The sequence below is a fragment of the Ambystoma mexicanum genome, chromosome 6q (assembly GCF_040938575.1).
Source record: "Ambystoma mexicanum isolate Mex_15411 chromosome 6q, UKY_AmexF1_1, whole genome shotgun sequence".
Taxonomy (NCBI): Eukaryota; Metazoa; Chordata; class Amphibia; order Caudata; family Ambystomatidae; genus Ambystoma; species Ambystoma mexicanum.
The window spans coordinates 1,371,151,636-1,371,295,814 of record NC_090937.1 but is presented as its reverse complement, the minus strand read 5'-3'; the positions used below and the strand labels follow the sequence as shown (position 1 = coordinate 1,371,295,814).

The 144,179-nt window shown below is 47.0% G+C and overlaps 1 protein-coding gene and 1 long non-coding RNA gene across 2 annotated transcripts; both read left to right on the top strand.

Moving 5' to 3' along the window:
* Positions 1 to 24,629: 24,629 nt before the first annotated feature.
* On the top strand, positions 24,630 to 142,721 carry GRPEL1 (GrpE like 1, mitochondrial). The gene is made up of 4 exons (XM_069632005.1): positions 24,630 to 24,777; positions 69,998 to 70,166; positions 101,509 to 101,590; positions 141,895 to 142,721. Exons 1-4 carry the CDS (start codon positions 24,704 to 24,706, stop codon positions 142,239 to 142,241), a joined length of 672 nt encoding a protein of 223 aa, XP_069488106.1. The 5' UTR covers positions 24,630 to 24,703; the 3' UTR covers positions 142,242 to 142,721.
* Positions 130,473 to 131,020, top strand: LOC138516699 (uncharacterized). Its single transcript, XR_011282303.1, has 2 exons — positions 130,473 to 130,583; positions 130,667 to 131,020. It is a non-coding gene; the product is annotated as an uncharacterized lncRNA (long non-coding RNA).
* Positions 142,722 to 144,179: the final 1,458 nt, after the last annotated feature.

The following is a 144,179-nucleotide window of genomic DNA, read 5'->3' as shown; positions in this document are numbered from 1 at the left end:
TGCCAGTGGTGCCAGATGGTGTTGTGTCCGACATGGCAACCCCCGAGGCAGGTGTGGGTGGGCAAATGGGTCCTGGGGCTGGTCTGTGGAGCAAGATGGTACTCCAGTCGGGAATCTACTGTTCCAGCAGGGGTGGTCACAGCAACTGGACCCCTGCAGATGGCTGACGTACAGGCACCAAAGAGCAGGGCACGTGGCCAGCAGGCAGGCAGGCAGCAGCAGATGGCAGGTGGGAGCTTGCTCGGGGCTCTGGGGGGCAATAATTTGGCCTTCTGGGCAGAAGCGTGGTCTTCCGTGTGTTGTTGCGTGGCCAGCTTGATACGGAGTGATTTGGCATGTGAAAAAACTGCACGTTAGCGTGTAATTCGAGGAAAGGCCCTTAGCGCGTAAGCGCATCTGTGATGTTACATGCATGGGCGTTTCCCACAACACGGGTGCATACTGAATCAGCACGTGAGAAAACTGCACGTCAGCGTGCTATTGGAGGAAAGGCCCTTAGCGCGTACGCGCATAAGTGACATTGCACGTGTGGGCTGGCTCAAGAGGCATGTGCATGATGCCATTTTCTCATACGTGCTATTTGTGGAGAGCGAGCGGGTGATTCTTGGACTTCTTGTCGGTTCACACGCGATTACTTCACAACGGTTCCAGTTCGTACTTTTTTCAGACTGTATTCATTTCTTCTTTTGGCGGGGGTGTTGCCAACGCGCCCACGCGTGTCTTTTTCACGTTCTTTTTCCAGGCAGACAAGTCATGCATGTATTTTCCAACTGTGGTTGCCCCCGTGTGTCGCGTACCTCTTCAGAGGTCATTGTAGGCTGCGTGTATCACGCGTACGCTTATTTTTGTGTTTCTGGGTGCCACAGCGTAGTGCAAGTTCATTTTTCCAAGCACGTGGTCTACCAGGGGTTGCGTGCACGTTTGATATTGTTTTCGGGGTGCTTGTGCGTTGCGTGACCCGTCATCTTCCCCCAGGGGTCACAGACAGCCTTGCTAGAGCACTAGGGTACGAATACCATCTAGTACACTACCCCTTTCACCCCAATTGCCCAGGACAATTGTTTACTGCAACTCCCATATGCACAACAACATCAGTGCCATGGTTGGGAGGCGACCAAGCAGTAAGGGAGGCAAAGGTGGCCGACCTCCAAAAGGTGGGCGCGGTAGGGGATGTGGCCAAGATGTGCAGGGTGGCCCAAGTGGGCAGTGTGTGGAGGACCAATCAGGGCCACCTATGCCCCCCTCCCCTCTAAATGGTTGTGGGAAATGTAGCTGACACCATCCCAGCTCAGCCCTTGTTAAACCGGCCCATATTGTCAATTGAACCGGCACAGGATGACTCCCAGGCTTACTTCCAGGTCACCAAGTCTAAGCCACGTGTGGCGGTGAAAGTTGCTGTCACCAGGCCACGTGGATCTGGGGCAGCAATGTCATCTGTTGCCCCAAGTAGCCAGGGTGAGGAGGCTGCAGGGGCAGCTGCAGCTCAATCCACCCCAGCTCCGAGTCTCCCAGCCGGGACAGTGTCGGTCCAAGTCCATCACACCAACATTGGCCCTGCCAACATCACCCTGCAGCCAATGCCTGCACAGAGACCTTTGGTCATTGTGCCTTCTCAAACTTACAGTACCCAGTCCACCTGCGCTTCTGCCCCTATCAACCAGAGCAGCGTAAGCCACTCAGGATCCGCACCACCTCTCAAGAGGAAGAAGGGTGCTCTTGCGGTACAGGCTGGGACCCCAGACACGGCTATACACTCCGGCACGTCAAGGAAGCCTAGCTTCAATGACGCTGAACTAGATTTACTTGTGGCCTATGTGTTGGCACATAGCCGCAAAATGGTGGTGACTGCAGGGTGCAAGACTATGCCTGCTCAATGTAGGGCCCACTGGCAGACCATTGCAGACCACATTAGTGCCCTTGGATTTGTGAGGCGCACAGCTGATGATTGCTACAAGCGGTGGAATGACCTGAAACGCAGAGCAAAGAACAAGCTGGCTTCCAATCATGCCTCTACTCTGGTGACTGGCGGTGGGTCTCCACCAGAGGACGACCAACTCACTGAACATGAGTCTGTCGCTGGAACCTTTGTCACAGAGGAACAGATCTGAGACGTGGGAGACCTACCAGATCTTAAAGCATTGTCCGGTGAGTGCCCATGCATGTGTGTGTAATCCATGTGTATGTTGCTTGGGTGATGTGTTCTGATTGAGTGCCAGGTGAGGGTGTGTAGTTATGACTCGTATGGGTCACCCATGTGGTTCCTCAGTGGAATCACAGCCACAACCGGGCACCACTGGAGGACGTGGGGTGGTGGTGGGTGAAAACCCATTTGTCCTACACACCATGCTGTCCAGGGGTGTCTCTGGGTACACCTCCGCAGACCTCTATGAATCAGGTGCTGAATCGGACAGTGAGACATATGTGCCGTTGCAGGTGAGTGTTTCTGGCAGGGATGCTGTTCTGTCCAACCCACCTGCACTGGGGGTAGACCCCTCTATGGGGATTTCAGTGTTGGTAAGTCCGCCTTTGGTGGTTACAGATGCAGGGTCACACTCTACAATATTTGCTCCTGTTCCTGGGCCAGCAGATCAAAGGAGGAATGCAGTCCTGCAGCCTCAGGCAGTGCCAGCACAGCAAGGTGCAGATCGCCTTGCCCCAAACAGGTGTGTTGCCCGTCAACGCGGTGGCCGTGCGCCACCAGGCAATACAGTATGAGAACTCCATGTACAGTATTGCAGCACAACAGGGAGCATCGTGTGAAATGATGGCTCTGGCAATAGATAGTGTGGCCACTTCCATTCTCCCCCCTGAAAAGCAGATGGAGCTCCAGCAGCAGGCAATAGACTCCATTTGCCACTCACACAGAGAGGACATGTTGGCGTCCAACAGGGACCGACGGGTTGAACTGGAGGCTCTGCGCGAAGCCATATCTGTAGAGTCACAGGCCCACAGAGAAGCCCTGAGGTTAGGACACAGATTCCTCAGAGATACTCTGGGTGAACTTGGGGCTTCCCGGAATTTTAGGTTGGAACAGCAGCTGGAGCAGCTCACACGTTCGCTCTCGGCTGAGCTCCAGGCACCCGTGCGGAGATCCAGGCATCACGCGAGGCCATGCAGGCAGAAATGCGGGCAAACCGTGAGGTGCTGCATGGGGATCTCCGTACCATCATCCTGCAGAACCAAACCTTCCAGACCTGCATGCTTGCTGCCATGGAGGACCATACCAGGGCTTTGCGTGGGCTGCCTCCCATATCACAGCCACCTCCTGATGTAGCAGCAGAGGGTGAAGAGAGCGACGGCAGTTCTCCCACAGTAGCGTAGCCGTGCAGGCCATGAGCCCATGGAGGTACTTTTTTTTTCTCAACATCCACGCATGTGGGTGTTGGGGTGCACCCTGTACCTCGAACCTACTGGGTGGCCTTCTCCCCCTCCCCTGGTCCACACATGGCCATTTTTTATTTTTTTATATATTTTTGTTTACAGTGTGTTGCTTTGTGTGGCTTCCGTGGGCATCCACTGTGTATTCCAGCTTGGCACATGCAGGCTTGTCCTGTCTTTGGGTTAGATGCTTGGTTTCCTGACACACACACCTCTCCTGCTTCCCCTTTCCATGGGCTTGCAAAGGGTGTGACCAAGTGACAGTAACTTACACAGTGGCATTGGGCTCCCATGAGTTGTGTGGGCAGTCTGTAGTCAAAACTGTATGTACATCCCTAGTGGGGATTGTTGTTGGATTCTACACTGCACGGTGTATTGATATGTGCTTGTGCATCCATGTCTTGCTCCTTATTTTTTACATGTAGGTTCTTCATGTCTTCACAAGGCCGTCTCCTTTGCAAATGCAGTTCATGTTGTATGCAGTACACTGAGACATTTGCCTGATAGCAACACTCTGCAGTTGGAAGGGGTCGATATGCTGCCTTAGTCAGGTTGTGAGACTTGCACTGCTTCAATTTTTTACTGTCATATATTGACACGGTTTCATCCTGAACTGATGTTTTGTGTTGCTGGTAAGTATTTGTTCATGTGTGCTGTTTCTTATTGATTGCTGAGCGCATATTGTCTGTGTCCTGTTTACATTATGGACAGTGCACTTTGTGACACTTGTGTCATGTGTTGGGCATTCACTTGGTTGCTTTCACATTGCATGCCATGGCATGGTATGTTGGGTCGCTGAGATGGGGAGGGGTTGGGTGACATGGTACTATTTTGATGTGGTATTTTGCAAGGGGGTAGTCATTCCTGCTGCATGAATGTGTGTCTTTTTGTGACACAGCATTGGGTGTTTCTAAGTAGGTAGGGATGCACAGAATGTAACACTTCCAAGTGAACAATCTCAGGCTAGTATGGTTGTGACAGTTGACTGTCCCTTTTGTCATCATCATTGATTGTCAGCTGGTATGTGCCAGGCCTGTGTGCACTCCGCAGGGGTGGGATTTTAGGTGAAGTAATTTGTGTCTTACCTCGGGTGGTGTGGTGGGGTTCCAAATTGGCGTCATCATGTAGGTGCTCAGAAGGTAGGCACTGTCCCCTGGGGAGGTGATAATGGTTGTCATTAGTGGGGTTTTCCCATTTCTCAGTTTCTAACATGCATGCATGTGCAGAGGCATTTATACTCACCAATTAGCCATGTGTCGCCATGCCGGCCAGCTTCCAGGTCCCGGTTTAGGGGTGACATTCTGAATATGAAACTATCATGGCTGGACGCTGGATAGTTGGCATATACCTAGGTGATGATTCCCTTGGCATCACATACAACCTGCACGTTGATGGAATGCCAGTGCTTGCGGTTCCGATAGATGTGCTCAGTGGCCCTGGGTGGACGTAGAGCCACATGGGTGCAATCAATGGCACCTAGGATTTTGGGGAAGTGTGCCACCCCGTAAAATTGCTGGACAACAGCCTGCCTTTCTGCAGGTGTTCTGGGCATGTATATGTGCCTGCGGACTGAGGGGCACGCAGTGATGATTGCCAACACCTGGTGTAGGCAGCGTCACTGCGTGGCCTGTGAGACCCCCCCACTATGGCACTTGTCAGCTGAAATGAACCAGTAGCCAAGAAGTGCAGTACATTGAGTAGCTTTTCCAAGGGGCTCAGTGCTTGCGAGCACAGGGTGGGTGATGTGAGGTCCTCCTCCGACTCCCTCACCAGGTCTAGGATTATGAGTGGTGGAAACCTGTACCTCCCATACGCCTGGTCATCAGGCATCCCAAAAAGGCTGGTCCTGGGTAATAAAATGCGGGGCCTGGCTATCCTCCTCCTCCTGCGGTGTCCCACAACCACTGCTGCGAGGAACGGTATATTCATCGTAGCGTCTGAGCTTGTTTGTTGTTTGCGCACACTTTTATGCTGCGCAGGGCCGCTTACGCCTGCTTCCTGCTGGCGTACGTGTTTCCGGATTAGCACGTCTTTTTTGGCGCATGCCTTTCCCTTGTTCGATTCCAAGAATACGTGTTGTTGGCGCGCGTGTGGGCGTTGCAAGCATTTACCTCTTGTACTTCCCCCGTAACGCCCACATGTTCACGCGTTGTTCCCCATTCCGCGTGTTACGCCCCGTGTTCCGCCCACGTTTGTTGTGTGCGCTGTGCTATGTGTGCTTTCCCTGTGCGCGTAGCGCACGCCGTTTAATGAAATGTGCACCCGCGTGCGCTACCCACGAATTTAGCGCACATCCTAGGATTTACATGCGAACTGAATTCCATGAATCGATGTGCGCGGCTTTGGCACGCATGCGCAGCGATTTTCACGCTTGCGCTGCGATTTTCACGCTTGCGCTCCCCTTTTCGGCGCACATTTATTCCATGAATCGGCCCGTATGTGTTTACCAGACCTCTAATCAAGGTTTTCGGTAATCTGCTGTCGATGTAAAAAGGTTACACTGCAATGATTATATATATATATTTGAATTGCTATGAGCCTTGCTGGCTCTGCACCTTACACAGCGTATTCCACGTACAGCCCCTCCTTCATAATTTCTGCCTTTCTCCGGCACACCACCAAAATCCTGGGAATGCGCCTTCCGCGCACTGCCACTCGTTTACCTCTCTACCAATCCCAAGTCCACAACACTAGCTCCTCACCGTCAAAACTCTCCGTCCTATGCACCAACCTAAGGTTGACGTCACCAAGCTAAACCTCGAACCAAATGGATAAACAATTTACACATACACAGAATAATGACCCGTTGTTCCCAGTCCCGCACATTTCCCAACAACCCTGCAAACCCCACAGCTGTCTTCCCACCTCTCCAGGGCAGAGTATACTTGTAGTTTCTTGTGACTAACTGCACCTGTTGTGTCACCAAACGTGTGAAACGCCTCTCTCCAGAAGACTTAACCAGCTAGTTCACCTTCCACAATCTAGGATAGCTCCAGCTATACCTCATGGGAATACCGTCATCTGTGCCCGAGCTACAACGCCCAGTTCACAGGTATTCTTTATTTACATACTTCTGTATTCCAAGCCGTTCAAGTCGTTAGTCCTGGTTGTTCACCAGAACCTTTTACCTCGAAGACTGAATGCTCCCTAGACATAGAAAAGGGACTTCTACTTCCGCTCAGGTCCCTACTCACTAACACTACTAATACCACTAAAACACACTATTAACACTACCAACAATACTTCCCACCTCCCAACAATTACGCAACACCCTCCCTTACGCCAACATTGCTAATTGTCTGGACCAATACTTACGTTCCGTGCTCGTTGACGCTGCTCAGATACTGGCTCCCCGTCAACTGCTCGCCTCGCTCTTCTGGTCTGCCTTGGATCCTACACCGATTGCATATGGGATGGTTTCCAAACGGCTCCCGACAACCTTTCTCTGGTTTGCACTTCCAGGTTGTCGCGCAACACCTGCTAGTGTCCCAAAGCCTTTCAGGTCCGGCGGCGGAGGAGGCAGCTTCCTGCCTGGCTGACATCACAAACCATCACCTCTTCTACCAACTTGTTAGGGGAGAACTCCCAGGGAAGGAGGGTGGTTTCTAGGTGTTTTCATGGACTCCGAGCTCATGGAAGGCCTAACTCCTTGCCTTTCGCAAAAGGAACGCAAGCCCAGACAGGCAGCAAGTGCAACTGTGGTTTATGCAGCCAACAAACCATCAAGGATTAGTACATGGAGAGAAATCCAGGCACAGCTCAGCGATCACTGGCTGGCAGGCCAGTTTTGTATTGCAGTTACATCACGACGGCGTCATAGTGTGGGTGTTGAGTGATTTTTCCCTTATAGCGGTCCCTATAGAGGTTAGTTCACTGGTCCTCCCATGTCAGGTGTCAGGCCTGGACCATCCCTGAAAAATGCTACTTCTAAATGTTACAGTATGCAGACCTGATGATTGGCTCGAGGCCCAGGCTACCCACCCCATGGGCCATATATTGTGATTGGTTGAGCTGCTAGCCCCCAGGCCTGGGACTCAAATTGGTTCTCAGCTTGGAGTGTACCTGTTCAAGGTGATATGTACAAATATGAATCTGCAGTATAACAACATGTGAAACACCATCATTATGAGAGTGCTCCTTTCCCATCGTGTAACTTTGGCTCCGGTTGTAACAACCTTGTTGCCAGCTACTGTCTTGCTTGTGAGACCTCTGCTCTTCCCAGCCATCAGTTCTTGGCTCATCGTCAGCTCAGCTGGACCGCATGTTGCTTGTGAGCTTCTGGAGCTCTGAATTAGTCTGATTCTAAGGAGAATTATTCATGTCTGCCGTGTTGGTGTTACTTTATTTCAGGGGAAAGAATGTCACTTGCAACAATGCGACCTTGGCAGTGGTGCAGTTGCACCCACAACAGCTCCCTGGTTCATGCTGTATTCAGCTTAGCTTCAGCTTTCTGAGAACGTTGTGGTCTACCATGATTTTCTAAGCCATAGGCTGGTTTCTATTGTATGTGTTTTTCCATAGTAGACATAGGTTAGGGAGTTCCGGTTCTGCCGAGTCCTTCAGTGTTCCTGTATTTCTGTAGGGTGCATGTGAGCAGCTGCAAGCATTTACACAAGATCTTCTTGTTCCTTGCGGTTTCAGTGTTGCCGTGATAAGCTAATGACAAAATAATGAACGTGTAGACAGTATGTACATGTTACTGTCTTCTAACTTACAGAACTGTACATATGTGTTCTTCGTCTGTTTGGTGTGTGATTGTGACCCAATGTGCGGATGGCACATGTGCTTCATGTGTAATGCTGCTATGTCGTGTTGTCTGTAAGGACTGGATGCATGGCTTCTTGGCACTTTCAGTCGAGACTGTCTATGGAGTTGTCTTTGGTTCCATCCTGTGGGTCTTCGCCACCTTGGGTAATGTTCGTACTGCTCTTGGGTTGCAAGATTGCATGAGAGGCTATTTTTCATTGTACTTGTCCATCGTAGACGTAGTGGGGATTGGTGCGAGCTCGTACAATCGGCGGCCATATTGTCTTTGGTTCTTCTTTCGGTTCGAGCATTTTGCGGGTGGGAGAACAGGGTCGGATTTCGACCTTCCCTCTTCAGTATTTGTGTGGACATGAGAGCCCCAAACATGGCAATAGAAAGAGAGCGACATCTGGCGCCCCGGAGGACCGACATGATGCATTTGTTGCACAGGGCCAAAATCTTTTCCAAGTTCGACTTAAATAAAGGTTATCATCAGCACGAACTACATCCAGACTCTTGGTATATAACCACTTCCTCCACACACTTAGGGCTCTTCAGATATAAACAACTTCGCTTTGGGATATCTTCCGCTGCAGAGATTTTTCAAAACAAGATACACCCAGTCATCGAGCATATTCCTCACTGGTTAAACTACAGCAATGATATTTTAATTTTCAGGGCCACACAAGAAGCACATGATGACATGCTCACGAGGGTATGCATGGCACTCGAGGAGGCAAACCTAACTCTAAACGCTGACAAGTGTGAGCTCAGCAAATCAACGCTCAAATTCTTTGGGCACATCTTCTTGCACAAAGGTCTACAACCGGACCCAGACAAAGTGCAAGCACTCGTAGAAGCTCCCACACCAACCTCGACGTTTGCTGTCAGATTACTCTTAGTAATGGCAAGTTATTGCACCAGTTACATTCAGGACTTTGTCACTGTTAGAACGCCCCTCTGCTTAGTCACTGGAAAAGGGCAGGAATTGTCCTGGTCAACTGACTGTGAAGAGGTATTTGAGGAGATAAAGAAATGTATTGCCTATGCCTCATGCATGGCATATTACGACCCAGAACTAGACACCAAACTGCCAGTCGATGATAGCCCCATCAATCTGGGGGCAATCCTAGAATAAATAAAACTAGGCACCTCACAAATATCAGCAAGACGCATAGTGGCTTATGCGAGTCGCAGTCTATCCCCCACCGAGTGCGCATATTCGCAGCCTGAGAAAGAGAGCCTTGCTGTTGTATGGGCATGCAAACACTACCATCTGTTCCTATATGGGCTACCATTCACCATTGTTACGGACCATCAAGGCCTCACAGCCTTATATGGCAAGCCAACGGCCAAGATGCCACCTCGCATCACAAGATGGGGACTCCAGTTACAGGAATATTAATTTACTATCATACATCTTCCGGGATAAGACAGCAATCCTGCTGATTTCCTTTCCAGATATCCTTTACCTGCCAAGGATGAGAGACAGTCCAGCAAAGCCAACCAATACTTAAACTACCTAGTGAGCAATGCACTGCCAAAATCAATCACAGTGTTGCAATTACTAGAGGGCACGAAGAGAGACCACAACAATACGACAATATGTAACCTCCGGCCAATGGCATCACAAGAGCAAGCATGAACAGCCCCTGACGGCAGCAGAGGAGAAGCAATTCGGGACATTCCGCCTCATAAGGCACACTCTGTCTGTCTCCCCGGAAAGGCTACTATTAAAAGAGAACAGGATTGTAATCCCTCCAAGCTTACAAGAACAGATACTTGTTTTGGCGCAGACAGGACGTTGTGGCATTGTGTCCACGAAGAGACAACTCAGAACCAAAGTGTGGTTCCTGCAGATGGACGATAAAGTTGAACAGACACTAGGGAAGTGCATACTGTGTAAGGCAGTCGTTCCGCGCACATTTCCTGAACCCCTCAAAATTACAACAATGCCATTGCAAGTGTGGGACGAGGTCGCCGTCAACATGTTTGGTCCGTTGGCCGTTGTCACCAGGAATTCTTCATTTTTTCGGTCTTTTGAAGGCAAGCTAACTCGTGAGAGAGATGAGTCAACAAACTGGGATGACTCGTCGGATATGGACCCAGAGTTCATGGAACGCGACATGGACACTGATGACGATGAGAGTGATCGCCATGGCAGAGGCACTCCTCCCATGCAAAGCCCCTCTAGAAGGGTGGTTCGCAAGCCATCCAGGTGGATTGAACAAATGGGTTAAGTGCCCCAAGTTCTTCATTGAGCAAAGGGGAGATGTAATGTCCTGTCTCTATGCTCATCCCCCGTGGGACTTGGAGGGCAGGCACATTCCTCTCAACTCACACGCTTTTGGCGAGTGTCACCCGCCACTTAGGCAGCGCTCTCACTGGCCAAGCTTCCCACATGCCCATACGATTCACAGACATGCCAACATTCTGAAGCCCCTGAGAGGGAGATTTCAGCACTGAAATGGGCTTTTTCCCCATAGGAATGCATTGGAGATATTGTTATTTTAGGCAGGAGACAGTAACAAATAGTACTGTTTTTAATGAAAAAATTGGGAGGGTTGGCATGTATGGATTCAATGGGCGTTTCACCCGCCAAATACAAAATCGGTTGTGTTAACCCATCCAGGGCCAATGAAAGGTTGAGAGCTATGCAGGCACCCGCCACCTGTCCCCTTTCTGTGGTTGTTGTGGGTTGCAACCCAGTGGGTAAATGGAAGGATGGGTTACTACCTGGTGCACCATTATTCTCTTCATGATTAAAGAAGTTATACACACACTTCAGTCTTCGTGCTTCATTAGAACGCCATCACTGTTTCCTGTTTTATATTGTATCGGCATTTGCGGAATTAACAGAGGTGAGCTGTTGATTATTCAATGCATGCAGTTGTTGGGCAGCGCGCATTCGCATGTAGCCGTGGCTGGTAATAAATGCAATCAATAAATCAGGACCGGAGGCAGATGCGTGTTAACTGGTCTTTAATCAAACATGAACTGCCTAACTGGCAGTAACCCCACCTCCTCAATCACGTGGGACACAGCCTACTAGCAACTGCAATAAACAGAGGACTGTTCCTCTGAACAAATAATAATAATAAAAGTAGGACGTTACATCTCCCCCTCCTTGAACAAATACTTCAACAATGTTCAATTGAATTCTTCAATCCATCTCGTGGGTCTGCGGATGACCCTCTTGGATGGGCTGCGCACCTGTGGGGCCAGTTTTACTGGAGTGCCATCACTTTCACTGCCACTGACATCAGCGTCTCTTTCCTCTTCATGATACTCAGAGTCCTTATCTGACGAGTCATCTGTCACTGTTATTGAGGTGCTGACATGGGTGTCCGTGCTGTTGAAGGCCTTGAAAAAGGATGAATTCCTGGTGATTGTGCCATGTGGGCTAGCAGCCGTTACCATCGACCCTTGGATGTGAGTCACTGTCATGGGGTCTGGCTTGAGGCAGGCATGTCCTTCGTGACTTGGTTTTTCTGTACTAATACCTGGTCACCAATGCAAATGGTGCTAGGTCTGGCCCGTCTTCTGGCATCTGCGTATTCCTTCATTTTGTCCTTGCTTTCTTGGTCTTTGCTTCTGGCATTCTTTATGTGCGTGGAATCGTCCTTGGCTCATGCATAGTGGGGAAGCCTTGTTCTGATGACACGTCCGAACATTAGCATTGATGGGCATTCACTGGTTGAGCTATGCAGTGTATTCCGGTATTCTCGTAGTAAAGTACAGATGGCTTGCATGAATGACCCATTTGTGATGGAACAGATCTGGAGCATGCGTTTGAGGTTTCCCATGAAGCGTTCCACCATTCCATTGGCCTGTGGCCACAGTGGTGTGACCTTGTGGTGTTGGAAACCTAGGTGTTCTGCGAACATGGCAAAGTCATGGCTCGTGAAGGGGGGCCCGTTATCAGATTTGACTCTTGAGGGGATGCCGTAGTCAGCAAAAGTTTTGTCCAGCGCAGGTATGACGGCTTGAGCACTGGTCGAGTGAATCAAATGTACTTCTGGGAATCGCAACATTTCGTCAATGATCACTAGCACGTATTTGCCGTTTTCCAGCGGCCCAAACATATCCACTGCTACCTCATCCCACACCTGCAGAGGCATCTCAGATGTTTTAAGTGGCTCAGGGAATGTGCGCTGTGCCACCACCTGACAGGGTAAGCATTTCCTTAGTAGTTGTTCCACCCGTTCGTCTATGGATGGGAACCATACCTTTGTTCTCAGTTGTCTCTTGGTTGACACTACTCCTCTGTGTCCTGCATGGGCGATATCTAGTACCTGGTCTTGCAGGGTTGCCGGAATTACTATTCTGTTTTCTTTCAATAGCAGGCCTTCGGATGATGTGGACAGGGTATGTTGGACAAGTTTGAATGTGCGAAAGTGTTGTTCCTCCTCCGTGGACAGGGAAGGTGCCCCTTTTGGTCTGTTCTGCCATTGTTTCGACTTTGGGCAGGATTGTACTGTCTGGAGTAGTACGTCCTTTTGAGTCGCTTCCAGCAGCTGTGCTGTGGTGATGGATTTGGGTAGCGCACTACTGACCAGGTACCGTAGATATTGGTTAGCTTTGTGTGATTGGCGCTCATCTTGAGCTGGAAGTGGATAGCGTGATAGAAAATCTGCGAGTTTGTTGTCCTTGCCCGGTCGATGGATTATCTTGAATGAGTACTCGTGTAACCTCAAACCCCATCTGGCAATTCATGGTGGCATTTTGGCTGTCGGTTTTCCATAAATGGTGGTGAGAGCCTGGTGGTCAGTAACTATGGTAAACGGTCGTCCATACAGAAATAGATGATAATGCTCGCACGCCCATACTACCGCTAAGCTCTCCTTTTCAGGTTGGGAGTATGCACATTCTGTGTTGGAAAGACTGTGGCTTGCGTAAGCTACAATTCTCTTCGTAGAGTCAGGTGATGCTCCACGCCTGGATTGTGCTAGAATTGCTCCTAGTCCAACTGGGCTAGCGTCTACTGTGAGTTCCGTGTCAAGGTCAGGGTCGTAGTATGCCATGCATGAAGCCGTTGCGATTCTTTTCTTGATTTCTTGAAATGCTTCTTCACATGTATCCGACCACTGGAATTCTTAATGCTTCCCAGTTAGCAATCGAAGAGGCGTGCTCACAGAGGCGAAATTTTGTATATATCGAGTGCAGTAGCTCGCCATTCCCAGGAATGAGCGTACTGCTGAAACTGATGTGGGTGTGGGAGTCTCTACCAGCGCTTGAACCTTTTCCGGATCTGGTTTCAGTCCATCTTTTGAGAAGATATGTCCGAAGAATTTGAGAGTGGATTTACTGATCTCACATTTATCCGGGTTGAGTGTGAGGTAGGCATTTTCTAGTGCCATGCAGACTCTCCTCAGAGTATCATCATGGCTGTCTTGTGTGGTGCCGAAAATTAATATGTCGTCCGAGTAGTTTAAACAGTTGGGGATGTGTTTTATCACTTGATGTATCTCATTTTGGAAAATTTCGGCAGCCGAAGATACCCCAAAACTGAACCTTTTATACCTGAACAAATCCAGGTGGGTTGAAAAGGTGGTGATGTATCTTGAAGCAGGGTGTAACTCTAACTGGTGATATCCCTTATTTAAGTCTAATTTTGAGAACACCTTGGATCCGTGCAGTAGGTGCATCATATTAGTAATTCTTGGGGCAAGGTGTCGTTCCCGCTCTATGGCCACATTTGGGGCCCTCATGTCCACGCAAATGCGAATGCTGTCCTTGTCCTTTTTCTGTACGGGTACAATGGGAGAAACCCAGGGAGTTGGTCCCGATGCTGGCTCTATGATGTCCTGCTGTAATAATGACTGAATCTCATCCTCCACGTGTCTTTGTATGTTGAGGGGTATGCCCCTGTAGTGTTGTGCTGTCGGAGGTATCTGGGGATTGATGTGCAACTTTACTTGTTTGTCCTTTAATTTTCCCAGCCCCTTGAATAGAGAGAGAAACATTTTTTTCATCATGTCCTTCGGGCTGGTCGTGTATGCCGACATTATTTGATACATGATTTGAATGAGTCCCATTTGAATCGCAGAGCTCAGGATGCTGCCGCCTGGCACGTCCCCTTTTATGACGTATATTTTGATCTTTTGATTTTTGTCTTTGTACTGACAGTGGGCCGTGAACATCCCTTGGCAGTTGAGAGGTTTGTTGGAGCCGTATCGATATATTAATGTGTCTGCTTCTTTCAGTGACTTCTTGTAGTTGAGTAGTTTTTAAGTCTCATCATTTATGACATTTACCGTTGCTCCCGTGTCAATTAGAAATTCTTTGTTTTGCCCATTAATTTGTAGTAGCAGAGTGGGACTGTATTCCGCGGCTATGCTGTTTCCGATGGCATGTAAATATCCCCTTTTCCTGTCCCCGCTGGACGAGGATGAGTGCAATTCCCGTCTTCTGTGAGGCGAATTTTCTAGATATCTGACCTTCTGTCTGGAATGTCTCCTTTGCGAATCATGTCTGGTGCTAGTGCGGCTCCAGTAGTCTCTTCTCTCTTCCTGCTTTCTCTCCTCTCGTGGCGTGTCGCGAGATGAGCTTTGAGGTTGGTGTCTGGATGCTGCAGGCGACTGCCTCCTGCGAGATCTCGAACTTTCTCTTGTCGAGGTTCGGTCTTGTCTCCTCGCGTCCCTGTTCATTTCAGTCGGCTAGAAGAAGTTGATGTTTCTGCACACAGATTGGAAGTGGTTTTCGCCTCCGCACTTGTCACAGTTGTGTCCGATAGCAGGACATGGACCTACATGTGGAAATTTGAGACCGCACATGTAGCATTTTTTTTGTTCAGTGGGATATGAGTCTCTTGATGTTCTGATGGGGCATACTGATGCAGTGGAGGCAGACTGCGTGATTTTGATGTCATCAAGTGATTCTGTTTGTTGCATGAGGGCAGCGTCAGCTCGTGCGAGTTGCAATATCTCTTCTAGTATCCTGCTTTTTTGCAGTAGTTTCTTTCTGAATTCATGCGATGCGCAGCCAGCAATGGTTTGGGACTTTATTGCTTCATCCGTTGAATATCTGTCAAAGTCACAATATTTTGCTCTTTTTCTTAAGCGCATTACAAAGTTGTCCATACTTTCACTGCTGTCCTGTGTAGATGTGTGGAAAATGTGTCGTTCATAGTCAACATTTCGCAAGGATGAAAAGTAGGCATTTAGTGCATCAATGATGCCTTGAAAAGTGTCTGTGTTAGATTCAGGCATTTCAAAGACGATGTCCCGTACTACTGGTCCTAGAGAATGGAGTAGGATACCTCTGAGTCGAGGCTCCTCCCTTACCCCTGATGCATCTATGTAGATATGCAGTTCTTTGAGCCATCTGGCCCATCTGGGGGCAAGGCTGCTGGTGTCTGACATGTCGAATGGTGACACAGCTTGTAGTTGTAAGGATTCTGAGCCACTGTCATCTTTGTGAGCGGCTTGGCGAGGTGTGGACCTGGAGGAAGGGCTCAGGATTCCACTGTCTGGGTTGTCTTCAGACATGTTTGCCTTCTTTCTGCTGCTGGCAGTGCCTTGTTTGTCGTGTCAACTTTGAAAGAGAACGCGTGCCTTTTCTGATGCATGCACACGTGTTTGGTCCTTGATAATGCAGCCGTGATGACTTCTTGTGGAGTGTGTTGAAAATCTGCGAGGGATTTGCTTGTAACAGTTCCTTCACTGCGTGTCGGGTGCACGCGTATTGCTGTGGCTGGTCTCCACGTGTATTACACGGTGCGCGTAACACGTGGGTTGCCGGTTTCTGCCTGCTCGAATGAGTGCTGTATATGAATCGGTGCTTCTTACTTGTGCGGATGCTTGCGCCGCGTAAGTCGTAAACGGCTCCGGTGCTGCAAATTAGGCGGATGGAGTCCTCGAGTCAGTGTCGGGTGACTGGCAGGACCTTCTGGCTCCGGCGCCGTATCAAGGAAACCTCGTCGCCATTGTTGAATATTCAATGCATGTAGTTGTTGGGCAGTGCGCATTTGCATGTAGCCGTGGCTGGTAATAACTGCAATCAATAAATCAGGACCGGAGGCAGATGCGTGTTAACTGGTCTTTAATCGAACAAGAACTGCCTAACTGGCGGTAACCCCGCCTCCTCAATCACGTGGGACGCAGCCCACTAGCAACTGCAATAAAGAGAGGACTGTTCCTCTGAACAAATAATAATAATAAAGTAGGATGTTCAACTGACTGTGAAGAGGTATTTCAGGAGATCAAGAAATGTATTGCCTATGCCTCATGCATGGCATATTACGACCCAGAACTAGACACCAAACTGCCAGTCGATGCTAGCCCCGTCAGTCTGGGGGCAATCCTAGAATAAATAAAACTAGGCACCTCACAAATATCAGCAAGACGCATAGTGGCATATGCGAGTCACAGTCTATTCCCCACAGAGTGCGCATATTCGCAGCCTGAGAAATAGAGCCTTGCTGTTGTATGGGCATGCGAACACTACCATCTGTTCCTATATGGGCTACCATTCACCATTGTTACGGACCATCAAGGCCTCACAGCCTTATATGGCAAGCCAACGGCCAAGATGCCACCTCGCATCACAAGATGGGGACTCCAGTTACAGGAATATTCATTTACTATCATACATCTTCCGGGATAAGACAGCAATCCTGCTGATTTCCTTTCCAGATATCCTTTACCTGCCAAGGATGAGAGACAGTCCATCAAAGCCAACCAATACTTAAACTACCTAGTGAGCAATGCACTGCCAAAATCAATCACAGTGTTGCAATTACTAGAGGGCACGAAGAGAGACCAGCTGCTCACAACAATACGACAATATGTAACTTCCGGCCAATAGCATCACAAGAGCAAGCATGAACAGCCCCTGACGGCAGCAGAGGAGAAGCAATTCGAGACATTCCGCCTCATAAGGCACACTCTGTCCGTCTCCCCGGAAAGGCTACTATTAAAAGAGAACAGGATTGTAATCTCTCCAAGCTTTCAAGAACAGATACTTGTTTTGGCGCACACAGGACGTCGTGGCATTGTGTCCACGAAGAGACAACTCAGAACCAAAGTGTGGTTTCTGCAGATGGATGATAAAGTTGAACAGACACTAGGGAAGTGCATAGTGTGTAAGGCAGTCGTTCCGCGCACATTTCCTGAACTCCTCAAAATTACAACAATGCCATTGCAAGTGTGGGACGAGGTCGCCGTCGACATGTTTGGTCCGTTGGCCAATGCAAATATGTACTGGTAATAATGGATGATGAGAGTGATCGCCATGGCAGAGGCACTCCTCCCATGCAAAGCCCCTCTAGAAGGGTGGTTCGCAAGCCATCCAGGTGGATTGAACAAATGGGTTAAGTGCCCCAAGTTCTTCATTGAGCAAAGGGGAGATGTAATGTCCTGTCTCTATGCTCACCCCCCGTGGGACTTGGAGGGCAGGCACATACCTCTCAACTCACATGCTTTTGGCGAGTGTCACCCGCCACTTAGGCAGCGCTCTCACTGGCCAAGCTTCCCACATGCCCATACGATTCACAGACATGCCAACATTCTGAAGCACCTGAGAGGGAGATTTCAGCACTGAAATTGGTTGAATGCATTTTCCCCATAGGAATGCATTGGGGATATTGTCATTTTAGGCGGGAGACAGTAACAAATAGTACTGTTTTTAATGAAAAAATAGGGAGGGTTGGCATGTATGGATTCAATGGGCGTTTCACCCGCCAAATACAAAATCGGTTGTGTTAACCCGTCCAGGGCCAATGAAAGGTTGAGAGCTATGCAGGCACCCGCCACCTGTCCCCTTTCTGTGGTTGTTGTGGGTTGCAACCCAGTGGGTAAATGGAAGGATGGGTTACTACCTGGTGCGCCATTATTCTCTTCATGATTAAAGAAGTTATACACACACTTCAGTCTTCTTCATTAGAACGCCATCACTGTTTCCTGTTTTATATTGTATCGACATTTGCGGAATTAACAGAGGTGAGGGAAGCCTTTTCTGAAAATAGCAGTGTAAAAGGGTGTTGCATGTTAGGTCATTGTGGGTGTATGCATAGCTCTCAACTCACCCGCTTTTGGCGGGTGTCACCCGCCAAAGCATCTACACACCTGCCCACCCGCCAGCTCATCTGTTTCACCCGCCTTGGCAAAGGTGGGAGCTACGATTCATATTTTTGCCGGGACCCGATTTCGAGATCCCGAAATCGGGTCCCGGCGCGACTCTTCCTGCGCGAATGGAGGCGTGAAAAGCAAGTGTCATGCTTTTCACGCCCCTGTTGGGGGCGAGTCAGAGCCCCCACGCGGTCCCGTAAGCCCCTTCACCCAAGGACTCACACGGGCACCAGTCCTTCCAGTTCGGGCTTCCCGGTCGCTCTACCGCGGCCGGGAACGCCCCCTTTATTTATACAAACTGCGGCGGCGTGATACGTCATGCCGCCGCGTGCGCCCGTCATCGGGCGGCGCCACACTCCTCCTTTTCCGGGAGGAACAACAGAACGCAATAACATTAACTTTATTAACCAGAAAATCACACATCTACTTTAAACGCTACTGCACACCCAAAGAAAAAACCCCTTTAATGTCATCCACCCAGATCTGCTCACCCCAGTTCACTAGCCATTTGTCCCACGACATATTTGCTGAGGTAGGCAGGTTTCCCTCGCCCAGCCCTCTGGGGGTACCTCCTGCCTACCTCCGGCACGTGACGTCCTTCCACCGCCTCTCCCCGGACGGGGGATTCGGGCGCCGCTTCATAGAGGCCTCCGTCAGCCGGCGTGTCTGGTGGATCCGGTTCAGGTGGGGTGTCAGTTCGTGGATCACCCAGCTTCTTGAAGAAGCTCACGTTTCGGGTGACAGCTGATCGTCCATCTGAGGCCGTCACCATGGACCCCTTCACCGCCACTACATCCAGGGGCTCCGGTTCATAGGGGAGGGATAGCTTCCCGTGGGGGTGTCGATTACGGATGAGGACCTCATCCCCTAGTTCAAGTCTCTGAGGGCGGAGACCCCGGCGCAGGTTTTCTTGTTCAATTCGGACTCGCCTTTGAGCCTCTACCCGCTCATTATCGATGACCCCCGGTTCTTTCTCCCCAACTTCGGCAGCAGCCCCCGGGGGCATCTCTTGAATAACACCTCTGCCGGAGCCACTCCCGTGGCTGCATGTGGGGTGGTGCGGTACACCCGAAGGAACTGATAGAGGGCCCGTTGTAAAGATTGGCCCTGCCCTTGAGCAATCCGGAAGGTTTTGTTTAGGGTCCGCATCAGTCTCTCTGCATCCCCGTTCGCTCGAGGCCACAGGGGGGATATCTTCCGGTGTTGTATTCCGCAGCTCTCCAGCAGCTCGGAGAATCGCTCACTTTGGAAGGGCGATCCATTGTCGGAGCATAGGGTGTGGGGAAAACCATGGGCCGCAAACATTTTCTCCATCGCTACCACCACATGCTCAAAGGCCACTGAGTCAACGAACTCCACTTCGGGGTATCTCGAGTATTCATCCACTAGCACCAGGAAATGGGTACCCACTGATGTTGAGCCAAAGTCGGCGTGGACGATCTCCCACGGCCTCGTGCCTCGGGGCATGGCCTCAATGGCAGGTTCACGTTGCAGAGGGGAGGCCGCCTGACACCATACGCAGGCCGCCACAAAGTCATCCACCCTTTTCTCTAACTCTGGAAACCAGACCTTTGAGCGGAGCCGCGCCTTGGTCTTGGCGGTGCCCTGATGTCCATGGTGGGCGAGATGGATCACCTCCGCCACCTTTGCCTGTGGGACAACAATCCTGTCACCCCGGAGCAGCAGCCCAGAGTCCGAGAACGACAGCTCCTCCTTTACCTTCCACAGCTGCTCCAATACTGTTTTGGCTTCTTGCTTGCGTCCGGCCCCTGCTTCGAGGATGGACTTCCACGACCCACTGTGCATTGAGTCTTTTAGAATTCGAAAGCACTCGTCCTCAGCTGCCGCAGCCTCCAACTCCTCTAGGGACATCGCGTTTGGTGTTGCCGCTTCCACCACCATGCGAACATGACTGTCCGCTTCCTCTCCGCAGGTGTCATATCCCTCTCCCCCGCACACTCCCGGGTGACGAGATAGATAGTCCGCGGCATTGTTGGCCCCGGGCCTGTACACCAGGGTAACAGAATATTCCAGCAGGGCGAGCATCCACCTCTCGATTCTCGCCGGTGGTTTCGAAGAGGAGCCCACCAGGATCGGAAGCAGTGGTTTGTGGTCAGTAACCACCGTCACCGGGCGTCCCAGGACGTAGAGCCGGAAGTGCCTGCAGCCCCACAGCACCGCCAAGGCCTCCCGCTCGATCTGGGAGTACCTCTGTTCAGTCTCAGTGAGGGCCTTGCTAGCATATGCTATAGGTCGAACACTCCCGTTGCGGTCCACCTGCGTCAGCACTGCTCCCAACCCGAAGGGACTTGCATCGACCACGATTTCAGATTCTAATGCTGGGTCGAAGAATACCATCGTGTCCTCCGCTGTGAGGGCACCCTTAATGTCCTCGAAAGCGGCTTGTTCAAGGGGGCCCCACTGCCATGGTGATTCTTTCTTGGTCAGCGCCCGGAGTGGCTCAGATCTCGACGCCAAGTTCTGGATGAACCGCCCACAGTAAGTTACCATCCCCAGGAAACTCCTCACGTCGGTCACCGACTCGGGGGCTTTCGCCGCCTTGATGTCCTGGACCTTTTTCGGGTCTGGCGACACCCCCCCCTCCTTGAAGATGAATCCGAAAAACTCGATGGAGGAGCGCATGAATTCACATTTTTCCCGGTGAAGGGTGAGGCCCACAGATTGGAGTCGTTCTAAGGTCTTTCCCAGCCTCCTCATGTGATCCACTTCAGTTTTGGCGAACACCAGGATGTCGTTGCTAATGTTAAGGACGCCCTCCAGGTCTGCTAGGGCGCCCCTGATGATATTTTGGAACACTTCAGCGGCAGACGACACCCCGAAGCTCAACCGCTTATATCGATACAAACCCCGGTGGGTGGTGAAAGTCGTTATGTACCGGGAGTCAGGATGAAGGACGACCTGGTGATAGCCAGCTCGGAGGTCCAGCTTGGAGAAAAATCGAGCCCCTTGAACATCCGCAATGATGTCATCAATCGTCGGTGTAAGATGCCGCTCCCTTCTGATCGCTTTGTTCGGGAGCCTCATGTCCACGCATATGCGCACTGAGTCAGGTTGCTTGGGCTTTCTGGCCACCACGATCGGGGACACCCAAGGGGTTGGGCCTTCCACTTTCTCGATGATATCCAGGCTCACCAGATTGTCCAGCTCCTTATCCACCAGCCCCCTTAAGTGAAAGGGTACTCGCCGGTGTTTCAGTGCGATGGGTTGCACCGACTCATCGATGTGTAGTCGAATGGGTTCCCCCGTCATCTTTCCGATGCCGCTGAAGAGGGCAGCGTACTTGTCCAGGAGGTCATGTATATCCTCAAGGTGGACGGAGTAGGCGAAGCTCACGATCCCTAATGCCTCTGCAGCTGCACAGCTGAGCAAGGTATTACTGCTCACCGGGGTCACGTAGAATCGAGCCTTAATGTGTGAGCCATCATGTTCCACGTCAGCCACGAAGGCACCGTCCAGCGGTATCGGTTCCTGGCCCCCAAACGCAAATATGCGGGCTCTCGGTGTGGCCAGACCCGGGAGGGGTTTGAGAGAGTCAAAATGTCCTCTGGCCATCACATTGACGGAAGCACCAGTGTCCACGAGCACCGGGACTGGGGAGTGGTTGATATCCACTACACATCTTGGCTGTCTCCTGCTTTTCCTTTTGAGCGTTTCTACGCTGGAGACAAAAAAAACGTTCTCTTCGTCTTCCTCCTCAGCTCCTTCCGCCTGGGGCTCGACCTCACCCTGCTCCACCTGGGCTACACTGGGCGGTTGGTTCTGGCGCGGAGTCCACAACCGTGCCTGACCCCTCGGCACCATCACTGGCATGGCCGCACGACATACCCGCGAGAAGTGATCGGCCAGCCCACACCTCCCGCAGGTTTTTCCGACCGCAGGGCACTCTGTCATGTGGGGGAGGTCATACCCGCACTTCTGGCACGACTCCCCACTCCTTCCTGCCCTGTCTCGGGGTCCTCCACCTGGGCGTCTCACACCTCGGCCACCTCGCCACACCACACACACTTCCTCAGGCCTCCCCGACCGAGACCCTGCTTCCATCTTGCTGGCTCGGGCCTCCGCTACCTCATGGCATCTGCCCAACTCCAGTATGCGGGGCAGCGTGATGCCTGGCTCTCTCAGGACCTGCCTCCTGAGCTTGCCAGAGGAGCATGCCTGGATCAGCATCGTGCGCATCATGTCGTCTGCGTCTCCCCATGCACATCCGAGGGAGAGGCGGCGTAAGCGACCGTAGAAAGTGTCCAGTGTTTCCTCTTCCTTCTGCTTAGCCGAAAGCATAACGAACCTCTCATAGTCCACGTTCGCAAGGGGGAGGAAATGCGCGAGGAGCGCCGCCTTGGCCGCATCGTAGGAGTTATTGATGGGAGTAAGTGATTCAAATATTTCCTGGACTGCCGGTCCGGCCGAGTATAGCATGGTGGCAATCCGGCTGTCGTCATCCGTCACCTGAGCAGCCCTGAAATACATGTCGAGGCGACTCACCCATCTTCTCCATCGGGGCCTCATGCTCGAGGGTGGGCCCGATGCATCGAACTCAGGAATGGGCTGCAGGGCGGCATGGGCCGCAGGTGCGCGTGCTTGGGCCATAATGGGAAGCCCTGGTTGTCCAGGCAGAAGTCCTGCAGGGGCCTGGATCACCGGTGGAAGGACAGCCTGTTGTTGAGCAGCAGCCTGGCCACGATCGCGGGGACGTGACGCAGCTGCACCACCACTGTCCGAATCATCAGAGTCACCCATGGGTTTGAGCGCACAGGCACCCCCTACCTACTGTCCTGAGGGCCGCAACTCAAACTTCTTCCTCTCCAGGCACCCAACTTGAGGGAGGTTTCTAGGCAGGGCACCAATGGAGGCACAACATGCAGCCAAACCTGATGATGAAGGAGCCAGCGAAGAAACCACAGCGCTTTGATGATGAAGGAGACAAAGAGAAAGCAGTGAATTCCCCTTGTCAAAGTCCATATAGGCCTGGGGGTTCCAAAAATTGAGCCTAGGCACTGGATGGGCCTGTACAGGCCCTGTGATGTTGGTCCTTCTCCTGGCTTTCACACGACGTAAGAGTCCCAAAATTGTGTAAAAATGCACAAAACCAGCATGGGCATGCAGGTCATAACTCCCTCTTCCAATTTTTCCAAAAATTAGGCCCGTGATGTACTCACGCTCCAAACCGGAGCCTTGTGAAGTTTCACGGCCTACAAGACAAAATGGCCGCCGGCCGCGTGTGCGTCCCGCGACCCGGCATGAAGCGAAGCGATGCTTCGTTCCGCTTCCATTCAAAAATTCGGGATAAACAATTTCACCGCCGGGCCCGGGTCTCCCTCATCACTCGTCGCCACTGTTGGGGGCGAGTCAGAGCCCCCACGCGGTCCCGTAAGCCCCTTCACCCAAGGACTCACACGGGCACCAGTCCTTCCAGTTCGGGCTTCCCGGTCGCTCTACCGCGGCCGGGAACGCCCCCTTTATTTATACAAACTGCGGCGGCGTGATACGTCACGCCGCCGCGTGTGCCCGTCATCGGGCGGCGCCACAGCCCCCATTTCCTCCCCCTTCCCCTCCCTGGCGCTCTCCTCCAATGAGACGATTGTGCCTGGGAGCATTCCTCCCCACCCCCCTCCCGTAAAAGGTCAGCGACATAGAAGTAGGACTGCCGTTTCATGTTTTTACGGCAGTCCTACTTTTATGTTTATGGCCTTTCTGGGTTTTCACCCGCCTTGGTATCAAAAAAGGTTGAGAGGTATGTGTATGCATATGTGCAAGGAGTGTGTATGTATGAATGAGTGTGTGTGTGAATGAGTATATGATATAAGGGGGTTGGGTGCGCCCCAAAATGTAGGTTTTGTTGCACTCCTGACTGTTGCCCCTTACAGTAATATACAATGCCCGAATGGAGTCTGGGAGTGCCAGAAAGTTTAATAAGTTTGGAGTACACACAACTCCAAAATGGCTTGCTAAATTACCTTTATCAAAGCATGTTTTCTGTTGTGCTCTTTCTCTAGCGCTAGCTACTGTATGCAACTCCGGGAAGTCTGTTAACAGGGGAGCCATCTTGAAATTAAACAGTTTCCAATTTGTAAGAACTTAGACAGCCGGCGCAATAAGGGGAGGGTGGGGTGTAACATCTTTTAGCATTTTCAATATAATGATGCTGTTTTAACTGCATGGTACGTTTATATATCAAGCAGGTGCTAGTAATGATAGCTGAACTACCTCTGGGCCATTTTAAGTTTGACGTTCTTCTGCATAAATGGTAAAAATACTAGTCGATCTAATTTGAGGACGCTATTAATGTATTTTTATGTGTTTGCTAGCTTTGTTCGGTGTTCATGGTTTTTAAGTGCAAAGTTCACCTATGCCAGTTTGAGATCATTGTAATGTCCAGTATCGTCGTCCTACGTTTCTTTCAGCGCCCTACGCTATTCGATTTGCTGGTTGGTTATGCGTCATTGTGCTACGCCGTCCGCGATGCTGTCTGACCGGCGTGACAGGCAGACATGGCGGCTCACTGTGTGCGGATGTTGGTGTGGCAGAGTGGAACGGCGCTTCTCTTGAGGGGGGTGTCTCTGCGGTAAGATGAGATATCCTGTGTGTACGAAGATGCAGAATATAGTCTTTCTCCGGCCGTCATTGGTTTGGGATAATTCTGGACTAGGCAATATTAAGTTTAGAGGTGGCTGGGGTCACTAGAGGGGTAGGTAAGCAGAACGTGTTGTCTCCACTGGTTAAGGACGTTAGAATTGTCTAGAGTTTAGCGTGTGGTCACCGGATAGAATAGGCCGGTAAATGTGGGAGTAGTGAGTTGTTGGTATGGTGAATCGATTATAGAACGAGGTGGCTTGTTTTTTTTTTTAAATCCAGACATGCCGTAAGGGTCCAAAGCTTCATCGTAAAATCGACATTGCTAATTCTGCCCTAGGTCGGTGCATAGAGAAGCCCTCTAAGGAGTTGTTTCCATGGTTGAATTGTTTGGTTCGGTGTGGTCGAAACACGTAGTCAGGCATTTCATCAGTAGTTGGGTGTACGTGTGATTAGTAGTTGGGTGTAATGGAAGTGAGAGTGGAGGGCTATCAATTGGATCTCTTAATGGAAATTGATTGGTTTCTCTAAGGGGGCACATATCAAGCGTTGTTAACTTTGGCAGTCTTACTGGCTTCAATTGGGGTTATATAGCACAGGATTCTAATTTGAGATTTCATGGCAGGAGCTAAAACTAGTTCCTGGGTGTTGGGCATCCTCCAATAGGCAGGAACTACCGCTGAGGAACAAGGAGTGAGAATAAGTTTGACACAAATCAAATGTAATCATGAGATGCTGGGGATAAAGGCAAGGAATCCTGGCCGGATTCCCTGCTGGGTAATCCTCGGCGAGGGCCAATCAAAAAGGTCCTTCAATTCTATATCCATTATGCTTCTTTATACCCATTCCGAAATACTCCAAGTTAATTTCACATTGGTATGTTTGTATGGCACCAATTGTCCTCTGGAGCCAAAAGGAGCTCCTAAAAGCAACAGCTACCAGTCTAACCAGGCTCTCTTGGGCTACAATCGGGAACTAAATAGCTCCCAGCAGTTTCGAACCCTGGTAGCATACAAGTGCTGCAGTATGCCTGTGGTTCCCAGCTATATATCCATCATTAGAATGCCATTTATTTGGGGAGTCACTGGTATTCTCTGACACCAGGGGCTTCAGATGAAAGGTGATTTTGGGCTTTTTAAAGGCACTGCTTTAAGTGGGATGGAAAATCAACAGGGAAGGGTGCGTCCAAGAGTAATGGATGTGCTAAAAGAAGCTCCTTGCTATCCAGCATTAACTAGTGACTAGGAGCTACCACTGGAGAGCAATGAGCTTTTACACAGCGTTCCACAAATCTAACTGACTTAAAATGCAAACAATATTGTCCATTATGTATGACTTCCTTGAAACCCCTATGATACACATGTTACGCTTTTTTATAGTTGGTCCCAAATGCACATAGCTGAATTCATAGGTGCATTTGTTCAGCATCAGTTGACCCGGGGGGGCAAAAGTAATTGTTGGTGTCAAGCTAAAGCTAACCAGTCGCTTCCAAGGCAGAAGCTAAATATCTCTCAGCTCCCCGCGATTTCGAACCATGCAGTTGTCGTAGCACTCACCTAAACAGTGAAACATTTGCAAACCATGAGCAATACATACACGGCTTCAGCTCTTGAATGGGAGCCTTGGGTTGTCCTGTGTAAGTGGACTACTTCTGATTTCCTTAAAATGTGTTCCTTTCACTGTTTGTATATCGCTCGTTCACTGCTGTGGATGACTTGTTCCCACTTTCAAGCATATAATACCCCTAAATGTGTTCCTTCTGCTGTTAGTGAATAGTCTTTTGCGCTTTGACTCCTAACAGTTGTGCATAAGCGAAATCACTTGGGTTGGTTATCAGTGGAAGGGCTGAGAGAGGACTGGTCTCGCCCCTCCTCGAGAGGAGTTGTTGGAGACTGCCGGACCTAGCCCACCACACTGAAAGCCCTTGTAGTAGACAAGCACGTTGTTAGTTCCTGTGTGTTCTTCTTTTTTTTAAAGTTCAATGGCCAACGCATTGATTATATAAACACATCACGTGTGTATGTTTTTAAACCTTACTTAAGCATTCTTGGGGCTTATCAATAGACTAAAAAAATGGACCCTCTACATGTCTGGTTAAGGTTCAGGATTACTTTGTTCTCCTTGATTGAGGCGCCCATTTCGTCCCATTCCCTATCATATGTAGGAACTTCAGGTACTGCTCCTGTTTTTCCAAGTAGGTGTCAGAAGTAATAGTTTATAGATGGCAAACATTGACATTTAATGGGCAGGATCTCCCCAGTATAGCCATGGCTAATGCAAGAATGCTGCCCAGCGAGCGGACCTATCTTGTATTCAAAGCTCGAGCTAGTTCTCGGACTAAACATCCTCAAGAATCCCAGCGTTAATCCAAATACAGCAGGTAAAGTTGAATTCTCAGATTTAGCCTGTGTTTCTGGCTACCTGATAGGCTGATGCTCCTCACTTGGGTACTGATATTTTTGAAGTGCCCCACCTCCTTTTCAGAAGTTAAAATCACAAAAGGGGTAATGCTACAAAGAACAAAAAGTGTTGTGAGGCTAATGTTTTGGAGGATGGAAAAATTAAAGCCCTCAAGTGACGTATTCCCATTTTCTCGCCCAAGTTTTGATGTTCTGTAGAGGTCCCCTCTTGAGACACATCAAACCTGTGTATAATATTTAGGTCTGTAATCCGGAAATGTGCACTCAATGGTTTGGGAACCAGAAATATTATAAATACTGATTTGTAGGGCCCCTTTTTCAGTCGTCTCTAAGCCATGATCCCTGGATTAAGAGGGATGGACAGAGAAATATTTTTTTTGTACCTGATTCTTATGGACTCTAAGATGGTAGAATTTAATATCCTCTGCCGCATGCTTCACCAATTTCACATGTTTGCTCTGAAAAGGGTAATTTTGAAGTTTTGCTTTTTGAGAAACTGTATCACATACAATGAAGCTATGACATCTCCTGGGTGGTGATCTCCTCCCGAATATAGCTGCCCCAGGGTCAAGATCCGGTAGTGGCTGCCGTCCCTTGGCCACATGGGAGGAGGCTACTGCCGGGGAATCCCTGATACTCAATTGGAGTCATCACGCCACCTATTCCTGCTATAGTCAACATGTGAAAGGCGCGCAGCCTCCTATGCCCATGAGTTGCCATCATATGCCGAGTATAGCTCCAACTGCCTAAGATCTTCTTTTTTTTTAAATTCAAGGTAAAGAGATATATGCCAAGTATAGTTATGTGAGAGGCAGGGCTCAAAATTTACAACTGCCACTAGCTACTGGTTAGTGATAACTGACTCTTGGCTCGAAAGAAACGGTATTTATTTATTTGTATTTGTTTATTTATAACGCGCAGACCATCAGGCCCGGGGGCATCAGGGCACAATTTGTACAGGGTTGCAAGAAAAGAACATACAGGCAGATAGATTACAATAAAAGTATACCAATACAACATAATAACAATCTTAATAATTACATATATTACAGATGGTACAGTGTCCCTAGGCTCCGCAGAGGAAGTATCCCTGAGGTAGTTGGGAAGGTAGCAGACCGGAAATCGTGCTGGGGAACAGGCGGGCTGAGTAAGTAGGACAGATGTCTAACACAACTATTGCTGGCCAAAGAGCCAAGATTTGGTTTTATTCTTGAAGGTGTTGAAGGAGTCTTCAGCTCTGATGGCAGCGGGGAGGGTGTTCCAAAGTTTGGAGGCTAGGACAGGGAAGCTAGTGCCTCCCGCTTTTTGGAGCTTAAACCTAGGGATAGTAAGGCAGTGAGTCTGAGCAGTTCTTAGTGGACGGGCAGTGGAGTGGCGCGAAAGCCGACTGCAGAGGTAGATCGGAGCCTTGTTGGCTAGGCATTTGTGCGTGAGGGCAAGCGTTTTTAGGGAAATTCTCTGCTTCACGGGTAACCACTTTAGGCTAGTTCTGGCTTCTGAGATGTGGTGGTTACGAGGGATGTTCAGGGCCGCTCGAATTGCATTGTTCTGGGTGGTTTGGAGTTTGGACAAGTTTTCTTGGCTGGTGCCTAAGTATAGAGCACTGCAGTAATCTATTTTTGCCATGATAAGTGTTCTCGCTAGTGTGACGCTATTGTGGGTGGTGAGGAATGGTCTGCAGGCTGAAATGAGTTTGCACGTGTAGGCAGAGGTGGACCTGACTGCATTAGTTTGTCTTGACAAGGATAAGGGGGAATCCAGGTAAAAGCCTAGTGTTTTAGTGTCTTTCGAGACTTGTATGGAGTTGCCGTCTATGATGAATGACTGATAGGATGGCTCAAGTTTGCTCAGGCGTTGTGATGTACCCAAGATAAGTAGCTCTGTCTTATCGTCGTTCAGACATAGCTGGTGCTGGGCCATCCAGGCTTGGATGACCAAGTAGACGTCATTGAGGGCCTTGGTGTCAGCAAGATAATCACCAGAGATGGGAATGAGTATCTGGGTGTCGTCCGCATGGTTGATGTAGGAGACAGGTACACAGGAAACGGTATGCTGGGGAAAAAATTCATCAACTTGCCGGTAAGGGCAAGACCAAACAATTGGTGATATTTCTGTGGACCGTGGTCCTGTCCTCTTGGACACAGGGTGTGAAGCTGGTCTGGTGCGGGGATGAAAGTGAGGGCAACCAGCACAAATATGCAAAAGTGCGAGAGGGGAATTCAATCTCGCATTTTTAAATCTAGGCAGCTGGCAATCAAAACTGCGAAGATTGAGGCATTGGAATAGTCATGTAACTTTATTTTAACACTAATGACTAGAGAGTTCCTTGCAAAAAGGGTGGTTGTCCAAGGGGGTGATTACCAAAGTACCGAATAATCGCTAAAAAAAAAAATGCACTGTCCCACTTGGTGTGGGATGGGAAAACCAATACTTTTTGGGTTTTCTCTCAATTTCATGCAGTAACCCCTATTGGTCTTGGGGGTATCATAAAATGTGGTGGAGCCACAACAGGTAAGGTCGACCGGTTTCGATGGTTCATGACTGATTACCGACCATCTTCTTCAGGACAAGATCAATCTTCATGTGCTATTGAATAGTGTCTGTCCTCTTAGTAGGGCAGCGATGACAGGCTGCAAAGTGGATCCCAAGGCCTTGAGGTGGGAGCGAGTCAAGTTTCTCTTGGGAGACAAAGAAAAATCACCAGCTGAGACTTGGCAGCATTCCTTGTGAGTGGCAAGCCCTGAAGACAACTACCTCGGCCAGGCACAAGGGCGCAGGAGACCAGAGAAGGAGAGGGGCTCGGGAGAGGAGGATTAATCGTTAAAAAAAGGGTTGTCATGCAGCACAGATGTCACCAAGTCTCAGCTGGTGATTTTTCTTTGTCTCCCAAGAGAAACTTGACTCGCTCCCACCTCAAGGCCTTGGGATCCACTTTGCAGCCTGTCATCGCTGCCCTACTAAGAGGACAGACACTATTCAATAGCACATGAAGATTGATCTTGTCCTGAAGAAGATGGTCGGTAATCATTCATGAACCATCGAAACCGGTCGACCTTACCTGTTGTGGCTCCACCACAACATTTTATGATACCCCCAAGACCAATAGGGGTTACTGCATGAAATTGAGAGAAAACCCAAAAAGTATTGGTTTTCCCATCCCACACCAAGTGGGACAGTGCATTTTTTTTTTTTAGCGATTATTCGGTACTTTGGTAATCACCCCCTTGGACAACCACCCTTTTTGCAAGGAACTCTCTAGTCATTAGTGTTAAAATAAAGTTACATGACTATTCCAATGCCTCAATCTTCGCAGTTTTGATTGCCAGCTGCCTAGATTTAAAAATGCGAGATTGAATTCCCCTCTCGCACTTTTGCATATTTGTGCTGGTTGCCCTCACTTTCATCCCCGCACCAGACCAGCTTCACACCCTGTGTCCAAGAGGACAGGACCACGGTCCACAGAAATATCACTAATTGTTTGGTCTTGCCCTTACTGGCAAGTTGATGAATTTTTTCCCCAGCATACCGTTTCCTGTGTACCAGTTATTCCCTACGGTTTGGGAAGGCAGTTGCCATCCTGGCTCTTTGAGCCATAATTTACCCTGTTGTCTTTGTCTGGTGTAGGAGACACCCAGATAATCAAGCACATCAAAGAGTGGTTTCGTAAAGATATTGTAAAGAGTAGGTGACACGCAAGAACCCTGAGGAACACAGCAATGAATAGGGGAAGGATCTGCGGCAGCGGAAGGTGCAAAGACCCTCATAGATCTGTTGCTCAGGAAGGATTTGATCCAGGCCGCTGCGGAGGGAGAGAAGTTGGCAGCAGAGTGGAGGTGCCTGCAAAGGATCTGGTGGTTAACCAAATCAAATGCGGCGGAAAGGTCAGAGTAATAGCATTGCTAATTTGCCCTTGTCCTTCAGGACTTCGATCTGGGTTTTTAGGTCTAATAGAGCCGTTTCGGTCCCATGTCTGGGCCGAAATCCGGATTGTCGTAGACCTAACAGATTGTTTGATTCAAGGTAGTTTTGGATCTGCAGGTAAGCTGCACGGTCCAGTATCTTCAGCAGAAATGGTACTGTAGTAATAGGTCGGAAATTCGTGGGTATGCTTGGGTCAAGGGAAGGTTTTTTTAGTAGCGGTATCACCCAGGCGTCTTTAAGGTTGTCCGGGACAATACCTGTTTCAAAGGATGAGTTAATGAAGGCTGTAATGAATGGGGCTAAGTCATGGGCGGAGTCCTTAATGATGGTAGCTGGGCACGGGTCACCTTGGCAGTTGGATGGTTTCATCCTGAGGATGTTTTCTACTTCGGTGACAGTGAGCGGTGCGAAGGTGAAAGGATTGATGTTGGCAGAGTTGGAGAGGGTGGGCCAAGTAGGGGAGAGTGAGCGGTTGTCACGCCTCAGGCAGTCCTGCTTTTCTTTTATTTTAGATTGGAGCATAGAGATTTTGTTTAGGAGGGCTGCTTGAATGTTAGCACACCATTTGCTGTCTTTCGTGCAAGTGTCTGGCGGGGAGACTGGGGTTTCGAGCTCTTTTAGGACTCTAAAGAGTTCCTTGGAATTAGTCGGCTTGCATGATACGATTAGCGATTCTTTTTTAGCAATGATGATGGCGTCTTTATAAGTGAGGGAGGCGAGGAGGAAGCCATCTTTATGCTCATCAGATGGGTGGCTTTTCCAACGGTTTTCCGTGCAGCGTTTGGCTTTGCGGAGGATTCTTAGCTGTGGAGTGAACCATGAGTTTAGATGTGCTTGTGGTTTAGCCTTCCTAGGTTTGATTGGTGCTATAGTGTCAATAGCCGTGAGCATCGTTTGGTTGTAGATGTCTGCTAGGGAGGTGGGATCAGAGCAGGCGTTGGTCGCCGCATTAAGAGAGGGGAGTAACAGTGGGAGGAGTTGTTCTCTTGTTATATATTTTTTATTGCGGGTGGGGAGGGCTGGGGCTATGGGTGTTGGGGCTCGCGGGGTAGCTTCAATGTTAAATGTTATGATGTGATGGTCAGACCGTAAGCATGGGGAGCTATTGAGGACCTGGATGTTGCAATTAGAACCGGCTAACCAATCGATGGTCCTGCCTTTGATATGGGTCGGTTCTTGTATGTACAAGGTGAGGCCAAGGTCAGTAAGAGCATACTCCAGATCAGTTGCTACAGGATCCTTAGGGTCGCCGCGACCTAGATTGAAATCACCTAAGATTATTGTTTGGGAGTTGTTTTTTGTTTTGTCAAGAAGAAGAGTGGAAATTTCACTGACAAAGGTGGGTGCCGGCCCTGGGGGCCTGTAGATAAGGTGAAGGGTGGCCGTTTGGTTAGGTGTTAGTAGTAATTTGATTGTCAGCAGTTCAGCTGATTCAAGTTTGTAGTCGAATACCACTCTTAGGTCAAGGGAGTTTTTATGGATGAATGCCACGCTGCCACCTCTAGTATGGGCAGAGGAGCGGTCACAGCGTGTGATGCCATAGTCGGGCGGTAAGGCCAAGGATAGAGAAGGGCCAGAGGCGGCATGTAGCCAAGTTTCGGATCTGGCAATGAAGTAAAGGTCGGCAGTGGTGATAAGGTCGGCTATGTCAAGAGTGTGTGCTGTGAGAGATCTAGCACTGATGAGGGCACCCTTGAACACAGGCAATTTAACCCCTGTGGTCTTAGTTTTGCAAGTGGCGGTGGGCGAAGGCGGGCTGGGTGGTGTGCGCGGGGCTTGCTTAGTGGTGTTGGTGCGGGAAGGACGAATGCGGAATCTGGTGCCTAGTCTCTTGTTCCTGAAAGTGAGGGGGCAAGGTTGGTTAGGAGTTGGTTTCGTGGCAAAGTGTTTGAGTCAGAGAGCTGGGTCATTAAGGTATTGGTTAATCTGGTTGCAGGGGTGGTGAGAGTCAACGGTAGTTGCTGAAGGACTCGTTGAGGGTGTCAAAGTCATGGTGGGTGACGCTGGGTCACGTAGGTAAGGGCAGGCCCGGTTATTAACCTCAAAGGTAGGAGTGGTTGACTTAATAGGGCAAGGTGTGTGGCTAGGAGGTAGTGCAGTAGAAGGCGCACGCTGATGTGCATGATGGTGGTGCTGGCTGCCAGAATAGGTTCCCTATGAGCTTGTTGACGGGGACAAGATAGGGTCTCCTTGAGTGGGACTGGTGAGATAATGGAAGGGAGTGAGGATGCTATGGTATGGCTGGAAGCCTGGGCACCTAGATAGGGATAACCCAATGGCTGGAAAGCACAGGTCAGGGCAGCCCTAGATTAGCGTAATCACAGGCTGTTGCCCAGGGCAGTGGTACACCTAGATTAGACGACCCAAGTCAGGCACGGCACAATACAATTTGAAGCGCCCTTAAGGCACAACACAATTGAAATGGTCTGTAAGCGACCTTAAGGCACAACACAATTGAAATGGTCTGTAAGCGACCTTAAGGCACAACACAATTGAAATGGTCGTCTGTAAGCGACCTTAAGTCACAACACAATTGAAATGGTCGTCTGTAAGTGACCTTAAGGCACAACACAATTGAAATGGTCGTCTGTAAGCGACCTTAAGGCACAATACAGTTATAAGGTGGTCTACTAGTGACCATAAGGCACAATACAGTTATAAGGTGGTCTACTAGTGACCATAATGCACCACACAGTCATAAAAGTGGTCTGTTGGTGACCATAGGGTACAGCGCAATCAAGATGTGATCTCCTAGTGACCATAAGGCACAAAATACTTATGATATGCTTAGGTTCGAGAGTTTCAAGGGTGGCCTGAAACGCATTCAAATAGTAGTGACCATAAGGCACAAAATACTTATATGCTTAGGTTCGAGAGTTTCAAGGGTGGCCTGAAACACATTCAAATAGTAGTGGCTCAGGGTACATGCCTACAGTAGTGTCCCCGGTACTGGCATGCGTGATTTATACTCCTTGATATGACAGTCCATGGAGTACCGATATATGCCGACTGAGGGGGAATCGTATCATTGCAATGTCAGTAATTTAAGCAAATACGAGTAGCTTACAAGGACGGGGCAAAGTACTTACAGTAAGTTCTCCTTGTATGAATGGAGATATTTGGATACTTGGTTCCGATAGCTTGCCTCGGACTTTGCGGAAGGCGGTCGGGGAAGTTTAAATTGAGCAGGGGGGGTGGCCACGCCGCGCTCCCATGCGCAGGAACAGGCCTTTGTGTGGCCTTCGTGCTGGCCACCGGCGGTTCCGCCTACCGGCGGATGAATGCAGTTTTACACTGCTACAAGCGAGGATCAGCCTCGCTTTCGTGCCGCCCGGCATGCGGGAGTCGGGCACCTTTGAGGACAGGGTCAGGCAGGCCCTTCTGATGCCGGCGATGGTGCTGCAATGCACTCCATGTGCGTGGAGCAGCTTCAGGGATGGGAGGGGGGCTCCTGCCCTCTACCCTCGGCGAGGATGGATGGAATGGGGGCGCAGGCGCAGGAACAGGCCTTTGTGTGGCCTTCGTGCTGGCCACCGGCGGTTCCGTCTACCGGCGGATGAATGCAGTTTTACACTGCTACAAGCGAGGATCAGCCTCGCTTTCGTGCCGCGCGGCGCCCGGCATGCGGGAGTCAGGCACTTTTGAGGACAGGGTCAGGCAGGCCCTTCTATGATGCCGGCGATGGTGCTGCAATGCACTCCATGTGCGTGGAGCAGCTTCAGGGATGGGAGGGGGGGGCTCCTACCCTCGGCGAGGATGGATGGAATGGGGGCACAGGCGCAGGAACAGGCCTTTGTGTGGCCTTTGTGCTGGCCACCGGCGTTCCGCCTACCGGCGGATGAATGCAGTTTTACACTGCTACAAGCGGTGCACTGTGTATATGTTGAATTGAGGTGGTGAGTGACTTTTAATGCCTAGATAGTTGCTTGCAACTTTAAATTGTACCACCCTTTTGTAAGGTACAACCTTCCAATACCTAGGTGCTGCAATGATCTTCGAGGAGCAGCCTCACGTGTCTGACCTCTGCCATCTTATTCAATGTCATGTCCTATAGCCCCGATGAATTCATGCACATGTGACTTCCCCCTCGGACTACTACCCCCCCTCCCCCTCACAAGACTCCCATTCAAACTGCAGCCTACCACATGCTAGCACCTTCACCACGTCACTAAAACCCCAGTGGCGCTGTGGAGAGCTCGCTGCATGCCCCCACAACACTTCTACCACCTACTATGCCAACACCCTGCATCTTCAAGGCCACTGCAAAAGCAGGAGACCTATTGGAAAATCATGCAGGCTACGGACCCCTGGGTCCTGACCTCTGGATGTACAGATACCCAAAGCTTAAGTTTGGTGTTTACCATACTCTAGGTACTTATACTTTTTGGATTACTGGAAGCAACTTATCCCCATTGCTCTACTGACTAATCTTAAGCTCTTATTTTTTATGAATATCGTGACTTTGGTGTTCTCGTTGTTCACCTCAAGTCCATAGACTGCAAGACAGACTGGTGTCTGATCCAAATTTGGTGTCATTGGCTTACCCATCAGGATATACTACCCCACTATGGAGAATAAATAGTTCTTCAAGGCTGTCAAATGAAAGTAAGGTGGTCTATTGGATCTGCACTTTGACCCTAACAAAGTTGAGAAGGACTCTGCTGAAGTAACAATACTCAAATCAATTGAGACCGTAGAGGAGGAATCTGGCATTCCTGTTAAAATGATCAAACATAAAGCTCTTGGCAGAAGCGGACGACAGCAGAGTGCCGCACCACTTTGAGCTGACAAGGGTCAGTGAAGATCTGTACTGCGGCAGCCAACTCCAGCGAATTGCAGCATCTTGGACTAGGGGTCGGGCCACTTGCCTTTGATAATCCTGATCAACCTAGCATATGTGATATGCTGTCCCTGTTGTAACCCAGTGTCTTCCACCAATGAATCCACTCCTCCAACTCCCGTCTTGCAACACATCCCTCATCGTCGCTATACCCACCGGTTCCCACTTTTTCTAATGTTCAGCTCATTTGCTCATCCACTCCCACTAGCACTACTAGTGGGATCTGCGGGGAACACAGGGACAAGTTCTCTATTAATTGGCAAGCTCGACGCCGTGTCTTCCCTCCTAGATTCAACAATCCGCTTTCTTCCACCTTCTGTAATTTTGGTAACCACATCCACTCATTCAGGAAATAGGGGGTGCATTCGGCACTGAGCAATTTAGACCCTAGCGTTGTTATCTTCTGATAACCACCTTGCTGCATATTGGAGTTGGCTAGCTAGATGGTATTTCTCAAAGTTCGGTAATCTAATGCCCCCTTGCTCATACGAGTTTTATAACTTCCATAGTGCTATTCTGTTCCTGTTATTATGCCAGATAAACGCCCTGCATATGCTCTGTAGATAAGAATCTTTTGGGTATTGTATGTGGGATGTTAGCAAAATAGTGTAATAATCTAGGCAGTACCACCATCTTTAGCAGTGCCACTCTTCCCATCATTGTCAACGGAAGCTTGGTCCAAAATACCATATTGTTTTCTATTTTAGCCACTGCCTTCACAGTATTTTGCTTATATTCCTCTTCAGTCTATGCCCAGGTATCTGAACCTGTCAGTTTCCCACTTTATCTCTAGTACCGGCAGTTTGCATTGTGGTATGCCTACATATCTCCCTAGGCGGTATATGCTAGACTTTTTGGGGTTAACTGTTATGCCAGACAATCTTGCATATCGTTCCTGAACTTCCAGAATGTATTGCAGGTTTTCTTTTGGGTACCTCAAGTACAACAGCATGTCATCCGCATACATAGATATCAAATGTTGTCCTCCGTTAGTACTAATTCCTACTTCCTCATGTTGCGGTCTTAAATGCGCCACTGAGGGTTCTAATGCTAGGATGAATAGCATCGGGGACCACGGGCATCCCTGTCTGGTGCCTTTACTCAGTTGCCATTGCTCTGAAATGCTCCCGCCCGTTTTTACTCGCGCCAAAGGCGCACTGTATAATAATCGGACCATCTAAGGTATGCAGGCCCAATTCCGTATTCTTCTAAGACGGCCAACAGCCAGGACCATTTCACGGAGTCGAAGGCTTTCACAGCATCCAGTGAGATTATTGCTGCTTCTTGGGAGCTCCCTTGGACATGGTCTATAATGTGATGGAGCCTACGTACATTTTCAGATCTATTCCTACGTGGCACATATCCAGTTTGGTATGAGTTTATGTATGACTGATCTTAACCTATTCGCCATCACCACTGTCGGGATCTTACTGTCCTGATTGAGCACTGAGAGTGGTCTGTAGGACCTGCAATCCGTGTCCGGTTTGTTAGGTTTAAGGGGTGGGATAATGATTGCCTCCCGTAAATAACTCGGCAATGTGCCTGTATTACATGCCTCATTTAGCATTGTTAGTGGGGGGGGGGTGTATTTCTGTCTTAAAAGCTTTATAAAACTTGCTCGGGAGACCATATGCCCCCGGGGCTTGATGGTGGGCAAGAGTTTGATCACATGTTCTAGCTCCTTTCTAGCTCCTCTGCCGTTATCCGGACCTCTAAATTCTCCCTTTCAGCTTCCTCTAATTTGGGGAGTGAGATCTGTTAATGCTTCCACTACGTCTCTCTTCCCCTTCAGTGGAGTCTGCATATTCCAGAAAACATCAATTCACTCCTTCCTTGGTGTCTCGTAGCTGGCCATCACTTCCCTGTATTGCTCTTATTGCATGTTTCGGGGTCTGTAGGCTAGTAATCTGACTGGCTTATCGCCTTCCGCGTGCTGTCTCTCAACATTTTTTATAACTTAAGTTGTTTAGCCTCTCCCAGTGATTCCTGCAGTCTTGCTGTAATTGGCATATGATCTTGATATCTTCTGGGGATCCCGTACTCTCCTGCGTCCTAGTTTCTAACTCCCGTTCTGCATTTTGTAGTTCGTGTTATGCTGCCCTGCAACCCTTTTGATTTGGACATTGCCGCCCCCCTCACCACTACCATAAATGCCTCCCACAGTGTCCCAGCCGAATCTACACTTCCTGCGTTATGTTTGAAATATTCTATTATCTCCTTTCTCAGGTCCTCTCTTAACGCTGTATCTTTTAGTGCTTCGGCCCTGAGTCTCCATGTCGGAATTCTGACTCTGGGTGGTGTAATCTGCCATGCTACTACCAGTGCGTCATGGTCTGAGTCGACCGTAGCTTTGTATTCTGCCCGTGTCACTTCACTTGTTCCGCTCTAATGAACATATAATCTAGCCTAGTATGCAAGTTCTGCGGGGCAGAGTAGTGATTATTCTCTATCCTGTGGGTGATGCAGCCTCCACACATCGACTAGCCGAAAAACCTTTAACAAGGCGCTCGGGCATCTTCGCTGCTGGGGCCGGTTGTGCGACCCTTTCGTCAGATCTATCAATCATCGATTCAAGGTACAGTTAAAATTCCCCCACTGACCTCCCACCACTACTCTGTCCATATACAGGCTTATTTTGGTATATAAGGTCTTAAAATAGGTTGTGTTATCTTGGTTCGGAGCGTAAGCATTTATGATACACAATTCTTTATTTTCTGCTAGCCCATACCAGCATGCCCTCTATGCTGGGCTGTAGCATTTTGAACGGGACATGTGGCGCTATCCATGTTATGACTCCTCTAGCGTACGCTGAATACGTTGCTTCTATGGTTATTCCCTTCCCTCGTTATCACTTCCTGCTTTTCCTTAGTCAGGTGAGTTTCCTGCAACAGCGCTATGACGTGTTTATTTTTTTTTTCTTGCCTCTTCAAATACATCAGAACCCTATTTTATTCTAGTTACTAAGCCCTCTCACATTCCAGGTTACTATCTTTATTTCACCCATCTTATCCATTTCCTACTCCTCTCGTCTCCGCCCCCACCTTTCTCATTTTCTTTGCTAGCTTGTGTCTGTAGGCTCGTCCCCCACCATCTTCCCGCTCCATCTGAATCTCGGGTTCCACCGCATGTAGTCTCTTTCTCGGCCCAATGCCGATACACGGAGCTCAGTGGGTGGATACCGCTCTACCAGTATCCTAACTACTTGGGGTGATAGCATGTTTCCTAGTGCTGCATTCTCGGAGCAGCCCCTGTGTCTCCTGTATTCGGCCAATTAGTGTACTGCACCATTTGTATGCTTAACCTTTGTACGCTGAGTTCGTGCAAGTTTCATCATATTCTGCATTATATTCTAGTCCCAAGTCAATAACGCTTAAATGATCACCCATATCCACTGCACTGTCTAAAAGAGCGTCCCAGATCCTGAGTCACGCTCTTGTCTCAAGGATATTGTCACTTATCCAACCTTATATCGCCGGTTAACTCAGTCCAAGACTGCATCATAGGGAAAACATCGGTTCACTTCTCCTTTCCGCTCTCTGGTCATCAGCTTCTGCTGGGCGGTTCCTCTTGTCCATCAACTCTGATGCATCTTCCGGAGTCTCGAAGAAAAACACCCTGCCTTGGTGTAGGACCTTCAATTTTGCAGGATACAACATGTATTTGAAGCCAGACTCTTTTAACCGACACATAGCTCAAACGTTGCTTCTGCACCAGGAAAGTGTAATCCGGGTACGACGTGAATGTCGCCGATGGCTCTGTTTATTGTCCCCCCCACCACCCTCTTTGCGGAAGTGCTCCAGGATCTTTTCTCTGTCTTTATAACTTTAATATCTTGGTGATGATCGGCCGGGGAGGGGCTCCTGGCAGTGGTTTCCTAGTCTAGGCTCTGTGCGCTCTCTCCAATGTAAACCCCTGGGTAAGTGTCTCCCCTCCTATTTCTTGCAACAACATATTTTCAATGTAATTCGTGGGGTCCGAGTTCTCCTCTCCTTCCGGCAGTCCAATGCATATGTTATTTCTGCGTGCTCGTACCTCCGGTTCTTCTGCCCTGCACTCTAGGTTGTGCACCTGTTGTTGCAGTTTGGAGACTTCCTTTGCATTGGTGCTACACGTGCGTGAGTTTTTTTCACCTCCTTTTCTAGTCCTTCTGTACATTCGGCCAGCGCCCTAACATCCTGTCTCAGAAGGTTAAAGTCCACACTCGCTGCATCAATCTTAAACTCTAATGACAGTTTTCAGTTCTGTGATGGCCGCGTCAATCTTGGACCTCCATGACAGTTTGAGCTCTGCAATGGCTTCCAGGATCTGATGATCATCCCCTGTTGGACCTGTTCCTCCTTGCATTTCTTGCCGTACAGTCTTTGCTGCTGCCCCCATCGGGGCTTGTTTGGCAAAAAAGGTCTATTGACGTTGTTTCCCCTTAGATTTGTTCAGTTTGGACGCCATCCGTTCTTCTGTCCCGCTACGTGCGTCCACTTTCTTACCACCAGTCTTGTTATTCCTGTCCGTACAACCTTCCATTGTGGGGTGTCAAGCGTACCGCCTGTAGACACTTGTCATGAGTTTGGGCACCTGTGTCCTCTTGCTTGCGTATGTATGAAGCCAACACCAGGGGTCGTGTGATTCCAGATTTGGTGCAGCTAATGTTGTGCCCACTGTCCCACCAGCTGTTCACTATAGTTGAAAGGTTCTTGACAGCACATCCCCTGTTGCAGCGATGTGTGGTGTTTCAAGTCAGCACACCTCCTCCGTTGTTTGTGTAAGCTGCAGTAGTTGCTCTCTTGATCTCCTGTCCCATCCTATATCTGGTCTGGCTGTCTATCTGTTCCATATACTATACAGGTATGCACCCTGGTTGGTAATGTTCCACTGGTTCCGATACAGCTAACTTTTCTAGAGTCTCAGGTCTTATGGCAACCTCGTCCTGCAACTGCTGCATTCCTGAGCTGCTGTTGGGGTTGTATAGCCATCCTTGTATCCAGTGACTTGGATCAGCCCATTTAGTGGGTCATTTCTTTTACAGCACTGCTCCTTATGTGTACGTATATGTCGAGCACCCACCCTTCCGCACTGGGATTCGGTCACTGTCTCCTGTCTTGAATCCAACTGTTTCTGTTCGTCTCCACACCCTACATAATACCTGGCATCTTGTCCATTACCCTTCGTTGTGTCTGAGCGTGAGCTGCCTGCGTCGTCTCTGGCAACTGTAGCCGCTCTGAGAAGTCTTCCCTTCACTCCGGGTGTGCTTGCGCTTGCTGTGTGTTCTTGTGCGATGAGCTGCGTGAGCCCAACCTGCCCCCTTTGCTCTCTTCGTCCTGTAATCTTGTTCGTGTCGCAGCGGCACTTTCATGTATTTACTTAGCCTCACTCATCCAGTCTCTGGGTCTGTACCTTCCCTTCGGAAAACACAATCCGTCTACATGCCCGCTATTGGCGTCCCGTGGGTCCTGGCACGATTCAGCGTCCAGCCTCCATAGCTCTTATCCACGGTTGCAGGTCTTTATTCCTCTCTCTCCCGCAATGGGGGTGCGATCCGTTCCTTTACGTGCTCCGGGGCTGGAGCTCGCCTCGCCGTACCTCCCTCGATCCACCTGCAGCTCTTCTTGGGCATCGAGTGTCACAGGGGTTATTCGCCTGCTATCCAGTGTTTCTTGCTGCTACAACAGCTGCCTGTGGATGGTACACCTCACGACTGCAGTGCGCTCCATGCGCAGCTTCCCTTCTGGCTCCACTGCTTCTCTCCTTGTTCCTTGGCAGACACCATTTTTATTTCTTGCGCTGCGGGAGCTTTTCACTTTTCTTACATCTGTAACTTCAGTTGCCTGCTTAGGTTTGGCACAGTAATACGATCTCCGTGCTCCTTGCATATTCCCCCATCTGTGGCTTCATTTATATATCAAGCGCATTTAGCTTCAGCACCTGCGCAACAACAGATGTTTCAGCATCCACAGGAGACCTGAGAAACGCATCCTATTCCATGGCTTCTTAGCCGCGCCCCCCCCCCCCCCGTTACCCCCCAGAGAGACTCGCATGAAGGCGTCTACAACTACCCATTTTGCTCCACGTCAACAAAGGCATCTCTAGGATAGACCTAATTTGTATGTCCAGTGAGCTGTTCCCCTGCCTCGAAGAGGTCCGAATTCTATCAGCCCATGCCCCATTGTTAGCTTGGGTGCAAGTGCACGGCCCCCCAAAGCAGCCGCAAAGCTACTGGAAGTTGCAAGACTCATTACTTCAATATGCAGTAATTAAGGATGACATATCTAAGGCCCACGCTTTATTTCAGGGAAAATTCGGTGGGGTGCTCTGAAGGCAGTGATCTGGGACACCATGAAGCCAGTGGTGCGAGGGTGCTGATCAAATGTGCCACAGCGCAAAGGAGAGCCGGGCAGTTAAAACAAGCTAGGCTAGAGGATAGAGTGGCGGAACTGGAAAAGATATTCAATAGGTACGAGACCACAAAAAAAGGGGAGGGCTCAGAAAAGCAAAATCCGCTCTGGTAATGCACCTAGCGGACAAAGCCGCTTGGGCACTCGCATACACTGAACAATACTATAATATGAACAGCAATAAGCCGAACCGGCTCCTGGTATAAAACTATAAAGGTTTAATGCTCGAAACAATATCCAAACACTTAGGAGCCCAGATGGAACATTACTGTGCTCAGAGGGTGACAAAATGAGGACAATGATGGACCACCACAGGGCTTTAACGTAGAAAACACTGCAAACCAGTTGGTCTGGCTGCTACCCCTAGAGGTAATGAGTAACACCAGCTGGACTCCCACATGCTCTCCATCGTAATAGAAGAGGTGACGGAAGCAATACAATCCTTGAAAAATGCTGCCCCAGCAGGTTCACTGCACGATTCTATAAGGCATACGCCTCCATCTTAGACCCTCAACTCGTGATACTCATTAACTCCTTCCTGACCACAGGGGTCTTTGCCCCCCTCCATGGAGGAATCCCTAATGGTGCACATGCCAAAACAAGGGAAGGACCCAGAGATCTGTGCCTCCACTCGACCCATAGCACTAATGAACAATGATGCTAAAATCTTCTCTTAAGATCCTGGCAAGCAAACTAGCTAGGGTCCTCCCTGAATAACATCCGGACTAAATGGGGGTCATCCCAGGCCGCACCACGCAAGATAACATCAGGCATACCTTAAACTTGAGAGCGCCTCCAGGATGGGGATAGAACTGGCAGTAATCTCGTTCGATACCCACAATGCATTTGACCTGCTAGATTGGAGGTACATAAGTGAGATGTTAACCCACTTTGGGTTTCGCCAGAGATTCATCAAATGGGTCCTTGTCAACTACCAACACACATCCCTGAGAATAAACGGTGCAAGGTCTAGTGAGTTTCAATATCCAGAGGCACAAAGCAAGGCTGCCCCCTATGGCCTTTAATATTTGCACTTTCAATGGAACAGTTTGCAGCCAGAATCCGCGATGACTCACAAATCCAAGGCCGTCAGGTGGGCAGGAAAGGTTTCCATGTATGCGGACAACTTCCTCCTCTCCCCAACCCAGATTGACGGCTCCCTGGAGTCGAGGCTCTCTGGCAGGAGGTTGCAGCGTTTGGAGAGGCGTCAGGCTTTAGGGTCAACTTCCCGAAGCCAAGGGCCTTGGGGTTGGGGGGGCGTAAATATCTTGCAACGGGCGCAGAGAACTGACAAACGCAGGTCCCATCACCTGGTCTAGATACCCTATCACCTACTTAGGGGTTCACATAACAAACACATATCGAGCAAGTGTACCGGGCTAATTTCCCACAGCTATTCAGGAACCTACTGAAAAACCTGGAGCGCTTGCACAGACAAGAGGTATCATGGCTAGGGACAATTATGGCACTAAAAATGAACTTCGTTCCAAGGCTGATCTACCAAAGCCTTGCCCTACCTGTTCATCCACGAGGGAGAGCCTCAGAAGTTACAAAAGGGTTTACTGAGATGCATACGGGGCAGGAGAAAACCACAGATAGCCAGGAGAGTCATGCTCCGGGGCGCGGTGGGGGGAGGCCTTGGTGTACCAGACGTTTCTAGGTATTGTCTTGCAGCTCAACTATCCCACTCCTTCGACTGGCAGGTAACCAATAACCAACCCCAGTGGAAGCAAATCGAGGAAGCATGCAGCCCATCTCTGCTCGCAGCCCTACCACACCTCGCAACATCTTGCGGGGTACTGGCCCACTAACATCCACCAAAAACACAGTTCAGCTCTGGAGTAAGGCGGCACATCATTTGGGCCGTGTGGAACCACCCCGATTTCACACCTGGGATTAATCCAGCGGGGTTCCATATTGGGAAGGGGGATTAAGTCAAATCCCTGATTTCTTCACCAACGGGACCCCACTATCCTTTGAGGAATGTAAAGCAAAATTTCCGACTCCCAGAAATGTAAAGGTTCTGATACGCCCAACTCAGGCACTGGATGTCGCAACACAGAACAAGAACACGCGTGGGCAGGGAATTTAACACACTAGAATGCACACTCAGCGACCCTGAGGGGGGGTGGGGGGGGACCTGACTCCTTTACAGATTCCTAGAGAAAGGTGACCCTACCAAGAAAGAGAACTAAATGCTTAAATGGAAAAGGGACTTTGGAAGAGAGCTGGAGATGGAGGACTGGGGACGTATCTAGTCCTGTGTGCATAAAAGTTCCAAATGTGATACCAATAAGGAGGGGGCTGTGTTGGTATGTTATAGATGTACATCACCCCAGACATTTTTTACAGGAGCAACCCGGCACTATCGCCACAGTACTTGAGGTGTTTTAATGTGACTGGCTCGCTACTTCCTCATGTGGACCTGCCCGAAGTCCATCCAATTTTGGAGGGAGGTCCTAGAAAAGATCAGCTTGATTACAGGGCTAACAATACCATGGGATCCAGGAATTGTACTACTGGGGACACTGGTGTTGGAGCATTCCCACTGACTGGACATCTAGCGGACCTAATCACAAACTTTCTCACGGCAGCCAAAATCACCATTGCCCGACTGTGGAAGCAAACCGAAGGCCCTGTGCCCACTATGTGGTGGGTGAAATGCTGGGACACAGCAGTTGCAGAGAAAATATCTGCCTCTCGCTTGGGAAACATGGGAAGGGTCTACAGTACCTGGTACCCCTTTCTTGATTACGCTAACAATTCCCAAGGATTGTCTGCCAACCACCCGCACATCGTTGGTGCATGAAGAACTGATCCCACCCCCTCACCCGGCACAGATAACCACATGCCTCACAGCCATGCAGCGCAACCTAGGCCCTTTAACATGCCTCCATCTCTTGTCACACCAAACATAAAACCATGCACTAGAAGCCATCATTATCAGCTCATCACCAATTCCTGCCAATGAAATGTAATGATTAACTTTCTATGTATAATGCTGTCTCCTCCCTGAGGTATTTCTTTTCAAAGTGTTTGATTTCCTGGTATCATCGTTTAATACATGTTGTAAAATCCCAATAAAATATTGAAAAATGACCAAACTAAATCTCTCTTCTGTGCCTGTTGATCCTTAATGTGCCATTTCAACTGCCCATTTAACTTGTCTCCAGTTAAAACCATGTCAACAGCTGTCTTAACCCTGTTTTGTTTGTACCCAGACCATATGCACACCATATACACAAACGCCTCTCCTTCAAGACGCACATAACTAAGAAAACTCGGACAGCTTGCTATCTGCTCTCCCTCCTACGAAAGTCAAGCCCTTCCTTCCTCCTGACAGCTTGAGATCCACTATTCCATCACTGCCAGTATCCCACCTTTATAGGGACAATGCACTTCACGAAGGCCTTCCGTCATCTCCCTTGTGCGTCTAGTCCTACACGCGGCTGCACACCTAATCAAGGGACTGCGCAGATACGACCATATCCCCCCCGGCCCTCATCGGCCTTCACTAGCTTCCATTGCATGCACAAATCGCCTTCAAGTCTTGCTACCTTGCAGAGAAACTCAGGGCGGACAGTGCCCCATCAGAATCCAGGACACGTGCAGACTTTAAAACCCCCTACTGCAAAAAAGGCAAGGACCAGAAAACGAGCCTCCACCGCCCCAAAACTATGGTACCTCTTTTCTGCAGACATCAGACTCGCCCCCATACTCGTACAATTCATAAAAGAACTCAAGACCCACCTCCTTCAAGGAGTCTCTCCTCCTCAACACCTAGGCCATCGTGTTGCCCCCTCGAGCCTCCTGATTCATTAGACGCTGCCTGCCCCTACCCTCCGTGCAACCTGGAACAGCCAGCCCTGCAGATAAGGGGTGCATCAGCCTCTTTTACGTCCAAAGGCAAATACTCCCCCAAAAAGAAAAATTGGGAGTAAAAATACTCCCAACAAAAAAGAGGAAACTGACACAGCCTATTCCCCTGCCTTCACCCGCAGAGCTCCTTATATTTGTCGGAGGAGGAGTAGACAAAGAAGCAACTCTTTATTATTACTGCCTTTTTCTGAGGAGGTAAAAATGTATCACTTAATGTGCGTTAATAACTGGGTGCAAACAAAAATAAATCACCAAACATCTTCCATTTACAGTTAAAACCTGTTTTTTACTTGCTTATAAAATAAAATGCTCCCATTTGGGAATGCGACTTTTTGACACCTTAAAAAAATCATTATACTCCCAACTTTACAAATTTGGGAGTACAGTACTCCCACTTCAAAATCTTATCTGGAACACTGGGTAAAGCTGTACCCCTCCTATGCATCCTACAACCCGCGGTATATCTGTTCTGTTAACATTGAAATGTACTCCGTCATGTATCTGTATTGAGTATACCTCATTATGGCACTGTTATTTTGATGCAGTGGATGTTTGGACGTGGCTGCCATTGCAGCCACTTCTAAAACGCCCTCATGCCAAAGATCATCACAGGACTGGACTGCAACAAACCTCGCCATCTCCCAGTTGTGTTGCTTTTCTTTTAATTAAATTAGTTGGATTAAAAAAAACATAGATGGGGCATACACTTCATACTTGGCCTATAATTTAATGTTTAATGATCAAAGGCTAGGTATGAAACTTGTGAAATCCAAACAATAACCTAATTTGTAGCATAATGGTGAAGTGCTGCTTCTCAACTTCTTCAGGCCATGGTTCTCCGATTTCAACATCAATGTGATTTTTTTTTTTTCTTTAATTTCATTGTTCCGAAATGTTTCTTCCCTTTTCAGTTTTATAATGTTGCCCAGAGACAGTGCAGTCCTCCTCCTTTTTTGACTATATGTGCAATGTAAGGGGAATGTGTGTTGTGAGGGTGTGCATGCAATGTGTGTGTACATGTTCAAGTTGTTTGTGAGGGATTGTGCGTGCAGTGTGCATTTTCTCCGTGAGGGCGAGTGGTAATGTGTGCACACGCATATGTATGTGAGCAAGGTGACACGTCGAGTGCGAGTTTTCAGTGTGTGTGTGTGTCTCCATTAATTCGGAGGATGCCCATTCCGTTCTTATTTTTTTTGTGTGCATTTTGTGACTTGTAGGTTTTGTTCAAGTGTCCTGTACTACAAGTCCCAAAATGCAAAGTGAAGAGCAATCTGAATGATCATCTTACAAATAACAAGAGACGTGTGGCATTTAACTATATACAAGACATGTAACGTGGCTATATTTGTGATTTCTCCTGCACCTCTATTTGTTTGGGTTGAATGGCAGTAGGAGATCTTTACGTTATTGAAGGAGGAGGTACATAGTGTAGAATCAGAAGGGGGGGCGGGGGGAGTTAAATAGGTTTTTTCAGCTGGGGCAAGTGAGAATGAGGGGCTGGAGACGTCTACTTGCCCCCGCCGTTAAGTCTAAATGTAGCACAATATATTAAGGGACTAATGGGACTGTGTGACAAGCCCCTCCTTTGAGCTGCAAAGATGTCTGTTTGCGCTGGCTTACGTGCAATGGGAGACGCGCAACTAGTATTAACCCATTGGTAATGCAGCTCAAAACACCTCCTTAAAATCATGCAATGGTTGGGTGAACGTTTCCATGAAGGAGGCCGCATGAATCAATGGCATGCCTGTTACTACATAGTCCAGAATACACAGAGTGTTTACCAAAATATACTGTTTTAATTAAAAACATTTAAAAAGTCTTGATCCACCACAACGCCATAATGGCTTAATGCTTAGAGGTGCATACATTTCATACTTGGCCTACAATTTAATTTGTCCAAGTATTAAAGTTGTGAGAATTCAAACAGTAATGTCATTGTAGCATAATGGAGTTCTGCGTCTCAAACTCCTGCAGGGCAGCGTTCAGCATACGTGTTTTATAATGTTGCCCAGAGACGGTGTAATACATGTTCGATTCGGTTTTAAAATGTTGCAGTAATACATGTTTAATGCGTTTTCAATTCCGCAATGACTGTGTAATACATGTCTCATCCTGTGTTTATAATGTTGCAGTAAATGTTTTTCACATTTAATGCGTATTAAAACATGCAAGTGCCTGCAGGTTCATGCCGCACCAGTTGCAACCTCCTATGTCTAACCATCCTTGCGGCAAGAGGTCCCTGCGTCCAACTGGCTGCGTCTTATCTGGGAGTGCCAAAACTGGACCTGCTGCGACGGTTGCCCCAAAGCGGCGTGCGCCTAACTGGCCGTGCCGAAATGTCCTATCCAGTGCTCCAAGCCCCTTGTTTTATGGCCCGTATTTTGGTGACTGTTGTGATAATTGCACAACCCCAACTAACTGCATTTAAGCAGCACGGAAAAGGGTAAAAAATCATCATCTGCCGGAATAACATATGCCCAGGTACCTTTGCCCCCATAGTGCAAATCAAAAGCTGGCACACACGAATATACACACAGTAAGTGACCATGTATTTGAAAGTGAAATATACAAATGTAGTTAATTTGACTTTCTCCTTGGAAGTGCGCAGGACAAAACCAGAGAAATTACCTGAGAGGAAATCGTCCAATAAATATGCTGGCAAAGTATAATAGGTGCTCACCTTTTAAGCACATCAATCTGTAGTGAAATAGTCCATGGGAAAACAAAATCCCAATACGAAGCAAGTGCTTTTGGTTTTGTGGGTAAGTGTCTGCACTGGAAATATGACAACCTGAGTAAACTCCTGGTATCCAAATACTTTAGCAAGCTTGCCAACTTCAAAAAAACACGAGGGTTTGCATCCGCCCTCTGAAAAATGTACTGTCTACCCAGATGTGTCATTTATTGGTGCCCTGAAAGGTAGCCACATTCCAGGGAGCGGCTGGGGGGTGGAATAACTGCGCCAGTGTCCTGGATTACAAACTCTCGTGCCACATCGTGGGCAAATACTCATGACTGACTTGCCCCCTCATCATTTCCCCTCCTCTCCCGATGTCAGGCTTTCAACAATACTCTGCTTTTTAAAGCTCACTTAAAAAGTACACATACATAGTGTCGCTCAAATATATAAATCCTTCTAGAACTGTGTTAAGTAGAAGTGTACAATTGTGGAATTATTCCCCCCATCTTCACTCTGAGACTGCACATACCAGAATGCAATTCGGTGAAAAGGCAAAAAAAATGGGCGGAGTGCAAAACTTTCAAGGACTGACAGTAGCACAGTTTAAAAAAATAATGTGGATGCTGTGTGTTATGAGAGATTAAGAAAACACACAGCATTCGGGACTGTGACTGTCATCCATGCAGTAACTGGGACCCACTTTCCTTAGTTTCAAAGCGAGGAAGGATCCAGCCACCGTAGGCCATGTTTCTCTAAGTGGTCTTGTAAGGGAAGCTCATATATTGGGCAACGTGGCATTGGAGGCATAACTCCTTCCTTACTTAGAAGCTAACCGGGATTCGTCCCAGTTACTGTAGGGATGGGACTGTTGCTGTAAACTTTTTTACAAATACCAGAAAGCAATTCAGAAAAAGGCAAAGAATTGTCTTGAGCGCATAACTTTCAAGGACTGACAGCACGGTTTAAAATAAATAATGCCCATTCGGTCGCCCATGCATACAGTAACAGGGGCTGACCCTGCTTAGCTTCAAAGCAAGGAAAGGGTTCCTCTTTTGGCTCATTTACCTGGCAGCATGGCCTGAGGAGGCTGGTCCCTTCCTCACTATGAAGGAAGCAGTCTGTCCTGATTACTGCATGGATGAGGGGCCTGGATGGCAATCGAGTCACTGGCCTTGGCCTCCAGGGATTTTTCACCCCAACATCACTATAGCTGTAAAAAGGTTTAGAAAAGAAGTTAAAAATGTACCCGCTGGTACTGAACTACACATACGCACGCTTATCAGTAGTCCTTGGTAGCCTCGAATATTGGCAAAATGGGCAAAGGGGGAAAAAATGCTTTTGTGGCTGCCCAGCACCTCACCAAGTGTCCCCCCCCCCCCTCATCTGTGGCAACTCCCCAGACGGTCCTCACCCCCCACAACACACGCGGTTTCTGTTAGTTTGCTTTCAGATGTCGGCTATTCGCAGCTGTAGCCGAGACTACAGAAAGCTTTGTGCTGCAAGCTCGGTCCCTAGACCCCCTTCAACTTGGTGCCCTCTAGCTTCCTCCCACCTCTAACCTGATGGCATTTTCATGTTTTTGACTTGCAAATAGCTTTTTACTGCGTTTCATTTTCCCATATCCTCGGCTATAGCCGCAAATATCGCTCGCATCGAGTGATAAACAAGATGGTCGTTTCATTTATGAAAACCATGATCCTGCAATGCACCATGGGAGACATCTATTTTTTTGGGGGAATGGGGAATCCCCTTCAAATATAACTACTGCACAGAATAACCCCAAGCCAAACACTCTTTATGCCCAAGTTGTTTTAGACCTGGTCCAAACCGTCCAGCCATTTGGGGTGTGCCCTTTGGTTTAAAATGGACATTGGGAAGTAGCCTGCATCTTTGGTAAAACGTTTGACGCTTAGTAACGTTCTTATTTTTTAACGAATCTTTGTAGTCTGGAGGGGGGAGGGTGCAGAGACTTTTATCACTTTCGAAATTTCTGTCAAATCCGTTACTTGACTCAAGTTACAATCAAATTTTGAGGGGTTCCTATGTGTCTCGCCGCACTATAATATAAATCTATATCCATTTGAGCCATGTCGCACATCCCAGGGCACCACCCATCACTGAAGTTCACCTCCAGTTCAGAGCCACATCCGCAAGGCATTTTGGGTATGAAAATTGGCCCAAATACAAGCTCTTTTATTCCCAAAAATTGCTTTGGTCTTACAGGGCATTGCTACTTTATACATGGCCTTGTCAACCCAAGACAGACCTTTTCTTAAGGCTGCAGAGAACTACATACATGGTTTCACCCTTATTAGGGATCATCGGTGTATAGTCTTGATGGCCTTTTTAAACCCACAATAACTATGCTGGTGTTTATTAAACATGTCTTAGTGCGCCAACCACAAGGCTGCCAAGACTGTACCTCACTGGTGAAACCAGTTGATGAATGTAGTTTGTAAACTTTAAGTGTATGAAGACGGTTATAACTTTATATCTCTTTGTTTCACCACTCTAAGATCGTATGCTTTGTGAACTGTTAATTCCTAGTGACATACAATCCATTTAGGGTTACAAAACTGTGACTGGTCGTGTGTTTATCAATAGGTTGGAGAAGGTTATAGGAGTACATTTGATCTTACCTGTGAGTGGAGGTCTCCTAAAGTCCACTTTGGGGGTAGACTTAACAAAAAAACAAAAAAAAAAATTTAAAATGTTTGAAAAAAAAACCTTTCCTAATGGTATGTCGATTCCCAACTCATGGTATCGGTCTGTACTACTCATGGAACCTTGCCCGAGTGGCAGAGCAGTCTGGCGTATCATAAGAGGAAAATGTGAGCTGTAGGCAAGTCCAATTAACCCAGTTCGCAATGCAACAACACTTGAACATTGCAGGCCTTGCAAAATCAACTCGCCCACTAGCATAGGCGAGTACTTTCTATAAAGGGTGAGCACTTTTTCCTTATTACTCGACCTTATTGGTGAGAAGCAATGCTATTTTAGATGCAAAGCTCTGCTTCACCTGACTGTCCTCCGGGTGGCAGCAGTGAGCAAAACATTGTGCTTTTTCTAGCCTTATTTTAAACTGTGAAATACTTGTACTGCATTTTTACCCACTGAAACAAAACGTCTTTCTAATGAAATCCTGTTTTTGTTTCCATTTTCGTTTTTTTAATCCACTCCAGTTGCTACTCTCCTGCTTTGCTTCTCGAGCTGGACCTTTTTTTCAACACTAATGGCACTGCGTCCACACATACTTGTTCATGCCACTTAATGCCTTGTGCCGCATGCTTGTCAGAAGGCTGCTAGGCCATAGTCTGATCGACCCACTAATGAAGTTGTTGTTGCTCGAGGGAGGAACCCAGTACAGTCTGTTTTGAAGTTCACTTCTGCAGTAGGGATGTAACAGTATACCGTTAAAGATACCGTAAACCACTTAATTGAACAATAATAACCGTCACGTTGTTTATACCGGTATACCGTTTATACCGTTAAGTGTGCTTTTCAATCTAATTTGTAAAGGCTGCAGTAAGCAAGTGCTGCGCAGTCTTGGTCTTGCACTGTTGGATGTGCCGTCTGCAAAGTAGTTTCAGTTTGAGCAGTTTTTAATGCCATTCCATAAACCAACGTGCCTGACACAAAATCAATATGTTAGCAATAGGAAGAATAAATATAGTGCTAAGAAGGAAAAGGGTTTACTTTGGGTTGGCGGCTTTGGGGTTTATATATTTATAATGGATAATGTTTGCTAAACATATGACAATGGGGGATTTCCCTGGCTCTATCATTGAATTTACATATAAGTCACACTGCAAAATTCACTAATCTCTGTGGGTATTACCTGCTGCCATACCAAAGGGTAACATGTCCATGGAGGGAGGGAGAGGGAGGGGGAGAGGGGGAACGAACACACACACACACACACACACACACACACGCCTCCATTGATCTGTGGCATGCAGGTTATCAAGATGGCAACATGTTCATCTTCACCAGTAGCCAGTGGGGGAGCTAAAAGCTTAAGTGACCACTTAAAAGCTATTCAGTTTGCTTTGCCTGTCGCAGCAGGGCTTTCCACCCCCTCCTCCTCTCGACACGTGTGTTTGGTGGAAGCAAGGGGTGGCATTTCAGTGGAAAGTATGTTGAAAAGCCCAATTCTGGCCATGGGTACCGTTTTTTTTTTTTAAATCTGACAATTTATGACCTTTTAGAAAATATTTAAGATATGTTAACTCCACCTGCTATACCGCGATAACCATGATATACCGTCATTTGGCAAGAAGGTTATCATACCGTCACAAAACTAATACCGTGACACCCCTATTCTGCAGTCGCGCTTGATAATGATGCTAAGCTGGAGAGCAGCTTGTGTTCATGTTGCTTTTCTGACTGCAAGATGAAACCGTTCAAGGACGCTAGGAGACTTCAATTAAATCACAATGCACAGCAACGTTCCCATTATTTCTGCCATGTGCATGTGTTTAATACGGAAAAACTATAGATTTTTAATCATGCCACTAGGAATGTAGACATTTAGTTCATAAGCATTTTGCACTTCATCGAGCGCCTCACTGCTCATGTTAGTACTTCACACTTTGCACTCTAGCCAATTGTACTGCATGTGTCCTTTTTTTAATCAGCGTTTTGGGATGTACAGCAAATAGGATTTCTTTCCCATTACTTTTTCAATTTGCCAGGATCTTATTTAGCATCCTAAAACACACACTTCTGTTATCTCTTTTGGGCAGCCCCATAATAATTTAACTATTGCCACATTAAGGCAGGGCATGTATTTTTGTGGTCTCTCCACAGGAAAACGCAAAATGATGGAAAGACAATTTTGGTTAAAAAGAAGTCTTCCATTTACATAAGATGAGTAGGCAGGGTAGCCCTCTAATAGGTGAAGCACTAAGATTTCCTTGGTTCGTTTTCACCCTGCCCCCTCACTACCGGAACCCGCCAAGAGGTCCTTGTTTGGAAGGATGGGACACCTGCAGTGCTCCTTAACGGGCCTGGATAGGTGTGACCTGCAGTTGCTACTAAGACATTTGCGTTTCCTGTGAGTAGGACCGATCCTCTACAAAGCCTGCCCCTACCCCACATAAGTGTACCTGATATGCTCTACCAAATAGCTTAAGTCAGAGCTTTGCAGAGTATACAATAGATGTGTATTATTTCACCTATCGTCTACAATGCACAATACTTATTAACTTGCAATATAGACATGTTCCTTGCCAGCTGCCTCCACAGCACAGCAGTGACAACCCCACTACCTTTCACATCCCTCCCGGCCCAGGGTGTTCGAGAATATGTATTTTTGTGCACTGTCTGTGTGCCCTATGTTGGTGTATGTAGCTGTTATGTCTGTAAGTCTGTTGGATGTTTGTGCATATCTTTGTGTTTAAGAGCACGTAACACATTTTGCCTTTACATTACCAAGATAAGCAGCGTGTGTAGAAAGTGTTGGGGGTTTAGAGGTGGTTAAATAAGATGTCAGAGGGAACCATGGAGGTACAGATTTATTAAATACTCAGTTATATTTGTTTTGCTGCTTGGCATCCTAGTTTTGCTCCAGCCAGGAGTGGTAATTATGCCCCTCTCTGTGTTAGGCTAGGCCAATAGTGAGGCAGTCTGTCGATTTTACTCCAGGTACAATAATGGTTTACCCAACCATTAAACTGGATAATTGTGACTGGTAGCCCCAGAGGTTGCGCCAGAACCATCGGATGAGCAATAAAGTCTTGCAATTTAATGTACAGTGTCTTTATTGGAAGTATGGCCATTTGTGACGCATGTTTCGAGCCATCTTCGCTCTTCATCAAACATGGGCATAAAGTAAACTGCTATCCCAAGGAAAAATTAACACCTATATTGGTATTGTAAGACATGTCGTCATTATTATCATGACCATATATTGTAGAAAACAAAATCCAAAAACAAATTTACCACAAAGTGCACAAATGAAACACAACCACTGGCAAACACCTAGGGCATGTGCATGCATTCATCCTTGGCAAGATGATGCGCTACGATTGGGTTGGAGGTCTCCAGAGCTGCGGACCATGAATACTGGGAACGTCATAGGACCTATGGAGATTGCTCAGATTGTAGTTCGTCTGTCACGTAGAAAATTAGGTCAGGACAGCAGTGGTCGCTGCATGGTGTTACAAAGGTGCTGCAGCTGTCTCTGGTCGTCGTCTTCTTCAGTTTCCAGTGATCAACTTGCCTTTTACCTCAGGAACCTCACCTTTTTATTATGTTTCAGCACACACTCCTCTGCAATCTCTCTCGGCAGTTTATAGAAAGAAGGGGGTGGCTGTCCAATCAGGACAGCCAGGCCCCCAGTGTGAGTTGGTTCCTTTCAGCCAGACAAGGAGCAGGGGAGTGAAACTCCTCCCCCACTTCCTGCCTGCCCAGATACACTGGAGCCTAGGCAGGGACACCCAAGTGTTCCCACCAAAGGCAAAACACCGACCTCCCCCCTCCTAGAATGGTGGAAGAAGGGCCAACAAAGAAAAACCACGCTATAAATGGTGACAAAAGAATGGAGCCACCAAGTTATTACTTGGGGGACCCTATTGTGCACAACCCGGGACTGTGAATGCAGTCTGCGGTAAAAAAGAAATAGCACAATAGTTGGTAGCACATGTCCACTGCCACCAGCCATAACTAGGTTGTCTATGTAAGTCACAGGAGCAGAGCAAAGGAGGATACGAAGCATCCCCTTTGCACTCCACATAAGGTGGTATGTGCCAATCTCTCAGAATATAAAATTTTAGGAGGGATGTCTATCATTAAGAAAAGTAGAAAGTAAGGATCTCAAAGGAGAACCCAAAGGGTTCCCAGCAAAACTGCCCATAAGGCGCGGTGTGCTGCAAACGTAAAATACAGATGCCTTAAAAGAGAGATGGAGGAAAGTAGACTCCATGGAATAAGCAAAACGGAGTACCGAGTTCCAAAAGATAGGGCCCCTAAGAATGAATGAGTGGAAACGCGCTTCACTCAGTTCAGGATATGAAGAAAAAGGTCCAGAAAGTTCTGGGGGGTCTCACTAGGAGAGGGGATGAAGCATAGAAATGATAAATCTTCCTAACAGTACCTCTGTTATGTACCGCACCTTTGTGACTGTTAGCTGTGCATCACACCACTCCTCCTTCCTCCTGAACGTGAGCCTTTGCTCAGCAATGCTAGCATTGTCAGTTTGGTTAGATAGAAGTGTATCCCTTGTCAGTTTGGTTAGATTTCAGTGTATCCCTAACACTCGTTCCGCCCCCCCCCCCCCAACCACCCAGACTAAGCACAAGAGAATCGAATCCACTCCTGGATGAATGTCTTGATCCAGTTGGTGATACTTTCTGGAGAGACCATCAGCAGCATTCTTATGTTTAGTACCTTTGTGTGCCCCTGGGCTCAATGGTGAAGTCAAAGCTTTGTAGAGTTATAGACCACATGAGCAAATTTGGGGTTTCTCCTTTCATCTGCATCAACCACCTTAAGGGTTGGTTGTCAGTTGGAATCCTGAAAGTAGTTCCATAGAGGTATGGCCTGAACTTCTTCAGGGCCCATAAAATAGAAAAACATCCACGTTCCATTGTGGCCCACCTGGTTTCCCTATCTTTTAGTTTTCGACTAAAGCAGATGTGGTTCCTACGTTCCTTTCAAATTGACTCAAGACTGCTGCTATCCCTATGTTGGAAGCATCAATCTGGACTAAGCAGGCCTGAGTATAATCTGGAGCTTTTCAGAGGGCCTTTTTCAGCCCCTGGAAGGCTTTTTCAGTCCTCACTCCACTTGACCTTTGAGGGTACTTGGGAGAGGACACATTATTGAGAACCTATGGCCTCACAGTTCCCAATGATGTCCCTGTAGTAACCAGAACGTCCCAAGAAGGCTCTTACTTGATTTTGAGTGGTCCAGTCTTGTACAGCCTGTACTTTACTGGGTAAGGGCTTAATCTTCCCTCCTACCTCATGACCAAGGTAGACCACTTTAAACTGACCAATTTGGCACTTACTTTGATGGTCAGATTGGCCTGCTGAAGGGCCTGCGACACATGTCCCTGGTGGATAATTTTCTTCCCGGGTAGTGCTGAACACTGCAATGGCATCCAAGTATGCTATGCATAAGTTATCTAACCCATTCAGAACTTGATTAACCGTTCTCTGGAAAGTGGCAGGTACATTTTGTAACCCAAAGGGCATGACCTTGAATTGGTACGAGCCTTCTGGGGTTGAGAATGTGGTCTTCTCCTTGGCATAGTCAGTCATTGCAATCTGCTAGTAACCACTTGTCAGGTCAAAGGTACTGCGAAATTTGGCTGAGCCCAGCTTATTCATTTGTCCTTGGCAAGGGATGGGCATCAGTCTTGGTAACTGCAGTTAATGCCCTATAGTCCACACAGAATCCAAGTTCCTGCCTTTGGCATTGACACAACTGGGCTATCTCATGGACTTGTGGAATGTTCAATCACTCCAAGGTCCAGCATCTTGTTAACCTCTTCCTTAATGTGCGTTCTCACATTATCTGGCATGCTGTAGCCCATGCTTTTAACAGGTACATTATCACCAGTGTCAATGACATGTTGGCCCCAAGGGGTCATGCCTGGTGAAAGTGAGAATGACGCTCCTCCTGTTGCTGCATTTTCATATCAGTTTTATCCCTTCTACTGACCCATCTGAAGGGTGTCCCCTTAGAAAATCTGGGAGAGGTTCACTCTCCTCTTCTTGATCAGAAGCTAAGAGCAAAGCTCTCATCTCTGGTCTGGATACCTAAGCCTTTAGACTGTTGGTATGAAGGACCTTGGGGGCCACCTTGGGGTTGCCCAAGTCTGCCAAATAATGGACCTCTCCACGTTTTCCTACAACTTGAGGGTCCTATCCATTTGTCCTGTAAGACCCTGTCTTACTGGGACCATGATAAGAACGTGTTGGTCTGGACTAAACTCCACCATGTTAGACTTTTGGTCATGCCATTACTTGAGCAGAGCTTTACCAGCTTTCAAGTTCTCAGAAGTGCCATCCTCTTTCTGAGACCTAGCACATAGTCGGTGATCTTAACTGGCTTCAGAGAAGGAGCACTCTCCAGACCCTCCTTAATCGGGGCCAAAGGGCCTCTGTCAGGATGACCATAAAGTTATTCAAAGGGACTAAAGCCCACTCCAGTTTGAGGTACTTCTCTATAGGCAAAGAGAAGGCATGGCAGAAGAAGGTCGCACTTTCTTCAAAGTGCTTCTTCTGAAGCTGCAATCATACTTTTCATAGTCCTCTCTACCAACCCATTTTTTTGAGGGGGGTAGGACGTTGAGAACTTCTAGGTGACCCCACAGGTTTTCCACATGGCCTGCATATGGTGGGACATGACATTTGACCCCCTGTCAGATGCAACCTCCTTTGGAAATCCAACTGGTAAAGCTACCAAGTAGGGCCTTAGCCACTGCCTGAGCAGTAACAGTCCTCAATGGAATAGCTTCAGGTATATGCTGGCATGATCCACCACAACCAATATAAATCGGCTGCCTGAAGAAGTTGGAGGCTCTAGGGGACCAACAATGTCAATCGCCACCCTCTCAAAATGATCTCTCAACTGGCAGAGGCACTAAAGGTGCCACATTCTTGGCTCCCCTTTTACCAGAGAACTGGCAAGTGGCAACTTCTACAATGATTCACAACCTCTGCTCCCATCTTGGGCCAGTAGAAGTACAATAGTATCCTCTCCTTGGACCTCTTGAAACTCCAGTGATCTGCTAGGGAGGCTTTATGAGCTAACTGTAGGAATTTGGATCTCAGTTCTTGGGGTACCATCAGTCTTCTGAGGTCCCCTGGAATAGATTTCATAGACTCTCTGCAGAGACAGCCTATGCTTTCCAGGGTATTGCCCTTCAATCTGGGAAGCTGCCTGCTGACGCAGACCTTCTAGAGAGGGATCCTCTCTGTCCCCTACTGGTCTGTCCTTGAGGATCTGCCTTCTGCAAGTAAAGCCTGCAGCTCAGGATGTTCTCTAGGATCCAGATCTTCCAGACCGGGTTGACTCTCCTACGACTCATCAGAACATGGTTCTTCAGGCACCAACACGGCCTCAGCTCGTGGTGGGGTCACAGGTGTCACCTCTAGTTTCTTTCTACCAGAACTTTCTTCCTTGAGGACATTTTGTGTTTGGGGCCCTCCTTTGCTTGGGAGACTCTGGGTTTCCCCTTGGTCTCAGTTGGAAGGTCTTGGTCATCCCCTTCTCTTGGGAGTCTTTATGGTGCTGTAAACTATGCCCAGGCCCTTCACCCTGCCTGGCACTTCAGACTGGACACTCTATTTTTTTTACAGTCATGTCATTACATTATTTTTTTTTAATAACTATTTATTTCGGTTACAGCATAACGAGCAGATTATCCACATTGGAGCAACTCCCATCACTGTCAATATACATCAAATATGTTAAGTAACATACCCCCCCCCCCCCCACCCTCCCTCGGAGGCCCCCAACCTGACCACACCCATGTCCGTGAAGCACTGGCGGTCTGGAGATCCGTCGATGCTCCGTGGCACCAGAAAGTTCGCCACCAGGCGAGGATGCAAAGTCGGCGCTGGGAATCGGTTATGGTAGTCCAGCACTGGAGCCCAGCAGTCAGTATAGCAGTGGAGGGCCCCTTCTCGCCGCTGACTTGGCCCTCCTGCATTTTCCATTTACGTGCCACTGTGATCTTGGTAGTAGCAGCTGTGTAAACTGTCTGGGCTCGCTACACCCAGGAGGATTACTTCTGGGTCCAACGGCAGCCTGCGCTGGGTAATGTCCTCAATGATTTGTATGCTCCCCTTCCAGAAGGACTGCACCGTTGAGCATCCCCACCACATATGCCCCACCACATATGGAAGAAGGACCCCCGTTCGCCACAGCACCACCAGCAGTTTGGGTCTAATAGATGTGTTGCAATGGTGTAGGCGGACTGGGGAGTAGTACCAGCGGTGTAGAAGCTTTAGGGTGCACGTCTTGTTCATGACACATCTGGAGGTCGAGTTGATCCTTGTCCATATCTCCACCCATGTCTGGTCCTCAATAGGGTGTCCCAGGTCCGCTTCCCATCCGGCCATGTATGGGGGTCTGACCTTTAACATATCTTCTTGGAGGAGGCGATACAGCTTGGTGATCCGCCCTCCACCTCTTTCCCCCCCCAGCGCATGTTTGAGTGGGGGGTGTAGGTCCTGAGCAGCCCCTTGACGAACCGTCGATTGCAAGATCCAGTGGCGCAGTTGAGCGTATGTAAACCTCTGTCAACTGGAAGCGTCCCATGCGTTCCTTGAAGCTGAGCGGGGTGTTGCCCTCGTAGAGTTGAGAGGGGGATCAAGGGCCTCCCGCAGTCCATCGGCTGAAGCTTGCTGCCTCCATTCCTGGTGAGAAGTCAGGGTTCCAGATGACCGGAGAGAGTGGGCTCAAGCCTTTAGGCAACTTCTTCCTTCGCCGGGCCCATGACCATGCGTCTAGAGTTGCTTTGGTAGTTGATGGCATCCGTGGTCCGCAGCTCCGGAGGGCCCCTGGGACATGCAGTATGGAGTGTAGCTGTGGCTGACATTTAGCTTGCTTGATACAGGTCCACTTCAAGAGGGTGGGGGGGACTCTGGTTCAGCCCTGGCGGAGGCGCTCGCTAGTTGGGCCGCCAAGAAATAGTTCATGAGGTTGGGTAGACCCAGGCTGCCCCATTTAGCCGCTCCTGTCATGGCTTTCATTGGTATTCTAGCCCTGCGCCCCTTCCAGACAAATTCCGCAAGCTTCCTCTGTAGTTGCTCCAAGGCGTGTTTTTGGAGGGGGGGGGGCTAGGAGGACCAGGAGAGTGGAGCAAAGGTATAGCAATCTAGGGAGGAAGTTCATTTTGCATGCTGTGACCCGTCCAGCAGAGAGATTTCTTGGCTGTCCCAGCTTTGCAGGTCATTCTCCAGCTCCGTGAATGGGATGGGGGCAGTGGGGGAGAGTTGGCTGCGTATAGCTGATTCGGGTCCGCTGTGAGGCGTATCCCTAGGTAGGCTGATGAATCGGTGCTCCACGTCAACGGGCAGAGTGCTTGGAGGGTAGCTATGAGGGGAGCATCCAAATTGATGCCCAGTGACTCGATTTAGAGTAGTTCACCTGAAATCCCGCCACTTGTTCAAACGCCTCGAGTTTGGTTAGAACGGCAGCTAAAGAGGCCTGGCAGTTGGTGATGGAGATCGTCGGCATACAGGGAAATCTTGAACTGCTCACCGTTTATGCCCAGCCCAGTAATTTTGACATTGGATTGTGTCCTTTGGGCGAATGGTTCCATGACCAGGGCAAAGATCAGTGGAGAGAGCAGGCAGCCTTGACTCGTCCCACACAAGAGCGGGATCGTGGTTGAGGTCTTTTGGTTCAGTTGCAGTGATGTTTTCGGGGCTTTATAGTTGGCTAATGGCATCTTTTGTAATGCGGGGCCAAACCGGAATGCCTCCAATGTGAGCCACATAAAATTCCATTCCACCCTAGCGAAGGCTTTGCTGGCATCTATGGTTACGACTACCAGGCCCTGTCGAGCTTGAGTCGCCACTTTGAGATTGAGAGCTCGGCGGATGTTGTCCGCAGTGCTTCTTCCTCTGATGAATCCCGCTTGATCTTGATCTATGATAGACGGTAGGATTCGCACCAGCCTGTTCGCCAGTATGTGTTTGCATCCACATTAAGAAGTGATGCCTGTCTATACGATGAACTTTCTTTCGGGTCTTTGCCAGGTTTCAGGAGCATGATTGTGGTAGACTCCTGCATAGAGAGGGCTATAGTACCTGTTTCCCGGAAGGAGTTAAAAAGCTCTTCATTGGGCGTAGAAGCAGGGGGCGAAAGAGTTTGTAGAACTTGGGCGGGAAGCCATCTGATCCTGGGGCACTGGGCTTCAGGGATTTGAGTGTTTCTTCCACCTCTTTGGTCGTGATTGGGACTTCCCGGGTGGTTCTGTCAGTTTCCGAGAGGTGCGGTAGCTGGGCACCTGCTATAAATTGTTTCTGAAGAGCCCGTGGGTGAGGGGCAGAGGTCAAAGTGTCAGCTAGATGGGCCGCCGCTACTTGTAGTTTTGCCCCATCCCCATACCAAGTTCTACCCTCCGGGTCCTTCAGCGGGGTGATGTGGTTCCGTCGGCGGGTTCTGGCTAATTTGCTCACTAAGTATCTGTTAGCTTTATTGCCATTTACATAATAACTCTGCTTTGTCCTAATCGGGGACTGGGCTGTCCTCGGCGTAGTGAGCCTCCACTTTCGTGCGATCTAACCTCACCAGTTTGGCCGCTTTGGGTGACCATTTCTTCTTCAGGGTCGCATCTGCCTCCGCCATCTCCCCCTCCAGTTGGTTCCTTCTTATGGTTCGCCTATTCCTATATGCGGCGGTCTGGGCTATTCCCCTCTAATTACGGCCTTCGTGGCTTCCCATCTTGTGCTGTAGAGGTGAGATCGGGGGTAGTGGGGATTCCCTTAAAATAGTTATTTATCGCCTTAGGTATTGCATCGCCATGTCATGTAACATCGGCTAGTATAAGGACCATCAGCGTCTTTCGGGAGGGTCCGGGTCGAAGATCCTTGCGGTGAGAAGAATTGGGGCATGGCCAGACAGAAGCCTCGTGCCGATTTCAACTTCATCTGTGAACTGCAGGAGCTGCGGGCTTGCTAGGATCAGGTCTATTCGGGATGAAGAGCGGTGGACGTGGGAGAAAAATGAATAGTCTGCTGTAGCTGGACGGAGGACCCTCCTGGTGTCCACCACACCCAGGGTTCCGAACAGGTGACAAAGGACCAGCAATCTTTAAGTCCCTACGTGATGGGGCACCCGTCGTGTCCAGCAGGGGATTGGGAACCCCATTGAAATCGCCGCCCAGGACCACCTGGCCCTCGAGAAAGGGGAGAAGAGACGACTCTAGGTCTGCATAGGTCTCCTGACCGTCGTTGCGCGCGTACACAGCGATCAGCGTGTGGAGTTGGCCATAACGATCCCCTTTAATCGCCACAAATCTGCCATCTGGGCTCCGCAGTGTCCCCTTCTCCTTAAAGGGGGTACCATCGCTGAGCCCCCTCTCTTGCTGGTTCCCGAAGCCAGGAATTGTCGGGAACGCCTGGCATCATAGCTTAGGGAAGTCCTCCGCTAAGGGGTGCGTCTCCTGGAGGAACACCACCGAGGCTTGGAGGTCCTGCAAGCGACGGAGGGTGGACCTGCGTTTTACAGGAGCGTTCAGGCCCCAACCATTCAGTGAGATATAACATAGCTTGGTATATGCTGGGGGGGGGGGGGCGCGTCTGCAGGTCGCCTTCAGTGATCAGGGGGGGGAAATTAACCATCTGCTGGGGGGGGGTGGGTCTTCCAATGGAGGGTTGTAGACGCAGGTCAGCTGCAACTGGGTTTTAACATTATCCAAACCAGGGCCGAACGTGGCCCAGTAACCAAGAGGGCCGGGAAGGGGTCCAGCCCAACAAAAAGGAGAAATCAAAAAAGTCAACTATTCTAGGCCCAGTGGGCCGGAGTGACTGTCCATCCACTCGGCTGGGGCATTATGTGGGACGCCCGGGTGCCGAGTGTAGGTTCTGGCATAGAGAATCAACAGTTGGTTATTAGTCGTGTGCGGCTGGGGGGGGCTTCCCTCCTTTTGGGACTTTCATCCAGCGACTGCGCTGTGACCTTGGCGTTGAGCTGCGTGTTTTGTCTGCCTGGGAGGCAGTCAGATCTTCAGGGGTCGAGGGCTCACCCCCATGATGCCGCAGGCTTCCTCAAGAGAGTGGACCACCCTTGACTGACCCTCAAACGTGAATTGGAGCGAGGCCAGGTAGAGCCACCGATATCTGATCTTTCGATCCTGCAAGAAAGTAGTCAGCGGCCGAAAGGGCTCTCCGATGTTGAACTGTTGAGGTGGCCAGGTCCTGATAAAGCTGTATGGTGGCTCCCTGGTATGTAAGGTCACCTTGTGAGCGGCTGGCCATCATAATTTCTTGTTTTGTGGTGAAAAAGTGAACTCTGGTGATCCCCTCAGGGGTGGCGGTCGTAGGGGTACTCCTGCGACCTCGCAGTCTGAGTGCGGTCCAGCAGTAGCAGTGACTTATCACAGTCCGGGAGGAGGGTCTGGAAGAGATCCTTGATGTAGGCAGGAAGGGCTTGGTCTGATATCGAGGTGGGGACCCCTCTGATGCGGATGTTGTTCCTGTGGGCCCTGTTTTCCAAGTCTTCCTGCTTGCGGTTCACACTCAGTATTGTCCAGTATTGTTGCAGCTCCGCTATCTGAGCCGAGTGTTCCAAGACTTGATCTTCTGTGTCCCCAACCCTATGTTCCACCTCCTTTACGTGGCTGACCAGGCCCTCTATCTAAATCGTGACCTCCGACATACAGTTGCGGAACTCCATCTTGATATCAGCTAGGAGGGTGGGATATCTTCCTTTGTGGCCCAATGACCCTGGGGGTCTCGTAGGTGATGGGAGGGGGGGGGGTCATATCTTGGACACAAAGACCAGGCCCCCGGCCCACGGCCCACTCCACTGGCCAAGCAAGCAGAGGTTTTCCCCGCTCCGGTTCTCGCTCAGGATCGGGGTGTAGCCTCTCGGGGTGTTCCACTGCCTATCAGTCTCTCCATGCTGGAAGTTTTGCTAAAAGCCAGGCATTTAGTGGCAAGACCGGGCGTCCCACAGAGCACTTAGCGAGGCGGCTGCATCGTCGGAGCCTCAAGCAACGCCCCCATGTCATACATTTAATGATAGCTGGCAGTACGGGACACATTTGGACTGGACCTCCTGCTAATTTGGTAAGCCTTTTGGGAGCCTTAGCAACTTCCTTGGGTTGTAACTTTAATCTACAACAGTTATACTGGTCCCAGTGTCTAATGGCAGGGGTGTCCTGGCAGCAATTTACAAGTACACTGACTTTATAATACTCTTTAGTATTTTCAGCAATGGAAATATAGACTTCAATGTTCTGTTGTTCCCATAGTCTCAGAAATTCTAACTTGAACACCAATGGGTTCTTCAGCTAGAGTTTGAAAGCTAGCACTTGTCGTTCGTATCTCCACATCATGTGTAAATGCTAAGCTGACAGATGGGATCCCTGAAAGTTTACCCTTACATCTGGGATCTACTTTCACCTGGTCACCAGACCCATAAACCATATTTACCCTTGTTATGTTTGTGGCCCTCTTTTGGTGGCAGATTATTTGAATGTTATGCTTCTTCCCCTCCTTGTGATGAGCCCCAGAATTCTTGTGAGTAGCCTTGCTGGCCACCCACAAGTCAGCAGCTATTGCTAGATTCTCGGGGTCCAGTTCCTTAGAGTCAGCAAGGTGCTGTCTCGGCTCTGGGGAACAGGCATCAAAAATACTTTCTGGCAAGAAGAGGCCCATGGAAAGAATTCGCTTTCACATATACCTTGCATGTAAACTCTAATGTACCCAGCCAATCTAGAAAATCAGTTTTAGCATCATACACACTAGCCACATCTTTGGGGAGATGAGGCTTCATGCTCCTGGAGGAGATAGGCAGAGAAGACTCTGAATCAGAAGTGGAATCAAGAGACAACCTCTTAATGTCAAGCTCACGCTGCCTCTTTCCCCCACCCCCCCCCCCCCGCCCCCACTCCAACCACCTCTCGAGTTGCCATTCCTTCATTTTTTTTTGTCTAATTTCAGACTGAATTTCCAGTTTTAGAAATTCAAGATGCATTTTCATTTTCTCCATTTCTACAACCAGCTCAGCTGGCATTTTAGACATAGGTGGGGGTGGAGGGTGAGGTCAGAGGATTAGTAGGTGGAATAATAATTACATGTTTATCCACATCTACCCCACTTTCTGGAAGATGATGGCCTAGGGTTAAACTTTAATCATTGTCTCGCAGATCAATTCTGCGAGTAGGGGGTAATGGGCCTACTCCGTTTGGTAAACCAACAAACCTTGGATTAACTCGGTTTTCTTTCCTTACTAAAGCATTTTACTTTACACATGTCTAAGTTTTCCAACCGTAAGATTAATAAGAGCTTCTGCCTTAGGTTTTCCATAGTAGACATGGTTTAGTGCTTTACAGTATAGTAACTAGCCTTGAGGGTGGATTCATTGAATACAATACAACAAGGAGTCCATGTAATCCACCTACACACATCCCACCAGCTGTAACACTAGTGTTGGGGGAGTTTTCCTAAAGTCCACTTTGGGGGTAGAGTTTATAAAACTATCCCAATGGTATGTAGATCCGTCTGTACTACTCATGGAAGAGCAGTCAGACTTATCAGAAGAACAAGATGTGAGCTGTAGGTAAGTACATTGAACCCCAGTTAGTAATGCAATTGAAAGAAATGCTTACACAAAATATTTATATTTACACAAGAGGTTTTAAAATACTTAGCACGAACAACGTTAGAATACTTGTAGATACTTTTCAAAGGCTACTCCTTAGTTTGTAGTTGCTTGTGGTTACGATTGTTAGAGCTTTTGACACTAATGACAGTTCTACTGTATTATCGGTAATGCACACACACCCAGATATACAGTAATTGTATTTAGTTAGCAAAAATCACAGATTCTTTTTGGAAAGAAAAGAGTTGGTTAGTCTTTGGAAGGAAAGAGTTGGTTAGTCAACCAGTAGCAGAGCTTAGTTCTAGAGTCGGTTTCAGCGCAGTTAGCACTTTTAAAGTCCAATTCTCAACACTAGCTAAAGGAAGTTAGGAGAGGGCTCAGTCTCAATGCTACAGAATAGCAAAAGTTCCTGTGGATACTTTGTCTGTAGATACGAAGAGCGTATGGAGAAGAACTCCACGGCAGAGACCTTGTTAAAGGACTCGCAAAAGGGGACACAAGCGTGGACACCTACGTGCACTCCAACGCTCTGAAGAGACTTCTTGGATCAAGGTAAGCAATACCTTTTCTCCCCACAGTACCTTAGGTTTGAAGAAATGTTCGTGGTTGGGTTCTCCTCGATGTGGCAGCGCTGGACCCAACCTCCGGATTACTTGGTCTGGTGATGAAAGGCCAGACAATGGACTGTATCTCTCAGCAGCTGTCTTGAGGGAGCACCTCTGGCACGGATTTCATCAGCTGCTCTGGTCAATCTGCGGGTTTGACACTGTTAATGCAGCCTCAACAAAGGACACAATTCGCCCATTCTATTTTCTTCGATTCCCAGAGTCCTGCACTCTGGTGAGGGGACTTGGATGAGTCTGATTTGTGTCTTTGGGGGTTCACCTGGAGCTCAGCCTTGGAAAGATGATGCACTACAATTGGGTTGGAGGTCTCCTGGTATTCAGTCCTCGATTCTGGAAAGTCACAGGACCTCCAGAGATGGCTCAGATTGTAGTTTGTCTTAGGACTGGTTGTTCCACCAGTCAAAGAGAAGGATTCATCCTCTTGGAGTGTCTGTCGCATTGAGAACAGGGTCAGGACATCAGTAGTTTCTTCATGGTGTTGCAAATGGTCTGCAGGTGTCTCTGGTCTTCTGTCTTGATTACCTATGATTAGGCGTGACTACGAGCCTCTTACCTCCACTTCTTAAATTCTTAGACTCAGATAACACTCTTGACGCATTACTCTGAATTATACGCTTGATGCAGGAGTTATCTTGTTGATGCCTTTAATATGACCTCTATCTTCTGAGTTCTTAGTTTCATTAAACAAGCAAAAGCAGATATAACACACCTACGAACAAGATTGCCATATGGGCAAATAACATGTTTGAAGGTACTAGAACACGTGGTGGTTTTAGTTTAACAGCATGGGTAACCTTTCTCTCATTAAGCTACGCTATAATATACACCATCAGTCTCCATCCACCCAGCAAACGCCCCATCTGTCACTCCCGTTTAGAGCAGACTGTGTTTCAAATGAAAAGGCTCCTTGTGTCGACGAGGTCTGCTTAGCTGAGACTGGCTGTCTCGCTCATATGCTGCTGCTTCTGCTCTGCACTCCTCCCCAGACCCTCTGGCTTGAATGGACTGGCAGGTCTGCTGTTTCCTGCTTTCCCTCTTTCCTCATCCTTGTGCTGGGCTGTATATCTATCAAGTAACATGGTTGCCCTGCACGTGTGAGTGAGTTCGTCATACCTGTTATATGGAACAGTAAGGAAGCTAGCGATCTGTTTGTTCATTGAAGGTAGAACTCCTATGTAAAACTACATTAGATGGGTTTTTGCACCTCAAAGTGAGATATCTGCATCTGTTTAGTAAATGCCTTAACTGTACTCTAAGGCATTTGTGAACATTACACTTTATGCGCCTGAAGGCTATATTAGACAGTTGTTGTCCATGGTACCTTATGGCCCTTAACTGTGTGAATGTGCAAGATGCTTCTGTTCGTGTCTGTCAATTTCCCATTCTTGAATCCTTGGCAGATATAACACTTTACCTGTGTGAAGTTAAAAGGGTGCTCTCAGATAACACCTAATGGTGTGAAGTCACAACAGGCTGTTAGCTGTCATTTGTGGTTGGCTGAATGCCAGAACAGGAAAGCACCATTTTCTGGATGTCTCCTGATCTTGCAGAGCCTGCGAACACTTGCTCAGCTAGTGTCGCACACTTGGTGTGCATCATTAAATTACTATGTAAAGTGTGGTTTATGTTTGACGAACACCTTTCATGGCTATAGATTGTATAAAATATGGAAAGCTGTCTTAAATTAGTTTGCGTTCATGTCACTTCGGTTACTTCAGTTTCCAGTGGTCGACTTGCTATTCACCTCCGAAACCTTAACTTTTATTCAGTTTCAGCGCACACTCTGGAATCTCTCTCACCAGTTTACAGAAAAGGGCGGGTGGCTGTCCAATCAGAGCAGCCAGACCCCTAGTGGAGCTGGTTCAGCTCAGGCACTTGGGCAGACAAAGAGCAGGAGAGTGAAAACTCCTCCCCCTCACCAACCCCTCCTCCCCACCTCTTCCTGCCTGCCCAAACACACTGGAACCTGCGCGGGGACACCCAAGGGTTCCTGTCAAAGGCAAAACACACCCAGACCTCCAGCTACTTGGGTGTGCACAACCGGGGACTGTAAATATAGTCTGCAGTAAAAGAAATGGCACAATAGTTAGTAGCACACGTCCACTGCCACCAACCATAACTAGAAGGTTGTCTATGACTAAAAACTCACAGGAGCAGAGATAAGGCGGATACTAAGTTATCCCCTTGGCACTGCACATAAAGTGGCGTGTGTGTACCGATCACTCAGAATATAATGTTTTAGGAGAGATGCAAAGTATCTCTCTATCCTTAAGAAATGTAGAAAGTAAGGATGAAGTAAGGATCTCAAAGAGGAACCCAAAGGGTTCCCAGCAGCACTGCCCCTAAGGAGCTGTGTGCTGCAAAAATAAAATGCAGATGCCTTAAGAGAGATGGAGGAATTTAGACTCCATAGATGGAGTAAAACTTAGAACAGAGTTCAAAAAGATAGAGCCCATAAGAATGAATGAGTGGAAAAAGGCTCCACTTGTTCAGGATATAAAGAAAAGGGCCCAGCAAAAAGTGCTGAGGATTTCACTAGGAGAGGAGCTGAGGCATAAAAATGATACATCTCCCTAACAGTACCTCCTGTTACGTACCAGGCTTTTCCGGTTGTTAGCCGTGCGTCACACCCTTCATCCTGAACGTAAGCCTTAATGCTCCACAATGCATTGTCAGTTTGGTTAGATGGAAGTGTAACTTGTTTGATCGCTAAGTTGGTTTCTCCGAATCCCTCACCAAAATAGGATCTAAAAAAAAACCCTCTTAACTAAAGGTCTCTCTGAATATTTCCCCCCATCTACCTGAAAGGTCATGTCTTATTGAATGTTTCTAGACCAAATTCAAGAAGAACTAAACCTATGCTACATTAATCTGAAAGTTTAAGTGTAGCAGAAAGACCTTTTAGCCAGGTTTATGAATTACTTGAATGTTCTGCTGTGAACTCGCTTTTAAAAAATAAAACCTTAGTTCATACAGTGCTTTAAAAATGGGTACAGCGGAAACTTAAACTCTAAAATTACTTCTGTTCAAATGGTTTTAAAAATCATTGCACTTTCCCTGGATGTAAGAGCCCTGTAAAGTGAAGCCAATTGGCACCACAAGAGTAGATTGAAGATGATGCTCTTGTATGCCAATATCTAATGCGTTTGTTACATTTTGTTTTAGATCCAGCCCACGGTTACTGTGTACAGCAACCAAACAGAAGAGCAATGGGCATAGCTCGGATGAAGATCAGAGTGCAAGTCAAAATGAACAAAAAGCTGACCTGCCCCCGATAGAAAATGTGGTGGTTGATGAGAAGGCCAAGATGGAAGATAAACTAAACGAGCTCACTGTAAGATTTTTAGTTTCTTTCAGCCCTCTAAATACTTTCCTGTTAGATGTCAAGTAACAAGAGGGTTGTAGGGTGCCAGCTGTCGGATGTGTGCCAGTTGGGTGTGAAAGACACTACGCCGAGGTGGCTGATTGTGGTTTGTGAGAGGGGCTGGAATAAATGCCTGTTAATCAGAATGGGCTATGTAGAGAATAGTAAGCAAGCTACACTTCTATCAGCATGCAGAGACATTTTTTCTAATGCTCTGGTCATACCCTAAGGGAGCAAGTTAATACGTGTAGGTATTGGTTTACTTGCAGGAGGAATAATTGAAAGTCCCAAGAAGTGAAGGACCAGAGACAAAGTCTAGAATCCATGTGAAATGCTGCATATCTAACCTTTTATTCATAAGAGATTGGGTCAACGAGTAAACCAGCGTTTAGTGTAGCACACAAATGCAGGTGTAGATATTTACAGCACCTGAAGAAGTTCTATAGACCTATTTGTCAGCCGATGGAGAACAAAACTAGTTGGGCAGGCTTGCATTAGTTAGCATTATAAGTATGAAATGCGTTTTAGAACAATAGATCTGTTTGAGGAAATATTGATGTTTAGCATATTGCACTTTAGAACTGAATGAAGAGTATGAGTGGTATAAAAGTACAATAGTATTAAGATTTGTTGTATTGTTTTAAACTGTCATGTGAGGTGTTTTTATGATACATAGCTAGGGTGATTCACCAATAGGGTAATGTCAATTTGGCATAGGTAAATGGAGTGGTTTTTGACATGGAGCATTTAAAAAAAAATTTGATTATTAGCAGTGTGGGGCGTGGCTTGGGCAGCCATGGAGTAGGACGTGCTTCCTGAGCATCTCCGGAGGATCCGACAATTGATCCGTGAAAACTACCTTTAAAAACACGCCACTGCTTCCCGGATTGACCACACATGCATGGGAACGTGTGTTCTGCTCACTGTATAAAGACCGAGAGAATCGTAAGTGAGATTCTGGAGGAATTGCTCGGCGTACGACGGCGGCTGCTCGGTCCATGCCACACAAGATGGCCGACAACAAAGGAAACGAAACTGGAGCACCCGAAGCGGCAGAATAGAGGCGGCAGCCGCGGGGAAAGAATGATGATGGCGAAGTGGAGACGGTGCAAAACCCCTGTGGCGGTGAGCCTTGTGTCGGGATGGCTTGTGTGCTGGCGGGTCGGGGAGGCACGCCGACGCTGAATCGCGATAGAGAGGCCCAACGAAGGCCGCAAAATGTCGGATATTTTTGCCAAAACCCAACATTCTCCTGCGGCCATCGCACCCAAAGGCCCGATGGTACCAGCGGAGGGCACCACATCGGCTGATTTTAGAGGCCATCACAGAGCTGAAAGACTCTTGGGGGGGGGGGGGGGGTGGGGGGGAGGTGGTGGTGGTGGGGGGGGTTGGTTGCAATGTCGGACCTGCGCACTTCCCTGGAGGCTAAAATTGAAGCGGTGGGCATTGAGGTCTCCCTGCTGAGGCAAGATGTCAGGGGGCTGGCGGAACGAACAAGCAGCCTGGAAGGTGTGGTGAAACTAACACGGACACCAGCACTAACAATGCAAAGGAGATCCATGTCCTTAAACAGGTGGCTAACTTGGAGTCTCGAGCAGAAGAAGCAGAAGGGGGAGCGAGGAGAAACAATATTCGTGTGGTGGGCTTGCCGGAGGGTGAGGAGGGCCAGGACCCGACAGACTACGTCGAACCTACTCCTACAAGGAATTGGGGCTGACAAACTCTCGCAGGGATTTGCAGTGGAGCGTGCACATAGAGCCCTTATGAGGAAGCCGAGACCAGGGTCCCCTCCACGGGTGATAATCGCGAAAATATTGAATTACAAAGACCCCGAGAATACTGGAGTACTTCCGAAAAGGTGGAACATCAAAAGGGCCTCGAGCACCATCACGGCGTATCCGGACTATACTATGTTGGTCCAGAGGCAACGGTACAGCTATGTGACCATCAAAAGGAGGCTGTGTGCGGCTGGGATAAAATATATGCTTCTGTACCCTGCGAAATTGAAGGTGGTGCACAAGAGCAAAATGTATTTTTTTTGACACTCCGGAAGAAGCGACGACGTGGCTGGATCTGCAGGGCTGCCCGGAACAAGACACGGAAGAGACCCAAGATGGACACGATAAGTGACTGGGATACGGTATGCATACTGTTAAGGCGGCGAGTGAGCATCCCAGGGGTGCCTAAACGAAGGCTAAGAACAATGGGCGCGGCTGTAGGAGGCTAATATTTTGATAAAATACCGCCGATTGTAATGGACTTGAAGGACTGGAATATAGTGGCGTGTACATATATTCAAATTGTATAGCAATGTGTAGTCAATCCGATGTGCCATAAGAGCAGCAGGGCGAAAGCACCCTACCCCCCCGAATTGTAGTTGTAGGTTGGTCACTAGGGCGGCCTCACCCTGCAGAGCTTAGAGTACAGGCGAGAGCCAGAAAGAGCTAGATGCGGGGGAGCCTGAGAGCCAGGGATGGAGCTGGGCAACAGTTGGGGGGGGGGGGGGTGATGTTGGGGAGGGGACAGGAGGCCGGGGGGGGGGCGTGGGAAGTCTGGTGTGTTTTTGGTTAAAGGGAATTTAGAATGGGATGCGAGCCTATACAGATTCGATTGGAATTCAAAGTCATACTGCACCTGTGGGAGAGGGAACGGAACTGTAACGGGCCATGGGGGACCTTAAGATACTTACATGGAACGTGCGGGGGCTCGATAGCTACTTAAAAAGGAACAAAGTTATGTTGTACCTGCACAGGCAGAAAATAGATATTGCATTGCTGCAGGAAACCCACCTTACACGAGAGAGGATGGACATGATTGCAGGGAAGTGGAAAGGAGTGCTGGTGGGCTCATCGTACTCTGCCTATGCAAGAGGAGTGATTTTATGGGTGGCGCCACATGTCCCTTTTCAGCGATTGCAAGTGGTGGTTGAGACAGACGGGAGGATGGTTATGCTGAGGGGACTGGTGGAGAACAGGGAGATGAGCATTGTTAACACGTATGCCCCGAACCAGAACACAGCGGCGTACATTAGGACAGTGAGTGCGAACCTGAGCGCATGCATAGGAAGCGCAGTGATCTGGTGAGGGGACTTCAACTGCGTATTGAACCCGAGGGTGGACAGATCGGATGGGAAGATGGATAGACCGCCCCCTGCAGCTAGGGCGTTACAGACATTGCTGGATGACTTTGGGTTGGAAGATGCATGGAGTGTGGCACCCCCAGAAAAGGCAATATTCACATTATTCTGCCCCACAGCAGTTATCAACGAGGCTGGATTATGTCTTCACATCACCTGAAATGATAGCGGAGATTGTACATATAGAGTATAAGGCCAGGGTCCTCTCGGACCACTCGCCCCTGATTCTCGCATGGCAATACTGCCCCCCCCGAGAGCGAGGATCCCGACATGGTGCCTACGAGCGGAGGCGTTGCGGGACCCCTTTTTTTAGAGGATTTGAGGGAGGAGATCGTAAATTATTTTGAGACAAATACTGGGAGCGTGGACTCTGCGGGAACACTATGGGAGGCCTTCAAAGTTGTCATGAGGGGAGTTGCCATTGCGAAATCCGAGGGCCTACAAGGTGGGGTTTTGGCTGAACTGCAGGAGACGGAAGAAGCCTTAAAGGGCAGAGATGATACAGCAAAGAAGCTAGGATTGATACTTACGCTACAGCAAAAATGTGCGGAATATTGGGAGAGATTGTGTAACCTTAATTATAAAAAATACATAGAGACATCATGTGGGAGGTGATAAACCGGGGAGACTTTTGGCGTGGTTATATAAGAGTGAGACCCCCAGAGTCACAATGAACACTATAGAGAGAGAAGACGGTAGTGTAGAGGACACCCAGGAGGGAGTTAATCAAGCGTTTGTGGATTATTATAAAGTATTATACGGAGATGATGGGGAAAGTATCTGTGCTATGATGGAATAAACGCTTGAGGATATGGGGTTGCCCAAGATAAGCTAGGAGGAGAGCGAGGAACTAGACACCCGATCACCTTGGAAGAATTGGGGGAGGTGGTGAGGCAGCTGCCTACTAGTAAAACCCCAGGGACAGATGAGCTCTCAAGTGAATTTTACAAAGTATACATAGAAGAGGTCCTCCGAAACCCCCTCCCCCCCCCCCCCCCACTGCTAGGGATGATAAACGAAGCGTTCGAGACGGGACGCTTACCGGAGTCACTGAGAGAGACTGTCATAATACCTCTCCCCAAACCTAATAAACCTGGGCGCAGCTGTGGTTCCTTTAGACCCTTGCCAATGCTGAATCAAGATGGCAAGATATTAACTGCTGTCTTAGAAAATAGACTGAAGAGGGTTATTAGCAAATTAATACATCCGGATCAAACGGGCTACGTCCCCCATAGAAACATTACCAATAATCGTAGGCGACTCCAGAGAATCATTGAGTTTGGCAGAGAAAGTGATGAGGAAATGGCAATCGTGTCCTTGGATGCGATCAAGGCCTTCGACTCTGTTAAATGGCCATGGCTGCTGGCGGCCCTGAAGCACTACAGGTTAGGGCCTGGATATGTAAGGTGGGCGAAAATTTTATATAGCGAACCGCTGGCTAGAGTTAAGACAGGATCTGTGATATCGGAGAGGTGGCAGCTCAGCAGGGGTACTAGACAAGGATGCCCGTGGTCTCCAATGCTCTACATACTGGCCCTGGAACCTCTAGCAATATATCTGAGGCAGCAATATGACACCATAGGCATCGAGGTGAAAGGGGAGCTGCATTTGATCTCCCTATATGCAGATGACATGCTGCTGTAAGTGTGATTCCCAGAAGAAAACCTCCAGTACATTCTAGAAGTGCTCGGGAGATACGCTGTGCTGTCCGGCATAGCGGTGAACCCCCAGAAGTCTAGCTTGCTCCCATTAGGGGAGGGGGTACATGGGGATTCCAGCGGAGCGGTTACCTGTATTGCAGGTGCCGTGGGCGGTTAGCACATTTCGGTACCTAGGGATAGACATATATCACACCGTGGAGGAAGAGCATAGGTGCAATACAGAAGTAGCCAACAAAAAATCGAAGTGCATGCAGTTTTGGGCAAAGCTGCCTTTGGCGATGATGGGGCGGGGAGCAATGCTCAAGATGGTGTTCCTGCCGAGGCTCCTACATTACTTCGGGAACATACCGTACCTGAAGTTCTTCACCAAATTGAATAGCATGTGTAGGGACTTTTTGTGAGTGGCGTTATGGAAGCTTCAGAACTTCCATGACAAAGGAGGAATAAAGCTGCCCAACTATGAGGTGTACTATGTGGCAAGCCTGTTGCAGTATGTTGCCAAATGGCTCTCTGACGAAGAGACCTCTGAACTTAGGCTGTTTGGGCGTGATTGTGCACCTTTCTATTTGAAAGAGATGATGTGGGTACCCAGGGCAGCAATGGTGGGGTGCCCTAAAATGATGCTACTGGGGTGGAAGGTGTGGCGCAGGGCATGTCAAATGATGGAGGACCCGTCCCCATGCTCACCGCAGACACCATTGGTTGTATTGACGGGGGCAGACGCTCAGCTACGAATGATACTCAGGAACCACTGGGAACCGGCTGGGGTGGCAACAATGGGTGATATTTGGCAGGAGGGCTCTAGTATTACTTTTGAGGGGCTGCGGGAAGAAACTGGGTTGCACGAGGGCCAGTACGTTACATATCATAGAGTGGTACAGAGGATTAAGAGAACATGGCTTGAAACTGTGTTGGAGGAAGAATTAGACGCCACCATAGACATGATATGACATAGCTGAGGGGGGGTGGGAGTGGGTCACGAGATTTCCAGACTATATGAAATGTTGATGTCTAAAGTGGGGAAGGAGGTCACGCAGTTGACTCGACTGGGAAATGGAGGTCGGGGCCCCATTGGGAGACGGAATGTGGGAACGGGCGCAGGGGTATCATAAGAAGGTGTCTAGAAACGTGAGGCTGAAACAGATTCAGCTGTACATAACACACAGGGCCTATGACGCCTTGGAGGATATGGAGGTTTGAAAATGCAGGGCGGCAAGCATGCCCCAAGTGTGACGAGGAGAACGCGGGCATGGTGCATATGTTCTGGTCATGCCCGATCATAGAGCGATTCTGGAGGGGAGTGAAAGAGAAACTGGAAGAAAAAGGGGTCAAGATAGTAGTGGATACAGTGTGGGCCTGTCTGCTGGGGGGAGGGGGGTTCCCCAGACCACAGAAGCTCAGGCATGTAAGTAAGCTGAGGGCTCTGGCTTTATGTGCTTGCAAAAAGGATTGCCAAGGGATGGAAGTCATGCCATGTGCCAAAGATAGAGGTGTGGTGGAAAGATTTGCAAAAATGGGCTGAAGCCGAAACCATGGCATGGCAAGAAGCGAGTAGCACAAGGGGGGGAGGAGGAGAATGAGTCCCTGATGGCCTGGAAATCACTGATAGCCGAACTGTTTGGGTCACTAGCTGACCTGGCTGAGCCTGTAGAGGAGGGAACCGAACCACAGGATGCAGAAACTGAAGGTTTAATGCAATAGACTCGAAAAGGGGGGTGGGTTAGAGCAAGTAGTGGTTAGAAGTTAAGTAAGTGTAATGAACCTGTTGGAACATGCACTGTTTGTTTGGTTTGTATTGTTTGGTTGTTTGCAAAATGTAATAAAATCTTTAAAAAAACAAACTATTAGCAGTGATTATTTGTCTCAGCTATGAGTTTGTGTTTTATCAATGGTATATCCCAGGGGCACTCGTATAGTTATTTTTCCCTGGTAGAAGTGGTCATACAGTTTAACGTCTGAGATGAATTGTCCGGAACCAGGAGCCACCAAACCGGACCAATCTTTGAGTATGTACGGGCTGGTTTTGCACTGCATGTATATTGACCAAATTCTTTTTGATAAACCTTATTAGATAGACATGACATTTTTAATTTGCTGCAAACTGTACCTACATTTCCCAGGTACTTGGATGGAGGAACTGATGGTATTAAAACGACCATTCTGGCAATAAACTATTGAACTGGAGGTGAAATGAAAGCAAATTCTCAACTACGGTGCCAAGATTCATGACACTCTGCAGGGGTGGGGGCAGTGAAAAGAGGGGCTGAACGCTAAGTGAAGGGAACAAGAGGTCCGAGCAACTGATGAGCAGGACCGGTTTTAAGCGTGGCCAGCTGTCTGCATTCACCATTACACTGCCCAAAGCAATTCACCAATATCCAAGAATCGCTAAGGTGGCCGACCAGTATCTAATTCTCCATGTACAGCTAACACCAGAGACCACATCCTTTTATCCACCTGGGGTAAGGGAACCACTATATTTGATATATCCTATTCTTCAGTTGTGTATTTATTTGTGTCTTTCCCAGCCCCATTTCTTTGTGCAACACGGTTCACCTCCTTCCCATAGCGTGCAGCTCACAAATGTGCTATTTGTAACTTGACATGGGCTAAGCGTATTACCCTCCCTCAGGAATTGCTGGGGATATGGCTTTCTAGGAGGGTTGCAGCAGAGGGACTGCTTCCTGGACACCACACAAACCTGCGGCTTGTGAATGCAGTGGCCGGTCAGCGTGGACGGGATATTTTCCACCACCTTGGGCCTAATCGAGTGTTTGGGGAGATTGTACCAACCTTTCTCCCCCCTCATTCAATCTGCCATCCAAAAATAGCAATGAATCTTCGTTCTGCATCTATGCTGCCAAGCCGAAAAGGTGTTAAGGAACAGTCAACAGACAAATCGGAACCTTACTACCAGAAGAGAGGTGACATACAGCCGAAAGGAATACGCAGTAATGGTATTATTTAGGCCAATGTATGCTGCTTTTTTATATTCACACTTAAGTAGCCTGACCATCCAGTTGCTGCTTTTTTTTTTTTTTTAAGATTTTTAGTTTTGTAAAAGAAAACAAACTTTTTGTCAATCACATTCCCACTCCCCAACCCACATTACATATTTTTTTTTTTACTTTTCGCATTTTTGTAGTGTTCCATTTAATTTCATTACACTAAAATTATGCAGACGTGGGCTGGTCTATCCATCTGTGGTAGCATTCTTAGAGTGAAGGACCAGGTTTATGGTGGTTGTATCAATAGCATATCCATGAAGTTTATCACGTTACAAGTTAGCTGCACATTTCTTCCCGTGATCAAATAGGACCACCATTCCACCATATTGCCGTTTTTAGGGGCATAACTTTCCAGGTGTAGGGTGCGCTGGTCATTAATCTGTGAAAATTCTGTTATTAGATGTTTAATGGATTCCGGTTTCTGCTTGCAAAAAAGACAGTTTTCATCAGTAAACATGGGATCTTTTATTCTCCTCATGCGCAGCTTTGTATTGTGCAGGTTGAGGCGTAACCGTAAAAATTGATTTCGGTGGTAGCTTGACGGAAATTTAGCCAGATATTTCGGTAAAGTGCCTCTTTTTTGTTCACACAGACCAAGGTCAATTCCAGAGGATAACGCAGATCGTCTTTCCGCATTCTTGATCCACTTTGATTGCATACATTTTATTTTTGCCAGTTTTGGTGTCTGTAGGACCAGAGACATTTTTAAATTTGTGTCTTCCAGAATACCTAATAGGTTCTCTTCCCATCTGCCTAGCAGAGAGGTGGATGTATCGTTATTCTTATTGGCCAAGATTGAGTATGCCTTTGTCTATGGGAATAGTCTCATTTTCCTTAGCAATAATATAGATTTCCACAATACTGTTGAATGCAGAGAATCTAGGCCCAATTCGTGTCTCAAGGCCACCATTGAGACACATTGGGGCAGCTGGAGGACTTTACGCCAAAAGCAGCCCTCTACTTGAGCCCAGAGACCAGCGCTGATGTTCCACCCTGTTTCACTGCCGAAACATATTGCTGGTGTCACTTTTTGCAAGTAAAAAGTCGTCACCGGTTGAAGTGAAAAATTCCCATAGATTGTATGTAGTTTGCGCCCTTGTAGTGCGAACATTCGCATGCGCGAGATGATTTCATTTGTCCAACTCCTTTCTCTAATTGATATATTGGATGAGATGCCCAGGTATCGAATCACATCAGTTCTTAGCAATATCTCCTTGTCAATTTTCCAGTTGAACCTCGCTTTTCTTGAATTGGTGTTAGTTCCAAAGGCCATCACCTGGGATTTGTTCACGTTTATCATTAAGTGGTTTGCTATTAGGTAGGACTGTAATGCTACCAGTGATCTTTGTAGGTCTATTTCAGTGCTGTCAAGCAACACTGTCATCCGCATAAATTATATGCGTTACATGTGTGCTGCTGATTTTCGGAGGAAAACACCTAGTTAGTGAAGAGGCTGCAGGCAAATCCGAAATGAAAAGTTTGAACAGCAACGCAGCAAGAGGGCAACCTTGCTTTACCCCCTTTGTAGTTGCTATTTCGTTGGTTAAGTCCCCTTCTGCATTTAAGCGCACGCGAATGCTGGTTTTGGCATGTAATGCCATCAGTGGTGCCAGTAGATCATTTGGACATCCCCACGTCTTTAGTTTTTGCCACAGAAGATTGTGGTTTATGCAATAAAAAGCTTGTTTTAGGTCAATGAACGCTTAGTAATAGCAGATTAAGTTCCACGCCGACCCCTTTGGTGAACCCAGTTTGTCTCATGTCGTAGATCCCATTTGTTTCGGCCCATCTAGCAATTTTCGTTTGAAGGAATGTAGCAAAGATCTTCCCCATAGTATCTAACAACGCTATGGGTCGATAATTTGCTGGATCTTCTTCGTTTCCTTTTTTGAACACTGGGACAATTATTTTTTTTCCCCAGGTATCAGGGATTTTTGATGTTTGGGCTATTTGATCGAATAGAACCTTGATAAACTTTGCCCAGTTTTCTTTGTTCATTTGGAGCATGACGTTTGATACACCATCGGGGCCAGCGGTTTGTAATGACTAACTTCTAAATTGCTTGTGTTATATCTTCAAGTGATTCCTTGACATTCCATTTGCACTCGTCTATTTTTGGCTTTGGAGTGTTATCTCCGCTACTACTATTGAAAACAGCGTCATAGCGTTTTATCCAAGTGGCTGCATTCACACCATTTGCTAGGAGGTTCGATTGTATCAAGTGGCCACTATTATCTTCCATATATTGGAGCTGTCTTTTTGAATTAAGAGGCGCAACATGAGTTCTGCTTGTTCTTGATTACGAATAATTTTGAAGGACTTCAACCAGTTTCGGTACCGTTGGCGTCTGGCGGCTAATTGCAGTGTTAGATTAATTCCGCCAGTAGCCCTTAGTTTTTTCACATCACTTGCAAGTAGTTTCTTTGCTTTAGTTCAGGACTAAAAGGGTGGATGTGATCCCTTATCGTTCTCTTGTTTGTGTTGGTGTACTGTTTCAAGAGAGATGCGTATTCTGCATATAGATTTGTGGAACATGCCTGAATGAAATCCGATGTCATGGAGTCAATCTGCCTACTATTTATCCTTAGGCGGTTTTGGTAGATGTTAATTTCTAATTGAGTGGTGTAGCTTTGTTGCATTGCTTTTGTACCCAGATACCACTATAAGATCAGTGGATTATGATCACTATTGGATGCTTTTCTTACTTGTAGGTCTGAGATTAGAGCGTGCAAATTCTCAGATACCCAGATGTAATCTAGGGTTTTGGTTGAATCTGCCCGCTGCCACGTTGCAGCAGCTGGGATGTCCCCTCTAGTGCATCCATTCAGCAATACACAATTGCGAGATGCTAGTTGGTAAGCCAATTTCGTGCCGCGATCAGAGCATTCAGTTGGGATCACTTGCCTATCGTTCAGATTACGTTCATTTATTTTGTCAAACCAAGAAAAATTTAAATTGCCACAAACTAGTATGAATGGCGCATCAAAAGAAGCATAGCAGCTATCTATTTGTGTGGTTATTGACGTCAAATAGTCCTCATCAGAAATCATTACAGGATTCCAATAAGTGTTTATCAACAATAAATGTTTGTGTTTATTTCCCTGTCGATTGCTTGTAGCCAATTCAAGGGTGATAGCTTGAACAAATAGGTTCGTATTTTCAATTCCGATTACTTCCCATCCCGACAAATTTTTTATCATGGCGAGTAGGCCAGAGAAAGGGTGTCCCAAGAGGTTTTTACCAGCCTCATTTAGATATATTGTGTATCCATCACAGGACGGCATCTTTCTTAGCCAAGTTTCTTGGAGACTAATAAACAGGCTTTTGATATCATGGGTGCTTCCTTCATGGAAAAGATGGACAAAACCTCTGGTGTTCCATGATGTTAACAATTGGGTCGTATGCCTAGACCATGTGTCATCCTATTCGTTGTTTCTTAGTCGACTTGCATCAGTGTCGTGTGATAGTTGGTGTTTCTCAGATCTGCCCTTTTTGTAATATTCGGCTTTTGGCATTGGCCATTTCTAAGTGTTTGATTAGTATTGACTTGAGAATCTATCGCAGTAGTTAAATTGAATCCATAGAACAATAAGTCGTCTTTCGGATCAAGAATTGGTCGTGCGACTGTTTTAGGCCGCATATGCAAGATTACCCAGTCTGATCTTGATTCATTTTTATATTCAACGATTCTGATATCATCGGATCGGATGTTCCTCAGCGCAGGTACCTTATGCAGCAATTTCATCACATTTGATCTGTTTAGATTTATTTTGTTTGTCTTCAAGAATATTTTCGAGCTCTAGTTTATACAGACTTTCCTTGAATGGTTTCTGTAGTTCAACTCTGCTTTGAGTACCGTGTTGTTAAATTTTTTGTTTGCGCCTTTGTGTACTTAGGATTAAATTTTAATATCGGTTTGTCAGAGACTCTCTGGAGTTTACTTTTTGTGTCTGACTTGTCCATACAAAGTGTGGCACGTCCTTTTTCGACTCCCACTGGCCGTAACTCAGCAGGGCCAATTGGGTAACGGTCCAATTTTACGAATCTGTTTGGTAATTTGGTCCTAACACTTTCTTTTTCTGACATCTCTCTCCCATGAGAGGCACCCTCTGTTTCATACTCGTTTTCTATCGAGTGGGTCGTTAAATCGCAAAGATCAATCGACTCTACCGTAGATTGGTCAACAGATGGGCTAATGTCTTCTCTTCTACGTTTTGTAGGTATAGCAGAGTTGTCTACGTTGTGAACTAATTGCGTCTTAGCAGTAGGTTGAACATCCAGTTTTTTTGGCTCTGCTGTGGTTTTTGTTACCACAAAACGTAGAGGAGTCGTCCGATTTCTTATGAACTTTTTTGCTTCATTTGTTCGTGGACGTTTTGGTACCGGGCCTTTCTTTGCTTTTTTCAAGGCGCTGGGTTGTTTTGCCTTTAATATGGCGGGAGTTTTGGATGATTGAATTGTTTTCGCTGTTCCCGAAAATATGTCAAGAGATTTTTTTCTCTATTAGTACTGCGTAGTTCACCAGTGCACTCGGGGAGGATGGGTGCTCTTCAGTTGTCACTGCTCCGCACACTACCGCTGATGCCACAGTACTTAAAGTAGGAATACTGTGTTTGTCAATCAAAGTAGAAGAATCTGCTATCGGTCTTACTTCAATGGTAGGTTCTGCAACAAGAGGCAAGGCGATTTCAGGTGACGTAGTTGCCTCATTCATTTTGGTGGTTATTACACCGCGAGTCTCCTTTTGTTTGGAGTTTTTCCCAGGATCCTTTGATAACAGCGGTGGATAATCGCAACTTCTTTGTTGCGGGGGGCATCGGACCCTGATCACGGTAGCGCCCACTACCGATTACAGGCTCACTCATTACGTGGATGAGTAGCAACATTATGCCTAAGCCACTTAGTACATTCTACTAGGGCTTCAGCAAAGTCTAGTTTTTCATGAGACTCCCTACGGGTTATTTCATGTAAACGAGAGTGCCATTGATGAGTTGATGCAGCTTCTTGATCCAAACGATTGCTTAGATGTTCGTTGCGTATTTCTAATGCTGACAATTTGTTGTTTAACAGTACCAAAATAGAATTTTGATCGCGTACAGTATCGTTTAGAGTCTCATATAGTTTCATGAATGTCATTAGGGCTATTGAAGTAGCTGCCAAGACATTATTGTGAATCTGGATTCCTGCTGCAATGGAAATGTTTACTTTGTAGTTCGTGGAGGTTTCGGATATTTTACTTTCATTTAGTTCCAGTGGTCCATTTCCTGCAGGATTGGTTGCAGTTTGGCAGACTTCAGAGTCGTCCTGATTTTCAGTGTCAGTTTTTTTTCCTTCGATTTTTTTAATTTTTGGTGGGAGACATCGGACACGTCTAGATTTATGCGACCCACTGTGGTGCCAGGATTCGATGGAATTACCACTTGATGAGGTGGGTGATTTGTTTCTTTGTGGTGAGTACTTGCCTTGCGGCCAGGAGTTTGCACGTTTCCATTATTAGTTAGGTACATTTAGGCGTTCACGCATCAGGTTGAAATCCGATTTTAGCCGAGCAGTTAGTCGTGCTTCACGGGCGGCAATGTCAACTGGCATAGATGTAGTCATGTTGGATAATGGTTGCGATATTGCCAGAGGCATTTCATTTCCAGACGTTACCAACACATTTGGTGTAGCACGACTTTTAGCGTCATTTATTACGCTTTCAGCCACCTTATTTACGGTTAGTTTTAATGTTGGTGTTTTTGCATACAAATGGGAGACTCCCTTGTGTGCGTCAGGGCTCATGTCAGACAGTGTAGCCATTTTTCGAGGTTCCCATGTACTAGTGTGGCCATGCTGCATCTCAATGTTATGTAATGGAACATCAGCCTGCGTGGAACAAGTTTGCATTAGAGGTGATTAGGTGATTTCATGCGTCCGACTGACGGAGACCGCATTGCCAACAAATCGGCATCGGTTATATCAAACAGGAAGGTCTCAGAGGCATCTAAGTATGCGGTTTGCGGGGGCTCCAATAAGTCAATTAAGATAATTTCAGGGAGAGTGGTCGACACACATGTAGCATGGTCATGGCCGCAGTTTAGTAAATGCTCAGTTTTTGCTTCTGTAACACTTAAGTCGGGCGCCAACTTCAGTGCGTCCTGTAATGGAGTATTTTCCTGCGGTTGTGACGCTGCATCGGATTCAATGTTACTATTATTGGGAAGTTTCACCACTTTGCAGGCTGGTGCTTGTGCTGGGGGTGTGGTGATTGCCGCGGCCACGGCAGCCACCTCAACCTCCGCCTCAACCTCGGCTAACCCGGAATGTTCAGGTGTCACTCATAGGGTCTGTTTGGAGGTGTTTGACATTGTCAGTGGCTGTTTGTCAGACGTTAGTTTGTGCCGTTCTGACCCTCCCCTCAGCTCCACGCGGCGTCGAAGACAGATTTCCCGGTGTTGTGCAGCCAGGGACACGCGGATCAGCTTTCGACGGAAACACGTTAATAAGGCAATGTTCACTTGGCTTACCTTTCTCCGTTTTGGAATTCTGCTTCCCCACGCGATTTTGCGTGTGTGCTCCCAACGGCCGAGAGTAAAGTCTCTGCGCTGCCTGGGGACGGTTCCATCTGCCTGGATGCACAGACAGCAATCGGCCGAGAATGCACTGAGATGGACTGGGCAGACTGGACTCGCTGCCGAACTCCGCTGACTTCTCAGTCGCTGCAGCTTCTCCTTGTAAGTTCAACCATTACCTGGGGCAGAAGTTGTTAAGTGCCACCATCCGCCGAACAGCCGCTCAACAGCCAACGCCCTCTACCCCTGCTGGGCTCAACGCCGCAAGGGTGATTACGGGTGTGTTTTACAGGCAGTTCTGGTCACGTGATGCTACACGTGTGCACCGCCAAGCTCCGCCCCCTCCTGGGAACGAAGCTGCGGGCGGCAAGAGTCCTGAGCGACTCTGGATGCTGGGAATGCGAGATGCTGGGTAACACTTCACAATCACCTTTTCACAACGAAGTGTCCTTGAATGCGTGTTAGTGGGTGCTGACATGGGTCTCTCACTGCACCGGGTTGTTCCTTCGTGGTTAATCGCTACTTTCCTCTGGTGCGTGTAATTGACGTTCGGAGGCCAAGTTGTGGGGGCGTGGCACACACAGGTTCTGCTCCGCCGGCTCCTCGTCGCCAATGTGTAATGTTGGAGCCTGAGGAGGTCGGGGTGAATGAAGGACGCTGTTTCTGTACTCGCAGTGCAGAGCTAAAATAACACAGCAGGCAGCTTGCTCTTGCTGCTTTTTAACCCTAATCTGTGCTGTACCTGCTTCACTTAGGGAAGAATTGTACAAAGGAGGGGCGCATAAGAGGAAAAAAGCTATGGAACGCTTAAACTTATTCTTCTTTTGTGGCCTTACAATCCTGCTGTAGCCTGCAACACAAGCATAATTTGTGGTAAAGGGCAATTAATGAATGCTTTCCATGTAAAGAATTGATTGATGTCACAAATGGCAACCTTCCTTTTTAAAATGGCTAATTCACAATGTTCTGTTTTAGGTCAGGAGTTAATTGAGCCAGTAGTTTCTCCTTTTGTAAATTCTGTTGGGCAATGGCCTCGGTACATTTAAGGAAGTGCAGTACAGGACATGTTGAAGACTATTTTTCCACATTGATAAATCTTTTCTGGACTAAACGTGTCACAGGTAACGTGTGTTTATATGGGCCACATGTGTGTTCATATAGATGCCAAATGAATAATATTTAATAAAAAAATGTCCCTTTTTCAGAGACAATAATATTCTCAATGATTACAAAGGATATAGCAATATTTACTAACCCATATATGAATTAACGAACAACTAAGCATTTAGAAGACACCTGTGCAAAAATTCCCACCGACTAATCCGGTGGATTGAACAATTTATTAGTAGAAAACAAGCAAGCAACAGGGCAACAAACCAACAGTACAACAATTCGATACAAGTGAGAGAATACCTTCCATCAGGCACTGTTCTCTTATGCCCAAAGAAACACGTGCATATTAGTGGAAGAGGGAGGTCCAGACAGGGCAAGGAAACAAAGTTACATGCAAGGAACAAAGCCCCACTGTACAAAAGTCTTTCATACTAGGTGCGTTCACATGTTGAGACAGTGCTCATCAGGAAGGACAGCATGAAGTGATGCATTTAGTGGAGCTGTATATACTCCTCAGGGGATCACACACGGTCCAAGGCAAGCATGCTTGCAGTATGATGACCTCTGTCTGCTAATGCCACTTTCTCTAAGAAAACAGAAGCCTAAAACATGCTTGTATATGCCAAAAGGGGAATGTGTCAGAAGCGAGCGATGTGGAGGCAAGCATAGCTAAACACTAGGCGAAAAGCCTTCATCGCAAAGACCTGCGCAGTAAAGCCTAAAGCCTCCCATTGCACAGGTAAAAAACAGTTGTTCAAACATGGCAGGGTACATTAACTACTTTATAGTGCAGCAGTGTGCTAGGGGAGTACATAACATTTTCAATTCCAGACTTTGGCACATTCGGAAGTTGACTTTTGTGGGGGAAACCATTACACTATGTCTGCTCATTCTCCACTTTAAATTGTTTAGCAGCACACAGGAAGTAGGTCTTCCATGGCAATAAACCATTTATGATACTTCACACTGAAAACATCCATCAATCAACTATTGCATCTTCTGTGGACGGTGCTCGGTACATTTTTCCAAGATCATTTTGAAAGTCAATCCATATATCTTGGTCTGCATTTGAACTCTATCTATTACAGTACTACACTTGCACTTGGCTGACGCATATGATCTATAAGCCATTCTGTTGCTTTAAGCAGTGCCTTCACATCCAAGTCGCAGATACCCTATGCCTAGCAATAGGCAAGTATTCATAAACAAAGAGATAGGACACCAAACCTAAAAGAACAGTTGTAGATATCACAACATCGTATGGGAATATGTGTTTGTGACGCATCTGTTTTGTGATTTGCTTCTATATTTGTGTCCATGTATTTGTTTAAAGTGTTTTTTTTAATGAAAATCAAGCAATACATGTGTATTTAATACGATTAACTGGTGTTTACCTAGGGTCTTTTTTGCTTATAATAAATTATGTATTTTTGATCTGTTTGTACTTATCTTTTCAAGATACAATTTAGATGGGTGTTTGTGTTCCCAGTTTTGATATCTACAATTGTTCTTTTATGTTTGGTGTCCTATCTCTTTGTTTATGAATATATATCTATACATCCCCTGATGGTAGAGATAGTGAGGAATAGGGGTAATATTTTGAACCTATTAAAATCACTAGCAATAGGCAAGGCCACTCGTAGATTAAAGTTGGACTTCATCAGTAAAATGTCCTAAGACATCCACCGGAGTTAAAGGCATTATAAAGCAAGTGATTCACTCAATTTATCGTTTACCTCTGTCCAATATTTACAAATTCTGAAGACCACACCAAATTGAAGAAGCCAGCCAGACTTGCCATGCATTTAAGGCAACAGTCTGACCTTGTTGAATTGATGGAATTCATTCTGTTAGGTGTATAATGTAATCTGTGTACAACTACGTTCAGAAGTTGCAAAATGTTTCTGGAAAGTGATCATTTCACCTACCATTGTTCATTGTACTTGCAGATCCCGTTTCCACTTTCTCAATGCTCCAGGTAGTTTCTGGACAGATATTCTGTAATTAAACCAGATCACCCGAGCAGGGGGGCATTACCGGGCCAAGTAATAATACCCCGGGCCAGTTAGCTAGTTCAGGGCATTACCTGCCCCAGTTTGCTACCTCTCTCACCCCCTCCCTGCGGGGGTAATATTGCTATTAGTGCCTTGGCGTGCGAAACAACATATTTGTTGTTTTTCAACTTTAAAAAAACGACAAAGTAAGACGGCTGCTATGTATCGGAGAGAAGGGAACTACTTGGTCCCTTCTCCCTTTCCATGTTGGCTGTTCGCTTCTCCCTTTCTATGTTGGCTGTTCGCACATCGGGGACATGCCGGGAACAGTGCAAGGTAAGTGGGGGGGGGGTTGAGGGGGAGCCTAAATATGTAGATGTGGGGGCATAGGGGAGCACTTAACGGATTCTGCTGGGGGAAATGTCAGCCTTCAGCTCTGAAGAGGCTCTGAGCGGGGGCTTTAGCTTTTGGTAAAGCCCCCGTTCAGACCCACATTGGCTGGGAGGCTGAAGCCACCCCAGCCGTGTTCTAATAGTGCATATAGCCTAGAGATTGTACAAAAAAAGAAAAGTCTCTTTGACTTGCTATACTCAGTCATTGGTTTCAAGGGGGCTAAGAAAGGTAGACCAATGCTGCTTCAGTTTGATTTTTACAATACTAGATTCATTTTGTGTAGCTGGTGGTAATCCATTATCCAAGCCTGCCAATATGTCTTGATGCAGAATATGTGCAGATGTGGAGTGCTTTTGAATTTGGAGTGTTTTACTCCTTATTTTTTTTGAAGCAGAGTAAAATGATTTTTCAGGGAGTAAAAACGTAAGTCCTATTCCCAGCGGGTGTATTTAATAAGCAGGGAAAAATATGCTCTACCTGTAACACAAATGTTTCGTAAGAAATACTTATTTGAACCAAGTTATTCATGAACATTAAAGGTTTTTTTTTTTTCTTTTTCAATTCAGGTCGGGGAAAAATACTTATTTGTCTTTCCTGTTTTTGATGGGAGAATTTGGTTTACTCTCTATTCTTCTTTTTGGGATTATTTGCCTATAGGGAGTAAGTGGCCGGAACACCCCTTATTTGTAGGGCTGCACATGTGAACCCCATTCTGTTGCGTTTTACTCATTCAGTAATGTTTTCTATATGCACAACTGTGAGGCGAGGGCAGTCTGGTGCACCAGAATGCTACACATTATACACTACCTTTCGGGTAGCTAAAACTAGGTTCAATCCTAATCTGTGTCCTCTGTATATGACGTTGAAGAGTTCCCCCCCCCCCCCTCCCCCTTCCTGTTAAATTTGGCAACATCAACTCCCCCACACTAGTGTGGATGGTTTTTCAATGTTACCAAAAACTAATGGGCAAAGTCAGCGGTAACTCCTAGGACATATATAGCACCACAGCTAGTTTGAAAAGTTGACCAAAATTGAGCACAGTACTACTAGTGATCCCCATGTGTCACAATGAGAGTATAGAGGGAAAACACGTTTTGAATTTTGAAGCGAAATCAATGCAGATGTTTTACGCTGAAAGGGAAGCAAAACCCTGAAGCTGCACATGAAAAGTCTTTGCCACTCGGGGGTTTGATGGTTAATTACTGTTAAATGGCTGGGGCTTACTAGAATACTTAAATGGCAGCAGTTTGGGGAGTGACTCTGCTTTGTCATTGTTGTATGTCCATCTCATGTGATCCTTAATAAGACTTGGATAAGCCAGCTTGTTGAGAAAGGATGTTGCATGCTAGCCCTCCATAATGTGAGCTTCCACTTTCTAGAGATTCGTTTATACATCGGGAGTATTCATAGTCCAACTGTGTGACGCAGCAGATTGTGCAAAGTGACCCTAGACGGGTCCTTTCCTGGTATATGGAATGGGCAGACCCTGAAGAGTATATTCTGTGCTAAGACCTAATAAAAAAAAAAAAAAATGTATGACGCTGACGCTCCGCATGAAACGAGCTTGTTGGATGATAAATTCACAACAAATGCTGTTTTTTGTATGTTCACGTTTGTGCCTTGTCCAGGTTGTTTGTTTCAGCTTTTTCTCCTCCTGGTTTGTGCTCCTATGTTCAAAGCAACCATAGACTTTATATAGATCCCTGGTAGATGGAGGTCATTGGGCCTGTCTTTTTCTTTTTTTCTTCTCAAGCTTTCCATTAGGGCACATTCCCTTTTTGTGAGAGTGGGACAGATGGTTGCAGGTACTGTTGAGAAACAGTAAAACTAGGAAGGAAGATTACCGGTTAGTAATGCAAGCATTAATTCAACGTCCCTCTTCCTTATCCCAGTACTTGCTTGGGAGGATTACCAAAGACAGTAAAGAAGTGGCCAAAGAACAATGACTTTGGCCGCTGAAGTATGCTGTGTGCACACCCCATCACGCACTTATTATATATTTCCAATCCAGGCGTCCTCTTTAGTGAATACTAGAGCGGACGACCCATACCAAATGTAGACGAGCCCTGTCTGTAAGTTTAGCAGGTAAGACCTGGGTGAAGAATTTGTATCCAACCAGGTGAGAAACCTCAAGTCCGGTTATTGGTTCAAATGATGTGACCTGCAAGGCCCTTGGAACCTACTGAATCCCTGAGTATGGCATTGACGTAGACATATGTTGGGTAGAAAGTTCATATCTATGCCAAATTTCTTTCACCTTTTTAGACCCCCAGCACTTATTGATGGACTCCTGGGTTTTTTGATCTGTCTCCTGAGTGAGTGGTAGCCTTTTTTCCCCAAACACTCCTTTTACTCTGTATATGGGAACCATTGTTCATTACTTTTGTACTTTATTTTATGGAGGCCTGCTTTCCTCCATACTTTGTAAGGGTCTGTAATTTACTGTTGCTACACACGGCACCTTTTGTGCCGTGCTACTGGGCTTCCCTTTGTATTTTCTGTAATTTTCTTTGAGAACTAATGTTCCCAGGGGTTAGAAGGATACTTTGTATCCTTTCTACATTTTTATAATGTAACCCCTCAGCACTCCACATAAGGTGGGGTGTGCGGATCTCACATAGTATCCCCCATCTCGCTTCTCCTGTAACAAACATACCTAAATGGCTGGTGGCAGTGGGTGTGTTCTACCGACTTTTGTGGAATTTTTACCAGTGGGCTCTCGTCACAGCCCCGGTAATAAACAAGGGTCAACATTGACCACAAAATGTTAGCTGTATTTCTTTTTTGACATTTCTCGTGTGCTTGTCCTTTCTTGGTTCTTCTGCTGTCTTTGGTGCAGAGATCCTGGATTGCCTTTTGTCTTAGGCAGGAATCCCCCAGGATGCCCACCAAGGCTCCACAGAGTGTCTGTGAAGACGGGGGAAACAAGGGAGGAGTCCAAAACTCTGCAGCCCTTCTGGCATGCATGGAACCAGTTCCAACTGGGAGACTGCTTGTCCTGCAAGGATAGCCACAAGTTTGGCTGGGTTCCTGGATAAATGTCCTGGATCCTGAAGCTAAAGACAAGTCGACCATTGGAATAGAAGAACCGAAGATGACCAGAGATGCCTGCAGCCCCTTCAGTCACCGGTGAAGCCTACTGAAGTGACCGCTGCTGTCCAGGCCCCGTTTCTGAATCAACAGGGAAGCTCCAAAAAGAAAGATGTCCTCCCCTGAACTGGTGGGCATAATCGGTCCCAAGACAAGTTGCAATTTGAGCTATCCCACGATGTGCTGTGCCCTTCCTGGGCTGCAAACTGGCAATACCCTTGGACCTGCGACCATCCTGCAGTGCATCGTCTTCCGAAGAACGAAGCTCCCTAAAACTTTGGACTCCTGCTGGACCTCCAGAAGGCTCCTCAAAGTCCCCGCAACAGAGCATAGGACTGTGCAAGCGATATCGATCGGACGAGCACTGGTCTCTCTGGAAAAAGCGCCAGAACCACAGATCCTTTTGGAGTACAAAGAATCCTTTGCTGGGGGTCTCCTCTCTGCTGCTGTGAAATTCCATCCAGGTTCCCTCCTTTCGTCACCACGAACAATGAACAGGTGACTGGGTCTGCAGCTGCTACTGTGTGTAGGCATCCAGCTTAATCTTCTTCATCACTACTAAGGTACTGTGGGACTCTTACCTGAAGTCATTCTGTTGCTCCTCTGTGGCTAGGGGAGTAATTTGTGTGTTTTGGAGTTTGCCCAGGCCTAACACAGGAACGCATGCAGGAAGCCGCTTATGAAATCCCTGAACCCTTTTACCCACAAGAACTGTTAACTGCTCTAGAAGATTTCCACAGGAGCTCTCGACTTCAACAGCTTGTGCCTGCTTTTTTTGGACCCCGTTCTGACCCCGAAGGCGACTTGGAACTAGATCGGGAAGGACTCTTGAAGCCTAGGCTCTGTGAAAAGATTGTTTAGTAACTTACCTTGTGTTGGTGGTGTTTCTATTATAAGGAATGGAACGTTCTTACTTGCCTTTTTGAATTGTCTCATTTCTAAAAAGTAGCTAACTAGTATATTCCCTTGCTACTATGGGTAGTGTACATGTATTATTCCTGACACCGAATAAGTAAGTGTTCCCAATTAAGTACTTGCTTATGTTGGTAGTATAACTGTATTAGTCCTGAAACAGAATAGGAAATGTAGTTTTACTACGTTATTACATGCTGTAATCCTGAAAGTACTACTAAATTACTCTTCTAAAAAGTAATTACAAGCGCTGTAAACGTTTTAACTACGTGTGTTGGTCTTGTACCTCCCATGTTATTCCTGAAACTGAATAGCTCCAAATGTTTACTATAACAGTGGTTTTACTTAGCCTGAATTGCATCCTGCCATTCCAGAAGACCTGTATGTGTGTATAATCCATTATTTTTGCATAGTGTTACTTTGGACCGGATTGGATCATATGTATGCTACAAGTTCTTTGTACCTTCCTACGGCCCTCTCCCTCCAAGATCAGCCTGGCTGCTCTGCCATTGTTACTTGAGTGGTACAGACTTCTACTAGAAGTTTGTGCTCTGTATTGGCAAGTAGATTGTTTTAAAGTCTTTTGGGTGGACTTTAGAAAAACTGTCCTGACAACATAGATAAACAATTTATTAAGGTCAACATTTATTCAATGGATGGAGCTGGCTGTAGCTTCAGTGTTCCTCATGGCGTCCCCACTGTGTACTCAGGCTAGCCTTGGGGGTTCGGCTCCTGAACATCCCTTAATCTGGAGTGGGGGGGGTGTACTGTAAGCTGAATGGGTGGGCCTGCAAGGACTGATCCCTCTTGGCTTGCCCTCAAGACTGCCCATCTTTATGATCATTTAGAAGGCACCTGATGGATTTTGAGTTGTGCAAAAAGAATGCGCTGTAGGCCCTTCAGTGTCTAATGCACATAGTTCTACAGTTCCTAAAAGAAGGGTTGATTTAGACGTATCTGTCATCTTCGAGAGCTTTTTGGGGAAACCCAACTTTGGACTGAGACGGTGAACTTCTGGTTAACAAAGCCAATCAATAAGACAGTTATTGCCATAGCTGCACCTGGTCTCTACACATCTTCCTCTCTCAAGCCCCCAGTTGTGTTATATACATTATTCCTGAAGTATTGTCTGTTCACAACACCACTGCTCTCCCCTGAATCACTGAGGAAAAATGCTTATGAGTTATAAAAAAAAGACCATTATATACATTAAGGCAGAGGTGATGATTCACACGTAAGTAAGTACTTTAAAACATTAGGATAATCTAAGATCACTTGGTAATATTCTTTGGATAATATCCTAGTTGTAGTATTTTTAGACTAGTGTTGGTAGTAACTATTACAAATGTTTGTCCAGCCAATCTTAATGAGTCCAACCCTATCTTATTTGAGTCTCAGTGTTCAGCTGGGTCACTGGGCCACCAATGGCCTGGGGTGGCGCAGAAATGCAGGGACATGGTTCAGTGTGGCAGAGTCCAACAGGAGTCTCTTCCAGTAGTGCAGGTAAGTAAAGTTGGCTCTAAAGAGCCAAGGGAATCAGGGGGGTGTAGGGGGTTGGAGGCTTGTAGATTTGCCCCAGGGACCCGTGTCATAAGGTAGGGTTAGAGTACAACGGTTGATCCACCCCTATGTAACTCAATGGAAGACGGAGGGGTCCGGTGCGAGATGAAGCTATCTGCAGCCCCCAAGATTAAGCATACAACCCATAGGTAAGTTGTACCAGGGGTAGGACAGTACCTTTTAGTTGAAGAAACGGTTGCTGCAGGACGGTTCCAGCGGTGAGCAGACTTGGTAACGGTTTCTCTGCCGTGGTCACAGAAGAAAGGGACTTCAGTGTATATGGTGATACCTCTTGTGTGGACTGACGCCCTGCTACAGATCTTCTGGTTTGTTGGCACCTTTTTCAGGCTTGGGTGAAGGACTGTTGTGGTTGGTGTCTCTTCGGTCCTTGTATCGGATGAGGGGACTTTTGGAGCTAGATCATGTCACTGCAGGCTTGGAAGGATGCCGACAAAGTTTCAGGTTACTCCACATATCAGGAGTCGATGCACAGCGATCCAGCTGATGTCCCAGGAAATTGGTCAATTGCAGGCAGTGTATGTTACAAGAGATGGGGCAAAATGCAGTTCGTCTTGGGACTGTTTAGACCTACCAGTTCAAGGGAGGAAGTAGTCTTCTGATCTCCCCTGCCTGTCGCTTAGAAGTTGGTCGGGACAGCATCGGTTACTCAGCAGGCACAGGAAGTTGCTGGTGTCGTCCATCTTAGTTTTGATTCTTCAGTTCCAGTGGTCGACTCTGGGGTTTAGCTCCAGGACCTCTGGACTTATGGAGGAGACCTGGCTGAGTCAACCAATCTGATCCCATTCAAACTTTGAGATGGCTGTCCGATGTGGACAGCCAGCATCCCAGTCTGAACTGGTTTCTCTCAGGCACATTGCAGGACAAGTGACAGGGGAGTTTCGGTTAACCTCCCCCATTTCTGTCCTGCTAGTCACTCAGTGTCCACGCGGGCTTTCCAAGGGAAGCCTGGCGAAGACAAAGGGACAACAGGACCCGCCCCCACCTAGCAGGGTAGGAGACCCGAGTGAGGACCGACCATTTTGTTTAGGCATTAAAGTACAACCACTAGTTGGGGCAAATGGTGTCCCTTGTGTCCCCTACCGCAGCTGTGAAGACAGCCTGCAATAAAAAGTCACAAAGTTGTGTTAAAGGTACACTGCCACCAGCCTAAACGGATAGACCTGTCACAGTAGCCAAAAAGTTACTGGAGAGTTGAGAAAAAGGGATACATTGGATCCCCTACACATAAGGTGGGGTGTGCTGATCTTGCAAAATAAAACGCAGGTAGGTTTAAAAAGTATTCCCCCCCCCCCCAGCTTGGTAAACCTTGCCAAGTAAACTCCAGGAGCCTCCAGCAACACTGCGCAGAATGGTAGTGGTACTCACTAATCGCATATCTGATTAGTGAGTACCACTGCCATAAATCTAGCACATTTCAAAACCTCTTTATTAATCTGATTAATGTAGGATAGTCAAAACAGGCTAAGAGCTTTTGACAAGCCATTTATGAAGGCCTAGCATGGAACTGCCAGTGCCCTAACCCTGTGTGCCTTTCCGTGTCAACAGCCTGTTGGGGAAAGGCTACTCAGTGAGTCAATAACCCTGATGCAGACATTATTGTGTAACCTGTTAAAATCCTGTTGATATGTGAGAGTCTGCATCAGAGGTGTGCGTTTAAGATGCAGGTAACGAGGCTGCCACCAGGGGGCGCATGGCTGATAGAAGTCTTGTCAGCTCCCGAGCCTGGCGAATAAAAAGGGAACTGAGCATGTCCCCCTTTACCCCTGGGAGTGATTATGGCCCCCTGCAGCGGAATACCTGAGGCCCCTCCAACCCAAGTTTGGGGAAAATCGGTGGCTCTACGGCAGACATGGCAGTGGAAGAAGCTGGGCACAGAGGATGGCCAGCAGGCCCTGCGAGGAGAGCGAGAGGCATGGGCATGGAAAAGCCTGAAGTGATCCTCAAAGGCGCGGACCCAGGGGAAGACGCACTGTGGCACCATAAGCCCATGGGGATGGGGGTGTAACACAACGCACTTGTGTCCCCCCAGCTGGGAAGCGGAGGGGGGTGTGGACTGCTCCAAAGAGCAACAATAGTGTCCCGCAGCCGAACAGTCTGCAAGCGAAACGACGGGGAGGAGCAGGGGCCCCGGACATGTGCAACCAGGGGGAGAGCAGCCAGGTGGTGTGATGTGCCCGCCTCACCACAGCGCCCAGATCAACAGGCCTGTATCTGCAGATGGGAGAAAAATTCCAAGAGACTGATCTGAGGGGGTGGGTCGACACGAGCAGAGACCCCTGACAGAGAGGCAATGAGCCTCTAGGGGCTAAAGGGGGGACAACTAACCTCAACATAGGGTAAAGGAGCACTACCCTTACCCCCAGGGCACTAGCCTACCTGCCCAGCAGACAGGAAACATGTTCTTAGAGCAGCAGACTGCTCCCCTCTGGACACGACGACCAACCCTGAAAAATAACACTTGGGTTCATACAAAAAGAAAAGTTGGGAACCACAAGAGCCCTGAGGTAAATGAGCTGGAAGACAGCTCTTGAGAGATTTCAATACCATGCCTAATGCCCCACCACTCCCTTGGGTTCATCTAAACTTGCAGGAGAAATGGAGGAAGACCTGGTATCTACTAAGAAAGACATTGCAGCGCTTGTGGAGTAAATCAGGGGGGGGGGGGGCGGTACTGTGTTTGCACGGGGCCTCCGATTGGAAAAGCTGGACCAGAGACTGGATGCCTTCGATGAGGGGGGTCCAAGGCCTGGAAAGTAACCAAACCTCCCTAGACATGCTGGAAATGCAAATAGACAGATGTATGAGTCAGACTCACCCGTAGGCGTATCATGACTCAGCCGTCTTAGGTCCCAGCCTCGCTCGAAAGGACTTCAAGACTACGATACTGGGTTTGCTGATTAAGATGCGGGCGCAAAAGAAATGAGAGAAGAAGAGAAGAGAATGAACACACTCCGTAGAAAGATGGAGCAGCTACAACAGAGTGGCTTCCAGGGGAAGAGCATATACCGAGCGTAAGCAAAAGACCTCCAACGATACAAAACCCAACTAAAGACTGTTCCAACCCAGGTAACAGAAATATCGCGACAAGGGAGATGGGGCAGACAAAATCCTGGTGTGGAAACTGGGGGAGGAAAGGAAGCGAAGAATGATTGGAGAGATATTTTCCCGGGAGGGGGAGATCATCATAGACCCAAAAGCTATCGCAGAGGAATTTGTCAAATATTGTAGCAACCTCTACACCACGGAATGGGAGGGGGATGGGGTGAAAATTGATCTTTCTGGATGTGCTTCTCCTACCGGGGCTGGCCCCAATAATAGTGGCGAACCTAGAGCTCCCCATCACCTCCTAAGCCATCAAAGGCATGAAGTCGGACTGCCCTGGGGGAGGATGGTTTCTCTATGAAGTTCTATAAACCGTTCAGGGTCACAGCTGGCCCCATACTTGGTGAGACTATTCAATGCCTGCCTATTGGGGCGGGGGGGGGGGGGGAGACTATGCTGTTGGCAACGATTGTGGCAGTCCCCAAGGAGGGCAAAGATCCGTCCAGATGCGCTTCGTATGGTGTCTAGTCAAATGGTCGACAGACAAATGGTCGACACAATTTGGTCGACAGGACAAATGATCGAATTTATTTTTTTAGTTGTATATATTTTTTTAGGTTTGCGTTTAGGGAAATAAGGGGTTTTTAGCAAAAAAAAGGGGGTTGGGGGGAGGGAGGGAACCCCCCAAAAAAATGTGAAAAAACAAATTCAATCATTTGACCTGTCGACCTTTTGGTGTCGACCATTTGTCCTGTCGATCATTTAGATTCGACCAGTTGACCTACAACCGCTTCGTATAGACCTCTCTCACTCCTGAACAGCAATGTTAAAATTCTAGCAAAAGTCCTGGGGATGAGACTGAAAAAAAGGAGGTTGGTGCACACCACCAGGTGGGCTTAATCAGGGGAAGACAGGGTACGGATAACATCCGGAAGGCCCTGAACCTCATACACTGGAATCCATTCAACAGGAAGAAAGAGCAATGAGCTACATGATAGGGTAACAAAGTAAGACGGGAAACCGAGTTAATAGGACAAACACACAATAGGAGTGAGGGATAGAAGCAGACCAAAGAGACATTCAGAGACAGTAAAATAAAACACAGATCCAACAGCAGGTGGGGAGGGATGGAAATAGAAAACAGGAAGGGCAGGCTATTAGGGACAATTCTCAGAAATGTGCTAATTCCCTCCACCTTAGAGACCCCTAGCAACTTTGCTGGATTTTGAGGACCTGATTATTTTTTTTTTAACCTGGAGAGAGTGACTTATTCCCACTCATGTATTTGTATGTGATTTTGAACTGTTTCTTTTAGTTGCGGAGTCTGGAGTCTGACAGACTCCATAGGCATATATTTTACATTGCCACTGCACTGAAGGTGCTGTGTGACACACAGGGAAGTCTTTCAGATTTCCCAAAGGTTTAGAGATCTTCTCTTGGATAAACTACTGTTTCCAAGAGCAGTAAAGTAAAATTGACTTTACTTGCATTTGTAACTTTCTAGACCCAGCACACTATCTTACAATAGGGTGCTGGAGGGGTTACCTAGTATCCCCTTTGTCTAGCTTCTCATGTAACATTTTTTGTTACCCTTTTCTCACTGAATGGCTGGTGGCAGTGGTTTGTTTTAACTACTGTGGTGTGCCTTTACCGCAGGCTGCGTTCACAGCTGCAGTAAAGCACCCAAGGGTGCCATTTTTGTCAAAATGGCCCTGGTCGTCGTCTTTTCACCATTTCTTTGTGGAAAGATCCTTCTTGAGATGTACTTTGCGCGCCAAACCTGGTGTGGTCCTCTTGTTCGCTTTGCCTTTGGCAGGATTCACGAGTGATGTCTGGCTCCAGGGTGTCTGGGTTAGGCAGGAAGTGAGGGAGGTGCCAGGAACTCACTGTGATTAGTCTCCTAGGAGACCCAAATGCACTCTGTAGTGATTGGCTGGCTGACCGTCCGGCAAGGACAGCCACCCTGCTGAGTGACTGACAGCTGGGCTGGAATGAATGGGAGAGAACTGAATAAAAGGCAAGGATTTTGGCATGGAAGGCAGAGTCGGCCACTGGCCGAAGGAACTGAAGAACTGCCTGCTGCAACCCCTGGACCGTTGGTTTGCCCGCTGAAGCCCTGCTGCTGTGCTGAAACTCCAAATTCGTATCGACAGAGAAGCCCCTGCAAGGACGACTTCTCCCGAGTTGGTGGGACCAATCGACTCCAAAGTAAGCCAACTGGACATCCATCACTGAGCTGGTTGAATTTACACAGAGTTGCTGCTGGAAACCGTATATCCAGGAAGAGGAACACCAGATTGTGTGCGTTGCTTTTAAGCTGGCCTAGAGCTCCAGGAAGATCCTCCGGACTCCCAGGAAGTAGGACTGACGGTGCCTGAGCCCCCTCAACAGAATGCGGGACCCATAAGCAAGGAAAGTCCATCTCGACAGCCAAGAACTGATGTGTTGCTATTTGTGGTCGACGTGAGGAGCTAAAACACAACCGCCACTGGTTCCGAGCGGTGACTGTCCCAGTGCAGGAGTCCCCAGAAGTCCTCCCTCTTGTCCCCACGATTGAGGCCCAGGAACGGAGATCTGCAGAGCTGCACAGGAACAGAAGTCAACTGCTGCACTCTTTCTTCAATGCAAAGGTACTGTACAGAGTCTGAGAGAACTTACCTCTCACTGTAGAGTTGCTTGCATCTTCTACTACTCTCAAGTCTAACCAGCTTGTGGCCCTCATTTGATTCTTCTTTTCTTCAAAGACTTCTAAAACATTGTGCACAGACTTTTTTACTTGCCTACCAGAAGTGCTTTGTCCTACATAAAACGTTGCCCATTGACTTTGGCTTAGCCAGATATACTGAATGACTCTTCTTTGGGGGGGATCTAAATGTATTTGCGCCTAGAAACACTTGTGTATAGGCGCGTTATAAATGACATATAATTTGCCTGCTTAAGAATGTTTGTGGTCTCTTGTTGTCCTATTAACCTTTCCCTTTTACCAACTTCTAAGAGTATTCTAAATGTCAACAGTAAGATATTGATGTCCCCAGCACCCTAGCTATTGAAGTCACCTGAGGGTGTAGGATGTGTCTGTGGTCCACTCCAAAAGGGTATTTACTGATTTAGAAACTAAGAGCGTACAGTATTGAAGTGTATTTGTGTTACTTTTTATATTGCTCATATTGCCCCCCTTCCGAAGAAGGCTTATTCTAACTGACAGATAAATTAACAATTGTTTATTCAAGAAACCTTGTGTGTCAGAGTTTATTTGAATACTTGTCTCTGTGTAACTCCCCTACAGCTCACATTGACCCCTCTTGAGATGAGCCTGGCTGCTCAACACACTACCAAAACTGTGTAGTACAAGCTTATACCAGAGGTTGGGTTTCCTATACCTGTAGGCAGAGATGTGTGTAGTGCACCCAAAGGGTACTGCATACAAACTTTGCCTAACACAGGTCAATAACAGAGACCGTGCAAGAAGAGTAGCAACCACAACTTGAAAACGCAGATATAGCCAGAGTGATGACCTGAGAAGAATAGGAGTTATATCAACCGATACAGCAACAATAGAATGCAGAGCGGAGTCAGGCAGAGTGACAGAAAAACAGACTGCAAAACGTGCCATCTCAACACTTAAGGGTGAGAGGCAGAAAGTGTGACGGTGGAAACAGAGTAGCAATGGAGCAAAAACATGGGGTGGCTGTCAAGCAGGTAGTGCCAGGCAGCATCGGTAGGCCGGAGAGGCAGAGAATTGATGCTGGTAGAATGAGGGGCTTGATTTATGAATCCCCCGATGTAACTAGCTGGCATCTGTAATAGCTCTCATCTTAACAGAATACGCCCAAGTATCATGAAGATGAAGCTGGGTAGTATCCATCTATAAGGTTCTTGTGTAGGGAAAAGTTTTTCCACAGGTGCAATACATTATTTTTTTAACCATTTTGAAATATAACTGTTTTCGGACAAAGTATTATATTACGCACAAATTGGATAGTTGTACTATTTTTACTCTCTTGAAATTGGATTTACACTCTAATTCTAAAAATTGGGAATAAAATACCCTCACTCCAAAATCCTATTTGGAGCGCTGGCTGTAGTAATAACTGACCATTGATGCAGCGAGTACCTGGGCCTATAATACCAGTGCCTGGCAGATTCCATAATACTCTTCATAAGCCAAAACTGTTGGCTTTGCCAATGCTTATTTTTATAGGACTTCAGTGAAAATAAGATACACAGTGCTTATAAATTGAGTTGCTGAAGGCAGACCTGGTTAAGGCCCTTTTATTACACCGGTAGCACTTTACAGTTCTGCTGTAACTTTCGGGCTGCTTTAAAAAAACACTGGCAGGCTCTTCGAGATTGTTTGATTGTAATGCTTCATAAACCTACCCTGGAGATCTAGTAGGATGCACTTTGGGCGGGGAGGGGCAGGAAGTGTGTGGGGATTAACAAGTGCAGTTAATGGGTGGGTAGATGACCAAAGAATACCTGCATGCTTTGTATCCCTCCTCGTATGCCATTTCTCCCTTGCTGTACTGCAATAGTTTTGGCATATAGGTAAAGCCAAAACAAAAAGTGGGTTCTTGACGTGGAGGTAATGCTTCTCAACTTATTCCCTGCTGTGTTCAATTGGGTCGTTTGTGACGGGTCTAGGTCCTTGTCCTATTTTCCTACTGGAAAGTGTAGTTAAAAATGGAAGGATTCCAACTTTCTCATTTGCTCTATAAAGGATATCAAGTTGTAACCAGTACTTTCTTTCCCCATGCCTTTCAGCATATATGCATCTAAAATGTCCTTGCAAAAAACTGAATAAATTACTCTTTTTTTTGAATGCCCACAGGACAAGTATAAGCGAGCGCTGGCAGATACAGAGAACCTGAGGCAGAGAAGTCAGAAGTTAATAGATGAAGCCAAGATATATGGTATTTTTTTCTTTAATTGTACTTGGTGGAAGTTTGTATTTATGTTTCACATGGAGCAAGTCTAGCGCAACGGAGTGCTGAACAAAAGTTAAATGAACAGGGTGGGCAGTTTACTATGGATCCGGCACGGCGATAGCGCTGGCATGAGTTACCTGAAGAACAGGGTGTTCAGTTCTTTCCTGAAATGTTGGAGCGTTATAGCTGTGTTGATTGCCACTAGGGTGGCAGTCCCGTATGCCGGGGCATAGCGTTAAACAGATTTTCTGCTTGTATAGTTTAGTTTCCAACCAGCAATGGTCTGGTTCCTAGAGGAGCATGTACTGCTGAGGTGTTGGGTTTATCTGCAATCTAGGCGGTCGTCCGGGCTGCGGTTTCCTTGTAGGTGATGCAGGCAATTTTCAAACTAATCTTGGCAGGCATAAAGAGCCATAAAAGACCACATTTCACTGTAAGAAAACACATCCCAAGCCCACTAAAACATTGAATAAATTGGGTTTCCTTCCCCATATGTATTAAAAGTATTATAACATTAAAAGCCAATCTTATGAAAGGGTGTTCCCAGTTGGTTTCCCGTGGCTTCTTGGTTCCCAACTGATGTTTTGTACTGCAAACCTAGTGAAAGATATGAATGGGGAAAAAGTCAATTGGGGTTGGTAGGGAGATTGGTAGGGAAGTTTGCTGATATCCACTGATTGCGACCCAGTTCCTTTAAATCTGTTAGACACGTGAAAAGATTATTTGCTAAGATAATAAAATGCATCTGTGTTTCCAAAGAGTGCCCGATGCACAGACCTACTTCATGCCACATGTTAACCCAGATTCCTGCATTTGACCACAGGGTAGCTGATTAAGCCAAAAAACACATCAACAAATTTCGGAAACAGTTGGCTCAAAACGTGCCAGTGTTCGGACTGATTTTCTATTCTCTGCCTCGGTGGACATATGATTAGGTGGCCAACCTATATTGTGACGGGGACAACTCTGGGAGCTCTAGCCAAACCAGTTCTAGGTAGCAGTGACGAAGGGGTGGTGAGCTTGTAAAGGGTCCACAATGAGTACACACAATGGGAATCACATATTACACTTGGATAGTCTTCATAGTGATTTGGCCATAAATAAATAACAGAAGTATCACACAACAGTGATAATAGATTACATATATACAGTCACTTGCGTAGGGCATAGTAAAAATCAAACTCCTATCAAAGAGTGCAGATTACTTTATGTACTACAGGTCTACAGAGAATGAACTCCAACTTCAACAGTACTTCCCTAAATTGTCTGGGGCCTTATGCCCTAAAGTTCAGGAAAGGATTTGAGTTTGATGCAGGAACAAATCAAGGTATGGTCTCTGGGGTCCAGTGAACAGTTCCAAATGTTAGAGGACAGTTTTTTTCTAACTAATAGTGTCCCCATGTTTTGTAAGGCTTGCACGAGCAAGCAATGGCAAAGCCAACGTATAGCAAAAGTTTTATAAATCTTTGAAAGGGAGTTTAGAGGCAGGTAAGGACCACTGTAACTCACCCCCGCCCCGTACTCTGATTCTTCGCAGGACTTGGCAGGTCAATGGAAGGTCTGAGGTGGCTTTTCCCGCCGTCAACCTCCGGCCTTGATTCACAGGGGTTGCGCGTTCGGGCGGATCTCCTGTCGGTGTCTTTGCTGGTGCAAGGACTCTCGGATGAAGCATGCAGAAAAACATGATGCAGGACCCTTATCAGAACTGGACTTGGTTAAGCTGTGTCGGACGGTGATACAAGATCAATAGCAAGACTGGGCTTTTCCAGGACTGCATCAGAAGTTGGTTGCCAGGCCTCCTTCAGACAGGTCTCCGGTCTCTTCACGTGTCTCATAGCTGGACAGAAGACTTGTCTTCTTCGGGTTACTCCAGGAACTCTGAACAGTGGGTGCAGAGGTCCTCGTCTTATTCTAAGAGCCGAAACTCCTGCAAGCCAATAGCAGAACCAGCCCCCCACACACACACACCCAGCAGTGGTCCAATCGGGACCACTGCTGGGAAACTCGTGCATAACACTCAGACACATGACCAGTTTGTGGATTGTGATCAGCCAGTCGCAGGCCACATCCTGCCAGCAAACACACAAAGCCCTCCAGTAGCCCGCCAAAAGCTTCTGCTTTTCTGGCCACTGGAAGTGCATATCAGGAGTTTCCTGGCCTAACAGACCAGGAAGAAGGCTAACAAAAATAGATAGCCAAAGGACAAGCGAAAAACCTTGTGGCATGGCCATGTTTGGTCCCTAGCCACAGTTGGTAGCCAAACGCAGTAAGGCTAAAAAGAAAAGCACCAAAAAATTGGAAGTAACTGCTCCCACCACCTTTTCCATTTAGCAAACCTAGAGTAACCAAAAATCCTTTGAGTGTTAGTCTAGGGCAGTGATCCCCAATGTGTAGCTCGCAAGCAACATGTTGCTCTCCTGACCCTAAAATGTTGCTCGCCAGTTGCTCTGGGTCATTGCGTGGAGGCTAAGAAGGAGGCCATTCAGGGATGAGGCAACAATGGCAGTGTACCCTGAGCCATAACTGTGCAGGAAGGCTAGCCAACCAGCCTACTCTTTGACAGGCATGACATACTGTTAGTTATTGAAGCTTTAGCTGTGGAGGCATCAGTAGAGTGGTCTGAATGGTGGGTCAGGCCAGGTGGTTGCAGGGAGCAAGGGGGGTGGCTACAGAAATTAATCTCTTAGGGCTTCAAATGAGACAGTCCCCAGTGATTGACGAGAGCCTGAAGCACAAACTAGGCTGGCCTGGCCATCCATGTGAATACCCATTGCACTTCTCTGTAATCAGAAGTAAAAGTGACTCCCCACTGAACCCACCCTTATTGAGACAATCCCTGTCTTAGCACTCTAAAATGTCTATGCCACTTGGAGCTCTGGTACACTATGAGGTGCATTGCTGCTGGATCAAGAATACAATCTACGAAGATAGTGTTGCTGTCAACGGAGCTTTCCCATGCTGTACTCGGGTAGACAGAAAAGGGGGTTAGTCGCTGAATAGTACGAAAATACGTAATAAAATAAGTGACTTGAATGCCCGACTGTCAAGGAAGTTCCAATTAGCTTCTTTTGTACATGTATGATTTGCATTTGTTGCCAAAATGCAGTTTATTGGTCCAAAATGTTCCACAATAATTGCATAATCTTTGTGAAGACATTTTCATCTTCTGATTCTTCTTTCCAGTATGGAAGTGCATTAATGGAAAAATAATCTAACCAAATGCCTGTTTGTGTTCTGGTGACAGTTGCCAACTTCTGTGCCTTTATACAGCTGATGCCCACATATTGGGCAAATGAGTGGCATGCATGCTCAAACTTTCCTTCTTAAACAATTTGCTCATGCCAGTTTCTTTACATGTGAAGTTTGTGTTTGCGGGCCCCATGCGTCATAATTGGCACAAATGTTACATGCTACTTGTATTGCAGTACCTGGTGGGAAAAGTCACATTGTATGATGCTTTGCTTATCTGGCATTCGACCAATGGGTTGCTAAGAGGAATGAGCTCAACTGTGCACACTTAATTAGTGTAGCTACCAATTGCAATTCACATACGTTACTGAAAATAATTTCTTAGTGACATAGAAATTATTTTTACATTAGTATAGTGTTTCATGCTAGATTCTTCCTGCTTCTAAATTCATTAAGAACGGATATTACCCAATGTAATGTACTGAATTCATCAACCTCGAGCAATGAATGGCTAAGTCGCCCCTGCCACGGGTATCAACATGCGAAGTGCAGTCTGACCCCATGTCAAGGGAGTGCACTTAACAAGTGAGGTATGCAACCATAAACATATAATGTGTACAATATGAAGGAAATAACCCACCCCTCTGTAAAGTGGTCTTCAAAAGTTCCAGTTTGTGAACAATGTTACTGGCCCACTAGCATGCTTAAGAATGCAGCACTTAAACTGTATTTCCCAGGGGATTGCTTGGGGAAAGAGTACCCAAAACCATCAGACAGTTTTTTTTTTTATTCCTAATCACTTGTCTTCAGTGTAAGAGACCTTGAGTGCTTTAAAAAGCACTATTTTCTGCTAGATTTCTTAGGCAGAGAACCCTCCCCTCACACAAAGTCTGGTTAAAATGATGTTTAGATTCTACCATATTATTTCCAGTGTTACACATCCTGTTCTCCTAAAAATGCACCATTTGCCCCTAAAGATCCTGACAATTCCTTTGGAGGGATAGATGGGGTAGCACCAAAATAAGCCTTTATATTTTGGCGTAAATGCTACTGTTAAAACGTGCTTAAACATTTGCCATTAAATCGCTTGAACATTTCCTGGGAGAGAACTCCAAGCACTCAAATATTTTCATACATCCTGCAATGTTTTTGAATAATTTTGCTGGCCTAGTGCCTAAAAATGCACTGCTTGCCACTTAATTTACTAAAGATTGTATTTCTATACCAATTTAATGTCAAATGATGTTTAAGGCCATTATGAATTGCGTGGACTAGGCTTACACCTGGATGAGATCACTGTTAATTACTAATAATTAACAGTTCTATTAGCAGTATTGAGCTTAGTTTAGTACAGTTATGATTTGTTCCAATCATTTTACCACTGACTGAATGCCGATAAATTATATCAAAGTGCTGAAGTTGCTCACCATTTCATCTGACGCTCAAATGTTGCTCATTGCTAACAAAAGGTTGGGGACCCCTGGTCTAGGGCAAAACCAAAAAGTGTACTGCAGTGTAAGATGGCATTGTACAATGATAAGTTACCACAAGTGATGCGTTACTAAAAGTAGGAACAAAGTAACTAGACTAAGGGAAACAATGTTTCCCAGTACTGACAGCCTGAAGGACATGTCAGATTCCCCATAACCAATGAGCAAAAGACAGTGTAGTGACTGCACTGTAAAAAGTACTGGTCCGGATCAAAAATAAAAGCAAACAGTTTGTGGGTCCATATAAATGGAAGGAAAGGTGCAGTAAAAACAAATGTTTCCTAACGGCCAGTAAATAGGGCTGCATCCATAGCTACTTTTGAGTGGGAGATGGGCTCTGTCTAAAGGCTTACACAAATTAAGAGTATTCTCTGACTTGCTTCAGGATCTTATTAAACCACCATGTTTCCTGTAAGTGTGTCTTTATGAAAGCAGATTGTTGTGAGTAATATAGTTTGAATATGTGGTATGTAAAGCACAACATTTAAATTAATTAAAATCAAGAAACTGTTAAATGATGCAAGAATGTATCAATGATGTTTGTTTTAAATGTCATAACCATTTCACGTAATCTTCCACGAAGAATGTGCCTTTTTTGTGATAATCTGATTCAGAAGAGTCCATTAAGATTTCTATGAGGTTACTAAGACCATTAGGCAGCTACATCTAGCTAATATGACTGCTATAGGAAGTCTGCTTGGCTGACAAAGAATTAGCCTTGCCTAGAGTGCCTTCCCCTACTGTACAGGCTACTCTCATTTAGACTTTGTTTTACTTTTCCTGCTTGGGTACTCCTGTGTTGCTTATGTGAGGGTTTTTTTTTTTCTTTGATTATGCAACGATTCACAATCTGGCTACATGTAGTCTGTTGAGTTGACTACTGGGTTTACAGAAGTAGAGGGATGAGTAGTGATTTCTAATCTGTGGCCAACACTACAACTAAACCAGCATCCTGTCTTTTTACAGATGAAATTTCACAATGCAGATTGAACACAATTTTTTTTGTGTGTGTACACACATGCATTTCTGGTGAGGGTTGAGGAGTGGGGGTTCAAGGGCAGGGTTCTCATCTGTATTTTGCTGCAGCAAAATAATGGATAACAAGAATTGCGGTAAAGAAATGGTGATGTTTTTCGGTGAAAAACAGAGAACCGGTAAACCACCTCTTGCCTATTCAAGGTATCTTGTGTTGAAAGCCAAGGGAAAGCTATAATCTTAAGAAAACAAGACTTTAAAGGACTGGGGTCTGCATGTGACCAGTTTCACAGAAAAGTCAACGGGGGTGAGGGTGCGTCGGGGACACACAACTACTGTAAATACCATAACCTCTTTTTTTCAGGAGCTTGAAAGCTGTGATCCAGGCTTCTTGGTGTTTTCTAGTGAGATCAGTGGCTTTTGTGTCATCGGGCTGGTTTGGCGAGATTCAGCAACAATGTGCAATTCAGCAAGCGGCAACAACTTGATGCTTGAAGAAGCATGGGACTTGCGTTGATGTGCAGATCCACGTGGTACAAAAGCATGATGGTCTTGATGCAGTGATTCAACTTCAGCAGCGAGCTAATTCAGTTCGGATAAATAAAGCTTTGTGTTTCTATAAGTAGCAACAGCTCAAGGCTTAAAGTCTAGGATGTCAGGTGGTGATCAGATTGGCGCAGCTTGAAAGTGGTTCCTGTGTGTGTGTGTGTGTGTGTAGACTGTCAAAGGTGGTAACGTTAACACTTTGCAGCAGTTTGAAGACGTTCTGAGCACTTGCAGCGGCTCATATCTGTTGGAATTGTCAGAGCCAGATGCATCTTCGTTGGTGCTTTGCTTGCGGAAAGACCCTCCATGGGAGTGAGCCTGTCTTCTGACCTTCCAGCCAGGAAGATTGCCATGGATATTTGAAGAGCTGCCTCGTAAGGCAGAATCATGGCTTTTCCAGCAGCAGTCGGGCCTTTTCAACAGTAGGTCACTTCAAATGTTTACCTGAAGCAGTTGGGGTGAAGGTATGCACCCTCCTTGGAAATACTTGGTTTCATCTCAATCGCCTGGTATGTTGGGCAGTCTTTACTCCAACGTTCCATTGAAATCTTCAATTGGTCCCGAGATAATTCAAAGATGAATCCATAAAGTTGGGTGATTCTCCCACCCCACCATATATGGTCATTGTATCTTTAAGGATTGGTCCATTATACGTTTTCTGTAATAGCCAATCTTTGCTGCTGAGCCTTCTGATGTCAGTGTCATGGTCAATAGTAGCACCAACAGGAATTGCCCATAAAAGATCACTCATACCCTAACTGGGGCCAGGCACACCAAGAAAGGTAAAGGTTGGGCTGCATTATGGCACTCTTGGCTTGAAAAGACTGCTGTTCCTTCGCCATCCAACATGGCCGCTCTGGAGGCCACCTGAACTCCACCGAAAATGTCAGGCAATCTTGCCAGAGAACTATTGTAAGGAGTAACAGTCTAGTGTGCATGGGTAGGTTTTAATTTAAGCCGCAAGTTTCCCTTGCTTCGCGTTGATCTGCTCTCGCAGCATAACGCTTGCCGCAGGATCTCCGTCTCGTTCAGGAAGACCTAAGGAGAGAAGACACATTAAAGCAGAAAGGACAACTCTATACATCAAAGAAGTTGATACTTACCAGCACGCTGTCCTTCTGCAGCTCCGGCTCCTCCTCATTGCTACGCCGAGGTCTATGGTGTTCAGCAACCTCGCCCGCATTCAAAACGCCACCTTTAGGGAAAGACGGCAAGAAACGAGGTCAGCCCGAGTTACGTCTGGCGATCGCGCCGCAACAAGCACTCTGCACAGCACGCCGCACATCATCCCTCATTCTGGCTCTTGTTTCCCATGCTGCATTCTATCCCTCACTCCTATTCTTGTTGCCGCACGCTGCGATTGCAGCAGGGGTGCACTCCTTATTTAACTGTTAAAAACTGGACAGCCAAAGCGTGCACTGCGCTCTGGCGCATACAGACTTTGTCAAAACAGCTCTTGTAGTGTCAGTCCTTTTTATAGAATCCTTTATCAAAGAAGTTCTCCAGGACCCTCCCAGGTCAATGAAATTCCTGGTAGAGGGGTGCCCCCCATAGGTCCTGGGGCCTGCTCCTAAGCCTGGGCAGAATCCTTGCCCTGGGATGGTTTGAAGTAATTCAAGAGTAGTAGGCCATATTGGCCTGGTCATACAGTGTTATTCAATTACAGAATCACTTAATAAACCAACCCTGTTACAAAGTATACACCTTGCAACATATATTACTTTGTAGAACTCAGTTCGGAGATAGTGTTGGGTGTCTTGGCCCACGTTCAAGTTATTATGCTGCAACACTTGGTGCTGTGGGCTTAGGAAATCCAAGAGGGCGGAAAAGCCCACATTTGCGCCAGAATCCTGGAGAACCGCGCAGTTTTGCGCACAACAAAGTGGTCCCCTGACCTGCCACCCACCAGTGCAAGCATGATGGGCCAGGGGTGCCATGAGTGGAAAATGTGCCAAAGGAAAAAAAGCAGTGCCCAATTTTTTGCAATGCCTATTTTAAACATCACAAGATATTCAAAAATCTCAATGAACACCAGCATACATTTGGCAGAATGTATTCTTGTGTGCATACAAAATCTGGAAAGATGAAGAGCCCAAAACAATGTTTATAAAACTGGCTGAGCTGTGGATGTCAGCAGCTTAAGTTAAATGGACGGAAAGCCACTAAAATCGAAATGTTTAAAATAAATGAGTGACCTACTTTTGAGTGTAACATAGGTTGCAACTGTTAAATGTCATGGTTTTGAACTTTGAATCAGCATTCTAGCTGCATGTGCAAAAATTGTGAGTTTGATTTGAATGAAGAAAAACTGGGAACAAAAGTGACATTTAGCTGAAGCCTGGCTTAATGAAACTGGATTCTGCCTGACAACTACCCCCGACAGGAGAGGGAATTCAGCAGCTGTGTTCCCAGGCCTGGCTGCATCCTGCTGCCCCTGCCAAAAGGAGGTGACACCTCTCTGATTGAATTAGGGGAGGGGCATCTGGGGACTACAGGAAACTAAACAAACCACTGTCCCGGCCTCAGGCAAATGTTATATTGGGGGGGTCGTAAAATGGCTTCCTCTTGGGAGAAACTGGGAGGGGCAGTGCCTGTGAGAGCAAGCTGAGCTTGGGGGAAGTGGATAAACCAGAAATTCCACCATGTGCTTTGGAAAACCACACCCCTTTGGGGCCAGAGCATGATTTTAAAAAGATGGCTAATTCATAGTGTGGACTTGTAAAAATTATATAAATAACATCATCATTCTTGTGATTTTTCGGTGCACATTTTAAGAGGTGTTAGGACCCTGTGGTATGTTCTTTGGGATAGTAGCGGGAAAAAAAGGTTGTTACTCCAAATGTATGCATGTTAAAAATCTGACACTTTATCATCTGAAACCCATATCCCTGGTGCACATTTGTGTAAAATCTGGAAAGGTTTAGAGGTCGTTATCTGGATGAAAAGGGGATGTCATAAGTGTACACGACATCGTACAAAGACAGGGATTGGATGGTTTGGTGCTACAGAAAATATGTTAACTGGACCTATAATATTAGAAAAATGGTACATAGATAACTATGTAATTGGGTCAGAAATAGATTTGTGTGCAATTTGACAAGGGGAGGTTCCTCTGACCATAAAACCTACAACATCACTCTGACACTCCATTTCCTTCCCCCAATCAAGGGAGAGAGGAAAGCTTGGCCAAAGATAAGTGAGAGGGGCAGGCTTAGCTAGGCCCAGGCACACACCCATTTTCAAAACACATAAAAGGAACATTGAAACCCAGGTAGAGACATTCACTTTCCACTTTCTTTCGGGACGCTTTGCCGGGAGACTCCAGACTTTAAATCCAGAACTCCAGGGATCCAGAACTTTATTTCAGAACTTGTAGCAGAGAGGCTAACCCACAAGCTGAGTTCTCTTCAGCAGGCCTAAAAAATCATCTGCAAACTATTCAACCGGCGGGCTGTGCGGTTTGCTGCTTGCTAAGAATCCACTTGATCCAGAACCAGAGACCGCTGTATCCGGAACCGCTAGCAGAACCGATAACGGAACCGGAGACCCAGAGACCAGATCGCTGTGAAGAACCGCTAGCAGAAGTCCAGCCAATCCTGACCCGATCGGTGATGAAGTCTCATTCCTGTCCAAAATCTAGTGTGAGTACCCAGCTAGCACTGTGCCAAAACCAATCTTAGTTTAAAATCTAATCCAAACCGACTTCCTACTCCTTATAGTGCCTCCGTAATTGCGCTCGACGCACGCGACTAAATTGACGCGATTTGACATTTTGCTTAATTTCAGCCACGTGTAAAAAGATTTATCCTTGCTTTCCTTTGCTGAAATTCGTTTGCAACCTGACAATCATTCATAGAGCATTGCTAAAGTGATCCTGAACTAATACAAAGTAGCTGTCACCCACCCTGAACCTCTAGAGGGAATTAAAATCATTTTAGCATATTTTTCACTTCTTTGCATACCACATCAAAATATATTGCCTGTGTTTCAAACTCCTACCTGTTTTCCTCTAAGCTTGCTAGGGGGGATCTGAATTATATTTGATTGCATTCCTGAGAACTGTGTGCTTTCCTTCCATCTCTTTACCTTGCATAAAGGGGGGGGGTGAATTATTACATTGTCTTTTGTCGAAGTCATATCAAGTTATTTCTGTGCTGCAGTTTCATTCATCATTGCATTGTCCTTGAAGCCATAAAAGCATTCTCAACTACTTTATCACTCTCTATATCACTTCTAGGCCATCAAAAAGAGTGTACCACTGTAACATTATCCATTGTTGATCACTATCATCCTCACGTGTGCTATCAAATATTAATTTACTATAAAAGTGTGATAGATATATATTGTTTAATTTTCAAATAAACCTTTTAATTTGCAAAACAAACATTACTTCTTGGCTCAGTGGGATTCTAAGAGGGGTGTTATATAAGGGTTGTCATCCAGAGTAAACGAACTGGACATAAAAATATATCAATAAGGGTTTCCCCTCAGCATCCCAGACTAGGCATTGACTTAGCTGTAGTGTTGAATTGAATCCGCTTACAAAGTGGGGGCTTGTAGCCGGAGATTATGGATTAGATTTACCACTTGTGCAGCTTAATACAGTGTGCCAACTGACCGGATACACATATCCGGTTAGATCATCACGCTGTTTTACACTGTGAAAGCACTCCTCAAAGGAACGCTCTAAGGAAACTGTCTGTTTTGCAAAATAAAATACAAACTTCTGTAAATCGGGAAGGAACTCAAATTCCAGAATGACGACACTGGTAGACATCAAAATAGCCAGAGAGAACTTCTTACATAAGCTATTTGTGAGAGGTGAATGGACTGAACAGGGCCAGGATGTGTGGTTGCAGGCAATCACACAACAGGTCACTGCAACTGGGTTAGATATCTGGAGAGATCAGAGTCCCTTACATGTGGCCCTGAGCGAACTATACATGGCTCCTAAAGCTAAAGATGAACACGACAAGATGGTTAGGATAGCGGCATATTTGTATCTATATATGGGAGCCATGCAGGACATATGTGCTGAAGGCCAAGATCTGGCAAGTAGGCAACTGTTGGCATTAGAGAAGGCCCAATCTGACCTGGTCTCTTCTGAGCAGAGGCTGCAGAGGAGCAAGGAGTCAGAAAATGATGGTAGGCAGTATATCATTTTAAAATAAGAGGACATGGATATACTGCAACAGGAAAAGACAGACCAGAATTCTGGCTTTGCAGAAGGAGCACCAAGACAGTTTGAACTCCTTACTGCAGAGCCATAAAAAGCTGGAGCAACAGATCAATTTCAACAGGGCATGCACAGAGCAGGTAGCCGCCCTGCAAATCCAACTAAACGGAGAAAGAGGAAAGCAATAAATTGATTTTGAAAGACCTGGATACCCAGGCAGAGTTTGATGAAGAACGCCAGAAGCTGGTGCCTTTCAAAGGCAGAGGGACGACCTGGCGTCACAAATGCAGGCTCTTGGTCAGGAAAGGAATACCTTAGGCCAGGAAGTCTGCCATTTAAAAAGAAAAATTTAAGAAAATCACTTGGCCATCCAGGGGCTGGGTGACCTCCAAAAAGAGCATCAGGGCTTGCTAGATCACACCGGGAGGGTGGAGGAGGCTCTGGCAAGAAAGGAGCAGGCCAGTAGGGATGGGACTCAGGAGGTAACCCTCCTGCAGCAGAGACTGGCCCAGTACTCGAGGACCAATCAGGAGGCACCGAGAGAAAATGAGGTTCTCTGTCAGCACAATGATAGGCTCCAGCAACAGGTAGCCATGCAGGAGAGACTGATAGTCTAGTAAGGCCTTAACTGAGGAACTGAAAGCGCAGGCTCTTGCATTGCAACAGGGAGCAGGGGCTGACCGAGATGAAGTTCGCTGGGAAAGGGAAACACCCGAGCATAACCTCAGAAGCCCTAGTACCAGAGGCCTTCATCTCTCTCAGTCCCTGGACTCTGCCACCCCCATGTCCCCTGGTGCGCATGAGCACAGGGCCACAGGAATGGCAGATTACTATCCAGCCAAAAGTAGGGGGCTCATAGGCCAGTACCACCCAGGAATGGATGGGGGGGCACCCGGGTATGGGCACCTAAGTACAGCGCAATTTAGTGGGGAACCCCAGGAAATTAGGCCCCCTAAGGGCATCCTAAAAACCTCTGCCCAGTTAGGTCACTAGGGGGGGGTACCCATCAAATCCCGGTAGCAAGGAGGGATCTGAAGACTCCTCTGAGCGTCACAGGAGACCAGGTCCCCACATTCTGCCAGCTATTCCCAGGCTCGCAGAATCTGGGAAAACCTGGAAGATCAGACGGGCACCTCTGGGAGCAGTGCTTCTGAATCAGAGGATGAATGGACCAGGGTTACCCGAACCAAAAAGGCCAATATGGTGAAAAAGGCCTTGCTTAAGGACCCCTTAAAACAGACAAAGGCAATCGGGAGTGTCATCACGCCTTATCATAAGAATGCCAAGTATTCTGTTTGGGAACACTTGGAGCTCTATGAGCAAATGATGGAGACTTTCCATTTGAAGGACAGCAGTAGCTGCATCCAGTACGTCAAATGGACATTCTCCCCTGAATACTACAGTTTCTTTGCAGAGCTGGAGGACCAAAACCATTCAAGATGGTCCACATATAGGGCGGCCATCTTGAAACATTTTTCTGTACATAGAAATCCCCAAGAGGCTCGCAAGGCAGCCTACAATTTGCAATGTGGGGAGGATCAGGCCCCACAAGAATTTGTGCAAGAATTGAAGCCTGCCTTTGCGCAGACCACCAGAAGGGTGCGCACGGACAGCAGAGAATTCATCAACACATTTTTCCATGCTCTTCCCAAGTACATAATGACCCAGCTCGTGAGAGATTTTCACGAGAAAAGATCTTTAGACTGGGTCATTGAGCAAGCCACCTGGATCTATGAGGTGCAGAAGCCCATAGAAAATAAAAGTAATGCGCAGAAAAACCCCAAAACCAACAGCACCCCTGCTGCTGCCGCCAAGGTGGCAGAGGTAAAGGTTGTCCTCGTTTTAGATTTGGAGATGGGGGGGGGGGGGGGAGCCGGGCCTAAAAACCTGCCTGCACCAAATAATTCACAGCCCAGAAGGCCCTCGGGCCAGTCACAGAAGGGAGTCAAGGAGGGGTAGTCCCACAAATGGGGTCCCTCGCTCCCCTGATTATGTAAGTCCCCGCTACAAGGGAAACCGACCCATCCTGGGTTATGTGTGGACTCCTCCAGCCCAAGGGGGGGGAATCCAGTCAAGCACCTAACCCAGAGAACTTCCCTCCCAACTTCCCACAGGAGGGCAGAAATTCACCAAACCCTGGTGAACTTTTTCCCCAGGTATCCACAAGGTTTCCAGCCCCAAACTCATCCATCCTTCTTTCCCCAATTCCCTGAGCCCAGACCACCTACTCCGGGAGAGGGGAGGCCAAGGGTGGAGGGGTACCCAAATCTTCCCAACCCGGGGTATTACCAGAGAAGGGATCGCTCCCCTTCCCGGGATCAGCCGAGGGGAGAAAATAGAGCCCCGTATCAGCCTGAGCGGGTTTCCCAGTTAGAGCGCCAGGTTCAGTACATGGCACAGGATTTGGGCCGCATGCTGAGGGCCCAACAGAACCCTCAGATGGGCATGCTGGCACAGAATGCCCCAAACTCTGGACCTAGTGCTCCAGAACAATGACGGGGGCAGCACCCCGATAACCCACCGGTTCCCAGGGAGGAGGCACAAGGGGAAGGGGGGTGTAAAGCCTTAGAGGAAGCTTCCTTCCCAACTTGTAAACGGCCCCTGGAAAACCAGGAACCGGAAACAAAATCTCCTACCCCTGAAAGTCTGCCACCCAAGGAACAGAGGGTAGGTAGGAAAAACAAAGTACCCAAACAGACCCATTTTGTGGAGGAGGTACAGGTCTTCCAGTTTGAGGGAGAGGGTTCCTCGGAGGATCCTGGGGAAAGGATCTTCTCCTTCAGAGATGGGGGGGGGGGGGGGGACGACTCCCATGGAAAAATGGGTCCCAAGGGATTTCAACCCAGACTGGGTAGATGTGGGGATTGAGCTGTCGCCGCCCATCATCCTATCCCAGAACCAACCACACCAAACTTCCCTGGTTCAAACCCATATTGATGACTGCCTCCAAAAAGGCAGGGGCGGCCCAGAACCGGAACCAGGGGAACCTAAAACCGAATCAACAGACTGGGTAGATGTGGGGATTGAGCCGTCGCCGCCCATCATCCTATCCCAGAACCAACAATACCAAAATTCCATGGGTCAAACCCATCCTGATGACTGCCTCCAAAAAGGGGGGGCCGGCCCAGAACCTGAAACCATTTCCAGTTGCCAACTTTTTCTTTCAGATTCCACAGGCTCTCCACAAAATTCTGCCCAAATCTCTTCTCTCGCCATGTCCAAAACCAGTTGTCCAAAATTGTGCATTATCTGTGCCCCCTTGAGGAGAAGGAGGGAAGATACTATGCCCCGGTACAAGTACAGGGTACAATTTTTGGCACTGGTGGACACTGGATCCCAAGCTACCCTTCTGTCCAGAAGGGCCTTTAATGCACTTAATGCAAGAAGGGGGGAGAATTACCGAATTCCTCTCACCTCTCTTCCTGGACAACTGCAGAACTTTGACGGGAAGGAAATTCCCGTTGAGGGGACTGCATACTTGGACATTAAAATTGGGCGACACAAGGTGAAACGCCAGGTCATAGTAGTGACTCCAGAGGGCACCCCTTGTTTACTAGGGAATGACCTCCTGAGAAGGTTGTCACCCCTAATAGATTGTGTAAACAAGGTCCTCTGGACCCAGACTAGCCGACCAATAAAATTAAAACAGAGTTCAACCATGTTAGTTTAAACGGCACCTGCCACATTGTTGAACAAAAATCTGACCAAGTAGAATGTCACTTCCAGAACAACCAAATTCCAGACGTGACTGTAATAGCAGTAGGACAACAGACTGGTGATTGGGGGGGGGGTCCTCTCTATTTCTGAAAATCAACCTTCCTTCCAGTTTAAGGTGGTATTCCACACTGGAAGGAAATACTCTGAAATTCTTTACCAATCCACAATCGGACACTCCCATAGTCCAGAAAGATGTGAAATCAGTTCAGAGCCTGGCTGACATTCAGCATATTGGAGAGCAGTGGTTCATCCCTGTTCAGTTAAATAATGGGAAGGACTCTGTTCTCGCCAGAGTGTGTGTGAACAATGGTAAGAGCTTCATCAGTGAAGCCATGTTCCGCCAACTCCCAAAAGATCCAGCCATTCCCACATTAAAACTGATAGACACATGGGAGGTGGACCTGGAAGCACCCAATTCCAAACATCTCCTGCCAAGCAGGTGTATGCTCAAAATCTCCATTGGCAACAAGAGCATAGTCCATAATTGTTGGGTCGTGCGAGACGTCACTGCCGCCTTTTACTTAGGCAGTGACATTCTCAATCGCTTTGCCATTAGTTTGGACCTAATAAACTTCAAAGCTTGGTCCCGATTAGCGGATAATCCCATGGGCTTTGATGATCAAGAGAAAGCATTTAGGTCAGCTCAATTGCTACCAGTTGAAATTCAGGTTAAAGAGGAAGTCACCATCCCAGAAAGGACCCGACAATTCTCCCTGGAAGTGAAAGTTAAAAGAGGACAAAAATTGAAAAACCCTGATGCTTATAGTCATCTAAATGCTTCTCTCCAACAGCAAGGATTAGGGGTAAACCCAACACCATTAGTCAACATAGAACATGACACCATTCCAATAGAGGTGGATAACAGCGACTTAGAGTATTACTCTAGCCGCAGGCACCACTATTGGAATGGCGGTTGATGACCGACGTTTCTCCATTGATTTAGGAAATTAACTGTTAGGACAAATCCCCAAGGACTGTTTTGACAGTGATGACAATACAACACCAGACAGGATTTTCACCCGCCATGAGGGGAACTTCCTGGTGTACACTTCTTGCCCTTATGGTAAGGAAGATGTGACTTGTGACTTCAGGAGGGATGACGTGATTTTCCAGGTGCATGAGAGCTGCCTTTCCCACCTGAAGCCTCCAGGCCAAATCAGCACTCTGACCAGGGACTTCTCCACCCAGCTGGAGGAGGCCGCTGAGATAGCTAAACCAGAAGTCTTTCCAGGCTTCAGGCAGATGGTGGAAGAGAGAGTCAGCCTAGCTGATGCCTACGTGAATCTGGGACAGAAGCAAAAGTTGAAACAAGTTTTCTTGGATTTCCAAGATCTCTTTGCGGTAGACTCATATGACTGTGGTCGCACCGACATCCACACAATTCCCACGGACCCTGGAATGACTCCAGTGTTCGTGAAGCAATATCGTTTGCCTCTCGCATCCATGGAGTCCCTTACTGAAATAATTAAGAACCTTGAGTCCCGGGGAATAATCCGTCCAGTACACAGCACCTTCAATAATCCGGTGCTGGGAATATTGAAGCCAAACGGCCAGTGGAGACTCTGCGCTGACCTTGGGGAGCTCAACAAACGTGTCCATACTTCCCGATGGCCTTTGCCCTATATTGACCAAGGGCTGGCCCAGATTCAGGGGTCACAGGTATTCACAGCAATAGACCTGACCAATGGAGACTGGACAGTGCCTGTCAGTAGGGAGGACCAATACAAACTGGCTTTTACCTTTTGGGGGCCATCAGTACACATGGACCCGGACTCCCTTCGGATACCTCAACTCCGACAATGAATTCAACATTTTCCTACATAAGGCCATGCCCGACCTGGGTGCGAGGGGTAACCTGGCTTATGTAGATGATGTCCTCATCAAAAGTTCATCTGTGGAAGAATACATAGCAGAGATCCGTTACGGTCTGGCGCAGTTGAGGGCCGCCGGAGCAAAACTTTCCTTTCAGAAAGCACAGTGGTGTAGAACCCGTGTTAATTTCTTGGGGCATGAGATTACTCCTCAGGGTCTCTGTCCCCAGGAAAAGAAAGTGGAAGCACTTCTGAAACTGCCTCCTTGGACTGACTAATTACAGCATAAAGTTCATTCAGGGCTACGCAGAGATCACCAGAACCCCGATTCATCTCTTGAAGGGGGGGCGGGGGGGGTCAAGTGGGAATGGGGTCCAGAACAATCCGAGGCAGTAAGACAACTCAAGAGAAGCCTCACACAAGCGCCTTGCCTAGCTTACCCTGTCAGAAACAAGGAGTTCTTCTTGGAGACAGGGTTCTCTAATACATGCTTGACGGCAGTATTATACCAAAAGCATGACCAGGTCAATAAAGTAATCTCCTATGCGAGCAAAACTTTATCCTCTGTGGAGGGAAAATTCAACGATTGTGAGAAGGCACTCCTGGCAACGGTGTGGGCATTGAATAATTACCGCCCGTTTATCCAGGTGGAACACATCATAGTGGAGACTCCACACCAGCCTCTGCAATATCTCCAAAGTGACAGAATCCGGGCTGGAAATGTGAGTAATTCCCGAATTACTTCCTGGATTCTGTCAATGCAAGGCTTTCCTGTGGAGGTCAGATATGGCCAAAACAAGAAGAGTCCCCTCGCGCAAGGTCTGGCTGACTTGCATGATTGTGCCAGAGAAAACTGTTTCGAGGACAAAAGTCTAAAAATCAAGGACAACATGGAGGCATACCTTAATTCCCCACACAAAGTCTTTGAAGAAAAGTGTGAGGGAATGCCCACTGTATATGTGGATGGATGCTCATACCATGTTGACAACAATGGGGAGAAAGAACTGGTGGCCGGCGTAGGGAATGCATGGGTGAAGGAGTTTCCAGAACCCCCCGCTGGGTACAAAATTGGTTCCCGAAGTAGTCGGGTAGTAGAGTTGATGGCTGTGCATCAAGCCATCCTCACTGCTGTCCAACATCAACTCCACGAACTGGTCATAAGCACAGATTCGGATTATGTACGGAATGGGTTCGTGGAGCACCTGGTCAATTGGAAAACCAGATGCATGTTATGTGGTAATAACAAACACTTGAAACATGGGGAAGTTAATCCAAAACATTGATGATCTGGTCACCTCGAATGGGATGACCATCTACTGGAAAAAGATCAAGGGTCATTCCAAAGTAGAGGGACCAGACAAAACTGGAAATGACTTAGCTGATCAGCTGGCCAAAACCGGTGCCATCCAAGGGGATCTAATAGAAATAGAGTCCCTGTTGGGGGAAATCCAGGTCACTGCTATCACTCAATCCCAGACAAATGCTCACAATGATCTTTCAACTGCACAATGGAGTAAGGAGACCCCTGATGCTGATTTGATTACAGCTCAGAAGGGGGAGCCAATAATTGGTAAGTTTTAACACAATGGAGTAAGGAGACCCCTGATGCTGATTTGATTACAGCTCAGAAGGGGGATCCAATAATTGGTAAGTTTTAACACAATGGAGTAAGGAGACCCCTGATGCTGATTTGATTACAGCTCAGAAGGGGATCCAATAATTGGTAAGTTTTAACACATTGAGGACCCTGAGAATTTCTCCTGACGGATACCAATTACATTGGGAAAGAGGACCTTAGAGTGTTGATGAAATGTCCAAAAAGGTTTCGAATCCAAGACGGTTTGTTGGTAAGGAAATCGCAAGCTGGCCATGATCAGTGGGTGGTCCCTACCTCATTCCGAAGCCTGATGTTAAGTCACGCCCATGATGCGGCCACCGCCGGTCATAGGGGGTTTCACACAACACTGGAAATCTTGAGAGGTTGCATACTGGCCACACATGGGGCAGGACCTCGACCAATACTTGAAGGGGTGTCTTGTGTGTGCACAATTTCAGCCAACATCCCTCACACACTAGGCGCCTCTCCAAAAGAGAGGGAATGACACTGCCATGGTCAGATTTACAAATCGACTTTGTAGGCCCTGTGATTTCCTCGTCTAGAGGAAACAAGTACATGTTGACCGTCACATGCTTGTTTACCAAGTGGGTGGAATCTCTCCCGGCCCCAAATTGCAAGGCAGAAACAGCAGCTGCCCTGATGATTAACCACATCTTTTCCCGTTTTGGTCTACCTCAAAGATTGAGTCAGACAGAGGTAGCCATTTCACCAGCGAGGTAATGACAAAGACGTGGGAGATGAGGAAGCTACACATTGCTTAAAGGCCAGCTTCTTCTGGAGCAGTAGAACGCTACAACCGAACCATTGTGAGCATCTTAAAAAGGTTTGTGGCAGATTCTGGGCCAAGTTGGGATATCCGATTACCTCTGGTCCTAATGGCCATCAGATCTACCCCTTCATCTGCAAGTAAAATGTCACCATTTGAGTTGATGACCGGACGCAAGATGGTGCTTCCCCAGCATTTGCTCTACAGGACCCAAGAGCAGACACTGAAAAATGCCGCCACAACTCATGAGTATGTGGAGAATTTAAGGAAACACCTCCAACGTTCTTTTGCCTATGCTCAGCGGAATCTAGAAAGATCAGCTGACAGCATGAAAACCCACTACGACCTGAAGACCACCAGGAAGGAATATACTGTGGGAGACCAGGTCTGTCTATACAATTTCCAAAGAAACCAAGCCAAACAGCAAAAATGTTTGCTTACATGGAAGGGACCCTTTGAAATTATAGACAAGGTCTCCCCAGTAGCGTATAAGATCTGCATCCCCAAAGGTAGTCTGGCGGAAGGTGAAGACAAGTGGGTACATATAAATCAGCTAAAGTGTTGCCATCCTAGGCGCACACTGCAACAACTGGAGGAATCCTCTGGAATCCCAAAGGGGACCGCTCCAGATTAATCCAGTTCCAACCTAAAATATCCCACAGATAGTCTCTGAAATATCATGATTCTGGTAAGAAAATATTTCCTGTTATATCTTGTTTTTTAAAACAAGACTGAAAAATGTAACCGGATGTATAAAATGTATGTGTTCGCCACACCATTAATTGTGGTGGAGAAATGTCTACGAATAGGTATTGCCGCTTTTGCTTTATCATCCTAGGAGAGATGAAACCATGGAGACTGACCAAGGAGAACGACCCGGAGACCGGGAGCAAAGATCCGAGGGGCCCGGGGTACCGCCCAATATTCCCATCACGACAGGAGAGGAGAACCGATCGATCCAACCGGATGGAGGAAAAGATGCTGGACTGTGCCATCTACGGAATTGGAAGATGATGATGTGGACATCCCAGGCCGTGGATCAAAACATCCTTTGCACCCGACTCCACCTCGACTTGAAATCAAAGTGCAGTAGGGCGGGGGGGAGCTTGTTGGGTGTCTTGGCCCACGTTCAAGTTATTATGCTGCAACACTTGGTGCTGTGGGCTTAGGAAATCCAAGAGGGCGGAAAAGCCCACATTTGCACCAGAATCCTGGAGAACCGCGCAGTTTTGCGCACAACAAAGTGGTCCCCTGACCTGCCACCCACCAATGCAAGCATGATGGGCCAGGGGTGCCATGAGTGGAATGTGTGCCAAAGGAAAAACCGCAGTGCCTGTTAGCTTAAAAGCGCTTTAAAATCACCTTTGTTTCTCCCTGAATGCAAGCTAAAAATGCCTATTTTAAACATCACAAGATATTCAAAAATCTCAATGAACACCAGCATACATTTGGCAGAATGTATTCTTGTGTGCATACAAAATCTGGAAAGATGAAGAGCCCAAAATAATGTTTATAAAACTGGCTGAGCTGTGTATGTCAGCAGCTTAAATTAAATGGACAGAAGGCCACTAAAATCGAAATGTTTAAAATAAATGAGTGACCTACTTTTGAGTGTAACATAGGTTACAACTGTTAAATGCCATAGTTTTGAACTTTGAATCAGCATTCTAGCTGCATGTGCAAAAATTGTGAGTTTGATTTGAATGAAATAAAACTGGGAACAAAAGTGACATTTAGCTGAAGCCTGGCTTAATGAAACTGGATTCTGCCTGACAACTACCCCCGACAGGAGAGGGAATTCAGCAGCTGTGTTCCCAGGCATGGCTGCATCCTGCTGCCCCTGCCAAAAGGAGGTGACACCTCTCTGATTGAATTAGGGGAGTGGCACCTGGGGACTACAGGAAACTAAACAAAGCACTGTCCCTGGCTCAGGCAAAATGTTATATTGGCGGGGTCGTAAAATGGCTTCCTCTTGGGAGAAACTGGGAGGGGCAGTGCCTGTGAGAGCAAGCTGAGCTTGGGGGAAGTGGATAAACCATAAATTCCACCATGTGCTTTGGAAAAACACACCCCTTTGGGGCCAGAGCATGATTTGAAAAAGATTGATAATTCATAGTGCAGACTTGTAAAAATTATATAAATAACATCATCATTCTTGTGATTTTTCGGTGCACATTTTAAGAGGTGTTAGGCCCCTGTGGTATGTTCTTGGGGATAGTAGCGGGAAAAAAAGGTTGTTACTCCAAATGTGTATGCATGTTAAAAATCTGACACTTTATCATCTGAAACCCATATCCCTGGTGCACATTTGTATAAAATCTGGAAAGGATTAGAGGTCGTTATCTGGATGAAAAGGGGAAAACTGGACCTATAATATTAGAAAAATGGTACATAGATAAATGTGTATTTGGGTCAGAAATAGATTTGTGTGCAATTTGTCTGGGGGAGGTTCCCCTGACCATAAAACCTACAACATCACTCTGACACTCCATTTCCTTCCCCCAATCAAGGGAGAGAGGAAAACTTGGCCAAAGATAAGTGAGAGGGGCAGGCTTAGCTAGGCCCAGGCGCACACCCATTTTCAAAACACATAAAAGGAACATTGAAACCCAGGTAGAGACATTCACTTTCCACTTTCTTGCGGGACGCTTTGCCGGGAGACTCCAGACTTCAAATCTAGAACTCCAGGGATCCAGAACTTTACTTGAGAACTTGTAGCAGAGAGGCTAACCCACAAGCTGAGTTCTCTTCAGCAGGCCTCAAAAATCATTTGCAAACTATTCAACCGCCGGGCTGTGCGGTTTGCTGCTTGCTAAGAATCCACTTGATCTTGACCCGCAGAACCAGAGACTGCTGTATGCGGAACCGCTAGCAGATCCGATAACAGAACAGGAGACCCAGAGACCAGATTGCTGTGAAGAACCGCTAGCAGAAGTCCAGCCAATCCTGACCCGATCGGTGACGAAGTCGCATTCCTGTCCAAAATCTAGTGCGAGTACCCAGCTAGCACTGCGCCAAAACCAATCTCTTAGTTTAAAATAATCTAATCTAAACTATTTTAGCCTGTTAGAACTGCCTCCTAGAATCGTGTCATTCTGTCATCTTTAAAACTGAAAACTGTCATCTGTCATTCTGAGCTTTAAAATTTCAAATCCGAAAAACTACCTTTACTACATCGGCTGTATCGCCGGAACCGTTTGTGCTAGGAACGAGATTGAATTTACATCTTAAAGCTAAGATTCTAGGCATTCCAACAAACCTAGAACAGACTTCCTACTCCTTATAGTGCCTCCGTAATGGCGCTCGAGGCACACGACTAAATTGCTGCGATTTGACATTTTGCTTAATTTCAGCCACGTGTAAAAAGATTTGTCCTTGCTTTCCTTTGTTGAAATTCGTTTGCAACCTGACAATCATTCATAGAGCATTGCTAAAGTGATCCTGAACTAATACACTTCTAAGCCATCAAAAAGAGTGTACCACTGTAACATTATCCATTGTTGATCACTATCATCCTCACGTGTGCTATCAAATATTAATTTACTATAAAAGTGTGATAGATATATATTGTTCAATTTTCAAATAAACCTTTTAATTTGCAAAACAAACATTACTTCTTGGGTCAGGGGGATTCTAAGAGAGGGGTGTTATATAAGGGTTGTCATCCAGAGTAAACGAACTGGACATAAAAATATATCTAAGGGTTTCCCTCAGCATCCCAGACTAGGCATTGACTTAGCTGTAGTGTTGAATTGAATCCGCTTACAATAGTCTTATACTTTCTGAAGGGGCCTTGGACTACTCAATGATATGAATACTCAGCAACTATTTTAGAATGCACTAAAGCAATTCTGGGAAAGCAAACCTCAATAGTAATCAACCTATTGGTACATAACCGTCTGCTGCCTAATAGCTAGTTATACCCAGTCTACTTTTTAGAAGTGTATAATACAGTTTCTAAAGTATCAACTTTGACTATTTTTAGAAATGCTCTACAGCAGTTCAGGGAAAGCATAACCCAATTATACACTTTAAGACAGACACAAATGTATTTCAAGGTAAGTAAGGAACCTATTCTATTTTTAAGATAAGTCAGAACTCCTTTTTACAGGGGCTACAAACAGCTCAAAGATGAGTATAACTCCAAGACTGTTTTAGAAATGTCCTAAAGGATATCGGGGAAAGCAAACCCCACCCTCCAATAATACCCTTTAAGAGTGTCAAACTGTTATTCAAAGTAGATAAACCCTATTGGTAAACTTTTATATTCATTCACGTTAGAAATGGTAAAACAGTACTAACTATTTACTTTTCAGAAGGGGGGGGGGCACCATTCTAAGTAAGATGACATACTTTTTAGAGGGGCAATATGCAACTCGAAGGTAAGTATAAACGTAATGACACTTTATACGTCTTCTATTATAGAGCTAGTTACCACACTGACTTCTTTAGGAAGCAAGTACTTGACAACTGTAAACAAGTGTAAAAGACAGAATCCTTATCAAGTCCTTCCCTAGTCTATAGCGTTAGTTTTCTCAGAGGTGGAAGAGGGACCACAATGGTCTGGGAGCGAGCTGTAGGCAGGTCAGGATAGGTTTCAATTGCAGGAAAGTCATAGTTCCAGAGGATATCATCTTCAACAAGTAAGTATTGGCTTTAGAGTTAGATAAGTGTTCAGGGACTTCACAGAAGGCTCCCTATATGCGTTCCAACTTTAGGCCTGGGCAAATTCACAACCACACAAATCAACCGCTCAGCCTCACAGGATTCACACAAGACTTGAGGTAAGTACTACCTATGCCAACACAGTACCTTAGAAGAGCTTCTGGATGCAGCAGCTCAGGACCTGGTTCCTGGAGTTTTGGTCTGGAGACGAAAAACTGGGCGCAAGGGCACACTACGATGGTGATAGTGCATGGTATAAGTCACCTTTAACATTAACACTGGATGGGAACTTGCAGCATCAGTCGCCAGAGGAGGCTTCCAGCAAAGGGTTCTTCACAGCTTCTTGTGGCTCTGTGGATTTGGTGGTTTTTTTTTAATTATATTTGTATTCATTATTTTTTTACAGGAGCCAAATGAAGAGCAAATATTGCTGGTTGGATTCTCTTCACTCTCTCTGTCCTGCACTCTGGTGAGGGGACTTTCCTTTTGAATTGGTTCCAGTGGTCGACATCAGCACCTTGCAGGATCTGGGTATTTATCAGGAACTACAGCACAACTTCTACAAACTGTCCCTGCAGCTTACCTTTTGGTAGCCAGTACCTTCCGATAAGTTGAAAGACAAAGGGCTGCAGAGTTTTGAACTCTTCCCTTGCTGCCTGCCTTCCTCGGACACTATGGAGCCTCGCTGGGTAATACAAGAGATTCCCGCCGAAGGCAAAACTTCACTAGGGTCTTTCCCACCCAGGACGTCGGAAGAAGACCCAAGTAACAAGCAAACAAATGGTGCTAAAAGGAGCCTACCTGTCTAGCAGAATGGTGGCTCTTCCACTGCTGATTTGGCAGCCAGTGAGTAATGACTAAGTCATATTTCACTGCCACCAGCCATTTAAGTAAACGTGCATTTGTAACAGTTACCCAAGTAAGCAAGGGGATAAATTGTATCTCCCCAAAACTCGACATAAGGTGGGATGTGCTAGCTCACTATATAAAATGAATGTTGCTGTGTGCTGACATAGTACTTTATGGTCAGTCCAAAATTATAGGCAACTATAACGCCAATCATCAACTATCGAGAGACCTAAAAAGGTCACCCATAAAAAGAGTAAAAGTCTGTGAGAGGGGAACAAGATTCCCCTTCACCTCAGGGCAAGGGAAAATAATTACCAAGTACAAGCAAACGGTTCTGTGATTGACACAGGAAGATTTTCTTTTTTTTTATAAATGTGAATCATCTTCCTGACCTAACACTAGGTTCCTGATGGTCAAAGTGCTCATGTATGGTATCTGATCACTGTAGTTTCTCTGTGTACTCCAAATGAGAAACCAGAGGATTTCTTTCAACTGACTCTTACCAAGGCTATGGATTTTATGAGGGCAATGGCAGTAGTTGGGCTACAGCGAACCCGGCCTCCTATAAGTTGTGCGCTTTTTAACACCCCAAAGAAACCTATACTTATTTTTCTCCCACTTGCATAGGAGCTTTTCCTGTATCGATCTCTTGCTAATGTTAGCAGCGTTTATCCCATGCCTGTCGGAATCAAACTGGTGCTAGAATTCGATCTGATCACTCCCCGGTGATTGTCCATTTGAAGGCAGATGAGCTGAATCGCAGGCCAAAACCTCTCGGCTGAGTTCAACACACATTTATGCAGCACAATAGTAAATAAGGAAATCTGAGGTGGTTATATATTTCAGAGAAATCCCTTATGTTCTTTCCAAATGGTATTCCAATAAGGCGGTATTGCAGGGAAATTGATCAGCTGGGCATTGCCTAGGTTAAATTAAAGGAGAAATTATGCAAGCATGCCCACAAACTCAAGGTTCTCGCAATCCTTTTGTGGGAGTTGCATATAGCGAGAGCTGAACTTGAAGCCTGCTTGACAAAGAAAAGACTGAATACAGCCTGCTTCAAATCAAGCAATATTATTTTTCTCATGGTAACAAAGCAAGCAAACCTTTGGCATACAAACTAAAACTACACTCCTGAAATGTTAAAGCATGCAAAGGTGAGTTGCATCATAAGGAAAATAGCAAGGCTAACGTTTTGGATCCGTATTTTGGCCTTCTGATGAAAGGAGAAACAGAAACCTAGAGCACAGAGGGACTGGTGGGTATGCCTTGCCTTATGGTGGAAGAAAGCCGATCTTTAGATTCTCTAATTATGAGCATGGACATGTAAGATGCCATTACTTCCATTCCCAGCAGTAAAGTTCCTGCCCCAACTGGTTGATTTCCCCCCCCCCCCCCCTCAAGTTCTACAAAGGGTTGAAACCACAACTGGATGGATTCATTAGTTATGCTGTTTAATTCCGGATTTGTCAGGAATCTGCCCAAATACCTACCTTGATGACCAAATGGTTACTGCTGCTGACACCGTGGATAGTTGGTTCTTGCAGAGCCAATAGACAAGTCTTTCTGTTTATGAATGCAAAAATATATGTGAAGGTCTAAGCAACACAATTAATGCAAGTATTGTCCTTCTTAGGGGCTGATCAGTCGTACTTTAATTGGTACAAAATAAGGCAAACCATCAACCTCATTTAATCGGGCAGAAGGACTGGGGAAAATTGTACACTTTTTTTTAGCCTTAGATGCCCACAAAGCATTGACAGTGTTGATTGGATGCACATAGAAGGGGGTGCTTGATCCTGGCGGCTTCGGGCTGAGATTCTCTAAATTGGTCTTGCCATTGCATAGTCCCAAGAATAAAGTTCAATGGCACACTTATAGACACAATTCCAATTACAAGCGGTATCTGCCAGGTTTTCTCCCTCTCCCCTCATTTTTCCCCCTGGCCATAGAATCTCTAGCTCGGAAAATCAGAGATAATGGGAACCATCTGTGGTTCACAGTGGATCAAAACTCCCATAAAATCGCTTTGTATGCTGTCAATGGCCTTCTATACCTGGAAGAAACAAAAACAGCTGCATCTCTTCCAGCATTGATTAGAGAGCTACAGATATTTAAGGGAGTTTCATGATTCTCCATAAACTACACAAAATAAAGAGGCCTAAACATCTTGATTCAAAAGATCAATTGGTAAACTAAAAGAATTATCCTGGGTGTTTGCCTCACATCTAAAATCTCAGAATTATTTCTGTCAACTCCTGCTACTCTTCAAGGAGTTACAAAACACACCCTGGACGTTGCTCCCCAGGTGCCCAATGCCGCACTCCTAACTGGATAGTATCCCAGGTCAGTTAGCTCAACTAGTGCGAGAAAGAAGACTCAACTGAGTCAATTATCCACGATAGTTCGAGTCGATAAAGTTGCAATTTTCGTACCATGTCAAGGTGCTCCACAATTTAACAAAATCTTATAATCAAACTCAACCACTCTTTCAACAACTTCCAACCTTCGCCTACAGAAATAGTAAGGCCCTGAGAAGTAGCCTTATCAGAGCCGAAACATCAAAAGATCAAACTACGGCTAAAACATTCAAGGGGACACAACCCTGCTATAATTGCTAACATTGTAGTAACATTGTACCTGGCAACACGGTCTCACATCCACATACTGGAAAGCCTATCTCATTAAAACACTCTTGTACTTGTGATTCCACTAATGTAGTATATGCCCTAAAATGCCCTTGTGGATTCTACTATGTAGGCATCACAATGAGAAAGGCCAAACTCGGATGGACAGAGTATATGTCCAATATAAGGACAGAGTCTCAAATCCCCTGTATCTGTGCACTTTATGGAATCCAGGCACTCGATAGCCAAATTGAAATGCTTAATTTTAGAACACGTGAAGGATAGACCTAGGGGGGGTGACATCCATAAGGAACTGCTTCAGAGAGAAATCATATGGATCGATTTGTTAGACTGTCTCACTCCCTGTGGTATGAATTGTGAATTTGATCTGATGTGCTTTCTATGATGATGCAGGTGTGGAAACAGAATTTGGCAAACAAAGGTGACACTGTACAGTTCGAACAAATATGCTGGACTTGTCCACCAAAGTCGATTATCCACAATCTGGAGTATGTTAATACACAAATATGCATTTGTGTATACTTGTCATTCATGAATGTTTGTTCCTACAGAGTGTGAACGGCTTAGGGACCGTCAGCATTATAGCTGTTTAGACAGGTTCTAAACAGCGATATGTTCGAGTACCCATGACTCGCGCCAATTGGTCAGTCACCACACATGTACACACCCTACAGTGTATTTTAACGTTTTGACCCACTTAGGGATGGGAGCTGACTTGATTGCTTGCCCCTCACCCTGGGTCTCACTTACCTTGCAGGAGGTGGGGTGCCCCACAATCTATCTTGTACTGTGATGCCCCCCAAGAATTTTTAAACACGACAGCCCATATCTACAATTCACTGTTCTCTTACCTCCCCCTTTTCCATTTACTTTGATCCTCTCGATCCGGCATGGTCTCTTCAGGATCGTTATCATTACATTGACAGGCGCAACTCACCTGTGTGTGGAATATGCAGTATTGTTGCGGCCTCGCTCGCAACACTGCGTTCCGTACGTCCCGACCGGCTATATGCCCACACCAACCTGGCGCCCGCTGCACTTACGCGCATGCGTGGCGTCCCTAACGACCACTTTATCAGTGATCATTTGCGAGTGACCCGTCTTGGTGACGGGATGCTTGTGGATTCATTCTCCATGCAGTAAACAAGTGCATTTTACCCAGCCAGTTACGATCTCTGTCACAGACACGATACCGTGTCCTAATTACAATAGCTACGATCATTTCTTTTTACACTAGAGATACGTTTTAAACTATGGAATTGCGTTTGCTTTTTCTCCATTATGTTAGAATTTCAGGGACCTTTTGTCCCTCTACCCCATATTTGTGAGCAATTCACCAGTACACCATTCGGAGCACAATATTTTGTTTACAACAGGTCCTCTACCTCCCATGACAGGGGCTTTTCATTCTCTTGCAGATTCCTGTTAGGGACCTGCATCCTGCCACCACTTACCTACGGTCTGGCGGTTAGGAGACTCACTCCAGACCCGATGATACCTCATGAGCCCTGCTTTCTGGACCCATTAGGTTAGTATATCTTCCAGTTAATTTTTTTAGCCTGGAATATTATATACAACACCAATTAATGAGTTTATTTATATATTTTTTAGGAAATCTACCCACCCACCCACTTTGAATATATCTTGAAACGCGAGCACATCTAGTCCTGAAGATGGATTAATGTAATCCGAAATGCGTTGACACCCAACACCACCTAGGAGTGCTTATTCTATGTTGAAAACTTGAAAAGATTGATGTGGGAAGTTCTAAAAGTTATCATCAATGATGTAATTGTGATACAACCTGTAACACCCATTGGATTGACCTTATTTTGGTTGACGCAATCTTTTACAGCTCAAACTGTACCATTGTTGTTTTTTGAATCACTGTCCGCACTGTGGAAATTAACAGTGCAGCGCACATAGCCTTTTGAATAAACATTTGAAGCTTTCTGTTGAACCTGCCTTGAGTTAGTCTGGTTGTTTTCCTTTCTCTACTCTAGCAGACAGACAGAAATATTGAAAGAAGTGGATACTTGAATGATTATAAGATTTTGTTAAAATTGTGGAGCACCTTGACATGGTTATCGCCTCAACTATTGTGGATAATTGACTCAGTTGAGTCTTCTTTTTCGCACTAGTTGAGCTAACTGACCTGGGATACTATCCCGTTAGGAGTGCGGCATTGGGCAGCAACGTCCAGGGTGTGTGTGTTGTGCCTTTGTATTTTGGATCTCGAGTGGCCTCGATTTTTCCCAGATGCACCTGAAATACTATTTTACTTTATTAAACATATTAATGTACCACTCTATACATTTACACGGTTGTTCCATTGAACATATATTTGTAACATATAGCAGTGCCTCCCTTCCCCCCCGACCCCCCCATATTTTCACTCTTCAAGGAGTTGCCACAAGATATGCAAAGATGGACAAACCAAGATGTTTCATGGTATGGTAAGGTTCCCCTTCCGAAATCTCCCAATAGAAACCCCAAGGAATCGCCTATGCACACTGCAACACGCTATTCAGATGTGTCTGATCATGTAGGCCCCCCTAGAGTTGCAAAGAAAATGCTCCGCTGCATGCCACGATATCTGGCGATGTGTCGGACGCCCAGACTGCTCATGTATTAGAATGGATGAACCATGATAAGCTGTCTTTAAGTGACTTTAAAGTGCTCCGGAACCCTACAAGTTGCACCATCCGCGGCAACTTTTGCACCTTCTCCCAAGCGAAGCAGAGACGGCCAACGCCCCTATCCGGTGAGCGAAGGTCACCGTGCGGATTCAAAATGGCGGCTCCCGTGCCCTGATCCCTTGAAAGGCCGGAGCGCACTACCATCACCGGCGAAGCTGCCCGCCGGTGGGAGGAGAGGATCTTGAGCTGCCGACTTGCGCTGGTCCCGGAGGAGGGGATCGAACAGCTACACTCATCGATCGAGAGGACCGATCCGGACGTCCTGACCGGACCGCGCCCTGCCTGCGGCGTGCGACCGGGCTTCGGTGTGCCCTGAACAGTCGAGAGGGCCCCCGGCGTGAGCGGTGGCCGACCGGTACCGCAGAGGTAAGCGGGGGCGGCGGAGGACCACCCCGGACACCTACATCGGAGGCAGGGTGAGGGGGGCCTATTCTACCCCCTGCGCCTGACTTTGCCGCTGGTGGCAACGCAAGAACTTGGGCTGGTCTCCTCGAGGCGTTGTGACCCCTGCTGTCTTCCTCCCCTCCCCCCCCGCCTGCTGATCCTTCACCGGGGGGAGGTGTGGGCGAAAACACCCGACCCCTGCCTGCAGATTGACGCTCCGGCAGACCGCGAGGCCCACTCCTAGGGCCCCCATCACTTCACAGCCGACGGCGGAGGGGGCCGACCGTGCCTCCCTGATCCGAGATACTTTTGTTTCCCGAAACCGGCCTGCTACCCCGCTGCTTCTTAACATCTCCCTGTCGGCCCTGCGACGGGAACGAAACCTAGCGGCCTCTCGATTGCGCCCTTGGCACTTTCGGTGCGGGAAGGCCCTGTGTTGACGACATGTCCGGCAGGAACAACAGGCCCAAGCAGCAGCGCCAGACCACGATGGACACCTTCGCAGCCTGTGAATCCCCGAATCCTGAGGGCGCAAACAAAGCGGCCCTGGACGCTCAATCTAACCCCACGGCGGCCGCGGCTTCAGTGCCTAGCAACACCCAGATACTCGAAGCTATCAAGCTTTTCCAGGCAACAATGGAAAACAAAATAGATGCCGTTGCCACAGACCTGGGCCTGCTGCATCAAGATGTCCGCTCCCTGGCCGGCAGGACTGAGGCGCTTGAAACACAAGTCCGGGAAAACACTGCATCCAAAACTCACCTGCTTCGAGACGTCGACGAGCTTCAGCAAAGGGTCAAAAACGTGGAGGACGGAGCCGAGGAGGCAGAAGGAAGGGCTCGCCGGAACAATATACGCCTTCTCGGTTTGCCCGAGGGTTCCGAAGGCTCCGCCCCACTAACTTCATAGAGACCCTCCTGCTACAAGAGGTGGGAGCTGGCAAACTCTCCCAGGGCTTCACCATCGAGATGACCCACAGATCCATGGCCAAGAAACCATCGCCGGGGACCCCACCCAGGCCGGTGATAGTTCTCAACTACAGGGACCGTGAGGTCATTCTGGCCTTTTCCCGAGCTGACGGCCAAATCCAACGGGACTCTTCTAAAATCGCCATATACCCTGATTACACCTTTCAGGTTCAAATGAACAGAGCGAAGTTCATACACACCAAGGCCAGATTGGAAGCCGCCGGGCTGCGTTATATGCTCCTGTATCCTTCCAGACTTAAAGTACTGCATAACAACAAGGCGCACTTATTCGGCACCCCGGCCCAAGCCAGGACTGGATGGACGGATTGCAGATCCCTGATATTGAGGAAAGGAAACGGAGACCGAGATCACGATCCTCCTGTCATTCAGGGGAACTATATTTTCTTGAACCGTTATACAGCTGAATGGATCCTCCCCGCGGAGACCCGGAGTCCTTGTTCACTCCACCCCCTGATTGTTTTCCCCGTTTTTTGGGGTACATATACCCGCCCGTATGGCACCTGGAGACCGATGCACGGTCCAACGGAGCAGAAACAGGACAGTCATAACAAGGGTAACCTCGCTGGGCCAGTTCTATGTTTGGAGTTTTTTTCACAGTTAAGTAGGGAGGGTGGGAATACGGGAGTTTTTGTACACGTTTTTGTACACGTTTTTGCACAAGTTGGGGACACGCACTGGGACATATCGAGACCACGGGAACAATTCACATGCAACGCAGCACCTCCTAGATCCCGAGCTCCACCCGCTACACAGAATAAACCACACCACGCCTATGGCTGACACAATAAGGGTCGTTACCTGGAATGTCGGGGGCCTGAACAGCTTTGCTAAACGACGGGTCCATACTTACCTGAAAAGATGCAAGGTCGGAATAGCCATGCTGCAGGAAACTCACTTAATACCCAAGAAACTGGAAGCCCTGGCAAAAACTTGGCGGGGTACCCTAATAGGTTCGACTTACTCCTCCTACGCCAGGTGGGGGTCCTGATTTGGATTGCCCCCACTGTTCCTTTCAAACTCACTAGCACTAAAACAAACAACGAGGGTAGGATGGTGGTGGTGTGCGGCTCCATAGAGGGCAAAGAGGTTTGCTTGGTCAGTACTTATGCACCCAACCATGATGTGACTACCTTCTTCCATTCCCTTCATGCGCGACTCAGCCCATATGCGGACAGAATTATGATATGGGGGGGTGACCACAACTGCACCCTTGATCCTCTACTTGACAGATCTGATAACAAACACGACTGACCCTCCCCCCCCACCCCCCCCAGCCAAAATACTTTCCAAACTAATCCAACAGTTGCAACTCAGTGACCTATGGAGGGTCCAGCACCCTGAGCAACGGGAGTACTCCTTCTACTCCCCATCCCATGCTGTACACACCAGGCTGGATTACATCTTTCTCAGCCTAATGCAACAGTCCATATTTGTTGATGCGCGCTAGCTGCCTAGGGTGCTGTCGGATCACTCTCCCCTTCTGGTAACCTGGGAGGTGTTTCCCCCCATACCCACATGGAAGCTGAGGTCTGAGGCCCTACTTGACTCTGCATTCAAGGAACGCATAAAAGATAGCACTGAAGAATATTGGCAAAATAATCTGCATAGCGTTAGACACTTGAGCACAACTTGGGAAGCATATAAGGTGGTCATGAGGGGCGAGATGATTGCAGCAGTTGGGGGGGGGGGGCATAGATCTCTTACATCCTCGCTTGAGCACGCAGAAAGGGACCTGAGTATGCTCGAAGGTAGGGCTGACCCATCTCCTGACCACTTACAAAAAATGGCCGAACTCAGACAAACCTGCCTAACTCATTGGCAATCCCTTGGTAAACTGAGTTATGCCAAGCACACAGAAAGAATCCATACCCTGGGAGACAAGCCCGAGCTTGGCTCTATAAAAGGGAGACCCTCAGGCCACCCATCTGCCACATACTCGCCCCCGACGGCACGGCCGTACATACCCAACAAGAAATCAATTCGGTCTTTACTGACTCCTAAACTAGACCTGCAATTGGCTGAGACCTATGATGAGCCCATCAGCCCCGACGAGGTCATGGTGGTAATCAGATCGCTACCAGCTGGGAAAACCCTGGGTTCGGATGGGCTCCTTTGGGGAATTCTACAAGACCTATGAGGAAACTCTTGCCCCAATATTGGCCCAGGTCTTTAATGAGGCGTGGCAACCTCCCGGACTCCATGAACGAGGCAGTGATTATACCCTTGCTTAAACCGGGGAGGGACGGGACAGATTGGGGTTCTTACAGGCCCCTCTCTATGCTTAATGTTGACTGTAAAATCCTCACCGCCCTGCTGGCGAATAGACTGCGCAGAGTTATCCCTCTGTTGATCCATCAGGACCAAACGGATACGTCCCAGGGCGCTCCATCACTGAGAACCTGCGCAGGCTGCATCATGTTATCTATAGCACTGAGGGAAGGCCACAGAAACTTGCAGTGGCATCACTTGACTCCACCAAAGCTTTTGATTCGGTGAGGTGGGACTGGCTGTATGCCACCATGGCCAGAATGGGGATAGGCCCTGTATTCCTTAAGTGGACCCGGCTGGTTTACTCCAGCCCCACTGCGAGGGTACGTACCAAACAAACCTATTCCGCTAAATGGTCCCTACACAGAGGCACCTGCCAGGGGTGCCCTCTGTCCCCCATGTTATACATCCTTGCCGCTGAACCAGTGGCGGCCTACCTGAGACAGGAATATGGAGAGGGTGGCATTAAGATAGACGGGGTGACCCACCTCATCTCTATGTACGCTGACGGCACCCTATTGCACCTACGGGACCCTGAGCACATCCTTCCCTACATCTTGGATACCCTGGACTGTTTCCACAAGGCCACCGGTATCCAGATCAATAGGAGCAAGTCTTGACTTTATCCCCTAGCAGCACTCTTCACCGATGAATACAGGTCCCTCCCCCCTCTGGATCTCGAATGGCAGGCTACTTCCTTCAAATACTTGGGGATAACTATACACTGCAAACCAGCCACCGAACACATCCGTAATACCGGAAGGTCCAAAGACTCTCTCACGAAATCTATGGAGTTCTGGCGCCGGCTCCCGCTTTAGATGGCCGTGAGGGCGGGACTACTCAAAATGGTCGCCCTTCTGCCCCTATTACATAACTTCACTAACGTCCTCTTCAACATCCCCCATCTTTTTCCAAAGATCTCAACCAACTCTGTAGGGGCTTCCTTTGGCAGGGAGGAAGGCACAGGGTGGCATTAGACACCCTCCAAAGACCGTACGAGAGGGGCGGACTTAAGATCCCCAACTTTGAGCTGTACTTCTGCGCCAGCCAGCTGAGACATGTCACGCAGTGGATGGCGGATGAAAGCATGACGCACTCGCCGCCTCCAGCCGGCCCTCCGCCGGTTGTTACTCAGAAACATACTGTGGGCCGGGGAGGGTGCTACGAGTCACTGCCCTTACCTTGCCAAGCTCGGGATCCGGCTTTGGAAAAGGGCCTGCAAACTGGTCGGGTCGGACGACCCGTTCTCCCCACAGATCCCTATTGCTGCACTCATGGTCAATCACTCTTGGGGGCATGTCGAAACACGTACACAATGGGAGCCCCTCGGGGTGGCCACACTGGGGGACTTGATTCAAGAACAGGAAATACTAACTTTTTTGGAACTCTGTGAAACCACGGGCCTTCCAGCAGGACAGTTCCTGTTGCACAGGGTGGTTGTACAGGCCTTGTGCAGAAGATGGCCGGTCGCAGCTGACCTGACTGAGGAGAACAATATAATTTCGATGCATTCGAACTCCGCTGAGGGGGGGGGGGGGCCATGAAACCTCACAAATCTACGAAGCCCTGTTATGGGGTACAACCAGGGGACACCTCAAATGTAGGAGTAGGTGGGAAACTGAACTGGGCCTCGTCTTCGAAGACAAAGATTGGGGTGACATAACCCACTATCATAAGAAGGTCTCCAGGAACGCCCGCTTACAGCTCATTCAACTGTATATCACCAATAGAGCGTACCTCACACCGGAAGCCATATCGAGATTCACGGGAGCTGGAACCCAGTCCTGCCCCAAATGCAGTGAACCCAGAGCGGGAATGACTCGCATGTTCTGGGGCTGCCCAGTAATCGGGGAGTTCTGGTCACAAGTGAAGGACAGAGTGGCTGGCGCAGACATCGTAGTTGAGGTGGACGAGCCTACGGCCTGCATCCTTGGCAAGTAGAGGCGAAACAGGAAGAACAAACCCCTATCCAAGCTCACTGACCTTCTATACATTACAGCCAAAAGACTTATTGCAATGGGGTGGAAAAGCCCCAGATGTCCAGTGCAAGAGCGCAGTACAGGGGTAATATGGGACCCGGTTGCCACCCGAATGTTTGCATTGAGAAAAACAGCTTTAATCTCAGATTCCTTATCTGCGTTCCACAGAACCTGTGCTTCATTATTTGAATAGGGAAGTGGGCCTTCCCAAACGTATTCTCCTTAAACATTCCTCCGTAAGTTAGCCGTTGTAGTTAATGGGAATCACAGGCATTGTAGCAATGTGTAGGACACAGAATTTACGTGTTCTCTGGGATCTTGGGGGGGGTATATTGCGTAGCTAGATTTGATAACCTTTGTTTTTTTCTTAATGTGATCTAATGCAAAATCAAGATGTCAAAAATGTATAGAGCCACAATAATAAAAAGTGAAAAAATATGTAACCTTCTTTCCCCCCCCCCCTTCTTCAAATAGTGTACATTCTGCAAATCAAAAAAATAGAGCTGCTATTGCCTATTTGTTTAAAATGAGGGCTAAATATTTCCTGCTTAATGATGCATAAACTGGGTAAATAAGGTGCAACAAGTCTCCCTGTGTCGCACCATCGCATAGGTTGCTCGTCAGGGATTCCAAAAGGAAGATCAGTCCACAGTCCAAACATATCTAATCTAACCCTACCACTACAAAAATAACTAAAGCACAGGAGTGACTCCCATCTCCTGTGAGCTGGTGTCTCACCAAGTTTACTTAGATAAGGTATTTGTAGGCAGTTCTTTGTAACCACTTTTATCAAGCCGTATAGTTGATATACTGGGCTCTTGAACTGTGTTGGGTAAGACCTTCATATCAATGATAAATCTTCCTGACCTATTCAACCCCAGAACATTTTGCTTTGACTAGGTAACTATTTTACCTTGTCCCAGAGTGCTGGACCTGGCAAGTGATGAGAATCTGACTGGCGATATTCAGTTTTCTCCTGACTCCTGAAAAGGGCACCAAATCCAGCCACAAAGATACTCTTGCCTGGATCCTTCCTCATTGATCCTTGCTGCATAAGCCCTTCCAGTGTCCTGTCTTCAGGACAAGGAATTCAATGACCGGGTTTTTGGCTGCAGATCCTGAAGTATTCTTGCTGCCACTCTTCTTCCATGCTAAAGGTACTGTGTTGGTTGGGTTTGTTTAAGCCTTTGTGATTTCTTTGGGGTTTTTCTGTGATTGGGAGTCCTCTCATCCAGTTCACCCCGGCCCACTGCTGGAATCCTCCTAGGGTGTCTTCTCTGAAGTCTCCAGACCCTAACTAACTTTAAAGTGAACTGCTTACTTCAGTCTTCCACGGGAACTTCGACTTATGCCTGCTACAGAAACATATCTCACCATGCCTACAGCTGGCTCCTAGACCACTAGGGTCCCTCTTCTGCCCCTGGGGGGGACTCGTGCAATAGAATAGGGAAGGACTAGATAAGTAAAGGATTCTATCTTGAAATTTATAACAAGTGTTAAAAGTACTTACTTGTGAAATAGTTGGTTGGTAACTGTAACTCTGAGAGTGAACAGTTACAAAAGTTCTTGCCCTGTATGTGTGTTGTGCTATTCTGAAAAGTTTGTGTGTGTATATATATATATTGACTTGGAAATACTTAACTGGTAGTAATAAATTCCAGTTAGAAGTTGCTTTGCATATTTGCACCAGTCAGATTGTTTACAGCGCAGTTTTGTACCGGCGCTATGCACTTTATTCATTGATGCTTTTCACAGTCCTTGGACTTTCCCATATAAGCGAGGCCAGCAATTTTGCGAAGTGTATATAAACAGAGGCCATGCTTATGGAAATTACCTGTGTCAGCAGCAACAGTGGGCAGCTTAGTACAGCGTTCCTTTTGCACACAGAATTTGAAATAATCAGTGATATATTAAAATGCTGGTACTCATGGCATGCATAGGTTGCTAATGTACGCTAAATACATAGTGGCAACTCACCATGGGAGACTCTTGGCATTAAGCAAACTCGCTATTCGAATTTTCCACACTGTTTGCTTTTCATTTTAACAGTTCGCATTTTCACAATGTGACCTGAACATTTTATTAGCTTTTAGCAATTACACTGTTCATTGCATGTGCAAAGATGTCTGCCATTGTGTATTATAAGAAGCACTCTGCTTTAGACGGAGACGTTCTATCTGTAGTCCAGGAGATAGGCTAATGAGTTTTTTTAAAGTCACCTTTACTGTGTCTGCACTTCTAACGTGATCAAGTGGTGTGTGTACCGTGTAACGCGTCGTTTCTTCTTTTGCCTTATTAAAGAATAAAAGGATTTTTCAGTCCGGGCTCACCTTGGTGGTGTTGCCACTTTGCAGAGAGTCATTCGGGCTTTCTCTGCTGTTCTTGGGAGTGCATCCCGTCTACTGTTTCCTGGTTGTTATCACGGATCAGGTTATTGTTTTTTGTGTGTGTATATGTAATATATATATATATATATATATATATATATATATTATAATGAATTTGTTGTGCATCTTTTCCAAAAGTAATGCTGTTGGTTTCCATTTACGATTCCTGTTAGAATATAAATGTGAGTGACCCAATCGGGTCTTGCTTCCCCTGACTTGCTATTAGCCTGTCTAGAATAAGCCTGCCTTAGGTGATACTTACCGGTTATGTTGCTGGTAGCGCCTTTAAAAAGTACATAGGTTTTACTTACCTTGAGGTAGCTGGGTGCCATCCTGAAATAAGTATTGCTTACCTCAGTCTTTGTTCCACTGATCTGAAAAGCGGCTAATAGTATTTAGAACATTAGGTCTTGCCTGTCTAGAATAGCTGTGTGCCATTCTTGAAAAGAGTTATTTAGTTGTAGCTTGCCTTGGTCTGCCTGGTGCAATCCTAATCAGTGTGAAGAGTTCTTGCTTATCTTAGACTGTGTGTCTCTGAGCTGGAAAGCAACTGTAATTGTATATCACACCAAAAGGTTTTACACACCTAGTAGAACTGTGTTATCCTAAGAAAAGGTATATAATGTTCCTTGAATCTGTGTTCCACTATTCAGAAAAGTGTCCTGGTAGCAGGGTTGGTTGATTATTTGCTGAGTGTCGCGGCATAACTGACATGGTCTACTACCCTTGTATTATGGAAAGTAACTTGCTTTTATGCCAACTGAATAGGTGTGGCCTGTACTAAATGTGTATGTTAAGGCCTGACTTCCCTAGAATTATTGTTGGGTATTCTGAAGGTGGTTTTATGATTTGGTCTGTGTGCCTTCAAGCGTTGTGGTGTGTTTTTATAATGTGTTCATGACTTTATAACCACTACTTACCCCAAGACTTAACTTGGTCTACTTGTAGTTATAATAAACCTTTTATGTATGTTTTAGTACTTCTGGTTGTAAGTGTTTCTACTGAATCCTTAGTGCACTACAGGTTCAGTGTACTTTGCTACAGCCCTCTTTCCCTCCTAAAATGAGCCTGGCTGCTTGCTCGGTCTACCGGTCTACTCTACCATGTACTCAAGTGGTGGAGTCTTGGTTGAATGGTTTTGAGAGTGAGAGAGAGTGAGAGAGAGTGAGAGAGAGTGAGAGAGAGTGAGAGAGAGTGAGAGACACACCCCCCTCTTACAGATGTGATAGCTGTCCATTGAGTTGCAACGTTCTTTACTAATTTTCTGTAATAATCCAGTGTGGGGGGGGGAGATTTATAAAACGATGGAGGCCTTTGCGCCATTCTTTTTCCTTCTTTCAACTGTATTAAGTGCAGCATCTCCTGCTTTGTGATGTTTGACATAAGAAGATAGGCATCTATGGAGATTGAGGAGAAGCTGTGGTTTTACTCTGATCTTTAGGGTCCATTCATCATCGTCTGTTTGAGCTAATGCCTGAACCTCCCCTGCCTTTGTGATGTTTTCTCTTGCTAGAGCAGCTGCAAAAAAAAAATGCTTGCTTAATTGTATACATCGAGACACGGTGTGTAGTTGAAAAGAAGAAATTATTGTAATTGCTAATGAAAATTCTATAAAATAATGTTATTGGTCCAAAGGCGTTCTAGTCCTTGCCATTGCAAAAGATTTGCAGTGCCTAATCCATACATATGTGCACGGCCAGAGTGAGTGGTCAATGGATGGAAAGTAACATCTGAAACCTGAGAAAGTGAATTCGGCGATTAGAGCTGGGTTAAAATTGACATTTCACGTGACATGTCACTTTTCATGTGCAAGGCTTAACATTCATGCAAGGAACAAGAATTCTTAAATATTGAGGTTCGTTGTGATTAGCTAGGATACTACTGAAATGTACTTAACCGTTCACTGGTAAGACTTAAGGTATAGACATTGTTCAAGTAAGATGTGCCACAGATAAAATGGCCTGCAATGCACATTCACACCTAAATGGTGACTGCTTCAAGGAGACACACGTAGTTCTATCATATGTGTAAACATAGTGAATGACCAGCTTATCTTCGTAGGTGAGGCAGATACGTTTTTTCAATAACCATGCATGTATTGCAAAAATATATCTATTTTTTTTAACATTGCAGGTATTCAGAGTTTCTGCAAGGACCTTCTCGAAGTGGCGGACGTCTTGGAAAAAGCAACGGAGAGTGTGCCAAAGGATGAGATAAAGGCTGACAATCCTCATCTGAAGAATCTCTATGAAGGACTTCTTATGACAGAAGTACAAATGCAGAAAGTTTTCAAAAAACATGGTATACGCAAGCTGAATCCCGTCGGTGCAAAGTTCGATCCCTACGAGCATGAAGCACTGTTTCATGCTCCGGTTGAAGGCAAAGAGCCGGGAACGGTGGCTCTAGTAACCAAAGTCGGCTATAAGCTACATGACCGTACATTGAGACCTGCTTTGGTGGGGGTGGTTAAAGGAACATAGATTTGTATTTGATTTTTTTTTTAATGAGCTAAAAATTCGGCAGTTAATTGTCCTCAAGAATAGGTGTTTGCTGTATTGCAGCTTGGATTTGAGCTGTTTCACCAACCTGGACTGGTTCAGATGTGTCTGCCATCGGGACTGGCAACTACAGTAGACCTGCAAAAAAGTACATTGGCATATTGAATGCCCTTTGGCTTTTATAAAAGGCTGCCTTCATCTTACATGTGTACATTAAAAGAGAATCCATATATCGTTAAGAAGATTATACTATAGATATGAGTTGCCTGCTCTAAATGACAGTATTAGTGCAAACCTCTTTACGTTGCATGACCTGCCAATGCATTTTACCTACTTATAATACACATTCCTTTCAGTCAATAAAAGGTTGTAGTTCTACTCTGTGGTGCTTAAGTACCATTCTACACTTTTTAATTAATCACTTTATTAAAAACTGCATGATTGGAGCATTTCTTCATTTGATAGGCACATGTTTTATTTCTAAGCTAAATCCATTGTTGTGTGTACTTCACAGCTAATGTTCATGATTAACGATTTCAATGTGTATTAAACTTCCCTACACTTTGTCCATATTCACCACAGCAAACGTCCCTGCTGCCACCACCTTAAGGGTGCAGCTGTGCCTTTTGGAAATCCTGTCTGAGAACATTTCCTTTGTTCGCATTCCAGGCACAAAATGCAACATAAAAGATTGTTCATAGCTGATCTGTCCCTTTTTGACCGCTTGATTGGCACAGGAAATAAGGAATGCGTTCATTGCCAGGTCGTCGTACCTTGCTGTTTTTTTCGTCAGTTTGTGTTGGTTGTGATTGATGGGGGGGGGGGGGGGCGAGAGATGCCAGGAACTGAATCTTATTTACATTCCAAGTCACTTTTCTAGACAGGTGTCTAGATGTCTGAAGAAAATTCAGGTAGAATTAATATATGTTAACAGTTTGTGTGTTCTATAATAGGATATGTAACAATTGAAGGGTTAACACGCCCAATGTGACCATCAAGGCAGTGTTACACTAGATAAAACAGTGGTTAATCATTTAAACTGTATCTATTTAACTTGGTCTTGAGTTTCTTTTGCCTGTTGCCTCCATTATTTGTGTCTCGTTGCACAAAACCATAATTCCACCTACACAGGTTTTAGGGGCCGACGGGGGGAGGGGGAGTGTTGGTGTAATTTACAGTGAAGCCTTTCTCTAAGAAGCTTTATATCCCACATAGGGTCTTCTGGGCCATGTGAAGGGTGCAAGGATCAACCGTGGAGAGCTTGACTCCTCTTAACTTGTTTATTGTGCATGGTTTTGTGCACCACTACAAGCTCTGAACTGTTTTTTTTGTAGTATTAATCATTTCAAAACCTTTGGATGTTGGCCCCTCCTTGCAGACTGGAGTGACAGAGGGCTTGTAATGCTGGTATAGTCTCACTAGACCAGTGGTCTTCAAACTTTTTTGGCCTGTGTTCCCGCCCCCCCACCCCCCAGCAAAGTTTGGGCAGGCCGCCCCCACCCCAAGTGCCATATAGACAGTATGTAGAAATCGCTATGAACATTTGCATGCCGTCACCGCACCCTACTCCCAATACAGACCATGGACACTCCCACCATTATCCCAGTGCTGCTGCCATCCTGCTCCCACCACAGTCCCATAACACAAGCATGCACACATCCATACACATTTAAATAAAAAAAATTTTTTTTTGTTTACATTTCATGCTGGGATGCGGCCACGCCCCACAGTTTGAAGACCTCTGCACTAGACTAACATTCCATTGTTTCTCTTCTGTCGCACCTGGTTTAATCTAGAACATTCTGGCTTGAATGTTCCTATTGCCATTTAGCATTTGCGCATACAGGCTGTCTTGTTTATTAAAGGCTCTTGTCTGTGGTTCGGGAAGAGGGACATACAGTGGTTGCTAGTGGACTAAAC

Excerpts from the sequence above, each read along its gene's own strand:
- GRPEL1 (XM_069632005.1), top strand. The coding sequence starts at position 24,704 with ATGGCGGCTCACTGTGTGCGGATGTTGGTGTGGCAGAGTGGAACGGCG. Across the intron at positions 70,167-101,508 it reads ATAAACTAAACGAGCTCACT|GACAAGTATAAGCGAGCGCT; the intron begins GTAAGATTTTTA and ends GAATGCCCACAG. Across the intron at positions 101,591-141,894 it reads AGATGAAGCCAAGATATATG|GTATTCAGAGTTTCTGCAAG; the intron begins GTATTTTTTTCT and ends TTAACATTGCAG.